This window comes from Vicia villosa, linkage group LG1, assembly GCF_029867415.1.
Source record: "Vicia villosa cultivar HV-30 ecotype Madison, WI linkage group LG1, Vvil1.0, whole genome shotgun sequence".
NCBI lineage: Eukaryota > Viridiplantae > Streptophyta > Magnoliopsida > Fabales > Fabaceae > Vicia > Vicia villosa.
This window is the reverse complement of record NC_081180.1, coordinates 167,783,732-167,927,910: the sequence shown is the minus strand read 5'-3', so window position 1 is coordinate 167,927,910 and position 144,179 is coordinate 167,783,732. Positions and strand designations below refer to the sequence as shown.

Genomic DNA, 144,179 nt, shown 5'->3' with positions numbered 1-144,179 from the left:
AATATTATGAGATAATATGTTATTGGGCCTAAGTGGTAGAATTATAACATTAGAAAATTGATAATTTCTTTATCCACTCCCATGGAGTGAAAATTCCTGTTTGAAACCCCAAAATACCCTTCGGAGATGCATTTCCGAAATAATTGAGATTGATTAGTTCAGAGATGCATCTCCGAAAACACCCAAAAAATTTGAGATTTTGGTTAATTCGGATATGTATATTCGAAAAAACCCCCAAAAAACCGTCATTTTGCAGAACTAAACTTCCCCGTTTACAACCCTTCACTTAATCCATACCCAATTACCCTTCTACCTAGATCCTCTCTAGATATGGAATATCTCCATCCCACTTCCAAACACCTCAATGATGTTGCACAGGTTTTTAATCCCATGAACTGTAACAACAACCTTATCACCAACATTCTGATCACACAAACAAGCAGTCTGGAAGACACACTTCCATGACAAAACCTAGCCAAGACTCTTGACTACGAACAATAACTTGGAGTTACTTCAAAGCTTCCTCCAAGAACAATACATACTCCTCTTGCCTATAGGCTTCGAGGATTACAATGACCTTCCCACAACCCATGAGGTTCACTTAACCTAGCTCTAATGATTACATCTTGATATACATCGGCTGACTTGTTTTCTAGGTTACAAACCCTTCTATTTATAACTTATACCCAACTGGATTTGGGTCTTCAATCACAACTAATTTGCTGTTACAGTATCGCAGTAACTTCTGCTACAAACAAGGTCTTCAATCTTTAGTTTCCGAAAATATCTCCATATTTAGAAACTATATCATCTTCAAATATTCTGATTGATTCTTCAGACCTTTTAAACATATAACGCCTTATATGATTTGCATAATATTCTGAGAATATTCTGCATCTGTTAAATTGAAACTGAATCTTATTAATCCAGCTCAACAGTTACAGGCGTGATGTCAATAGCTGTTCCATAAGACATGTTATTCCAGAACATGTTTTAACATCTCATAGGACTTGTTCATGTTGTACCTGTTGTGTTTTATACCTGTTTTCTATTTACAAGTTTGACATCCTATGATATATATTGTTGCCATTATTTGTTTTACAAAAATTAAGTCAATCCTAAAAACAAAGGACTTACAATTGTGGTTTTGGTCTCCATAAATTTATTGTGTGGAAAGAACCTATCAAGACATTTTTCCTTTAGCACATTCTAATTTGTCATAGTTTGAGTTTGTTGATCAAGGTACCATTCTTTTGCTTTCCTGATTAATTAATGAGGAAACAGTCTCATGTACACCTGCTCTTCTTCTGCTTCAAGAGATCCAAGTGTACCAGCAATCTCATAGAACTTTGCAAGGTGAGTATATGGATATTCATGGTCAAGTCTAGTAAAAGAATTTGCATACAAGATTTGAAGCAGTCTGGTCTTCATCTCTGGGTTTCTTGCATTTTGTGCAGGTTTGACAATATGAACATTTCTTCTTAGGCTGTTTAGACAAGGCCCTCTAACAACCACTGGTTCACCCATGACTTCTTTGATAATAGAAGTTGTTTAAGAAGTAGAATTATAAGTTCCTTCCTGTTGGTTCCTTTATTTGGCTAGCTGCTTTTACTTTCTAGTTTTGTTGTTGTTTCTATGAGTTGTTCTTTCTATTTCTGGATCAAAAAGAAGTTGATCTTTTGGTGTACTTCCTCGCATAAAGAGAGTTCTGAAATATTAACCACACAAGTGGACAAACATGACTGGTAACAAATATAAAAATATACAATTTATAAAAGTGTGAAATTACTTAAAATAATAGAAATGGTTGATATGCTTGTAATATTTATACGTCAAACTCCGACAATGACGCCATTTTGATGAAAACACTTTCTAAGGGTAAGTATTGTATCGTCTCCACAGGGATTAGTGTGATATCACTATCGTTCAACAATTAATATGATTTTAAGGAACGGATAACAAGAGTTTTGATTTTGTAAAGTAACGAGATGTAACAACAGTAAATGCTTAAGAAATTAACAAGTAGATAAACATAAAAGTTAACATGAAAACCAAGATAACGTCAATATTGATTCATAACTATTTCACATAACAATGATCAGAATAAATACATATGAGTACGGTTAATTACATCCAATCTTGACATAAGAGATTTAGCTACACATCATCATGGTAACTTGCTTCACAAGAAAAGAAAAGAGATGGATAAGCATCAAAGTTGATTAGTCGACTATTGTTGCGTATTTAGCTCTGATTTCCTTGATTTTGAGTTTTTGTTGGTGTATTTCTCTCTCAAAAATAGTGTGTAACCCAACAAATATGAAGTGGGAAAGTATTTATATAATACTGAAAAAGCAACTCACGCTCCATGCTATCAGGCTGCACTCAGCGCTATCAGGATGCGCTCAACGCAACTACCAAAAAAAGAGCCAAACCGCCCTAAATGGCGTTTAACGCCCTCACACTTCCAAGGCGCGCTCAACGTGGACGTTACTGGATTTTTTCTTCCGGGTGGCGTTTCAACCACGCTTAGCCCCATCTTGCAAGTGTGTTTTGTTCCAAAAATGCATGTTTAAGCCATTTCTTTGTCTCTTAATAACCAAAATTCCTCCAATACAAATATACCTACAAAATGACTTGGAAATGATCAAACTACACAATATTTACATGATAATCCACTAAAGATAATATATACAAGAAAGTTGAGGTTTTGACTTGTGAATTCAATGAATCAAGTTAATAAGTTCCACTAATTTATACAAATATTCAACACAATTTGGCCCTTATAACCATGAAGTATGAATATTTCATGGCCATTTTCAAGGGAATGCAATGAAAATGGCAGTGATGATAGAATGTGTGACTCATGTTAGTTATAACAGGGCTTTACGGTAGGAGTCACTGTACTTGTCAAAAAGTACATAAAGCATGGCACCCCTATGCTGGTAGGGGTGGTCAAAGGTGTAGCAACCTGCCTAAAAATTATACTTAGAGAGTCGCCACCTATTCTACCAAGGCGAATAGGAAACCTTTAATGGTTAAGAGATTAAGGGTAAGATACTATATTCGGGTTAAGGGAAGGTGTTAGGCACCCAAAACCCTTTCCTAAAGGTTAACATGCAAAGATAAGGGTTATGGCAGAAAAGGGTAACAGACAATTATTAGGGTTAAAAGTTTAATTATTGAAAATGATTAAGATTTGGAGGAGGGGGACTCGCCTTGTTGCCAAGTGCCTACGTACCTCCTTAGGGAGGATCAGAGTCTACGTAGTTCGGGGAAGGGTTATACGCCCTTAGAGTTAGAGTTTGATTTGATATGGTTTTTAGAGGCTTTTGCATAGCCTATCGTAGTTATGATAATCCGTGGTTTGATATTTGTGGTTTTGAAAAGTATTTTAGGAGTGTTTTAAGAGTGGGCGTACAACCCTGATTTAATTTGTACTATTAACCACAATAATTGATTGATTCAATTACCATAGTTAAAAGATTAATAATTTGCACCATTACCAATTTTAATCGATTGATTTGATTATCACTAATAATGAATTAAGGTATATTTTAATAATTTTATAGAATTTTTATGTGCATTGTTACCCCTCGTAATCGATTGATTCGATTAAAAAGAATAACAAATTAAATCGAAGGGAAGACGGTTAATCATCACAACTAATAAAATAGTTGCAACCATTTAACCAAATAATAGAAACCAATTTTTTATTTAATTAAATAACATTTCAATTAAAAATATTGTTAACCACAGCGATTAATCAATTTAATCGGCACGAATAACAAATTATAATTTAACATATATCATATATTAATTTATTTATAAAATAATTGTTGCAATATTAATAAATATATATATTAAACTATTCTAATTAAAACAAACAAATTAATTCAAATTTAATTAATTTATTAGGGTTTTGATTCAGTAGGGTTGTTATGAGGGCTCATGGTATGGACATCAAACTAAGGGCGTCAGATCTGGTTGGGGTGAGAATCAAGGGTCAGATTTGAGGGATGCATGGTGTTCTATACGCAGGCACATGTACTGGATCAAGAAGTAATATTTTCAGAAAAAATAATGAAGGAGGGGAGGCTCGAACCCATGACCTCCCACTCCCCAAAGCTCCACACAACCACCACACCACACACACACGCGCGTTAAGCAAACGCAGTGAATAAAACAAAAAAAACCATGGTATGCAAGTAACAAAACGCGCGCCAGTTTTCAAACGGGCGAATCATACGTTGACACGCCAGCGTCTTCCTCCCCAGACCTGCAAAAAACTGTGAATTTCGCTACGATTTCGCTACGAAATTGTTCGTAGCAAACCCCCCTACGAAAATAACGAATAGCCCCTCCCCCCATATAAATGTTGCGCACCTGTTCCAAAAGTTTCGTCCAGACGATACGAATTCAAACATGCATCCAATTCAGCCTAATTTTAATTCTAGCAAAAAGCCCTAAATGAAAACCTAAAAGCTTGCATCGGTCAACAATGGCAACACACAAACGAAACATGCAAACTTCAAAACAATCATCCAGAAACGTTCATAAACACCATATGAGTTATAATATACAGCCAATGATCAATGAGAATGCATATATTGGTCAGATCGAAGAGGTTTTCGAAACGGCTTACCTTGGCAAATATGAGGCAATTCTGGGGGTGTTGAAGCAGAGCAATGATCCAGCCACGTTCAGAATCCCTCGATGAATCTTTTGCAACCTTTAATCCTTGCTGAAACCTCCTAAATCTCCAAAACCGAGTTCACACTTTTGGAGAATTTTTGAGTTCTTGCAAGGTTCCCTTCTGCAGAATTTTCGTCCCCTATTCTGTTGCTTGATGTTGTGTACTTATAGGAGAATAGAATTAGGTTAAAACTTTGTCCAAAACTTCACTTGAATCCAATCTTGCTACTTTGAGAAATTGATTTTATTTTTCATTCAAAACCTTCTATTTTGGCCAAAATTTTGTATCAATCTTTTCCATTTGATTGAGCACGAAAATTATAACATATTTTGCCATAAATGTTGATTGGAAATCACCAAAATATATTTTCTATCAAAATATTTGATTTCTCACTTATTTAAATCATTAAAAATCAATTTTAAATGAAATAAAATTGTGTAAAAATCCAATAAAGTAATAAAATTCGTGGCATATGTTTTAGATAACTTATGGGCCAAGTTCAAGTCATAGAAGTATGGGCCTATTTGCAAGAAATCCAATTTGAACCTCCTTTTTTCACATTTGGTCCTCCAAAATCACCCAACTTTGATCAAGCATATCTCATTCAATTTTTAAGCTATGAGGGAGTTCTAATACTTTTTGGAAACCTCAAAGTGTCCTCTACAAGCCACTTTGGAACATATTTTTCATTTGGAGCTTTTATCTTGATCATATCTTCTTTAACAAAAACTGCTTTTGAAGGATGCCTGAAAATGACCTGTAATCTTTTGTACTGTACCTCTCAAATGAAGCATTTCTAGCCCTAGCTTGTGAGAGACAAAGTTGTAGAGAATCCAATTTCCTTCAAAATAGGCTTTGAGTGGGGAATTTTTGATGTTCCAGGTGAAAGTTATGCCCAGTCAAAGTTGGGTTGACTTTCTCCTAAAGAAACCCTAATTTGAACCTTTTTGTATTTGTTCATCTCTGAGTTTCTATTAATGGAATCATGATCAAGCTTTGATCAAATGATGGATATGCATCCCCATACTTGTTGTGTGACCAATGGTTAGAAGTTTGGATCATGCCTTGACTTTGGATTTGAATCAGTTGATTGTAGATCTTGGGACTGTTTGAGCAGGTAACCTTTGGAGTTGTGCCTTGACTTTTTCCATGGAGTTGCATTAGATCACTATAAATCATATACCTTTGATTGAGAGCCCTATCTTATTGATTCTCCTAAGAGAATCTCAAACCCTAGCTTTAGAGACCTTTGCTTAAGAGAATGACTTGATGAATCTCCTGAGCTTTTTGAATAATTATGGCTGAACTATGTAAGGCAAATTTTGGGGTATGACAGCTGCCCCTATTTAATTACCTTTGATTGAATGGCGTGAGAGTACGCAGTTCTCACGTCCTTTGATCGAAGAGTTATTAAATAATGGAAGACCCCTTGAATTTGCCTTGTACCCGGTAGTTGAAGAGAATGCCTTGCTAAAGTAGTTACCTTGCTATGGTGCTAGCAAGGGTTTGCAGTTTGTGGGTAACTCACTTACTATAGTCATAGTAAGTCGTCGCGGTTGGTGTACCCACTCCCTATTGTAGTTTGAGTAAGCATGTCGTAGATGGCATGACCCACTTACTATCGTAAGTCGTCGTGGTCGGTCATGCTTCCCATTATTGTAGTTGGAACAAGTTTATGGTGTGGCTTACTTACTATAGCCCTAGTAAGTCATCGCAGTTAGCCACATCTTCTTGTTATCGCAGTTTGGAGTGAGTTTGTCGTAGATGGTATGACCCACTTACTATCGTAAGTCGTCGCGGTCGGTCATACTTCTCACTATCGTAGTTGGAGTAAGCTTATCATAGATGGTGTGGCCCACTTACCATTGTAAGTCGTCGCGGTTGGCCATACCTGCTTACTATCGCAGTTTGAGTGAGTTTATCGTAGATGGTATGGTCCACTTACTATTTAGTAAGTCGTCGCAGTTGACCGTACCTACTCACTATCGTAGTTGGAGTAAGCTTATCGTAGATGGTGTGGCCCACTTACCATTGTAAGTCGTCGCGGTTGTCCATACCTGCTTACTATCGCAGTTTGAGTGAGTTTATCGTAGATGGTATGGTCCACTTACTATTTAGTAAGTCGTCGCAGTTGACCGTACCTACTCACTATCGTAGTTGGAGTAAGTTTATCGCAGATGGTGTGGCCCACTTACCATTGTAAGTCGTCGCGGTTGGCCCTACCTGCTTACTATCGCAGTTTTGATCGTAGATGGTATGACCCACTTACCATTGTAAGTCATCGCAGTTAGCCATACCTACTCACTATCGTAGTTGGAGTGAGTTTATCGTAGATGGTATGACCCACTTACCATTGTAAGTCGTCGCAGTTAGCCATACCTACTCACTATCGTAGTTGGGTTAACCCCAAAAGGATTACTTGTCTTGATGCGGGCGGGTTACCTGTATAAAAGGTTACCTTGCAAATGCGTATGCTCATGACTTTGTTGTTTGTATAATGAATGTTTGTATGTGAATGTTGTACATGTGAATGTTTTGTGTGTAAATGCGGTGTGTATGAATGTTTATGCAAGTGAATATGTAAGTATGATGACTTTGAGTCACTATCTTTTGTCACCCATTGGAATTTGTTTAAAATCTTCCGAGCAACTTTGCGGGTCTTGACTTAGATCGCCTGAGGCTAGTATATTGAAACATGGCAGCGTATTCATGGTTATCATATCCCCAGGCGTATATTGGTTGCCGGAGATGTCGTGGTTTCGTCCCTTTTTATTTCAGTCTAATGATTTGTAAGTTTCTTATTTTATTTTCGAAGTTTAAAGTTTATGAGAAATACATTATTCTTTGCACTTGGTATTGAAATGATGAGAGACGCAGTGTGAAAGGGAAAGCTTTATTGATAATTGCCTTGAATCGGCGAATGTACAAAAGGTATGAAAGAAAGAAAAATGACAAATAGGAATGACATTAATACTGCTGTTGCTCTTTTGCTATCGAGGGCCCCGGTAATCCTTCGACTTTGGAAGTTGATGATTGCACGACTTCTTATCCTTTACGCATTGTCTTGGATTCATGGCCCGGGGTCTGCCTTTGCTAGGCGTAGTACTTCTTGACTGCATCTGAGTTGATTGGATGCGGTAGCTCGTCCCCATCCATGGTAGCGAGGACGAGTGCTCCTCCTGAGAACACTGTTTTTATGACATATGGACCTTCGTAGTTGGGTGTCCATTTTCCTCGGGCGTCAAGTCGGGGTAGTAAGATCTTCTTGAGAACGAGATCCCCTTCTTTATAAGTTCGAGGGCGGACCTTTTTGTCGAATGCCTTTTTCATTCTCTTTTGATAGAGTTGCCCATGGCACAAAGCCGTCAGTCGCTTTTCTTCAATGAGATTAAGCTGATCAAAACGGGTTTTTACCCATTCCGATTCTTCTAACTTTGTGTCGGCTAGGACTCTTAATGATGGAATCTCTACTTCGATGGGGAGGACTGCTTCCATACCGTAGACCAGAGAGAAAGGGGTTGCCCCTGTGGAGGTGCGTACCGAAGTTCTGTAACCGTGCAAGGCGAAGGGAAGCATTTCATGCCAGTCCTTGTATGTCTTCACCATCTTCTGTATTATTTTCTTGATATTTTTGTTCGCAGCTTCAACAGCACCATTCATCTTAGGCCTGTATGGTGAAGAATTATGGTGTTCAATTTTGAATTCTTCGCATAATTCTTTCATCATATTATTGTTCAGGTTCGACCCATTGTCAGTAATGATTCGGTTTGGAATCCCATATCGGCAAATGAGGTTATGTTTGATGAACCGGGTAACCACTTGTCTTGTTACATTAGTATAGGAAGCAGCTTCGACCCACTTGGTGAAATAGTCGATAGCAACCAATATGAATCGGTGTCCGTTAGAGGCTTTGGGTTCGATCATTCCTATCATATCAATTCCCCACATTGCGAATGGCCATGGAGAACTTAGCACATTCAGCGGATTTGGTGGCACGTGTACCTTGTCCGCATATATTTGGCATTTATGAAATGTTCTTGCATGTTGGAAGTAATCAGCTTCCATGGTTAACCAGTAGTAGCTTGCTCTTAATATTTTTCTCGCCATTGAATGTCCATTTGCATGAGTCCCAAAGGTTCCTTCATGGACTTCCTTGATGATCTCTTTGGACTCATTCTTATCCACACACCTTAGTAACACCGAATCGTAGTTTCGCTTGTATAGGACATTACCGTTTAGGAAGAACTTAGATGCCAACCTTCTTAGCGTCTTTTTGTCAATTGTGGAGGCATTTTATGGGTATTCTTGTTTCTCCAGGTATTCCCTAATATCATGGTACCAGGGTTTGTCATCAGCTTGTTTCTCGATCGTAAGGCAATAGGCTGGTTCGTCAAAGTGTCTAACCGTTATCCGAGGTTCGTGATTTGGCCATGTTACTTTAAACATAGAGGAGAGTGTTGCCAGTGCGTCAGCCATTTGATTTTCCTCCCTCGGGATATGATTAAAAGTGATAGTCTCAAACTCAGCCATTAGTTCCAGTATGAGGTCTCGGTATGGGATTAGCTTCGCATCCCGCGTATCCCATTCTTTATTGACTTGGTGGATTACCAACGCTGAATCCCCATATACCTCAAGTAATTTAATCCTTAGATCGATCGCAGCTTCTAGACCCAATATGCACGCTTCGTATTCTGCGATATTGTTGGTACAGTCGAAACATAATCTTGCAGTGAAGGGTATGTGACGATTGTCAGGAGATGTCAAGACCGCCCCTATGCCATGTCCTAACGCGTTTGAGGCTCCATCGAACATAAGGGTCCACACCAATCCTGGTTCGGGTCCTTCATCGGGCCCAGGTATTTCATAGTCCCTTACCAGCATAATGTCCTCATCGGGGAAGTCGAATTTCATAGACTGATACTCTTCGATGGGTTGATGAGCTAGATGTTCTGCCAGTACACTCCCTTTAATTGCCTTTTGAGTGACGTACTGAATGTCATATTCTGACAGTAGCATTTGCCATCTTGCAATTCTACCCGTGAGGGCCTGCTTTTCGAACACGTACTTCAAAGGATCCATTCTCGATATCAGCCATGTGGAATGGTTCAGCATATATTGCCTTAGACGTTTGGAGGCCCATGCTAGGGCACAACATGTCTTTTCCAATGGTGAATATCGAGATTCGCAATCCGTGAATTTCTTGCTGAGGTAGTAGATAGCGTGTTCTTTCCTGCCTGTTTCATCCTGTTGCCCCAGTACACACCCCATAGATCTCTCGAGAACTGTGAGGTACATGATCAGTGGTCTCCCTGGTACAGGAGGTAAGAGTATCGGTGGCTCTTGCAAGTAGTTCTTTATAGTTTCGAAAGCTACCTGACAATCTTCATTCCATTTGATAGGTTGGTCTTTCCTGAGCAGCTTGAATATAGGCTCACATGTAGCCGTTAGATGTGAAATAAACCTTGAGATGTAATTCAATCGACCCAAGAATCCACGAACCTCTTTTTCTGTCTTTGGAACATGCATTGCTTGTATAGCCTTTACCTTGTCAGGATCAACCTCTATGCCTCGTTGGCTCACAATGAACCCCAATAGTTTTCCTGACCTTACGCCGAATGTACACTTGTTCGGGTTTAACCTCAGCTTGAACTTCTTTAAACGCTCGAACAACTTATGTAGGTGTGTGATATGTTCTTCTTCTGTGCAAGACTTGTCAATCATATCGTCTACATATACTTCGACCTCCTTGTGAATCATATCATGGAATAATGTGACCATGGCTCTTTGATATGTTGCCCCTGCGTTTCGCAACCCAAAAGGCATTACTTTGTAGCAGAAAGTGCCCCAAGATGTCATGAAGGTTGTCTTCTCCATATCCTTGGGAGCCATCTTGATCTGGTTATACCCTGAGAACCCATCCATGAAGGAAAACACCGAAGCTTGCGCTGTATTATCCACCAAGATATCTATGTGCGGTAGTGGGAAGTCGTCCTTTGGACTTGCTTTGTTTAGATCCCTGTAATCCACACACATGCGTACCTTCCCGTCTTTCTTAGGAATTGGCACTATGTTGGCGATCCATGGTGGGTAGTCGACCACAGCAAGAAACCCGGCGTCGAACTGTTTGAGCACTTCTTCCCTGATTTTACTATCCATATCCGGTCGAACTCTCTTGCGCTTCTGCCTGACAGGTGCACATCCCTCTTTGAGAGGTAACCTGTGTACCACGATATCCGTATCCAACCCCGGCATGTCACGGTATGACCAAGCAAATATCTCCGCATACTCGTGGAGGAGCCTGATTAGCGTTGCTTTCACGTCCTCGTTCAGTGTTGCCCCAATATTAATGTTCTTAGGTTCTTCATCTGTACCCAAATTTATGGTTTCGATGGCCTCTTGTGGAGGGAGCATACTTTTGGATTCCTTGTCCATTAACCTTGACAACTCTTCCGGGAGTTCATCGTCTTCCTCATCCTCTTCTTCGGACTGATTAGTGAGTGCCTCGAGTTTATACAGAGTTTCAACAGTATTATTATCGGTAGTGTTAGAAGGTGATCTGCACATGTTTTATGTTTTATTTTTAGTATGCAAATATGATTGTGCTTTCGTGCGCAGAATTTATTTGTCATTTTCGCAAAGAAAGAAATAAATGCGAGAGGGAACGATATTTTCAACACCAATGCAAAAGACAAATTTTATTAAATAAGCTTTAAACTTTGAAAGTAAATGGGGCCCTTACAAACAAACTCTATGCTTCGGGCGAGGCATGAGCGTTACTGTTTTTTTTAATACGAAGGGAAATGAAAAACAAAAGCAAATTACTTTGAAATAAAAACTATCTCCGGTATCTCCAGACTTGTCCAATTTTGAAGTTGTTCTCCTGGCCTGATCTCTCGGATGAAGTTAGATGTTCCTTCCCGAGAATCTTTGTTGATAACCATAGCCACATGTTCATACCCGCTTGCCAAAAAAGTCTGCTTGATTGGGGGAAATCGTTGTCCTCCTTTCTCAGTGCTTGTGACCCTTGGTGGTAAGTACCCCAACCCTAAGCGATCTTTCTTCTCTACGACTTCCGGTAGCTTGCCCCTGCCTTCCATGTCCATGTCTTGCAGATCTCTCCAAGACGTGACCGCCCTCCGTACCTTCTCTACTGGTAATGTAACACCAATTGCGATTTCCAGTGCCTGAAATGCAGTACCCAGCGCTCCTTCTCCCGCCTCGATATATCTGTACGAATCCAGATTGCTGACAAATATATCTTCCTCTCCACTAATAGTCACTACATAGTTTCCATCCACAAACTTTAGTTTTTGATGGAGGGTGGAGGTGACTGCCCCAGCTGCGTGGATCCAAGGGCGTCCAAGTAAGCAGGTGTATGCTGGTTCAATCTCCATTACTTGGAAATTAATACAAAAGGTGTGAGGACCAATTATGACGGGGAGATCCACTTCTCCAAATACCGGACTCTGTGATCCGTCAAATGCTTTGACCACCAGACGACTTGGCCTAACCACAAGTCCTTCCAAAGCTATTTTGTCGAGTGTAGCTTTCGGCATCACGTTCAGTGACGAACCTGTGTCTATTAGGACCCTAGACAGATGAGATTTCCCACATTATATGGAGATATGCAGGGCTTTGTTATGCTCTCTCCCTTGTGAGGGTAGCTCATGTTCGCTAAAACTTAAACATGCCCCAGCAGTAAGATTAGCCACCATTCCATCAAATTGATTTACAGTGATGTCCTTAGCTACGTGGGCAGCGCTCAAGATCTTCATCAAGGTGTCTCGATGTTTTTCTGAATGTATTAACAGCGAGAGGAGTGAGATCCTGGACGGAGTTTGGTGCAACTGGTCCACTACTTTATAATCACTTCTCTTGATTAACGCCAAAAACTCCTCAGCATTTTTGTTAGTGGTCTCTTTGTCCTTGGCTGCGCCTTTTTCAGTCGGGACCATAGTAGCTTGATCACTTGCTTGTGCTAGGTTCCCATTTGGTTTTGCAGTATTAAATATGCGACCTCTACGAGTCATGCCCCCAGGCCCAACGATGTTTGTCACATCGGTATTAGTATTAGACTCATATTCCCAAGGGACCGCTTTCATTTTGTCTACAGGATATGGATCTCTGACTGGGATGATCCTGGTGTGTACCTGCGTAGGTATCAGCAATGGTGCCTTGGCGCAGGGAATGATTAATGTCTTTCTTGCCCCTTGCCTAGGTATTATCAATGGTTCATTCCTCTCCAGCATGGCCACATATTCCTCTTCGGGGTGTTCTTTCAACTGAATTATCCCTTGGTCCACGAGTCTCTGCAGGGTGTCCTTAAAAGCCTCTTTATGTTCTAGGATGAACCCCTTTGCAAGTAGATACCTCTTAAGGGCATCTATGGGGGAGCTCCGTTGTTGAACAAACTCTTGCTCAGTGACTACCTCTATCGCATTGACTGTGCCATCATGGCGAGGCATGGGGTTTGTCTTTACGTTAGGTTTGTCAAAAGCAATTGCCCCTGACTCTATTAGGTCTTGAACCTTGTGTCTGAAAGCCCAGCATTTTTCTAATGTGTGTCCGGGAGAATTGGCGTGAAATTCACACCTTTCATTAGGGTTGAACCTGGGTGGAACCTTTCCTGGAGGCAGAGGTGGCATAGGCCTGAGTTCTACCAATGATTCGCTCAGCAGGTATTTTAGTATTTCACTTCTAGAAGTGGGCAAAGGGTCGAATTTCCTCGGAGGGCCTTGGAATCTGCTTTGTTGAGGTGGGTATGTCGTAGGAGGTCTAAACTCTTGGTGCACTACCGCATTGGTCTCCCCTTCCTTCTTTTTAGTGAAGGTTGAGGTGGGCCTCTTTGAGTGATAAGAGTTAGGTGCTGTTCCTTGTATTTTCCCATTCTTAATTCCGTTCTCGATCCTTTCACCGATGACCACCAAGTCTGAGAATCCTGAAGATACACTTCCGACCATTTTATCGTAGTATGGCCCTTGCAATGTAGCCATAAACATGTCTACAAGTTCCTTTTCCAATAGGGGAGGTTGGACTCGGGAAGCTATTTCCCTCCACCTCTGGGCATACTCCTTGAATGATTCCTCCTTTTTCTGGGACAAGTTCTGCAGTTGCATCCGATTGGGTGCCATGTCCAGATTGTACTTGTACTGCTTTAGGAATGTATTAGCAAGGTCGTTTCAGCTTCGGATATGTGTCTTTTCCAACTGCATGTACCATTCAACAGATGCCCCACTCAGGCTGTCTTGGAAGAAATGCATCATTAGCTTTTGATCACTGGCGTAAGCAGCCATCTTCCTGACATACATGCGCAAATGACTTCTAGGACATGTAAGTCCCTTGTATTTCTCAAAGTTGGGTATCTTGAACTTATGAGGAATAGTCAAATCCGGCACCAAGCTCATTTCGTAGGTATCCACATCAAAGACATCGTATCCTTCTACTGCCTTCAGCCTTTCTTCCAGCGCCTTGATTTGTCCGCTATTTCTAGCGCTCTCTTCAGAATCAGCTTGGGTTTGCTTATGTTGGGACTCCTGATTCGGCTCGTCTACCTCACCATATTGTAAGTCCACATAATCCTCATCCTTAGGTGGATTGTTAGCAGGGATGCAAACAGTGCGAAGCGCCCCCTCTTTCTGAGTGGCGGGAATGAATCCTTCATGGGAGGCTTCTCCCTCTTCATGGGTTTTGGTAACTCTCTTTGATGAGTGGGTGTTTGACTTATGAGGGTCAAAGCCTCTAACATATCCTAACAGTGGATTGCCATCGTTTGGCATCTCCTCTTACCGATTCCGAGCTTCCCTAGCTCTTTCCTGTTCATCCTTAATGTCCTTCATGAAGCTCAACATTTGAGCCATTCCTCCCTTAATCTCATCCACAATTCCTTTCAGCTGGGTTACTTCTTCGCGAAGGGCGGCTTGGTTCTGCTCTAGTTGTTCCATCGCTTTCTTCTTCTGAGCTCGGGTTTGGTACACAGGAATGGTTGCTTGATTGTCTTCTCCAATGGTGTGAATGGAGATAAAGATAGTTTTTTTTTTAATTCTTTGTAATTAAATATGACATGCATGATATGAATGTTATGCTTATGCTATGTTCGTGTCTTATCCACATTATTATAGTAAATATACATTCTCTTTTTTTTTTTTTTTTCTTCTTTTTTCTCTTTTTTTTTTTTGCATATATTTATTTGGTGAATATTATAGGAACAATAAGTAAATGCGAAAATAAACACACTTTATTAATTGAAAAGAAATACCACTTCATTGTTGGTTTACAAAAAAGGAAGGGAAACTGAAATTAAAAATACTCAAAATGAATTAAATTAAAAGTACTTGAAATAAAAGCAACAAGGAAATAACATAAAGCTAAGAACGCCTTTGGATGTCTTCTTGGAACTTGTCCACCATATCTCTACAAAGCTCCTTGAACTCTTTGACTACTTCGGGAAGGATGATAGGAGATGATTCTGCTTTTGCCAAACTCTTTGGAATATCTTGAATTAAATCATTACACAAGAAGACTAGCTTATCATAGTCATCGCGACATTTCTCATAGTCTTCAAGCATCTTAGGAACCATGCTCACATGCTCACTTGCCGTAGAAACAATTGTGTAGAGTCTTTTCCAATAGTCTCTTTCGTTCAGGGCTGCCTCATGCACTTCTTTCTCTCTTGCGAACACTTCCCTAAGTGATACCATGGCTTGGTATGCTCTATTATACTCCTCGGTGCGCTGTAAAAATGCTTCTTCCATGGTTAATCTTCTTGCCCGCTCTTGTTGTCCAGCATTGCGAGCTTCTTGAAGATCATATTTGAGGTTTCTTATTTCCTCTTTTTGATCCTTAGTCCTATCAGTTAATTCAAAGACCACAGCTTCTAGATTTTTCTCGGATTCCGCTTTGTCATGGGAAGCCTTTTCATAACGCCTTCTCCACCTTGCAATTTCCGCATCAGCTTGCTCCAACCTCTCATCATGAGCCTCTAAATTAAAATTAGCACTTAAATACCCTTTGGTTGCACGCTTCCTTTTACTCCTTTGTCTATCATTCTCTTCCTTCATTGCTTGAAGTTCTTGGTTCTTATCCTTAAGGTCAAAGCGTAGTTGGCTCCTTTCGTTGGTAAGTTGATGCAAATCAAGTTCTAATTTCTCTTTTTCTTTTCGGGACGCCTCTAGGGCAGCCTTGATCCCTTCTATCTCTTCGATGGATAGAGGAACAAGATCAGGAGAACCAGGCTTGTATGCGGGATCCACAACAAAAGGAAGCAAAATCTTCCCAACTCTTTCTTGAACCCATGCGGTGTAAGGTGCTTTTGCAATTGCATTCTTTGGCCCAAAATATTTTCTTTGAACCTGACTCCAAGCTTGAATTACTTTTTTCAATGTTCTTGGTTCACCTTTCCCACTATCATGCAAGATCAATTCTTCTATTTGTTGTTCGGAAGGTTCACTATCCATAGAATGTCCTAATTGACGCAATGCTAAAACGGGGTTATAATTAATACAACCAAGAGTCCCTATTAATGGCACATTGTCGAAATCTCCGCATTTGTAAATAATCTTATCAGAATTTAATTTCTTTGCATACCATAGGATAGAATCTGCTTTAAGAGCCCTTAGCTTTTGAGCCCAATCATTTCTAGTCAATTCTTTGATAAGACCACTAGCTTTATAGAGATGAGAAGTCAACCAAGAATATAGCAAGTGGACACAACAAAATAGCATTCCCCTCTTCTTTTCATATTTTGTATGGATAGCATAATAAATATTAGCGAGGATGGTCGGAGTAGGATCTTTTCCATGAACCTTAAAGGAAGTGAAAGCATGAATGGCAGCGGGATCTACATAATCAACATTTTTTGGCAATAAGACAACCCCAAAAATCAGAAGAGCTAATAAATGTCCACAAATGTCCCATTGTTTTTTTTGAGCATACATTAAAGCTTGATTTTCTAAATAGGATCTCTTGATCCCATGCACATCTCCGTTAGTTTTATAATTAGACTTCAATTCCGCATCGGATATTCCCAAAGCCTTTGCCAAATCTGAAAAATCAACTTCTTTACCTACACCAGTATAGAATTCCTTTTTAATTTTTGAGAAACCCAACACAGCATCCATCTCTTCCAAGGTCGGGGCCAATTGAAAATCCTGAAAAGTAAAACATCTAAGCGGCGGATCATAGAATTGAACCAATGCGGTAATAGCTTCCTCTTGTACTTTCACCCTTAGCAAGTCCAAAATATTCCCATAGCGGATTACAAACCTATCCAAAGCACTTGATGGTAATTTTTCCTTGATTATTTTCAGCTTCTTGATATCCGGAGTGGAAACGGTAAAGTGAACAATGGTCTTCTTGGTACTCATCCTTCCTACACATTCACCAAATAGAATATATTTTTACATTTATATTATATTTTTTATTTACTATTTTTTTGTGGATAAAACATGATGAAGATGCAAATGAGAGATGATGCATGCAAACACACCAAAAAAAAATCATAGCAACAAAAAAAAAATATATAAAACAACCAAACATATAAGACAAAAAACAAATATAACATAATATTTCAAGAAACCCAGGTTCATAGGTTCGACGTAGGGGGCTCTAGGGAGCCAACCTTTTTATGGGGGGTTCTAGAAGGTCTCATGGGGTCGTTCGTAGCCTCCGAGACTTTTTGTCTCTTCGGATTTTGGAACGACTCATTTTATCCATGAGGTTCGAATTTTTGGGGTAGGTTCTCGGAGAGATCAGCCAAGTATCCAGTCCAGCCCTCAACAAAGTCAAGCCTCGTTTTGGACATTTCCGAATACTCAACCCACTCCGAGTGGAGTTATCAATGAGACTCGTAGGCGATTCATACTCCCCTATTGGTCTCAAAGTTAACTCCCACACTTAGGGTTTAACACAATATAGAAAATACCAGCAATGCATATAATATATAATCAAACATTTTAAGGCAGATAAATAAACATTTAATCAAAAAATAAAAAAACAAAAACAAATACATAAATAATTTAAAATTTATTAAAAAAAAGATGAACCTCCCCCAAACCCTAAAAATGGCAAGTTTGCCAACCCTAAAATGCGCCCAAACCTAAACCCTGCCAAAACCTATAGGAGCATAGTATTCATCATTTAAGTGTTCCCCAGCAGAGTCGCCAGCTGTAGCAACCTGCCTAAAAATTATACTTAGAGAGTCGCCACCTATTCTACCAAGGCGAATAGGAAACCTTTAATGGTTAAGAGATTAAGGGTAAGATACTATATTCGGGTTAAGGGAAGGTGTTAGGCACCCAAAACCCTTTCCTAAAGGTTAACATGCAAAGATAAGGGTTATGGCAGAAAAGGGTAACAGACAATTATTAGGGTTAAAAGTTTAATTATTGAAAATGATTAAGATTTGGAGGAGGGGGACTCTCCTTGTTGCCAAGTGCCTACGTACCTCCTTAGGGAGGATCAGAGTCTACGTAGTTCGGGGAAGGGTTGTACGCCCTTAGAGTTAGAGTTTGATTTGATATGGTTTTTAGAGGCTTTTGCATAGCCTATCGTAGTTGTGATAATCCGTGGTTTGATATTTGTGGTTTTGAAAAGTATTTTAGGAGTGTTTTAAGAGTGGGCGTACAACCCTGATTTAATTTGTACTATTAACCGCAATAATTGATTGATTCAATTACCATAGTTAAAAGATTAATAATTTGCACCATTACCAATTTTAATCGATTGATTTGATTATCACTAATAATGAATTAAGGTATATTTTAATAATTTTATAGAATTTTTATGTGCATTGTTACCCCTCGTAATCGATTGATTCGATTAAAAAGAATAACAAATTAAATCGAAGGGAAGACGGTTAATCATCACAACTAATAAAATAGTTGCAACCATTTAACCAAATAATAGAAACCAATTTTTTATTTAATTAAATAACATTTCAATTAAAAATATTGTTAACCACAGCGATTAATCAATTTAATCGGCACGAATAACAAATTATAATTTAACATATATCATATATTAATTTATTTATAAAATAATTGTTGCAATATTAATAAATATATATATTAAACTATTCTAATTAAAACAAACAAATTAATTCAAATTTAATTAATTTATTAGGGTTTTGATTCAGTAGGGTTGTTATGAGGGCTCATGGTATGGACATCAAACTAAGGGCGTCAGATCTGGTTGGGGTGAGAATCAAGGGTCAGATTTGAGGGATGCATGGTGTTCTATACGCAGGCACATGTACTGGATCAAGAAGTAATATTTTCAGAAAAAATAATGAAGGAGGGGAGGCTCGAACCCATGACCTCCCACTCCCCAAAGCTCCACACAACCACCACACCACACACACACGCGCGTTAAGCAAACGCAGTGAATAAAACAAAAAAAACCATGGTATGCAAGTAACAAAACGCGCGCCAGTTTTCAAACGGGCGAATCATACGTTGACACGCCAGCGTCTTCCTCCCCAGACCTGCAAAAAACTGTGAATTTCGCTACGATTTCGCTACGAAATTGTTCGTAGCAAACCCCCCTACGAAAATAACGAATAGCCCCTCCCCCCATATAAATGTTGCGCACCTGTTCCAAAAGTTTCGTCCAGACGATACGAATTCAAACACGCATCCAATTCAGCCTAATTTTAATTCTAGCAAAAAGCCCTAAATGAAAACCTAAAAGCTTGCATCGGTCAACAATGGCAACACACAAACGAAACATGCAAACTCCAAAACAATCATCCAGAAACGTTCATAAACACCATATGAGTTATAATATACAGCCAATGATCAATGAGAATGCATATATTGGTCAGATCGAAGAGGTTTTCGAAACGGCTTACCTTGGCAAATATGAGGCAATTCTGGGGGTGTTGAAGCAGAGCAATGATCCAGCCACGTTCAGAATCCCTCGATGAATCTTTTGCAACCTTTAATCCTTGCTGAAACCTCCTAAATCTCCAAAACCGAGTTCACACTTTTGGAGAATTTTTGAGTTCTTGCAAGGTTCCCTTCTGCAGAATTTTCGTCCCCTATTCTGTTGCTTGATGTTGTGTACTTATAGGAGAATAGAATTAGGTTAAAACTTTGTCCAAAACTTCACTTGAATCCAATCTTGCTACTTTGAGAAATTGATTTTATTTTTCATTCAAAACCTTCTATTTTGGCCAAAATTTTGTATCAATCTTTTCCATTTGATTGAGCACGAAAATTATAACATATTTTGCCATAAATGTTGATTGGAAATCACCAAAATATATTTTCTATCAAAATATTTGATTTCTCACTTATTTAAATCATTAAAAATCAATTTTAAATGAAATAAAATTGTGTAAAAATCCAATAAAGTAATGAAATTCGTGGCATATGTTTTAGATAACTTATGGGCCAAGTTCAAGTCATAGAAGTATGGGCCTATTTGCAAGAAATCCAATTTGAACCTCCTTTTTTCACATTTGGTCCTCCAAAATCACCCAACTTTGATCAAGCATATCTCATTCAATTTTTAAGCTATGAGGGAGTTCTAATACTTTTTGGAAACCTCAAAGTGTCCTCTACAAGCCACTTTGGAACATATTTTTCATTTGGAGCTTTTATCTTGATCATATCTTCTTTAACAAAAACTGCTTTTGAAGGATGCCTGAAAATGACCTGTAATCTTTTGTATTGTACCTCTCAAATGAAGCATTTCTAGCCCTAGCTTGTGAGAGACAAAGTTGTAGAGAATCCAATTTCCTTCAAAATAGGCTTTGAGTGGGGAATTTTTGATGTTCCAGGTGAAAGTTATGCCCAGTCAAAGTTGGGTTGACTTTCTCCTAAAGAAACCCTAATTTGAACCTTTTTGTATTTGTTCATCTCTGAGTTTCTATTAATGGAATCATGATCAAGCTTTGATCAAATGATGGATATGCATCCCCATACTTGTTGTGTGACCAATGGTTAGAAGTTTGGATCATACCTTGACTTTGGATTTGAATCAGTTGATTGTAGATCTTGGGACTGTTTGAGTAGGTAACCTTTGGAGTTGTGCCTTGACTTTTTCCATGGAGTTGCATTAGATCACTATAAATCATATACCTTTGATTGAGAGCCCTATCTTATTGATTCTCCTAAGAGAATCTCAAACCCTAGCTTTAGGGACCTTTGCTCAAGAGAATGACTTGATGAATCTCCTGAGCTTTTTGAATAATTATGGCTGAACTATGTAAGGCAAATTTTGGGGTATGACAGCTGCCCCTATTTAATTACCTTTGATTGAATGGCGTGAGAGTACGCAGTTCTCACGTCCTTTGATCGAAGAGTTATTAAATAATGGAAGACCCCTTGAATTTGCCTTGTACCCGGTAGTTGAAGAGAATGCCTTGCTAAAGTAGTTACCTTGCTATGGTGCTAGCAAGGGTTTGCAGTTTGTGGGTAACTCACTTACTATAGTCATAGTAAGTCGTCGCGGTTGGTGTACCCACTCCCTATTGTAGTTTGAGTAAGCGTGTCGTAGATGGCATAACCCACTTACTATCGTAAGTCGTCGTGGTCGGTCATGCTTCCCATTATTGTAGTTGGAACAAGTTTATGGTGTGGCTTACTTACTATAGCCCTAGTAAGTCATCGCAGTTAGCCACATCTTCTTGTTATCGCAGTTTGGAGTGAGTTTGTCGTAGATGGTATGACCCACTTACTATCGTAAGTCGTCGCGGTCGGTCATACTTCTCACTATCGTAGTTGGAGTAAGCTTATCGTAGATGGTGTGGCCCACTTACCATTGTAAGTCGTCGCGGTTGGCCATACCTGCTTATTATCGCAGTTTGAGTGAGTTTATCGTAGATGGTATGGTCCACTTACTATTTAGTAAGTCGTCGCAGTTGACCGTACCTACTCACTATCGTAGTTGGAGTAAGCTTATCGTAGATGGTGTGGCCCACTTACCATTGTAAGTCGTCGCGGTTGGCCATACCTGCTTACTATCGCAGTTTGAGTGAGTTTATCGTAGATGGTATGGTCCACTTACTATTTAGTAAGTCGTCGCAGTTGACCGTACCTACTCACTATCGTAGTTGGAGTAAGCTTATCGCAGATGGTGTGGCCCACTTACCATTGTAAGTCGTCGCGGTTGGCCCTACCTGCTTACTATCGCAGTTTTGATCGTAGATGGTATGACCCACTTACCATTGTAAGTCGTCGCAGTTAGCCATACCTACTCACTATCGTAGTTGGAGTGAGTTTATCGTAGATGGTATGACCCACTTACCATTGTAAGTCGTCGCAGTTAGCCATACCTACTCACTATCGTAGTTGGGTTAACCCCAAAAGGATTACTTGTCTTGATGCGGGCGGGTTACCTGTATAAAAGGTTACCTTGCAAATGCGTATGCTCATGACTTTGTTGTTTGTATAATGAATGTTTGTATGTGAATGTTGTACATGTGAATGTTTTGTGTGTAAATGCGGTGTGTATGAATGTTTATGCAAGTGAATATGTAAGTATGATGACTTTGAGTCACTATCTTTTGTCACCCATTGGAATTTGTTTAAAATCTTCCGAGCAACTTTGCGGGTCTTGACTTAGATCGCCCGAGGCTAGTATATTGAAACATGGCAGCGTATTCATGGTTATCATATCCCCAGGCGTATATTGGTTGCCGGAGATGTCGTGGTTTCGTCCCTTTTTATTTCAGTCTAATGATTTGTAAGTTTCTTATTTTATTTTCGAAGTTTAAAGTTTATGAGAAATACATTATTCTTTGCACTTGGTATTGAAATGATGAGAGACGCAGTGTGAAAGGGAAAGCTTTATTGATAGTTGCCTTGAATCGGCGAATGTACAAAAGGTATGAAAGAAAGAAAAATGACAAATAGAAATGACATTAATACTGCTGTTGCTCTTTTGCTATCGAGGGCCCCGATAATCCTTCGACTTTGGAAGTTGATGATTGCACGACTTCTTATCCTTTACGCATTGTCTTGGATTCATGGCCCGGGGTCTGCCTTTGCTAGGCGTAGTACTTCTTGACTGCATCTGAGTTGATTGGATGCGGTAGCTCGTTCCCATCCATGGTAGCGAGGACGAGTGCTCCTCCTGAGAACACTGTTTTTATGACATATGGACCTTCGTAGTTGGGTGTTCATTTTCCTCGGGCGTCAAGTCGGGGTAGTAAGATCTTCTTGAGAACGAGATCCCCTTCTTTATAAGTTCGAGGGCGGACCTTTTTGTCTAATGCCTTTTTCATTCTCTTTTGATAGAGTTGCCCATGGCACAAAGCCGTCAGTCGCTTTTCTTCAATGAGATTAAGCTGATCAAAACGGGTTTTTACCCATTCCGATTCTTCTAACTTTGTGTCGGCTAGGACTCTTAATGATGGAATCTCTACTTCGATGGGGAGGACTGCTTCCATACCGTAGACCAGAGAGAAAGGGGTTGCCCCTGTGGAGGTGCGTACCGAAGTTCTGTAACCGTGCAAGGCGAAGGGAAGCATTTCATGCCAGTCCTTGTATATCTTCACCATCTTCTGTATTATTTTCTTGATATTTTTGTTCGCAGCTTCAACAGCACCATTCATCTTAGGCCTGTATGGTGAAGAATTATGGTGTTCAATTTTGAATTCTTTGCACAATTCTTTCATCATATTATTGTTCAGGTTCGACCCATTGTCAGTAATGATTCGGTTTGGAATCCCATATCGGCAAATGAGGTTATGTTTGATGAACCGGGTAACCACTTGTCTTGTTACATTAGTATAGGAAGCAGCTTCGACCCACTTGGTGAAATAGTCGATAGCAACCAATATGAATCGGTGTCCGTTAGAGGCTTTGGGTTCGATCATTCCTATCATATCAATTCCCCACATTGCGAATGGCCATGGCGAACTTAGCACATTCAGCGGATTTGGTGGCACGTGTACCTTGTCCGCATATATTTGGCATTTATGACATGTTCTTGCATGTTGGAAGCAATCAGCTTCCATGGTTAACCAGTAGTAGCCTGCTCTTAATATTTTTCTCGCCATTGAATGTCCATTTGCATGAGTCCCAAAGGTTCCTTCATGGACTTCCTTGATGATCTCTTTGGCCTCATTCTTATCCACACACCTTAGTAACACCGAATCATAGTTTCGCTTGTATAGGACATTACCGTTTAGGAAGAACTTAGATGCCAACCTTCTTAGCATCTTTTTGTCAATTGTGGAGGCATTTTCTGGGTATTCTTGTTTCTCCAGGTATTCCCTAATATCATGGTACCAGGGTTTATCATCAGCTTGTTTCTCGATCGTAAGGCAATAGGCTGGTTCGTCAAAGTGTCTAACCGTTATCCGAGGTTCGTGATTTGGCCATGTTACTTTAAACATAGAGGAGAGTGTTTCCAGTGCGTCAGCCATTTGATTTTCCTCCCTCGGGATATGATTAAAAGTGATAGTCTCAAACTCAGCCATTAGTTCCAGTATGAGGTCTCGGTATGGGATTAGCTTCGCATCCCGCGTATCCCATTCTTTATTGACTTGGTGGATTACCAACGCTGAATCCCCATATACCTCAAGTAATTTAATCCTTAGATCGATCGCAGCTTCTAGACCCAATATGCACGCTTCGTATTCTGCGATATTGTTGGTACAGTCGAAACATAATCTTGCAGTGAAGGGTATGTGACGATTGTCAGGAGATGTCAAGACCGCCCCTATGCCATGTCCTAACGCGTTTGAGGCTCCATCGAACATAAGGGTCCACACCAATCCTGGTTCGGGTCCTTCATCGGGCCCAGGTATTTCATAGTCCCTTACCAGCATAATGTCCTCATCGGGGAAGTCGAATTTCATAGACTGATACTCTTCGATGGGTTGATGAGCTAGATGTTCTGCCAGTACACTCCCTTTAATTGCCTTTTGAGTGACGTACTGAATGTCATATTCTGACAGTAGCATTTGCCATCTTGCAATTCTACCCATGAGGGCCTGCTTTTCGAACACGTACTTCAAAGGATCCATTCTCGATATCAGCCATGTGGAATGGTTCAGCATATATTGCCTTAGACGTTTGGAGGCCCATGCTAGGGCACAACATGTCTTTTCCAATGGTGAATATCGAGATTCGCAATCCGTGAATTTCTTGCTGAGGTAGTAGATAGCGTGTTCTTTCCTGCCTGTTTCATCCTGTTGCCCCAGTACACACCCCATAGATCTCTCGAGAACTGTGAGGTACATGATCAGTGGTCTCCCTGGTACAGGAGGTAAGAGTATCGGTGGCTCTTGCAAGTAGTTCTTTATAGTTTTGAAAGCTACCTGACAATCTTCATTCCATTTGATAGGTTGGTCTTTCCTGAGCAGCTTGAATATAGGCTCACATGTAGCCGTTAGATGTGAAATAAACCTTGAGATGTAATTCAATCGACCCAAGAATCCACGAACCTCTTTTTCTGTCTTTGGAACAGGCATTGCTTGTATAGCCTTTACCTTGTCAGGATCAACTTATGTAGGTGTGTGATATGTTCTTCTTCTGTGCAAGACTTGTCAATCATATCGTCTACATATACTTCGACCTCCTTGTGAATCATATCATGGAATAATGTGACCATGGCTCTTTGATATGTTGCCCCTGCGTTTCGCAACCCAAAAGGCATTACTTTGTAGCAGAAAGTGCCCCAGGATGTCATGAAGGTTGTCTTCTCCATATCCTCGGGAGCCATCTTGATCTGGTTATACCCTGAGAACCCATCCATGAAGGAAAACACCGAAGCTTGCGCTGTATTATCCACCAAGATATCTATGTGCGGTAGTGGGAAGTCGTCCTTTGGACTTGCTTTGTTTAGATCCCTGTAATCCACACACATGCGTACCTTCCCGTCTTTTTTAGGAACTGGCACTATGTTGGCGATCCATGGTGGGTAGTCGACCACAGCAAGAAACCCGGCGTCGAACTGTTTGAGCACTTCTTCCCTGATTTTACTATCCATATCCGGTCGAACTCTCTTGCGCTTCTGCCTGACAGGTGCACATCCCTCTTTGAGAGGTAACCTGTGTACCACGATATCCGTATCCAACCCCGGCATGTCACGGTATGACCAAGCAAATATCTCTGCATACTCGTGGAGGAGCTTGATTAGCGTTGCTTTCACGTCCTCGTTCAGTGTTGCCCCAATCTTAATGTTCTTAGGTTCTTCATCTGTACCCAAATTTATGGTTTCGATGGCCTCTTGTGGAGGGAGCATACTTTTGGATTCCTTGTCCATTAACCTTGACAACTCTTCCGGGAGTTCATCGTCTTCCTCATCCTCTTCTTCGGACTGATTAGTGAGTGCCTCGAGTTTATACAGAGTTTCAGCAGTATTATTATCGGTAGTGTTAGAAGGTGATCTGCACATGTTTTATGTTTTATTTTTAGTATGCAAATATGATTGTGCTTTCGTGCGCAGAATTTATTTGTCATTTTCGCAAAGAAAGAAATAAATGCGAGAGGGAACGATATTTTCAACACCAATGCAAAAGACAAATTTTATTAAATAAGCTTTAAACTTTGAAAGTAAATGGGGCCCTTACAAACAAACTCTATGCTTCGGGCGAGGCATGAGCGTTACTGTTTTTTTTTAATACGAAGGGAAATGAAAAACAAAAGCAAATTACTTTGAAATAAAAACTATCTCCGGTATCTCCAGACTTGTCCAATTCTGAAGTTGTTCTCCTGGCCTGATCTCTCGGATGAAGTTAGATGTTCCTTCCCGAGAATCTTTGTTGATAACCATAGCCACATGTTCATACCCGCTTGCCAAAAAAGTCTGCTTGATTGGGGGAAATCGTTGTCCTCCTTTCTCAGTGCTTGTGACCCTTGGTGGTAAGTACCCCAACCCTAAGCAATCTTTCTTCTCCACGACTTCCGGTAGCTTGCCCCAGCCTTCCATGTCCATGTCTTGCAAATCTCTCCAAGACGTTAGGAAACCCTACGCAGATATGAGATTCAGGGTAAGTTATTATAATCAGGTTGAGGGAAGGTGTTAGGCACCCTCAACCCTTTCCTAAAGGCTAACATTGTAAAGATAAGGTTTATGGCAACAGTTATGAGGTTTATAGCTAATGAATTGAAAAGGGTAAAAATTAAGATTTGAAAGTGAATTGAGATTTTTAGGGGGGAGACTCGCCTTGTTACCAAGTGCCTACGTACCTCCTTATGGAGGATCAGAGTCAACGTAGTTCGGGAACAGGGTTGTACGCCTTAGAATTTAAGTTGTAGTTTGAAATTGTTTAAAGGCTTTTTGAATGGCCTACCGTAGTTTTTGAAATTGATTAGAATGTGAAAAAATGTTTTGAGGTTTGGCATACAACCCTGATTTGATTTGGCACCGTTAGATGCGGTGACCAATGGATTTGGTCAGTATAGCTAACGGATTAAGGGCATTGCTGATTGCTCAGATCGATAGATTGATCATCGCGGGCAGCAAATTGAAGGTGTTTTAGTTGGTGTATTTCTATCTCTCGTCTAAAGCGACTGATAGCTTCAGTCGGGTCGAGGAGAGAATTGATAAGAGTAATTAAATCATAAATTAATCAGAACAATTTATTTCTCGTCTAATACGACTAATGGATTTAGTCGGTTCGAGGAGAAATTAAGTTATTAATAAAATCAATTAAGCAAATTTCAGAAATTTAGTTAATTAGTTTATCAACAAAACAATTAACATATTTTAGAATTTTAATAAAAAAACAATTAAATATTTTTTAAGAATTTAATTAATTAATTTTATTTGTTTCATAGGGGGTGCATATTATTCTTGGACAGTAGTTTTGAGGGGTGTTAAAAGTAACAGGTTTGGCCCATATACTCATGGAGTCCGTTTGATTGAATACAGCGCAAAGGGTGGCTACGGTATACCCTCGGACACAATGGATGAACATGATTTGATCAGGTTGGAATCTACGGTCTTCATGTAGAGTTGTGTGAAGGTGTACGGAACACGAGCACACTGGATCATTGTCCAGTATTGCTGACAAGTGGCCATGGGAGGCCACATGTCTTTCAGCCATTGAATCATGAGGAGGGTTATCCTCCGTCTATCCCCATTCCTCCCCTCATTCTCTCTGTTTCTTCTCTCTCTAACCTCTCTCTCTCTCGTTCTCCCACCCAGAACAACCCATGCTCCGCCGTCTTCCACCCCAACCCCCTCGTGAAACCCAAAGCCCAGATGAAGATTCTGATGAATCTTCATCTCCTCCGCCCCATATATTCAACAACAACCCAAAACCAAACACACAAACAACCTGTATCCCAACCCTAACCTCATTAACCTATGAACCCTAACCTAAATCTATTGAACCCTAATCCCAAAATAAACCCAGATTCATACTATAAACCCCCAAATTAAACATGCAATCGACTCAACCGAAACAAAAACAACACACAAGCATGCAAATCTCAAGGAATCTAAGCTAAGTGATAGATCCGGTTACCTTGTGTTCTTGATTTCTGGAACGTGTAAGCTCCCTCCTCTAATCTCCTTCTCTCCGTGTGTGATTTGCAGGTGCAAAGTTGAAGAACAAGCGGCGGCTTCAAAGGTTCTCTCCGGCGATCGATCTTTTAAACCCTCTCAATTTTTTCTTCTGCTTCTTTTATAACATTAGGGTTAGAATTGTTTAGGCAAGATTAGATTCACTTAGGTTAGATTTGATTCGTTGTAAAATTGTTTGTAATATTATTCTGAATCAATAAAATTATTATGTTTAATTTTGATTCAGTTTTGATTCGGTTTTGATTAAGATTTGTTTTATGTTATTGTTTGAATTCGTTTTCTGAGATTTGATTGAGTTTGGAGATTTGATTCAATGATTGGCGTTTTAGAAAGATTTGATGTGTTTTTCTCTTGCTGTGTATTCTGATTTTCTGTTATGATTAAGAATTGATTGTTTGATTCATGGGCCTGGGCGAAAAAATTTGGATTAGGGTTTGTTGGGAGGTTGACGGCGGCTAGGGTTCTTGGTGGTGGTGGCTGCGCAGAATGTTGGGGTTAGGGAAGGTGAACAGGACCTGGGTCGGGTTGACCCGATCCACCCTTAGTCCATACGTGACCCAGCATACTTGGGCCCATTGGATGTTTTTTTTCTCTGTTATTGCTTTGTGGCCCAAAACAAAATGACAACAACAAAAAACCCAATTAACTCAATTAATTTGTTTAATTTAATTAATCAATTAATCAGTAAACTAATTAACTAATATAACCCAATAAAATGCTTTAATTAATGAATAATATTTTGATAACCAAATATATTAATACTAATAATAAAACTTTATTAATCTTTAGTAACCCAATATTAATTTTAAAACAAATATTTTAGGGATTAACAAATATTAATAAGCTATGACTAATAGTAATGTAAATGGTTGAATGGTGATAAGCAAATGGGCCTATTGGGCCCCAAAATGTCCTAAAACACACCCCTCTATTTTCTTTTTCCTAAGAAGCAAAAAGAAAAGACCAAGTGCCAATTGGATTTAGAGAGATTTTTGCTATTTACACCCTTTTTATTTTAAACCAATCTATACAGGAGTTTTATAGGAGAGCGAGTTTGATAATAGATGTATCAGACCCTATGGCTCCTAATTTTTAACATCCTTAATAAATTGTAACGGGAATCACATCGGGTAAATTTTGGGGTATGACAGGTGTATATGGAGATTTCACTTGACTTACATCTAACGAATGGAACCAATAACATGTGTCAATTGAAGAATGCTTATATGGACTAAAGTAACCACCTTAAATATGGTTTGGAATATTTTCAAAGGTCTTGGTGTGTTTGGGTTATAATCAAATTCTAGGAGACCATACTTTCTTCTTCAAACATCCAGAAGGAGGAAAACTAATTATACATCTTATTTATGTTGATGATATTATTGTTACAGGTGTTGATTTGATTGAGAAACAATTCCTCAAAGAAAATTTATCAATGTAATTTGAGATGAAAGGACTTTGACAACTCAAGTATATCTTTAGAATTGAAGTATGAAAACTTGGACACAAACCAGCCAATGCCCCATTAAGCAAAATAATAAGATAGACTTTAAGGAGGAAATGTCAAAGTGTGAATATTAAGGATTAATGAGAAAGTTTATTTATTTGGAAGATACTAGGCTAAATCTGACATATGTAGTTAGCGTGGCCATCAATTTATGTATGATTCAAGAGAGAGGTACTTGCAAGCTGTAAAATATGTTCTTCGATATTTCAAAGCCTATCTAGGGGGAGGGCTCATGTTTAAAAAATATTGAAGTGTAATCATTAAACATGCTTATTATGCAGGCTCAGTAAGTGAAAGAAAATCTACTTCACGCTATTGCACCTTCTTGTGTGGGAACCTAGTTGTGTGGAGAAATAAGAAACAAAATCCAGTTCCTTGATCAAGCATCGAAGAAGAATTTAGAGTTATGACACAAGAGATTTGTGATTATTATCTATGAAACAAGTGTTAGAAGATTTGAAGACAGGGTTGTTAGAATCAAATTTTTACCTTGATTTATTTTACCTACGTAAAATCGTAGAGTTTATTTCATATTAAAATAATATTCAATATATATATATATATATATATATATATATATATATATATATATATATATATATATATATATATATATATATATCGTGTGTGTGTGTGTGTGTGTGTGTTAAATGCATCAATAATTTAAATTTCTTAACTTATTTATAACGCAAAATCTATTAAATTACCATATTAAAGTATAATAGTCATAAACTTGTATCAAACAACATAAATGACCATCAAATCATAAAAATTAATATTCAAAAGATAAAATAAAAAAGCGTAGGAGAAGTTTTCATAGACCAAAATATGAAACAAGTTTTTTAAAATTTGACAAAAAAACGATAAAATCGGGTCAAAGAGTAAAATCCATCAATTTTACGCGATTTCAGAGCGATTTAAATTGTTTAAAATTGTCTTACGATACAATTTTACATAAAAACGTTTTTATCTATGATTTAACTCAAGATAATAACCTAGAAACATAAAACCTATAGAGTTTAAGTTTGAAATCGAAATTTTAACAACCTTGCTTGAAGATAAATTGTGAAGGATCCATGAAGTTATTTTACAATAATAAATCAATCATTCGTATTGCGCATAATCGTGTTCAACATGGCAAGACAAAACACATTGAAATTGATCAACGTTTCATCAAAGAATAACTAAATAATTAATTGAAAATTACAACCTACATAAACTGAGTATCAACTGACAAATTTGTAAACAAAAAATTTAACAATAAAATGATTCAACTAAGTTATTTGCAAGAATGAAATGATTGATATCATTTTCACTAACTTGAAAGAAAGTGTTGTAAATTGTAATATTAGTCTATCCCCATTAAACAAAATCTACTAAATTAATTTTCTTGATTTAAATATGATTATTTCAGCCTTGAATTACAAATACCCATTACTAAATGATAACAAAAGAGAATTTCTCAAACCACCCCTTGAATCACTTAGTCACTTGACGAAATTTCAATTATGCCTCCTGCACCCGTAAATGTACATCCGGAAGTACTGTTTTTAAAAAAATTTGCTTTTCCACGTAGGTGCATCCATGGAAGCATTTTAAACTAGTGTTTTTTGACAAAAACTACAAATAAATTCAGTTCAGAGATTGTTCCGTAGGTACATCTACGGAATGGCTTAGCGCCAGAATATTCCGTAGATGTACCTACGGAAGCATCTGATATAGTTTGAACTAGCATGATCACTCCCCCATTGTCACATTTCCTCTTCAACACTCACTCTCACAACCCTAAAAAACCTACTTCATCAATATTTTTTTCCACTCCAAAGCTCTAATTTTTTGGTTCAACAAATCAAAGGGAGTAAGAGAAGACTCAATTTCAGATAAATAGTCATCTTTATCCATTGCATTGTCCACATAATGCTTGAATTTTCTGCAAAAAAAATCTATGTTGCTTCTGTAGGTACATCTACGAAACGTGTTGAAGATGAACACGTTCCGGAGGTGCATCTATGGAAGGTGTATGTGTTGTTTTTTTACAGCAGTCTTGTAATTTTCTGCTATTTCTGTTATTGGTTACGAATAGATACGATGTACCCCGATATTATCTCAGTAGAATTAAATCATTCAGTCGAAGTTTCTCCGAATGTTGAAGGGGTAGTCGTAAAGGCGGTAGATGTTGACGGTGACTTTAATAACAAGCAAGAGTTTGATGATCGGGAAAGCATGCTCACATGGATTTGTAGGAATGCAAATGACCTTGGTTTTAGTGCGGTAATAGGAAGATTTGATAATGGTACAACAAGAATAAACGCTTTCCTAACAATGTTGTGTGAAAGAAGTGGGAAATACCATCCTCCTCTAAGGAAGTTTAAAAGAGACGACACGGGTACTAGAAACTGCGAGTGTTCATTTAAAATCCGAGGTTACATGGTGGCTAGCAAGAAGTGGAGATTTAATGTTATTTGTGGTTTGCATAACCATGACATGTGAGGTAAATTACAGGGAATTCCTAGTGTATGTTGGCTCAAACTGGAAGAGAAGACATGTATTAGTGACATGTCCTTGAATCTTGTCCCACCGAAAAGTATACTTGCCACGTTAAAACGAAAAGAACCCGACAACATATAAAATATAAGGCAAGTGTATAACATTTGGTACCATAATATTATGGCAATTAGGGGATATAGAAGTGAGATGCAACAACTGTTGAAGATGTTGGATGATAAAAAATATGTGTCGCGGTACAAAAGTCGCGACGATGGGGTTACAGTCCGAGATATTTTTTGGACTCATCCGGATTCGATAAAGTTGTTCAACACTCTCCAGAAAGTGCTCCTTCTTGATTCTATCTACAAGACCAACAAGTATCGACTTCCATTATTTAAGATGGTAGGTGTTACATCCATTGATAAGACATACGTTGTTGGTTTTACTTTTTTGGAGTGTGAAAAAAAGGATAATTTTAGGTGGGCATTAGAGGTGTGTCGGTCACTTTTGAAGGAACAAGTCGAGATGCCCAAGGCGATTGTTACGGACCACGATACCGCTTTGATGAATGCGGTGGCAAAGATATTTCCTCTTCTAACGCATTACTTTGTCGATATCACATAACATGTAATGTGAGAAGTAAGGTTAAACCCGCGGTCAAGACGAAACAAGTAGAGACCAATGGTGGAAAATCAGTGAAGCCCGGTGTGATTGTTGAACAAATAATGGATGCATGGACTCGTATCGTAAATTCTTCAACAAAAGAATTATACGTCGATTCTGTCTTTCAATTTTGGAAAGTGTGTGAAAAGTATCTGGATTTATTGAAATATGTTGAAAGCACCATTCTTGGTAAGGTGAATGAGAAGTTTGTGTGTGCGTGGACCAATAATCCACCAATAAAGTTGAATCAACACATGCTAGTTTGAAAAATTAGTTGGCTAATAGCAAGGACTTGTGTTGAAATTGGGACACCGTAAATCTCATGATCAAAAACCAACATAATGAGATACAAACCACTATTGTTCAGAGCATTACGGTGTTGGAACATCGATTTCGAGATAACATTCTTTATTCTCAATTGATCGACAATGTGTCTCGGGCCTGGTTAAACTATATTTTTCACAAGGCCAAACGAGGTAAAACTGTCGATTCCAATAGTGGTATTAGTTTATGTGTTTATGTGTTTTCCTTCTACTGTTACTGCTGTATTATTCTGTTTTGTTAAAAAAATAGTAGGGAAACTTCTGTAGATGTATCTACGGAAGACTCTAATTTTAAAAATTATGGGTTTTTTCTGTAGGTACACATACGGAAGCAAAATATCTAACATACTTCTGTGGATATACCTACGAAACTTTCTGTGACAGAAAATGTGTGGTCCATATGCACCAAACTTTTCTATAGAGTTAGGGTTTATAGTGTTGTATTACACACAAACACAAAAATTTCTCAAGAGAATTAATCCATGGCATCTCCTAGGCCATCATCATGGCAGGGGTCATCATCCAAGCGACCCGCTCCTGAACAAATTATTTTCAAAAAGGGACTGACATGTTGTTTTTTCTCCTCTCAAACCCCCGATCCAGATGAAATTTTGGCACATCCATTCCTTGGACCAACTAAAAAGGACTCTGATGTCTTGGTTATGTGAAGACAAGCTTCTTCAAGAGTTTTTGATGAAGACAAAACAACACCATAGCTTTTGGCAAAGGACTTGGATCAAGACTTCTCTCAATATACAAGTTTAATCTTCAATATATCTTGATCAATTGTAAGGTAAATAAGTTAAAGAAAAACTCACTTAGATATAAATGTGTAATCAGTGGAAATATCACATATAACATGCATTGCATTTAAAAGGCTTTTGGTAAAACTCTTTTCAACATAAAAAGCTTTTTTCAAAGTGTTTTTTGGTTTTGTAGTTGAAGTAATCGGTTACTGGAGCTATGGTAACCGGTTACTGAAGTTCTCAAATGATCTCTCTCTGGTTTTTGTATGGGTAATCGATTACCCTGGTTTTAGTAATCGGTTACCCTGTTAAAAATTTGAAAAATATGAACGTTGCAATTGGGTAACCGGTTACTCTACTTCTGGTAACCGATTACCACTGAAACATCACATCTTTTCATGTTTTCTTCAGCCATACGAAATTTTTTTTAAGCAATGTGTTTGCACCTTTTTGAAAATGTTTTTGCAGCCTTTTGGAAGGGTGTTTAATCATATATAAAGGCTTCTTTATTCCTTTTGAAAAACACACATACTATCAATTTTTCATAATCATTTTGTTGTGCTCTTGCTCTCAAATTTCCATTGTGTTCAAACTTCTTTAAAGAAAATTTTCAGCATACACTTTCATATACTTAGAAAATTTTCTTCATCATTTCCATTGAGTACATAATAACCTATTGTGAGAAAACTTTACTTATTACCAAATATATTCAATCACTTGTAATTCTTTATGTTTGTATTGATTACATCTTATTGTTCCAAGTGTGGATATAAGATTGTAAGGTTGTAACCTTGTTGTCCATAGTTTTGGAAACAAGAGGTATCCTTAGGGAGGGTGTTCTCTTAAGGACTTATTGAAATCCAAGAAGGGTGTTCTTGGTGGTTGTCTCTTTAGAAGGACTAGGAAGAGTCTTGTAAGAGTCATAACATTATAGTAAAATCTCTTGCTTGTTGGCAAGGGGACTAGAGTACTCTCGACCTGTGAGGGGAACCAGTATACATCGTGTGTTCATTTACTTTCCGCTTTTATTGCTTTTACCACACACAACAAGATCATAAAAGAATAAAAGGACAAAAATCTACCATCACCTAATTCACCCCCCCTCTTAGGCGCTCATATTAACTTACAATTGGCATCAGAGCAAGTTATAGGTAACTTGTTCCTAAAGATCCAGAATGGCTTCCGCAAATCAAAATCCAATTTTCAAAGATGGTGGTTCTAACAACAAGCCTCCATTGTTTTGTGGTGAATATTTTGACTTTTGGAAAATCCGAATGAAGGCTCATCTAGAAGCACAAGGAGAAGAAGTTTGGGAGGCTGTCCTACAAGGTCCTCATGTCCCTATAACGGTCATTAATGGTGTTGGATCGGAGAAACCTAAAGCGTCATGGGATAATAATGATAGAAAAAGGGTTCTTGCTGACAAAAAGGCGGTCAATCTTCTTCAAGGTGCTCTTAGTATGGATGAATTTTTCCGAGTATCGGCATGTACAACATCAAAGGAAATATGGGATACTCTTGTAGAAACTCATGAAGGTACCACTGAAGTTAAAAGATCAAGATTGAATACTTTAAGCCAAGAGTACGAACTGTTTAGAATGAAGCCCGGAGAAACTATTCTCGATTTGCAAAAACGATTCGTACATTTGACAAATCACTTGAAGGCACTTGGTAAGACTCTTACTACCGAAGAACTTAATCTTAAAGTGCTCAGATCTTTGACAAGGGAGTGGCAACCAAAAGTGACGGCGATATCCGAAAAGAAAAATTTATCAAAATTTACTTCCGCAACACTATTCGGAAAACTTCAAGAGTATGAGACGGAACTTGGAAGATTGGAAAAGCATGAGAACTTAGAGAAGAAATCCAAAGGCATTGCATTAAAAGTAGATTCAAAAGAAAGCAAAATGAAAGATGCATCGGATGAAGATGAAAACTTCTTGCTTCTTGTAAAAAGGTTAGGCAAATTTTTTGGTAATAAAAATAATATTGATAATGCTAACTATGTCAAAAGAAAGAAATTCTCAAAGCACAAGGATAAAGAAGCATCCACTTCATCACAAGAAGTTACATGCTATGAATGTGGGAAACAAGGACACATAAAGCCGGAATGTCCAAAGCTTTCGAAGAAGAATGGATTCAAAGGCAAAAAGGAGTTCAAAAATAAAAAGGCCTACATAGCATGGGAAGATAATGAAGTAAGTTCCTCATCAGACTCCGATAGTGACGAAAGCGCAAACCTAGCACTAATGGCATCACACCACTCCGACGATGAAGAAGGCGAGGTTAGTTATGATGATTCTCTTTTTGATAATGGTGCACAAGGTGCAATAGATGAATTATTAAAAGAATGCAAAATTCTCTATAAAACTATATCATCTCAAAAGAAAATAATATCATCTTTAGAAGAGAAGGTTAAGATAATTGAAGTAGAACATAAAGATGACAAAGAAAAGATGATTAATGTTAAAGAAGATAATGTTGCATGCAAGAATTGTGAATCACTTTCTTCCAAATTGTCCAATTAAAACGTGTTTTAGAAAGATATGAAAAAGGGCAAATTGGATTGGAAAATGTTCTTAGCACACAAAGATACTCCAATGATAAGAGCGGACTTGGTTTCTCTAAATTTGATAAACCAAGATCCAACAAGACTATCTTTGTCAAGGCTAGTAACCAACCAATTCAAGAGAAAGTGATCAGGCCTAAAGTAATGCAACATTATCCTAAAAAAGAAGAATGATGTTAAGAAGAAATCTCATCCTTCTAGATATAGAAGTAACTTTGAACCTACTTATTTTTATTATGGAATTATTGGTCACACACCCAATGCTTGTTATGTAAGAAACTTTAGTGTTCCTAGTGGACATTATGTATGGGTGAAGAAAGGAACTAACTATGATGGACCCAAAGCCATTTGGGTACCTAACAAAACTTAATTTGTTTTGTAGACATGCTTGAAGACCACTTCAAACCTATGGTATCTAGATAGTGGTTGTTCAAAGCATATGACGGGAGACCTAAACCAATTTTCAGATCTAAGGTTAAAGGCCAAGGGTTTTGTCACTTATGGAGACAACAATAAGGGAAGAATTCTTGGCAAAGGCAAAGTTGGTGCACCACCTTTCACATCCATTGAAGATGTTCTTTATGTTGAAGGACTAAAGCATAATCTTCTAAGCATTAGCCAACTTTGTGACAAAGGCTTCAAGATCAAATTCACTAAGGAGGAATGCTTGATCATCGATGAAGTCACCAATGAGGTAAAACTCAAAGGTACAAGAATTAATAACATTTTTATGATTTCTTTAAATGATTTATCTTTGAAAGTAAAATGTCTTTTGGTAAACAATAATAATGATTCATGGCTATGGCATAAAAGAGCAGCCCATATTCATATGGATCATTTAAATAAGTTAACCAAACATGATCTTGTTATTGGCTTACCTAAGATAAAGTTTGTCAAAGATAAATTATGTGATGCATGTCAAAAGGGAAAGCAAACCAAATCATCTTTCAAACACTACAGAAAAAAAGGTCTCCTGCCACGCCTAGAAAACCGAGGCTATATGCAAAATAACCGTAGTGTAACGCTGAGGCCACGGTTTGGCCACGGAAATTCAACTGTGTAGTATGCGGCCGTGGCCTAAAGTAAAGTCCACGGTTTTTTGGTATAGACCACGCCTTTTTTACAACCGTGGCTTTTTTAGGCCACGGTTTAGGTAGCTTGATGAAGGCCGCGGTTTGTATTTGCCATGACTGCAAAACTGTGGCTATATGGTAAAGCCACGGTTTCATTTTAACGTTTACGACACAGTATTAGTTCAAGATATAGCCACGGTTTGGTTATGACCACCTATTTAAAACCGTTGTTATATGTTATGCTTTCTAAACCATTTATCTTGCCACGGTTTATTTCTGTATCATTACATAAATATGTCATATATATATATATATATATATATATATATATATATATATATATATATATATATATATATATATATATATATATATATATATAATTAACAATAAAGTATAGGTGTGACCTAAGAAAATCAATGAACCAATAAGTATAACAATTTTAAAAGAACATTACTCATTAAAGTATAACACGAGGTGTGCTAATTTTTTTTCTTCACCGTTTATTTCATAGTATGACTCAATCTCATTTTTGCTTTAATGATGTTCTTTGATTCCTCCTCCATCAACATTCTATGGATTCAAACTTTCGTGTTCAAACCTTTGGTAACTTATTCCCAAATTTTAATTCATGAAACAAAAATCTAAATTAATCCTAAACCTATGTAATAATAGAATTGCTCCTACTGTTTGGTTCGGCTATTGCTGCTTCAGTGACCAAGTCATGATCTAATGTCTTGGACATAACAACAACCTCAGTTGACCTTTCAAATTCTTGAGCAATGAAGTTAGTTTCTTTGCTCTTAGCCCATAACACCATGTACAAGCCACCCACAATTAGCACACCTCCAATTACACTAACATGTTTCACAAAACCAAGAGTTAGTACAAATCATAATCATAGAGAGTTTCACAGTATTTTTATATGCATACCTTCCAACATAGAGAGTCTCATCTAACAACAAGGAAGCAGCAATAGCCACAATCAAAAGGTTAAGAGGGCTGAATGCAGATGCATACACTGGACCTTTCTTCCTTACACACCATGCTGTCACAACACTAATCCAGATGTCAAAATTCCCTGCAGTTAATAACATTCTCGTGAATGCGCGCATGAGTGCGTGATTCTAGTAAGAAATCTGAGTTCGTAAGTGTAGGTTTAAGTACCGAATAAATTGCGGTTAGAAGTCTGAAACTCCAACCCAATTTCCATTGACTAAAATCTTTCTCAACACAAAGGGCAAAGAAAATCAATGAACCAATAAGTATAACAATTTTAAAATATTACTCATTAAAGTATAAGTGCTGCCCTAAGTGAGCCTAAATGCACTGGAAGAAAGGAATCATTTTGATAAAAAAGAAAGTAAGACACAAGAAAGAAGAAAGGAATTATTTTTATACCTTCCGCTTCATTGTTGGAGCCCAGCCAAGTTTCTCTTTGATAAGTGTATTGTCTGAGTTACGACCACGAACGCCCTCTGGGCCAGGAATGTGATGTATAGGAGTTTTCTTGTCGTCAAAACCAAGAACGATCTCAGCCATCTCATTCATGCTGACCATTTCATCACTTCCAATATTTACCGGCTCACGGAAGTCGAATTTAGTCAGTCTAAACACAACAATAGATCAAAATGTCAAGTCCTCTATCATAGAATATGAATTAACTTGAAACAGTTTAGTTACTTGATTAACACCAAATCAACCAGTTTAATAGTCATGTTTACATCAATCATAAATATCATAAGCTCAAAATTCTAAATCAAACAGAGAAACTCAACACAATTATCACAAACCCTAAATTAAAAGGCTTAGATTACATAAAGGCTTAGATTCTAGTTAGATAGTAAATCAATGAACCAATAAGTATAACAATTTTAAAAATTGTCCCTGTTAACAGAATTATAACCTTATTTCATTTTCATTAGAATCTAACCTTAAATTCAAAAAGCACTTACATAAAGTAACTAGTTTAGAACACAACCGAAACCCTTGGCCAACTCTGAAGCTCCATCATTCACTTACTTAATATCAGCCATGCAGCTTTGACACAAGGAAGAAAATACAAGTCAGCAGCAAGAATATTCGACCCTGGGTAAGCCAATTCATGACTCAAGTTGTACTATCGTGTCAACTTGCCTTTCCTGCTTTGCAAAGAGTAGCACACTGAGCCTCTGCTAGAGCTTATAAACAAAAAACTACAAACTGGTACCTATTTAATTTGCATGTTTTATACTTAAGAACAAGATCACGAGGAGATGAGATATTCAAATGCCAAAATTGTCTGGACAAATAAAATAATAACAATGAGATGTAAAAATGAGACTGCTAGAGCTTAAGATGGTTCATTAAAACCAGTCATGTGAGGAAGATAATGGTTTGAAACAATTTTGGCAGTCTCATCAATTAAATAGGAAGCATCTTGATAATGAACAAGTACTTATTCAAACCATTATCATCCTTTTACCAATTAGCAAATTAGCTTGCAAACTGATGGGAATCTGAGAGGAAGATGTAAAAAAATGAAACATCTATCCAAATTCCATTTCATAATTCAGTGTCCACAAAAGAGGTCTAAACAAGCTTTGAATAAGTCATTATTAAGCAACTTAATTAATTAAGGATATTTAATCTTAAACTAAAACTCTAAACTCACCTTGTGAATAAGACCATTTTGAATAATTGAGTTGCTTAACTTCAAATAGAGTTCATACAATGCATCTACTTCACTCACAGTAACTACAGAACAAAACTTGATTCAATCAACATATTATAGTGATTAATTGAATTAATTAATCGACTAATATATCATTTGAAACAGAACTACTACCGGTTAATGATGATGGATACTCACAAGGTGTCTCGGAAGCAAGATTCACACTCAAATTTGATGTTAAATGGTGCATTCTTTAGGGCATCAGGAGCAGGTTCATCATCAAGCTATGCAAGAGCATCAAGTTCAGCAGCAAAACCATCATCTGTAGTTGCTTCCATCACTGCAGCAGCTGGAACATTAAACTGCAAAAAGGGTTCACGTTGCTGAATTTAAAAAGCCTATTACTTTAGAAATAAAGGCAAGAAATGATCATGAATATGATTATGAATATGCCAATTTGTTGTAAATTGAAGTTTATAGACATTTTGCTTTGTAACTACAACCTTAGCTTGTGTCTGAAATAATCCACTTAGGTTGATAGACACATGTGATAGAGTTGATATAATTATATGTTTAATGAAAAAACCAGAAATGTTGATTTTTCTGTTGCTAATGTCTCTTTTCATGATTCTTTCTTTATGAATGAAAAGTGTTTGATTTGATCATGTGGAGCATAGATACACATCACATGAAGTGGAAGTGAGATTCAATTATCTTCATTGGTAACAGTAACCATGAAGATCATAGATATATGACATTTAAATTTAACTTGTCAAGAAAAATACATTAAGTGAAAATGAGAGTGTAGATTGGCAACCAAAAATAATAGATTAAATTTGTCACCCTACCATATGCAAATTTATCCCAAAGAAATTGAACAAGTAATATTAGTTATCTTTGATGGTAAAGAAATCGAACAAGTATATATGAGAACGGGACTGACGGCCAAAACTTAGAAATAAATTGGCCACCCTACCATAGATAACTATGAAAAACACTAAATTCAAAGAGAAAATGTATCACATCACATCCAAGTTTAACTGAAATCAACTGTTAAACATAACATCAACTCCCTAAACAATAAATATGTCAACATTGAAAGTTTGTTAGCAGATCAAGATAGGAAAGCTGAGAGTACTTGTACATTTGTTCTGCACCTTAACTAAAACTCCTTTAGCAGTGGAAATAGGTGAATGAGAGCCAATTATGGCATGTCAGCCTGCAAAAACATAGGACAGATAAACTAAAGAAATTAGTAAGACAGGAAAGCGCACCAAAACTCTTCACCTCTCCTCAACTGGGGCATAATCACGCAAGCAGCTAGAGTGTTGAAGAAGACATAAAATAAATGAAGAAAGGAACCAACTGACAAGATTATCCGAACAAAAGATAGCAACTCAGCCCTCAGACAATGTTAGATTTGTACTTTTTCAACATCCATAAAGCCTCTCAACATCCATCAATGGAGTCCATTATAGATCCAATCCAATTAAAGGACCTCGCAATAGTAAACTCCAATCTATTTCAGCACCCTCACCTGTCAATGATCACAAGTTCGTGAGATAAGCTAAGAAATATAAACACCGACACTGACACGGATACATACACAAAGGGAAAAGAGAAGAAATAGAAGAGGTTACCTTGCGGGGTGTCTTGGGTTCTTTCCTAGGAGGTTTAGGAGGAGTATCAGACTCATTAGAGAAACCGGAATGATGTCCAAAAATCGAAGGCGAATTCGACGAAAAAGGCGAAGAAGGGTTAGATTTGTACGCAGAGAAAAGAGAAAGGTGAAGGTTGGGAAGAAGAATCGTACACGGAGATGGCGCGCTACCCAATCCCTTAGTTCTCTCTACAGTGCGACTTTCTTCTTCTCGAACCCTATTCTGCTTCGTTTTTTCACAACTAGGGTTTCGTTTTCCCTTTTAGAATTTGTGTTAATCTCTGTAAAAATCAAACAAATTAGGTTAATAAAACATGATGTTGAACAAAAACTAACATGAATCGAAAAAATCGGAGACGGAAAGGAGATATCGCTGGAGATGGAGGTCGCGCTGCCATTTGTGATGAAAAGAGAAGAAGGCAATGTTAGTTGTTGTTGTCGATCGGAGGAGAGGAATCGGCCGCACCACCATCACCCGTTCACGGTCTTCTCTTGAAGGAGGGAGAGAGTTTTGGATTTTACTATCTCTAACCCTATTTTCATTTGTGAACGAAAACTAAAATTGTATTTACATTTTTAACTTTTTTTTTAATCTAAAAAAAATTAAGGAGAGGGAAACTTAAAAAAAAGAGGGAAATTCTGGCGGGCTATATTTTTTTGGGTTTGGACCATATTTTGAAGTGAAAATTATAATGCCGCGGTTTTACTATTGCGGCTTAAACTATCCGCAGTTTGTTAACCGTGGAAAATGATGAAAAGGCCACAGTTTCACACTCCGGATTCAATATTTCTAAACATATGTCTACGATTTGAAAACTCTGGCCAAAGCTTGTATGTGGCCAGAGTTTTTGAATTGTGGAAAAATTTAGCGTGGCCGTAGACTTTTTTTCTTGTAGTGAAACCAAAGAATGTGGTGACTACAACAAGACCACTTCAGTTATTGCATATGGATTTATTTGGTCCATCAAGGACAAGAAGCTTCGGAGGTAATGTATACACGTTAGTTATTGTTGATGATTATTCTAGATATTCTTGGACTTAGTGATGCTTTTAAAGCCTTTAAGAAGTATGCAAAACAAATCCAAAATGAGAAGTCATTAAAGATTGTATCCATAAGAAGTGATCATGGTGGAGAATTTCAAAATGCATCATTTGAAGAATTTTGTGAAGAACATGGTATCTCTCATAATTTTTCAGCACCAAGAACTCCACAACAAAATGGAGTAGTTGAAAGGAAAAATAGGTTTCTAGTGGAACTTGCAAGAACAATGCTTAGTGATGCAAATCTTCCTAAATACTTTTGGGCGGATGCGGTTAGTACGGCATGTTATGTTGGAAATCGAGTGATCATTAGACCTATCTTAAAGAAGACTCCATATGAACTCTTCAAGGGAAGAAAGCCAAACATTGCTCACTTTCACATTTTTGGATGCAAGTGCTTTGTTCTCAACAATGACAAAGACAATCTTGGTAAGTTTGATGAGAAATCCGACGAAGGTATATTTCTTGGTTACTCTCTCTCTAGTAAAGCATATAGAATCTATAATAAAAGAACTTTGACTATTGAAGAATCTATGCATGTATCTTTGATGAGACTAACACCTCCAAAGAGGAAATAGTTGTTTGTGATGATGATGATCCCTTAGATTTACCCCCGAAAGAACTTTCAAATGATACAATTGTGAAGGCACCGGAAGTTCAACAAGAAAGTGTTCAACAAGAAAGTGTTCAACAAGAAAGTGTATAACAAGAATCAAACACCAATGATCTACCAAGAGAATGGAGAACTCATAGAGATCATCCTATTGATAAGGTTATTGGTGATATTAGCCAAGGAGTTGCAACAAGATTAAATCTCAAAGATGCTTGCTTACACATGGCTTTTGTTTCACAAATAGAACCTTCCAAGGTATCTCAAGCACTAGAAGATGATCAATGGATTCTTGCCATGCAAGAAGAGCTGAATCAATTCGAGCGAAACGATGTTTGGGAACTTGTTCCTAATCCAGGAAACAAACGTATCATTGGAACCAAATGGGTATTCAAGAATAAGATGGACGAAAATGGTATAATTACTCGAAACAAGGCAAGATTAGTGGCACAAGGGTAAAATCAAGAAGAAGGTATTGACTTTGAAGAAACCTTTGCTCCGGTAGCTAGGTTGGAGGCGATAAGATTACTTCTTGCGTATGCATGCTCATTAGACTTTGAACTTTTCCAAATGGATGTAAAAAGTGCTTTTCTCAATGGTATCATCAATGAAGAAGTTTATGTAAAGCAACCCCCCGGGTTTGAAGACTACAAGCATCCTACTCATGTCTTCAAACTAAAGAAAGCATTATATGGGCTAAAACAAGCACCAAGGGCTTGGTATGATCGACTAAGTACCTTCCTAATCGAAAAAGGGTTTGTAAAGGGTAAAGTAGATACTACTCTTTTCATTAAAAAAATTCAATCGTCATACTTTACTTGTACAAATTTATGTAGATGATATTGTTCTTGGTTCGACTAACCATGAAATGTGCAAAGAGTTTTCTTCAATGATGCAAGGAGAATTTGAAATGTCCATGATGGGAAGATTAAATTTCTTCCTTGGTCTCCAAATAAAACAACTCAAGCATGGAATCTTCATCAATCAGTCAAAATATTGCAAAGAACTAATCAAGAAATTTGAGATGGAAAATAGTAAAGATAGTGCAACACCAATGGGATCTGGCACCTACCTTGATCCAGATGAACCAGGCAATCCTGTCAACATCACAGAATATCGTGGAATGATCGGCTCACTTTTATACTTAACGGCAAGTCGACCAGATATAATGTTTAACGTCTGCTTATGTGCCAGATATCAAGCCAACCCTAAAGAATCTCACCTTGCAGCAGTCAAACGAATCATTAAATATCTAAAAGGAACAACCAATGTCGGCTTATGGTATCCTAAAGGTAGTATGAATACTTTAGTTGGTCATTCTGATGCTGACTATGCAGGCTGTAAAACTTATCGCAAAAGCACCAGTGGAACGTGTCACATTTTGGGAAATGCTCTAGTGTCATGGTCATGCAAGAAACAAGCAAGCGTGGCTCTTAGTACTGCTGAGGCTGAATATATTGCAGCCGGAAGTGGATGCGCTCAAATCTTATGGCTCAAACAGCAACTGCTTGACTATGGTTTAAACCTTGGTTGTATTCCTCTAAGATGTGATAACACAAGCGCGATCAACATAACAAAAAATTCAGTGATGCACTCCCGCACAAAACACATAGATATCAGACATCATTTCATACGGGATCACGTGTTCAAAGGTGATGTCGAGATAACATTTGTAGATACGCAAAATTAACTTGCGGATATCTTCACAAAGCCGCTTCTGAAAGATGCGTTCTATAAAATTCGTCGGGAACTTGGCATTTTGGATGAAAGTGATCTAGCCTAAATCTTCACAAAACTATTAAGGTGCTTTCTTTCTATGCTTATCATGTTTTTCCTATGTTTCTTTTATGTTTTTTTTCCATTTTTTGCATCAGTAATCGGTTACCCATATGGGAGTAATCGGTTACCCTGGGCGTTTTGCGCAAAAAATTGTGTTTTACTTTGAGTAATCGGTTACCCAGATAGGAGTAATCGGTTACCCTGGGCATTTTGCACAAAAATTATTTTTTCACTTTGAGTAACCGGTTACCTAAACCCCTGTAACCGATTACCCTGCGTTCCAGAATTATTTATTTACGTTTTTAAGCTTTTCAAAGGTTTTTTTTTTTTTATTTTTATCTTGTCTTGCATATGTGGCATACATGCATGCATCATATTTTTAATTTTATTTCCTCTCTCCTCAAATCTTCTTTTTATCTCTTCCACCTACCTCTCTTAAATCTCATTCAACTCATTCAAACCTCTCATAACTACACATTCAATCCATTCAACCCTCACATTCACTACTCTTAAAAAACTCTCAAATTCCCATAAACTCTCTACCTTTTATATTACCTCAAACCTTCATCTCTCCATCCATAACCTAACATCTCTATCATCTTCTCCAAACCCTAACTTTCATCATGAGATCTTCAAGAAGCAGCAAGCATGTGGATGGAAGTTCTTCAAGGCATCCGGCGGAACCATCCTTGAAAGCTCGTCGACTCACCTTCAATGTCCGCAAGAGACCTCTAATGGCAACAAAGTATGGTATGTTGCATAAATTCCCTAACACTAGTTTCCAATTTCCGGAATTGCTTAGATATCAAAAAGTGGATAGATTTGTTAGTGACCATGGAGAAGTATATGCGGATTTAGTGAAAGATTTCTATTGTTCTTTTGAAATTGGGAATGATTTATCTTTGTCTAGTGAGGTTCAAGGGAAACAAATTTCCATGACCTTAGAAGAATTTAGGGAGTTTTCAACTATTCCTACTACCGGCTTGGTTATCCTTCACGGCATGACACCTCCATGGGAGAACTATTCTAGGTATGGCTACTTTTATGACATTTCAAGAGAATCGGTTAGGGAGAGCTTCGCGGCCAAGGCTAACACGGCGGAACGTTTGGTATTACCGGCAAAAAATTTAACTGTGAGTGATCGAGTGCTTCACTTTTTCATTAGCTATATTTTGATTCCAAAACATTCCAACCACTCTCAAGTGAGTGATACCGAGTTGATGATTATGTTTGCGGTCAAAAAACGCATTAAACTCGATTGGGCAACTTGATCCTAAGGAATATGGAGCATCAACTTAAATTAACGGGTGGCCTACCTTATGCTAGAATGATTTCACGCCTTTTGCCTCAATTTGATATTGGTCTAAGAAGGGAACCTAAAATCATGATGACTAATGATAATGAGATTGACACTTCAACCATCACCAAAAATACCGGCATTTTTCAAAACCGTGAAGGTCGGTTTGTTTATCAAGATGTTGAACCACAACAACCAAATGTTCCCTACCAACCTCCCGCTATGCCCGAAGGAGGATACACAAATGAAGCTATCTACAACCTTCAAATGTTAACCTATAACAAGGTGTGTGCTATGGACACCTATATGATCAACCGGTTTAACAACATTCAACTCCAAATAGATATGCTTCACAACCAAGATGAAGAGGAAGAATAGGAGGAAGAGGAAGAGAACATGGATGAGCAAGAATAGTCATTTCATTTCATATTATCATTTAGCTTATGTTTTATCATCTTTGTTTGTTCTAGTTTTATGTTATTTTCATCAAAGTTGTGTGTTTAAATTTCATGTTCTAAAAACAATGTTTGCATTATGTTAGTATGTTTTGAATTATTAAATTTGAGTTATGTTTGGATTAAATATATCTTCTATATTCTTTGTAACATTTATACACTCTAACTTTTATTAGTCTTTCATTCCTTTTTGTTAATGACAAAGGGGGAGAAAGATCTCAAAATTATATGATTGCTTTTACTAACCATATGTAAAATTATATGATTGCTTTTACTAACCATATGTAGCTCAAGAATACTTAACTTTCAAAATCAAGAAATACTCTTACATAAAGGGGGAGTATTGGTGATAGGGGGAGCAAAAGTCAATCATAAGGCAAAAGCAATATTATTCATATTTTCATCTAAGATTGGTTTGTCATCATCAAAAAGGGGGAGAATGTGAAGACAAGCTTCTTCAAGAGTTTTTGATGAAGACAAAACAACACCATAGCTTTTGGCAAAGGACTTGGATCAAGACTTCTCTCAATATACAAGTTTAATCTTCAATATATCTTGATCAATTGTAAGGTAAATAAGTTAAAGAAAAACTCACTTAGATATAAATGTGTAATCAATGGAAATATCACATATAACATGCATTGCATTTAAAAGGCTTTTGGTAAAACTCTTTTCAACATAAAAAGCTTTTTTTCAAAGTGTTTTTTGGTTTTGTAGTTGAAGTAATCGGTTACTGGAGCTATGGTAACCGGTTACTGAAGTTCTCAAATGATCTCTCTCGGGTTTTTGTATGGGTAATCGATTACCCTGGTTTCAGTACTCGGTTACCCTGTTAAAAATTTGAAAAATATGAACGTTGCAATTGGGTAACCGGTTACTCTACTTCTGGTAACCGATTACCACTGAAACATCACATCTTTTCATGTTTTCTTCAGCCATACGAAATTTGTTTTAAGCAATGTGTTTGCACCTTTTTGAAAATGTTTTTGCAGCCTTTTGGAAGGGTGTTTAATCATATATAAAGGCTTCTTTATTCCTTTTGAAAAACACACATACTATCAATTTTTCATAATCATTTTGTTGTGCTCTTGCTCTCAAATTTCCATTGTGTTCAAACTTCTTTAAAGAAAATTTTCAGCATACACTTTCATATACTTAGAAAATTTTCTTCATCATTTCCATTGAGTACATAATAACCTATTGTGAGAAAACTTTGCTTATTACCAAATATATTCAATCACTTGTAATTCTTTATGTTTGTATTGATTACATCTTATTTTTCCAAGTGTGGATATAAGATTGTAAGGTTGTAACCTTGTTGTCCATAGTTTTGGAAACAAGAGGTATCCTTAGGGAGGGTGTTCTCTTAAGGACTTATTGAAATCCAAGAAGGGTGTTCTTGGTGGTTGTCTCTTTAGAAGGACTAGGAAGAGTCTTGTAAGAGTCATAACATTATAGTAAAATCTCTTGCTTGTTGGCAAGGGGACTGGAGTACTCTCGACCTGTGAGGGGAACCAGTATACATCGTGTGTTCATTTACTTTCCGCTTTTATTGCTTTTACCACACACAACAAGATCATAAAAGAATAAAAGGACAAAAATCTACCATCACCTAATTCACCCCCCCTCTTAGGCGCTCATATTAACTTACAGGTTAGAGGGGGGTACAAACCTGGCGAAGTCATCAGAAGGATTCAGGGGCTTAGAACAAAGACCTCAGTTGAGACCGAAGAAACAGAACGTTGGTGGGATGAAGTGGAAAACGACATTGATGTCATTCAAATGATGCATGGATATGATGAAATTATTTTGACTGTTGTAATTTCTTAGATGTAGTATTAATTTTCTGTTTGAAATTTCAATGTAATGCCAATTTTAATCAATGAATGTTTCTTTTATCATTGTTTTTTTGTTTTCCAGATTATGGATTTGTTCTACATGTGTACTTACGAAGTGTTTCGTGTGTGCATCTACGAAATATTTTCACATAAATGTAAAAAAAGTGCTTTCCAAAGTATATCTACGGAGGCAGAAAGACAATTTTGTCAATTCAATATTATGTGAGAGATCTAAGAGATAAGGTGGGAAATTCTCTAACAAAAATACATTTGATAATTTATAAATTTTAATGGAAATTTCTTTACCCACCTCCTTACTTTCTTGGTCGCCCCTGGTGAAATCTCCAAAATACCCCCTGTTTCGGAAATGAATTTTCGAAAACGTGTTTTTTTTGAAAAAAAAATGTTGTTTCGGAAATGTATTTCCGAATACGTGTTTTTTTTTATGAAAAAAACTGATTTCGGAAATGTACATCCAAAATAATGTTTTTTTTCCACAAAATAAGTGAATTCGGAAGTGCATCTCTGAATTCACCCCCCTTGTAAGAATTCGGAAATGTACTTCCGAAATGAGGTCTGGACAAAAGAAAAATAACAAACAACAACGATTCGATTTATTTAACGGATGAAGATTACATCGATCACATTACATAAGATTAAAGTTACATATTGTTAAACATGGGTAGGTGAGGATGAGTTAACATTTTGATAACGTCGGCCCCCGATCTTTGAAGTTTTGCATCCAACTCGATTAAACATCTGTTGTCGTTAAGCGATGGCGAGCGGTACTCAAGCTTGACAACCTTCTGATTTTCCAGATATTGCAATAGCGTGTTGAGCAACGTTATAAAGTCCGCAAACGGCGTGTCGCGCAAGAAGCGAAATTGGAACGACATCGGGTAGCCACTGGTGAAGTAGACGAATGCTAGGTAGGGGTAGGTTTGTGTCATTTGTGTTTTGTGGTGTGAAGAGGATGAAGAAGAGTGTGTTGTATTTATAGACTTATTGGAGTAATAATGGCCCAACAAACCTTATCCTGCATTCAGGGAAAGTTTCGAAAATAAACTTCCGAAATTGGTCTGAAAACAAGTATAATTCAGAATTTCATTTCCGAATTATGCAGAAACAGAGCTGAATTTTGCATTTTGTGCATTACATTCTGTTTTGGGTTAACAATACCAAAAGCATACAAAATAGGCATAAAATATGCAATGACAACATAAAACATACTTATGTTATATATGTATTGAATCAGTCCGATTTTACATGGTAAACGATAATACATACTAAAATTCGCCGAACCAATCGGTGGCGCCTAAATCTAAAATCGGTATGTTCTTCGACCGCTCTCTATTTTGCTCACGCTCTTGGCTCATCATTTCTTCAAACTCTGCCATTCTTGAAACGAAAGGATCCGGCCAAGTCTCTGCCTCATTTGAATGATGTGCCGTCCATTGACAAGAAGTAGCCGGTATAGGACACCCCGGTTTCAAAAAAACTTGCACGAAGTGGCGCGATCTTAGATACCCGATACATATGATGCGGCTCGACGCGTCCAATGGCGGTCGACTATGAAGTGGAAAGAATGTCTCACATAGTCCAAATCTCGTCAAATCGACACACACCCTATCGTATGCACTTGCTATTCGATGGCCCATATCGGGGAATGACATCCACTTCGAAACCGGGGCGATACCGCTAAGTGATGGAACAAGTGAATCATGAAGTTTCTCAAAGTTTTCTTGATTTTCATAGTGTCGGTCGTAGATGTCCCGATGCGAAGTCAACTCCGAAAGAAGTTCCCGTCGAATTAAAGTGTGATTTTCTTCCCCTTTTCCAAGCAAACCCGCAACGGCCCGATATCCACAATTGTCGTCGCCTCAAACATCAACTATGTTATCGATATATTTGTGCATAAAAAGTGGCATCTCATCAATATAGACCATGGGTGATTTTTTGATCGGTGGTGTGCGAGGCGGCTTCGAAATACGGGCTCCTTTGTTACCACTACACTTGGACTTTGGTGTCGGTGAATCCGGGAACAATGCATCAACATGTTCAAAGTAGGAAGGAGATCGTTTTGTTGATGTGTCTTGTGTATTTTTTGGCTTTTTCGGAGCACCTTTCGTTTTAACCGGTTGAGATGGAGGTTTCAAATCGGTGGTCTCCGGAAATGCAATTTTTCGTAATTGTTCTTTTATGTGCATTTTCATTGTGTCATCCGCTTTAGCAAACTTATCCATTATCACTTCCAACTCGTTAGAGATGGTGATTTTGGAATCATTTTCTTTCGGCGGCTCGAAATCATCAAAACGGAGCTTCTTCCAATGGTCGATTACCTTATTCATGCGCATCGGTGAATTCAAATTCATTTTTTTAGAAAGTATACATGCACATGGAAGGCCGTATGTCTTTCTAATGGTGCACCCACATTTAGAACTATCTGGACCCGTTGTCTCCGCCCGCTTTGCTTCATGAAACATAAAATTCAAACCCGAACGAGATATGTTGTAAATCAATTGCGAGAATAGATTTTTGCCCTTAAACCGGTGTTCCATAATCGTCTTGCTCCGACCGAACGATGTTTGAATTTCATTGTGTTGATTTTGGAGCATTTGGTTCACGGTGTTCCATCCCCGACATAAATCTCCCTTGCTATCACCTAACCATCTCTTCAACACCGCATGTGCGGATTCAACTCGGTTAGTCGTGGTGCAACCAAGATGTCTTACTCGATCCGTCCAAGCACAAACAACTTTTTCCTTTACTTTGTCAAGGATAGTGGATTCGACATAATGACAAAAAGTCTTAATGGAAACGCACAAAGACCTAAAGTATACCAATTTCTCGGTATACAACTATTCGGTGTGTGCATCTAAAATCTCCCTCCATGCGGCCATAATCCTATCCACCACAACACCGGCTTTGATGATTTTACCGTTTTCATCCGACCTATCTTTCGTGGCAACCGCGGGTTTGAGCTTACTTCTCATGTTGCGCGTTATGTGATACCGGCAAAGTAATGCGGTCGATGTCGGGAAGACGGTATCGACCGCATTCATCAAAGCATTGTCTTGGTCGGTAACAATGACACTTGGCATAACCTTTTGATCAACCAACAAAGACTTGCATACTCCCAAAGCCCATGTAAAGTTATCTTCCTCTTCACATTCCAAAAAAGCAAATCCGACCGAATATGTCTTGTCCGTCGAGGTCACACCGACAATCTCTAGAAAAGGAAGCCTATACTTGTTGGTCTTGTACGTTGAATCCATCACAAGAACGGTTGGAAATGTGTTGAACAATTTGATACTTTCGGGATGAGTCCAAAAAATGTCACGCACCGTAACTTTGTCCTCGGACGTTCGGAAGCTTGACACGTATTGGTTATCGCCTAATAGTTTCAAAAGTTGTTGCATTTCCGACCGAGGGCCCATTTTCAAGACTTTAAGATTGTGTCGTTCATTGTAAACTTGCTTGATATTTGAAACACTATCCGGTTTTTTCCGCTTCAAATCGGCAAGTATGTTGCGAGGCGCCACTTTAACTATCGATAAATCCGAAATAACATTCTTCTCTTCGCGGGACAAACGACACGCCATTGGATGCCCGTGTAACTTGGCATCCAAGGCATGATTATGAATTCCACAAATGACGCTTAAACGCCACAAATCATCAACCCTCCGAGTCACGCGCAACTTAAACAGACACCCACACCTTCTCGATCATGTGTCTTCGTCTTTTAACACCCGGTTTGTTGGTACATAACTCCCACCCCTCTCGCAATTCAAAACGACAAAAGATTTTCGTCTACTATTTCCATTGTCGGACCTTAAAATAACAATGCTAAATTCAAGTTTACTAGCTTCACTACGAACCCAATCAAGCAATTGTTCACGACTAGCGAAGCTCCGATCATTTGTAAATTGTTGTCGTACATCTACCGCATCGATCATAGATTTAACGTCGATAACCAGATCGTTATTAACGTTGACAACTTCCGGAACTACTACGTCATCGTCGACAGTGTTGTCCGGATGCACCATACCTAACATATGCAAAAATTAGCAAAATTGGCCAAAACTGTGTTTTTTACTGCCAGGGCTTATTTCGGAAGTACATTTCCGAAATTTGTTAGGTAACTTATTTCGGAAATGTACTTCCGAACCATCGCAGTTTTTAGCACAAATTTCTCCAATCAATGTAGTGAAATAGGGGATGAAATGAGAGATGTTTACCTCAAATTGTAGCTTTCTATGCTCCCTTTAACGTGATCAACGGTTTGGAACTTGATTTTGAGACGAAATATGGATTGAGATTGATTGAGTTTTGGAGAGGGTTTGGAGGAGTTTTGGAGAAAAATGATGAAATAGTGAATGAGGGAAAATGATATATGAACACTTTTTTTCGGAAATGAACTTCCGAAATATTACCAGACTGTAAAAAACAACGTATTTTAATTAATTTTCATGCATTTCAGAAATGCATCTCCGAAAACACTAATTTTTTGGTGTTTTCGGAAATATATTTCCAAAGTCTAAAAAAATCTTTAAAAAAAATTACTTCGGAGATACATCTCCGAAGCAGGGTTAAGTTAGGAATTTCGCTGGGGTGACACCCATAGGGAGGTGGATACAGAAATTTTCATATTAATTATCAATATTTTTGTCTTAATATGAAATTACAAGTACTTCTATTTTCCTCTAGTAAGAATCTCCTTCAGTCAAAAACCAATCTCCAAGTCTTCACACATTACTTTTTGTCGGGTAGAGAACCACATTCCTTTCTTTCTCTCTCTCCATGTCTCAGAAATTTCCCTGTCTGTCTTCTCAGTTATCACCATCTATCACTTTCTGATTTCACCTTTCTCCATCATCACACACCTTACACAAGAAGTAACCAAACTCAACATTAACTTACACTCCCAAACAGTGTCTCATTCACACTATTATTCACTGTTCAATTCACCAACACCACCACCTTCTATTCCAGCATCACAAACATGAGCTCAATAAAAGCCATATAGTGATGTGAAACTGTGAATCTCAAGCAAAGTATTTTGCAATGTCACAAGGTTCTGAGCAATGGAAATGGTCTGAAATGCAAGGCATTGAGATGCTTTCATCTTCTGATACAACAGCTTCAATATCAACATTGGAGTTAGATAGACGAGAATCCAAGGAACATATGGAAGGGGAGAGTTCTTTACCCAACAATGAAAGCTGTGATTTTTCTAATGGAAATGAGAAGATTAAGGATGTTCCATCTGTTGGGTTTGGTGAGCTTTTCAGATTTGCTGATGGGTTGGATTATATTCTCATGACAGTTGGAACTCTTGGAGCTATTGTACATGGTTGTTCATTGCCACTTTTTCTTCGGTTCTTTGCTGATCTTGTCAACTCTTTTGGTTCTAATGCTAATGATTTGGACAAGATGACCCAAGAAGTTGTTAAGGTAAGAAGTTCTTGGTAGAGTCCAAAGTTTGTTGCTTTTTTTGTGGCTTCTGTAATGAATGTTGAAATTTTGATTGTTTTTCATTTGCAGTATGCATTTTACTTTCTGGTTGTTGGTGCTGCTATTTGGGCATCTTCATGGGCAGGTGAAAAAACTTGTGTTTTTATGATTTTGTTCTTGTGGTTTTTTTGAGGTTGTGAATGTTAAGAGAGGTTTGGTTTGTTGCAGAGATTTCTTGTTGGATGTGGACTGGTGAGAGACAATCAACAAGGATGAGAATTAAGTATCTTGAAGCTGCTTTGGATCAAGATATTCAGTTCTTTGACACTGAAGTTCGAACTTCCGATGTTGTTTTTGCCATCAACACTGATGCTGTTATGGTACAAGATGCTATAAGTGAGAAGGTGAACCAGAAAAACATACACAAACCCTTTATTGTTTTTTTTAAGATTACTTGTTTTATGTTATGTGATGAGATTAAGATGGTGTTTTGGATATGGTTTTTATGTATGCAGTTAGGTAATTTTGTTCACTACATGGCTACATTTGTTTCTGGATTTGCGGTTGGTTTTAGTGCTGTTTGGCAATTAGCATTGGTTACACTTGCTGTTGTCCCTATGATAGCTGTAATAGGAGGCATTCATACTACCACTTTGGCTAAGTTATCTGGTAAAAGCCAAGAAGCTCTTTCTCAAGCTGGCAACATTGTGGAACAGGTAAGAGGGTTGGGCTTGTTTATCAAAACAACTTAATTAAGCACTTAAGGTATAAGCACCTATCATATAAGTGCATGTGTATGAAATATTTCTGCAATAGAAGATAAGATTAGAGAGTGTTGGAGTAAGACTAAACATGATAAGATTATAAATGACAATATTAGAGAGTGTTGGAGTAGCACCTATAGTAGAAAAGATGGCGGAGAATAGACTTAGGTAATTTGGACATATAGAGAGAATGTCTGTAGATTATGTGGTAGGGAGAGTAAATCAGATGAAGAGGAGTCTAACAACTAGAGGTAGAGGAAGACCTGGAAAAACTATAAGAGAAGTTATTAAGAAAGATCTTGCGATTAACATTTTGGATAAAAGCATGGTCTTGGATAGAACATTATGGCCGAAGTTGATCCATATAGCCAACCCACTTAGTGGGATAAGATGTGATTGTTTCCATACAAGCCATAAACTATTAAGTTAAATTGAAGAGCTTATGTAAATAAGCTGAAAATAGTGTATGCACATGTTATAAAATGTTTTCATAAGCTATCTCAAACAGTCTCACAATCACAAGTGTTTATGCTAGAAGATAAGTTCAGATAAGTCAATCATAACATGCTCTGTGTGTATGCGTCTCGGTGGTGTTAACTTTGAGCCAAATTTGCAGACTGTTGTTCAAATTAGAGTGGTGTTAGCATATGTTGGAGAGACAAAAGCACTACAAGGCTATTCATCTACTCTAAGCGTTGCTCAAAAGATCGGATACCGGACTGGACTTGCAAAGGGAATTGGATTAGGTGCTACTTACTTTGTTGTTTTCTGCTGCTATGCACTTTTGTTATGGTATGGAGGCTATTTGGTTAGGCATCACTACACTAATGGAGGACTTGCAATTGCTACCATGTTTGCTGTCATGATCGGTGGATTGTAAGCACTTTATCTTCTTCATTTTTCATGCTTAAGCAAGCTTCAGCAGTTATTCTTTCCACTCCTTTTTAATCGTCGTTTTAAGGGTATTATTGACAGTTATCATAATTCCTCACAGGGCTTTAGGCCAGTCTGCACCAAGCATGGCTGCATTTACGAAGGCCAGAGTTGCTGCTGCGAAAATTTTCCGTGTGATTGATCACAAGCCTTGTATAGACAAAAATAGCGAATCAGGTTTGGAGTTAGAGACTGTGACAGGACTAGTGGAGCTTAAAAATGTCGACTTTTTATATCCATCAAGACCTGAAGTTCAAATCCTTCACAATTTCTCCTTGAATGTTCCTTCTGGCAAGACCATAGCATTGGTTGGAAGTAGCGGCTCTGGAAAAAGCACGGTTGTGTCCCTCATTGAGAGATTCTATGACCCTTCTTCTGGTATGCGATACATGAACTCGTTCTAAAATTTGTAGCAAACGGATAAAAACTCTAAAGGTTGATTATTTTAATTTAAAAACTGTATCAAATGGCCCCTTAACTTTGTGATCATATGAAATTACAGGAGAAGTTCTGATAGATGGACATGATGTTAAGACATTGAAGCTTAAATGGTTGAGACAACAGATAGGACTTGTGAGCCAAGAACCGGCTTTATTCGCCACCACGATTAAAGAAAATATACTGTTGGGTAGACCTGATGCTGATCAGGTTGAGATCGAAGAAGCTGCTAGAGTAGCTAATGCTCATTCATTCATCTTCAAACTTCCTCAAGGTTATGAAACTCAGGTAGGGGAGAGAGGGTTGCAACTATCAGGGGGACAAAAGCAGAGAATAGCGATTGCAAGGGCAATGCTTAAAAACCCAGCAATTCTTCTCCTAGATGAGGCAACGAGTGCATTGGACTCCGAGTCAGAAAAGCTGGTTCAAGAAGCTCTTGATAGGTTCATGATTGGTAGAACAACTCTTGTAATTGCGCATCGACTATCTACTATTCGCAAAGCTGACCTTGTCGCTGTACTTCAGCAAGGAAGTGTTTCTGAAATCGGGACTCATGACGAGCTCTTTGCTAAAGGGGAAAATGGAGTTTATGCCAAGCTTATCAGAATGCAGGAGACGGCAAATGAAAGTTCAACGAGCAATGCCAGAAAAAGTAGTGCAAGGTAGGTATCACCAACGTTTAAGAAAAGTAGTTGATCTTATTTAACTTTCAATATCTTAAGCTGAGGATACATCATTCTATTATTTTTTTTTGAAAATATGCAGGCCTTCTAGTGCTAGGAATTCTGTAAGCTCACCGATAATTACTCGGAATTCTTCTTATGGTGGCCGATCACCATACTCGAGGAGGTTTTCTGATTTCTCCACATCTGATTTTAATCTCTCCCATGATGCATCGTATCCAAATTACAAGCTTGAGAAGCTTGCGTTCAAAGAGCAAGCGAGTTCCTTCTGGCGGCTTGCAAAAATGAACTCTCCCGAATGGTTATATGCATTGATTGGTTCTATAGGCTCTATTGTTTGTGGATCCCTTAGTGCATTCTTTGCTTATGTTCTCAGTGCTGTCCTCAGTGTTTATTACAATCCAAACCATAAGCACATGATTAGAGAAATCGAGAAATACTGTTACTTGCTGATTGGACTTTCGTCGGCAGCACTTTTATTCAATACATTGCAGCACTTCTTCTGGGATGTTGTCGGTGAAAATCTTACTAAACGAGTGAGGGAGAAAATGTTGAGTGCGGTGCTTAAAAATGAAATGGCATGGTTTGATCGAGAGGAAAATGAGAGTGCTAGGATTGCAGTAAGATTAGCTCTTGATGCCAACAATGTTAGATCTGCTATTGGAGATCGGATTTCGGTAATTGTGCAGAACACTGCACTTATGCTTGTTGCTTGTACAGCAGGGTTCGTATTGCAGTGGCGACTTGCCCTTGTTCTCGTTGCCGTCTTCCCGGTTGTTGTCGCAGCCACTGTCTTACAGGTTTTCTTTTAAACATTTTTTCAGTTTCATGCTTCATTGTGTTATTTATTTATTAATTCTTTGCTTTAAATTTTTGAATAGAAAATGTTCATGTCGGGTTTCTCTGGCGACTTGGAAGCTTCACATGCCAAGGCCACACAACTAGCTGGGGAGGCTATAGCCAATGTAAGGACCGTTGCTGCGTTTAATTCGGAAAAGAAAATTGTTGGCCTTTTCGCTTCAAACCTTGAAACTCCACTACGGCGTTGCTTTTGGAAGGGACAGATTTCTGGAATTGGTTATGGGATAGCTCAGTTTGCACTCTATGCTTCCTATGCTCTTGGTCTTTGGTATGCTTCTTGGCTAGTGAAGCACGGTATCTCCGATTTCTCTAAAACAATCAGAGTATTTATGGTCCTCATGGTCTCTGCTAATGGTGCTGCCGAAACATTAACTCTGGCTCCTGACTTCATCAAGGGAGGCCGAGCTATGAGGTCGGTTTTCGATCTCCTTGACCGTAGAACTGAAATTGAGCCAGATGATCCAGATGCTGTCCATGTCCCCGACTCTCTTCGCGGTGAAGTGGAACTCAAGCATGTTGACTTCTCTTATCCCAGCCGACCAGATATGCCGGTTTTCCGCGACCTTAGTCTTCGTGCAAAGGCAGGCAAAACTCTTGCCCTTGTAGGCCCTAGTGGATGTGGTAAGAGCTCGGTTATTGCACTTATACAAAGATTCTACGATCCAATGTCCGGCCGAGTCACGATTGATGGAAAGGACATACGAAAATACAATCTCAAGTCCCTTAGAAAACACATCGCAGTGGTACCCCAAGAGCCATGCTTATTTGCTACTACTATCTACGAAAACATTGCTTATGGACACGACTCAGCTTCGGAAGCCGAGATTATCGAAGCCGCGACTCTCGCCAATGCTCACAAGTTCATATCTTCTCTCCCCGACGGATACAAAACATTTGTCGGCGAACGAGGAGTTCAACTATCCGGCGGACAGAAGCAAAGAATAGCAATTGCTCGAGCTTTTATACGGAAAGCAGAACTCATGCTTCTCGATGAAGCAACAAGTGCACTTGACGCTGAATCCGAACGGTCTGTTCAAGAGGCCCTCGACCGCGCCTGCTCAGGAAAAACTACTATCATTGTCGCACACAGGCTATCAACTATTAGGAATGCCAATCTCATTGCAGTGATTGATGATGGGAAAGTCGAGGAACAAGGCTCACATTCTCATTTGTTGAAAAATCACCCGGATGGGATCTACGCACGCATGATTCAACTGCAAAGGTTGACGAATAACCAAGTCGTTGGAACCGTGTCGAGTTCAGGTTCTTCAGCAAGAACAAAACATGATGAAGCTGAATGCTAGATATTTCTATAGAATATATGATATATACCAACTATAATTGTTGGCATTTTTGTTAGTATAGTTTATCACTCATCTCTTCCTAGTAAAGTAAAGAATGTAGCTTTTTTTGTCTTTATGAATCTTACCTTGGAAGAATATCGGAATGAGAATGAAATAGATTATAGATATATCCATGTTTAATAGTAGTAGTTTTTAAGCTTTAAAGTTTAAACCAAGCTCTCTCATTGATCCTCACAAAAAGCTACTTATGTGTCAACTTTGTTAGACCCTCCAAATAAACATCAATATTTGAAATTGAATTTGATTATTTTAGATTATGTGACACTCAACGTATGCCATCTTAGTTCATTTGTGTCGCATCATTTATTTTCTTGAGGTGTCATGACTAAAATTTCAACTCTTTTGATTGCATATAACGCTGAGTGTAGTGCTGAAATTACACACAATAAAGAGTTTTATCGGTTACACAATAATCGATTAAAACTCTTAAAAATTCTCTACATTATTCGCCCTCTATTTTTATCTTTGATTATTTCTTTAATTCTCACTTTTTTTTCATTCCAAATGTTTCATTATCTTCTTATGATTTTAACCTTTCTATCTTCTCATATTTTTTTGCACTGAAACATCGTGTATGAGATAAAAATCATTCATCTCTCTAAAGACTCGCTAGTGATATTGTTCATATTTTACTACACTATTTTCCATATTCATATGTGCTTCAAAATAATAATAACTTAAAAAATTTTCTCCACGTAAATATGGAACCGAATTCTCGTTCACACATAAACGTTAGAGTGACCTCATTTCATTATATGTTGGTATGTGGAAAATTTATTTTAACAAGTAAAATTAAACAAAATTGCTAAACAAGAAACAAAAATTCTTCTAAGTTCTATTTCTTAAGAGCTTAATTATGGCTTCTTCTTCTCGTATTCTTCTAGTTTTAGTGTTTGATCTTCATCGTCACCACCAACATTGCCATTGAGCACCGTCATCTCCCATTAATCGTTGTCATTGCTACTCACCTTCATCACCAATGCCACTACACTCATTGTTGTTCACCGTTATCGTCAACACCACCACATTCACTTTTTATCATCATTGTTATCATCAATCGTTATCATTGTTCCTTATCATTATCGCCTCCACACTCATTATTGATACTTGTCTCCGTCAGTCAATCGTTGACATTGCCACACTTTATTTTCTCATATTATTATTAAGATTATTCTCTACTTTGTGTTGATAAATAGCTATCTTTACTAATCTATTTTGTAATATTCTTTATTTTCTGTTTAAGGAACTCATGAAATATTTTGTGATATTCTCTATTTTTCAAGGAACTCAGAAAAATTGTTTTTCTTGTGATTATACTATGTTTTCTAAAATTAGAAATAAAGAAATATATTTTGTTTTATATGTGATATTAAATAATATCGTTAAAAATATAACTATTTAATATATTAGTAAATTAATTTATTCACATGTTTTATTTCTTTATTTAGGAGTATGATAAGAAAATTTAAATATTGATTGTATAATGTGTCGTCTATATCAACTCCGGCCGACTACTCTAATGCACTAGTACTACTTCTAAAATCTTCTTAGCATTAACATTTTCCTTATGACATTAACAAATATCTTAGCTGCAAGTACATCCAACGATTCTTTGAAATCCGCTCATAATAAATAGCGAGTTCATTACTATTATATATATATATATATATATATATATATATATATATATATATATATATATATATATATATATATATATATAAAGACGTCAAAGTGAAGTAACAAGTTTCAAACATAATTTTAATTGAGTTTAATTATTATGCACTGTCAGTGTAAAACTTTTTACACTATCAATGCATCATAACCACTCAATTATATTACTTTTAAAAAAATTATACTAAAAGTCAAACAATTCTAACAAATTAACGATTGTGATTTATAGACAGTGTAAAACTTCTTTACACTGTCAGTGTATTCCAATTAAATTCATTTTAATTTATTTTTCTCCCACATTTAATGATCACTACATTTCTGGTTCTAGAACAGGGCATTGGCGTTGTCTTTGAGAATCGTCTTCTGATTTTTACAATTTTCACGATCTCATCGTAGCTCTCTGATTCGTCTGTTTGTAACCTCCTTAAGTCACCAAATCAAGACATTCAGAATCTAACGTGAAGTTCCTTCACGTTTGATCCAATCAAGCACATTTCAACTTTGGTTCTTTGAACTTCCAGATCTCCAATTCTCACGATTCATAGTGATGGTTGGATATAAAGCTACTTGATCTGCCGCACCACGTGAAGCTGCTACTGCTAGTGCTCTAGCGACAATCAATCAATTGCCTCTACCTTCTCCGTAAGGCATCGCAAAATTTGGAGCAGCGATTTCACTACATCCAGATTTGATCCGGGCTCTTTATATAGTTGGATTTATTCGAGCACCTTAGGTCGAACCTCATGTTTCACTGTTAGTCTTGCAATTGGAATCATTGTTTGGCCTTCAACTTTTACAATTACACCTCAGTTTTCAAGGTGCAAACTAACAATTAAACAATATATAAAACCCCGTTCGATAGCAAAATTCACAAGCATTCAAAGAAAGACTCCAACGCCTCGAAGAAAGCCTCCATAACGCTCCTCCTCGCGAAAACACTTTCCAAGAGGTTGTGCAAGAAAGACTCATATTGTCGTCCCATAGCCGACCAAGAAGAAGAAAGACGAACCTCCTAGGTTGATAGATCAACATAAAATCCGGAAGTAACATACTCATTCCTAAATCCCCAAGGGAGACTGAGGAAGCTATGCTCCTTCCCCGACTTAAGCAGATAATCGATCAGGAAAGGTGTAGCCAAAACATCCATTGTCTGTCCGGATTTTGAAAAGCAAGGTATTAAAATCCATGGAAAAGTCACCTAAGTTGGGCGAATATGACCGAAAGAGAGATCCCAGCGAGAACATCCAACTCATCAATGAACGATTGGACTACTTCAATGTTGATGAAGCGTCAAAATGTAAGTTGTTTGCTCTGACCCTGATCGAACTGACTGAGCTATGATTCAACGGTCTACTTGACGAGAGAGTTAAGTCATGAACCAATTTCTACAAATGGTTCTCCACAAACTTTATTTTTCTAAAGCGACGACCAGTGAGTAAAGCCACTTTGAGTGAAATCATCCAAGTGCAGTCTTACATCGACCAGTTCACGCAAGCAATTATTGAGGTCGAAGGGGCCGGAGAAGGCCTTTAATGTTGGATCTTTTATAATGGCCTTCTGAGGGACCATCTGTTTTGGTCGAAGATAGGGAGGAATAAAGTGAATACCATCCAAGAAATGTTGACAATGGTTGAGTCTTACATGGATAAGCTGAATACACGATTCGATAAGAAGATTTTTCACTGGTTATCTTCTGGGACCCGCAAAGAGAGCTTTTCCTTTAGTGATTCAACTCACAAACCAAATAGATATTTAATACTAAATCCTCATAAAAGAGCTTTCAATGGGTTCAACTCCAAACCCAAACAAACACTTCCTAAGGAATAACTATTCACTCAAGAGAAAAAAAACTCTTAGTGAATTTACAATATTACTCTTTCTAGAACAATTTCCTCACTTAAATACATAAACCTTTATCAAAGTACTTTAGCCAAATTTCTGTGAGAGAAAGAGGTGAGAAATTCCATGTTTGTGGATGTGAGAAAGTGAAGGGAAAACGTCTATATATAGGCTAAAGGATAGTTCAAAAAATAAATGATTCATGGACAAAGTTAATTGTCCAGTCGTTTGGGTCTTTATTCTAATTGATTAGATGACCTAAATAATAAATTATTTGTTCTCACTTTGGAAGGATTTGACATAGAGTCGTTAATATTCATTCAAACACTGTTACAATCGATTATGAACTCAATTGTCCCTTATCTAATCGATTAGGTATATGATATAATCAATTAGACAATTCAAATATAGGTTATAATCATTATGACAATTTCCAAACCATCTGGATAAGGCTCCAAAACAATTTTAGGTGATTTTATTTGAGAGATAAAGGCTTTAAAAATAATTTTAGTAAGTGTCTGACTTAGCCATATTACTTTACGAAAATGCCTTTGTGTTTTTACAAAACACTGATCACTTATACATGATTAGGCGAATTTTCACACTTCCACTCTCTGAAGCTTCATGTCTTTTGCCGAATACACCGTTCACATAAGCATTTCACCTGAATCTTCTTGAAGATGAGGCTTGAGATATATTAACGTCGTACGCCATTATTGGAGGATATCACAATGATCATTAAACCCTAGCTCTTCAGTTTTATTCAGAGGAAGAAGTTGATCAAACTATCTTTTACATCTTTGACTTCTTGAAACAATTTTAGCACTTGCTTGTCTTTATGATTTGTTACCCTCAAGGTCAGGTTGCATCTTTATGAGTTGTCATCAAAGTCATGTTGCATCTTTATGAGTTTTCCTTAAAACCATGATGGGTCTAGGCATGTCTTGTTTAGCTTTGATCACTTCTTTTTAAACCTACAAGCATATAGTTCCACAGATTCTTTAAAAGCTCTCGAGTTTATTGGATACTCTCAAGAAAAATTATTAGGGACAAAAGTAGGTCATCTTAGGCCAAACTAGTATAACTCTCAGGTGTTCTTTCTTCTCCATTATTTCTTTTACTTTACAGTAATTTTCCTTCCTTTGGTTTTCTGCTGCCTATTTATTCATTTATTTTACAAAATATTTTCAAACTCTAATTTTACAGATGATTTTGTTTAAAACTAAAGTTTTTTAAACCTCCACAATTAACTGTCCTCTTGTATATGAAGTCACATGTCCAACATATAACAATGATGTGCTCATATGGATCGCTTTTTCATCAAAGGTGACCAACAGCAAGAGCTTGAAGTTCTTTGGTACGTGCGTGTCCCATATTTTGTTGGAGATTGGCTAAGGGTCTAAGCTCTCCACGCCCTCTAGTGGGTCGTCCTTATGTCTTTTTTGTTGGAGATGCAAAATACTAGTTTATAGAGTTTTGTTGTGGCAATGTAATTCTTTTATATATGCATACATCTCATTTATGGATCCTTGATCACAGGTAGCGAGCTTCTGAGCGAGAGACTTATTAAAATACCCGTGTTTCAGACCATTTTGGAAAGCATCCCCAAATATTTATTGGTTGGGACTAACCATCTTGATGGTCTCCTTGTTGAACCTAGAAAGGTACTCTCTCTCAAAGAATCAGAGTATTCGTGGAAGACATTGAACAACCTGATTATTGAATTAGCTTTTTCGTGAGGTCTTGGTAGCTGGTTATTAGAACCTAATGTATCACCTTAATGTCGCCTCATTGAATGTTGCAAACAGAAGCGCACCCTTCTGGGAGTGGGTGATGCCTATTATCGCCACACGAGGGTTGATAGCAGTGATGTACTCTTATGGGCTGCTTTTTTCATCAAAGGGGACCAACAACAGTAACTTGAAATTCTCTAGTATAAGTGCATACCATATTCCATTAGAAAAGAGGCTATGGGTATAAGATTTCTACCCCTTTTGGGTGTTGCGCTCGTCTCGTTATTGAAGAAGATGCTGTTAGACGATAGGAATGGTCTAGAGGGGGGTGAATAGACCACCTTTTTCCAACTTAAGAAAATTTTAGCTTTTGAAACGTGACTTTCCTGAATCACTTAATCGTCTAAGAGCGATTATGTTATCGGGGACCGGATATGTGCACTAAACCGAACGGATGAAGATGTCAAGTTATGAATTATGTTTTTAACGAATATATCGCTTGTATCAATTGCACACTATATGGTATATTACTCACAATGAACGTTTTCACTAAAATTTGAACAAAAATTTGATTGAGTAATTTTATCGAACACTTGGTGATCGATATTTTACCTAACCTTAGTTTTTGTTCAACAATGGTAATAAACGAAAACAAATGAAAATATGATAAAGTAAAAGCGATAAGGAACACGATATTTGTTTAGGCAGTTCCTCTAACGTCCTCGCAGGAGTACGTCTGCCCCTAATTTCAAATGAAATTAGGAAAGTTTTATTAGATTGCAAAATGTTTAACAAGGATAGAAAGTACCAATCACCAACTACACACATGCAGTAAAATTGAATACAATTCGATCCTCCCCTTGATTCAAGTTGAATCAAGTCAATGTCTAAGATCTTCACGATCAAGACCCCGATCGTTCCTTTCTCAATCCTCCAGTTGTAGCAATTTTGTTGAGCGGATCTTCAATCCCTCAATCCCTTATGCACGGCTGAATTGATTACCAAAGAAAATCGATCGTCAAAAACCTTCGAACAAAATCTTTGATGAAGAAGGAAAAACCCTAAGGTTTTATACAAGAAACACCCTCAACACTCTTCACTCGAACAAGATGAATCTCTACCGTCGAATCTCGAACAAGACAAATATCTACCGTCGAACCTTATCAGCACACGTTCCTTACTTCGATCGAGAAAGATGATTATGTGTGATTCTCGATCAATAAGCGAAAGGTTGAAGATGAGAAGAAGCTGAGTCTATCTTTCACGTTTCTTGTTCAATTTGTTTAGAATGATCACTTGAGTATTTATAACAACTACAATGTATAAGCCAACTTGAAAACAGCAGAAAACTGGATTTATTAGCGACAGGTCGACCTGCTCTCTGCATAGGTCGACCTATTGAGTGTATAGCACCTGAAAAAGAGCAATGTGTGACACTTGCGTCGACTTGAAGGGTCGGTGTGCGCATTCCCGTGGGTTCCCCAAAATGATATGCGTCGACCTAGTCACTCAATGCGTCGACGCATTTTGCTTTTTCATTTGAATTTCAAAGAATGAACGCGTCGACCTGAAGAGTCAGCGTGCGCATACCCGAGATAACACAAAGTTCCATGCGTCGACCTATTCATGTGATGCGTCGACGCATTCAGCCCTTACACAGAAATTTTTAGAAACATCTTGCAGTAGGTTGACCTGTTGTGTCTCTGAGTCGACCTATTAGTGTCTTGTAGCCAAAAATACTTGTCTTGGTTGCATTTGCTCGGTTTCTAAGTTTCCACTTAAGTTGTGGTTGATTCACAATATTTTGAATACATGAAAACAACACCTTGCCCTCACATACTCCCCCTTTTTGATGATGGCAAAATTTGTGAATCTTTGTCGAGGTGTTGCTTGTCCGACATGCATGCTCCCCCTTTCTGTATGCTCCCCCTTACTTGGTGCGTTTGTTTTCCATTGCTTGTAGATTCACTCAGTTTTCTCCCCCTTTGACAACATCAAAAAGAGATAGGCAATATTATACATATATGGCGGAATAACATAACTCAATCGTGATCAGTACTAAGCCCTTTTGCAATCATAATCATAAAGCAATCATTCACATAAAACAATGCTTAATGATAAAATAAACGGCAACATAACATAAATAGCTAAACGCATAATGAGCACATAGCTCAGTTCAAATCCTTACACAAACACAAAGTACGGTAGAATTTTGTCCAGCATAAAATAAAATGAAGTCACAAAATACAATAAAAATATTCATGACAATATGTAAATAATGAATGCAAAAAAAATCAAAAGAGAACACTAGGCATTGGTATCATCATCTCCTTCTTGAGCCGGTGGTGGTGGTTGAGCCGAATGAATTGGAGGAAAAGGGTAGTGTTGCATGAAGGCACTAGTGAAGGATGAGATTTGGTTGCTCTGGGCATCCAACATGCCATAGAGCGTGTTGTACCTTTGCTCTTCAAGTGTTGAGTAGGCGGTAAACTGAGCACCTTGCTCAGTGACACGAGTGGTTAGAGTAGTTAGGCGCTCATTCATCAAATTTTGATTTTCAATTTGTTGAAGACGCATAGCCTCCATCAATTGTGTAATATTCGAGCCGCCAGTTTCAGCACCCACATCTTCATCTTCATCTTCATCTTCACCTGCAATATCTTCCTCTTCATCAATGTTCATTTCGTCCTCATCTTCTCTATTGAGGTCCGAATTGTTTCCTCGTAGAACAACTCCATAGGCACCCGTGGCGCGATTGTAGAAGAATCCCATCATATTCAGTGTCTTCTTTGTGAATTCTTGGTTAATTGAGATGGTCTTCTTGGGAAGCCGCTGAGAGGGAATATTGACTCTATTAAGCACCCATTGGATGAGAGATGCATATCCAATAGCGGTGCCTCTACCTGACTCCTTTAATTCAAACATGCGCTTCACAATAAAATGGGGCCAATTTACCAGAATTCTGCTCTTGATCAACCAAACCAAGTACACTTCTTGTTGGTCAACACGAGAATATCCACCTTGTTTAGGTCGGATGATTCGTGACACAATCCATTATAGAATTCTATCAACAATGTTTAAGACACCTGTAGTAGCGGACCGAGGGAACAGGTTGCTTTGAACTACATGGTCAGCATGAGGACGCCTCAACATGTTGTTCAGACCAACATTATAGTCAAATTGGGTCAAAACATTTGTATCAGTTACCGTGACGGCATTCTCACGGAGTGGAAATAGACCTAATTGCCTCCAAGTGTTGTCAGTGATGGCGTATGTGGTTGTACCCATCTGAAAGTTGAAGGAACTGCCTTGGAAGTGTCCTTGCATACCATTGTAGAAGACCCTTACCAAATCCTCATTGTACTCATGGCTTAGTTCAAGAAAAGTACCCAGATTTTGAAATTCAATTAGTTCCATTACCTGTTGAAGATGAAGTCTTCGTAGAGTTCCTGTGAACAGCATGAATTGTTTGATGACTTTTCGGTTTCTGAAATGGGAAGAGTAGGATTCCACAAGAGCATCAAGGATAAGAGACAAAGCATCCTCTATTTCAGGTTGTTGTTGAGAGGAAGAGTCTTCTCTGCTTGCTCTCTTTCTTAGTGATTTGTGGGAAGCCATGGATGAGTGAGAGGGAGGAGATGAGTGGTGCTTAGGGTTTGTGTGAGGGGGTCGGCGCAATGAGGAGAAAGAAGAAGTGAATTTGCTTTGTGTTCCCTTTTTAAATGTAACCTAATTTTGAAATTCTGCGAACGATGCGTCGACCTATGCAGTGAATGCGTCGACGCATTAGCCTTAAATTTTTAAAAATTATTTTTGAATAGGTCGACTCACATAAAGAGTAGGTCGACCTAAGGCTTGCAAATTTCAAAATTTGGCTGTATGCGATGAATATATGCATGTTATGACCAAATCTTGCAAAGAATAATCATATTGATGAACAAATATCAGCTTTACCATAGTGATATATTAGCATGAAATGAATATAAGGTTGAAACGATATTACCTTTACACAGGAGAGAGGAGAACCAAGCCCTCACAAGTCTTTCAATGAACACTTAAAAATTAGTGAGAGCATAGATAATAATAATAAATAAAGCATATGCAACTACTCATAGTTGCAACCTATCTGATATATCAAGGACGCCAAGTTCCCTACGGATGTGAAAGAAGGGCTCGGTAGCTAGTGGTTTTGTAAAGATGTCGGCAAGTTGATTTTTGCTATCAACATGCTCAAAGACTACATCACCCTTCTCAACATGATCCCTAAGGAAATGATATCGAATTTCTATGTGTTTAGTGCGAGAGTGCAAGACCGGATTTTTGGTTAGATTAATAGCACTTGTGTTATCACAAAAGATAGGAATATGATCAAGCTTGACATTAAAGTCAAGTAATTGTTGCTTGAGCCAAAGAATTTGAGCACAACAATTACTAGCCGCCACATATTCCGCCTCGGCGGTTGACAAAGCAACGGACACTTGTTTCTTGCTATGCCAACTAACCAAGGAATTTGAAAAGAAGTGACATGTTCCACTAGTGCTTTTCCTATCCAATTTGCACCCGACAAAGTCGGAATCGGAATATCCAACCAAAGAGCAATCACTACCTTTGGAGAACCATAAGCCATGCTTCGTAGTACCTATAAGATACCTAAGTATGCGCTTAACGGCTTTTAAGTGAGACTCCTTGGGACATGATTGATATCTTGCACACATGCACACACTAAACATAATATCGGGACGGGAAGCGGTAAGTTAGAGTAGGGAACCAATCATACCTCTATACCTTTTTACATCAACCGGCTTACCATGTTCATCCCGATCAAGATTTACCGCGGTAGGCATAGGAGTGTCAATGGCCTTGGACTTTGCCATATCAAACCGTTTGATGAGTTCTTGATAATACTTGGTTTGACTCACAAACGTTCCTTCTTTTAGTTGCTTTATTTGAAGTCCAAGGAAGTAGTTTAGTTCACCCATCATGCTCATTTCAAATTCTCCCCGCATAAGCTTAGAAAACTCTTTTACAAGAGTCATGTTAGTAGAACCAAAGATAATATCATCCACATACACTTGAACTAATATTAAATGCTTTTTATGTCTCTTAATGAATAGGGTGGTATCAACTTTCCCTCTTGAGAAACCTTGATTAATTAGAAAATTGCTAAGCCGCTCGTACCAAGCTCTAGGAGCTTGTTTTAAGCCGTACAAGGCACGCTTAAGTTTGTAAACATAATCAGGATAATCAATGTTTTCAAATCTAGGAGGTTGAGATACATAAACCTCTTCATTAATAAACCCATTTAGAAATGCACTCTTAACATCCATTTGATAAAGCTTAAAGTTTTGTGAACATGCAAATGCAATTAACAAGCGTATTGCCTCAAGTCGGGCGACCGGAGCATAGGTCTCCTCATAGTCGATCCCTTCCTCTTGGCTATACCCTTGAGCAACAAGACGGGCCTTGTTGCGAGTGATGATACCGTTTTCGTCTAGTTTGTTCCTAAACACCCATTTAGTGCCAATTACTCGATGGTCTCGCGGAGGAGGGACAAGGTCCCAAACCTCATTTCTCTTAAATTGGTTTAGCTCTTCTTGCATAGCTAAATACCAATGCTCATCGACTAATGCATCTTTTGAGTTTTTAGGCTCAATTTGAGAGACGAAAGAATAATAAAAACAAAAGTTACTTATCCTTGACCGTGTTGTCACCCCTTTTGATATGTCTCCTAGAATGTTCTCCATAGGATGGTCCTTAGAAGATTTCCATGCAAGAGGAAGATCACTCTTCTTGCTTGGTTGATCTTCTACTTTTTCTTTAGGTGTTTGAACCACTTCCTCTTCATTATTCTCGGGTAAGAGGGATTCTTTATCTTTCTCAAGCTTGGCATCCGGATCATTAAGTAAACTCTCAGTTGAGACACCTGCACCATTAAGAACACTACCTTTTCCGACAACTTTCGGACAAGACTCATCAAAAGAGACATGTACGGACTCTTCAACAATATGTAACCTTTTGTTGTATACTCTATAAGCTTTACTAGATTGAGCGTATCCTAGAAAGATACCCTCATCCGCTTTTGCATCAAACTTGCCAAGATTTTCCTTTCCATTGTTTAGAACAAAGCACTTACATCCAAATACATGAAGGTGAGAAATGTTCGGTTTTCTCCCTTTCAAGAGTTCATACGGTGTTTTGTTTAGAATAGGACGTATCAGGATCCTATTCAGAACATAACAAGCCGTATTAATGGCATCCGCCCAAAAATATTTTGGAAGCCCATGTTCATTAATCATAGTTCTCCCAAGTTCTTCCAACACTCGATTTTTACGTTCCACAACTCCATTTTGTTGGGGAGTTCGTGGTGCGGAGAAATTATGATTAATGCCATGATTGCCACAAAACTCTTCAAAGAGATGGTTTTCAAACTCACCTCCATGATCACTTCGGATGGATACTATGTTAGTGTTTAATTTATTTTGAATCAACTTGGCAAATTTCTCAAATGCGGAGAAGGTGTCACTTTTATTTGCTAAGAAAATCGTCCAACAATATCTAGAAAAGTCATCAACTATGACATATCCATAATAGTTTCCACCTAGACTTTTTATTCTAGATGGTCCAAAGAGGTCCATATGGAGAAGTTCAAGAGGTCTTGTAGTTGAAACAATGTTTTTAGATTTAAAAGAGATCCTCATTTGCTTCCCCATTTGGCACGCATCACATAAGTGATCTTTGGAAAACTTTATTTTAGGTAGGCCGAACACTAAGTCTTTTGAGACGATTTTATTAAGCAAATCAAAGTTTACGTGAGCTAAACGTCTGTGCCAAAGCCATGAGTCTTCACTCATAGTTGCTAGACATTTTGCATCAATTAAGGATACATCATTTAGATCAAGCATGTATACATTATTTACCCTCAGGCCTTTGAACACATCATCTTTCTTGTCATCATTTCGAATTATGCAACTTTCTTTAGAAAATGATACTGAGTATCCTTTGTCGCATAATTGACTGATGCTAATAAGATTGTGTTTAAGGCCCTCAACCAGAAGGACGTCAGAGATAGTAGTAGAAGAGAGATTACCTACACTACCTTTACCGAGTATTGCTCCCTTGTTGTTATCACCATAGGTCACAAATACTTTCTTCTTAGCCACAAATTCATAGAATAACGATAAGTTACCCGTCATATGTCTTGAGCATCCGCTATCTAGAAACCATCTTCTCTCGGATGGCTCAAGACATTCCACCTACAAATTTAAACAAGGGAAATAGGTACCCAATTTTCATTGGGTCCTTGTGTGTTAGTGAAACAAAGGTTGCTTCTAGGAGTCCATTTGAAAATGCCTTTGGGAACCAAGAATCTCCTAAAGCGACATTTTTTAATGGTATGCCCCCTTTTGCAATAGTATAGACATCTTGAGTTTGAGTAGTCATCACATTTACTAGATTGATCCTTTATCACATAAGTGTATCGTTGATACGGATTTATCATACTATTTTTGAAATGTGATCTATCAATAGCATATGTGATTTTTGGTTGTGAGGCCTTGTCTAATTTGGCTTTGATATTTTTAACTTCTTTTTGCCAAATGTGATAAGTTTCATATCCTCCCACTTAAACCAAGGACTCTTGTCAACAACGCTTGTGTCTTTGATACTTTTGATCATAGATTCCTTGAGAGTTTCTAATTCCTTTTCAGAATCGGAAACTTTCTTCTCAAGGTATTTGAAAATCCTTTTATTTGAAGCTAAGCGTTGAAATGCTTCTTTAGCTTCATGATGCAAGGTATCAAAGGCATGCTTTAATTCAAAATAAGACATAGCATCAACATTATTATATTTATCATGACTTACAATCTTTTTCTTCTTTTGATGTGCCATGAGACATAGGTTGACGGTTTCCTCTTCATCGCTTGAGCTTTCTTTGCTAGATGAGTCACTATCACTTTCCCAAGCGATGTAAGCTCTTCTTCCTTTTGGTTGCTTCTTTTGAGGTTTACTCTTTGTCTTATCTTTCTTTAGTGAAGGGCAATCCGGTTTATAGTGACCGGGTTTTCCACAGTTGTAACAAGATCCTCTAGGTTTAGTCTTCTTGTACTCATCTTGCTTGTTAGGCTTTGATTGACGTCTATAATCAACTAGATTTTTGTCCGAATGCTTAATTTCATTCTTTCGAAGATATTTGTTGTATCTTCTTACGAATAATCCCATATCTTCATCCGGACTATCATCTTCATTACTAGACTCACTATCACATGTATCTTTAGTGGATGACTTAGAACTTGAAGCCTTTAGAGCGATAGACTTCTTTTCCGTGTCCTTTGACTTTTCTTTCTTTTCTTTCTTTTCGTGCTTGTTTAGGTTCATGAGGTCTTGCTCATGTTCTTCAAGCTTTCTGAATAGAGCTGTGAGATCCAATGTAGTGAGATCATTGGCTTCTTTGATTGCCGTGACCTTCGGTTGCCATTCCCTACTAAGACATCTCAAAACTTTGTTAGTAGCTACGACATTGGGAGTAATATGTCCCAAAGTGTGTAATTGATTGATAATGTGAGCAAATCTCTTTTGCATATCCGCAATGGTTTCACCTTGCTTCATATGAAAGAGATCAAACTCTTGCGTTAAGGTATTGATTCTAGCTAGCTTAACATCATTAGTTCCTTCATGGGCGACTTGTAATGCATCCCACATTGCCTTAGCTGACTGGAAATGCGACACACGAAAGTACTCATCGACCCCTAAGGAAGCTATAATCATGTTTCTAGCTTTCCAATCATACCCGTAATTCTTTTCATTTTTTTCATCCCATTGTGCTTGAGGTTTAGGTCTTGTGATGCCAGCATCGTTGGTTATGGTGATAGCCATAGGACCATTGACGATGACATCCCATATTTTTCTATCAACGAAGTTGATATGAATGCACATACAATCTTTCCAATAACTATAGTTTTCTCCAGTGAAAACATGTTATACGCCCCTTTTTGACCGTTCTCCATTTTCTAAAAAGTTATATCAAGCACTAGAATGAACTGGAGCTCGTGATACCACTTGTTAGACGATAGGAATGGTCTAGAGGGGGGTGAATAGACTACCTTTTTCCAACTTAAGAAAATTTTAGCTTTTGAAACGTGACTTTCCTGAATCACTTAATCGTCTAAGAGCGATTATGTTATCGGAGACCGGATATGTGCACTAAACCGAACGAATGAAGATGTCAAGTTATGAATTACGTTTTTAACGAATATATCAATTGTATCAATTGCACACTATATGGTATATTACTCACAATGAACGTTTTCACTAAAATTTGAACAAAAATTTGATTGAGTAATTTTATCGAACACTTGGTGATCGATATTTTACCTAACCTTAGTTTTTGTTCAACAATGGTAATAAACGAAAACAAATGAAAATATGATAAAGTAAAAGCGATAAGGAACACGATATTTGTTTAGGCAGTTCCTCTATCGTCCTCGCAGGAGTACGTCTACCCCTAATTTCAAATGAAATTAGGAAAGTTTTATTAGATTGCAAAATGTTTAACAAGGATAGAAAGTACCAATCACCAACTACACACATGCAGTAAAATTGAATACAATTCGATCCTCCCCTTGATTCAAGTTGAATCAAGTCAATGTCTAAGATCTTCACAATCAAGACCCCGATCGTTCCTTTCTCAATCCTCCGGTTGTAGCAATTTTGTTGAGCGGATCTTCAATCCCTCAATCCCTTATGCACGGCTGAATTGATTACCAAAGCAAATTGATCGTCAAAAACCTTCGAACAAAATCTTTGATGAAGAAGGAAAAACCCTAAGGTTTTATACAAGAAACACCCTCAACACTCTTCACTCGAACAAGATGAATGTCTACCGTCGAATCTCGAACAAGACAAATATCTACCGTCGAACCTTATCAACACACGTTCCTTACTTCGATCGAGAAAGATGATTATGTGTGATTCTCGATCAATAAGCGAAAGGTTGAAGATGAGAAGAAGCTGAGTCTATCTTTCACGTTTCTTGTTCAATTTGTTTAGAATTATCACTTGAATATTAATAACACCTACAATGTATAAGCCAACTTGAAAACAGCAGAAAACTGGATTTATTAGCGACAGGTCGACCTGCTCTCTGCATAGGTCGACCTATTGAGTGTATAGCACCTGAAAAAGAGCAATGTGTGACACTTGCGTCGACCTGAAGGGTCGGCGTGCACATTCCCGTGGGTTCCCCAAAATGATATGCGTCGACCTAGTCACTCAATGCGTCGACGCATTTTGCTTTTTCATTTGAATTTTAAAGAATGGATGCGTCGACCTGAAGAGTCAGCGTGCGCATACCCGAGATAACACAAAGTTCCACGCGTCGACTTATTCATGTGATGCGTCGACGCATTCAGCCCTTACACAGAAATTTTTAGAAACATCTTGCAGTAGGTCAACCTGTTGTGTCTCTGAGTCGACCTATTAGTGTCTTGTAGCCAAAAATACTTGTCTTGGTTGCATTTGCTTGGTTTCTAAGTTTCCACTTAAGTTGTGGTTGATTCACAATATTTTGACAACATGAAAACAACACCTTGCCCTCACAGATGCAATATGCTGGGTTGTGGGGTTTCGTTGTGGCGGTGTAATTCTTCTAAAATAGTTTACATCTTTGCCACAACTCCTTGATCAACATTACTACTGCTAGTTGTGCCAGCTCTCATCATCGTGGAATGGTTAAAGAAAAATGTTTATGATAAAACAGCAGTTTGAATTATGAAAAAATGTTTACCATAAGGAGTTATTTTGCTTGTAGTGAGATGCACAAGAGGGATTTTTAATCTAATTTGTACAAATGAGTGAATGAATTGCCCATATGTCTCTAGCTATGGTATTTATAGGCTCAATTACTTGATCTATGGATTGTTGAGAAAACCGACTCTAGTGCCTACGAATCCAACCATGTGCCTCATGACTTTGACATGTTATTCGGGTGAATCGAGTGAGTCATCCTCATAATTGGGAGTGCAGTCAATCTACGTGACTCTAGATTACTTTAGTTACTTTTCTAATACATAACTGAATATATTTTTACTATGATCCATGACTAAGGAGCGTTGGACCCTGCAAAATCACATGCTCACCACCTGACCCCACCATTTCATGCCCAAATCCTTTTCATGTTACTTACGAGCTACATAATTAGTGGACCTCATTGCGGCTCAACAGAGTTATTTCATTCCAGAGTGCTTCAAGCACGAAGTATGAAGTAACAATGTCATTAAAGTAAGACTTTTATGTTCCCATTCGCTCAAACACGAGACTTAAAAGAGCAATTGATTAAGTCTAGACCTCCCCGTTCATATATCTTAATAAAATTAAATCATTCATATTTATTATAAGGATTCATTAGATGTTAATCATTATACTTGTATTAACTACTTAAATTAAGAATATAAGTGAACATAAGAATATAAGTGAACATAGATTAAGAAATATTTATTCATTCATGTTACTATTATTAAGAAAAGAAACATTTATTTCAACGTTAATCTTATTTTGCTTTGGGCGCCAAGTCCCTACTCTTAAGCCCTGAACCTATTGCATTTAGGGTTTTGGTTCCGATCGAAGAAAGCTCCGACGACAAGAATGGGAACTCACTGGACATTGACCGGGAAGGAAGTCCCCATAATCGGAAGTGACGCCGTTCGTTGGACTGACCTCTCCGTTCCTTCTTCCTTCAGCACCACCGTCGACGGCGGTGCCGCCATCACCGACGACTGCGCTTCCTGCTCTGTCATCGGAGATCCTCCTACATATCTCATCTGGTTCAATCCCTCTCCTCCTTAATTTCTACCCTAATTTTTTCGAAAATTTTACCGTTTCACTAACCTCACTCATTGTTTGAGCAGGAGAATTCACAAGGCGCATCCTCAAACTCTGGAGCTACTCGAGCTCACTGCTTCGAAAGAATTTCCTCGTGTAGGACTCAGATTCACTTTTCCCAACGCGTTATACCCCTTTGCATTTATCTGCAAAAACGAGGTTACTTTTGCTTATTCCTAGCCACTAGTTATGTCTAATTGTGCATTGTTTAGTATTGTTTGTTTGTTCGTGTGTGTTAGTGAAACTGTGTTCATTGTTGATGCAGATTACTGGAAGTTCTAGATTCCCTTACTTGCTTTACGTGTTGACTGTATCTGGGGTGGCTTATCTTTTACGAATTCGAAATGTTTCTGCATATGCATCCTGTTCTATTTTGCCAGTGGATGAGCTTATAGAGCTTAATGTACGTGATTACGTTCCAAATAATGCTGCAATAACCGCTGTAACAGCAACTGCTCGGTGTCTTGTTATTGGCACTGCTGATGGTTCAGTTTTCTGTTTCCAACTTGGAGGACTTGATGCAAGTGCTCCTGGTATGTTAGCTCAGCTCTTTGTTCCTTAGTTAGTACTGTATGCACAACTGCAAATGTTACATGTTTACTACTGCCCTGTTTCACTTCTTTCACGCTAATCATGCATTTAATTCACTGAGTTGTATGTTACTTGGAACTTGAGATTGTAATGGGATTGCTCTCATAGGCTAGGCTAATATAGGCTGGTTTTATTTACTATTTTGGTGGTGAATTGGAAAAAAGAGTCTGGTTCAGCTGTATAGTAGCATAATCTCACCTTTTACTATGTGAAAATTTTATTCATGTTTGGAGTTTTGTCGATAGTTCTTTATCAGTTTTTACTGGTTTATAGTGAATTTGTTTTTCCATGAAGGCTTTGTGCATGAACTGAGAGATGAAGCTGGAATTGGCCGCTTGTGGGGTTTAATATCAAGGTATTCTCTTTCTTAATTCCAACACCTAATAATCAAAATAAATCATATTCAATTACTTTTCCAGTCTATTAATCTACTTTCTCTTTTACGGATTGAACCTTCCCGAATTATGAATTATAACATGTTCAATAATAATGTCTTCTAGGGGCAAAATGGTGGGTACTGTACAAGACTTGGTAATTTCCGAGTTGTATGAGAGAAAGTTTGTGTTTGCACTTCATTTGGACGGGACATTACGAATTTGGGATCTAGCATCTCTTAGCAGGGTCTTTAGTCACAACATGGGTGGAATGACAATGACAGGTATTGTTTATCTCATGGATTAGTTCTAACTATTATTTTATATTTATGTTATACTTGCTCTGTTATCATCTGGGCTTCCACATACTCAAGAGGACTTAGCATTGATTTCTGTAGTATTCATGTCTATATGAATGGGAGATATTGGGAAACTTGCAAGTGACTTATACATGGAGGGTTTTGGGATTCCATAATTTGGCCTGTTGGTTTATGAAATCTAGAGAAATGGTATGTTGTATATGGTATTAGGCTACTAGTTCTTTTGAGTTCCTGTAGATTTCTGAAGTGCACCGAGTAAGAATAGATTATAAAAAACACACACATAAGTTTAATAAACATTGTCTAGTTAATCTTGGTATTATTTGCTTATATATTTTTCTTTATTATTACGGGAGATCCATTCCTTAATTTTCTCTTCATCTTGATGAATTTATTCTTTTATGCATAAAATGAACAACTTGTGTTTTCCACGTCTCCTTTATAAAAATCATGATTTTTTTAAAGTTCCCCATAGGTTTCCTCCACCGGAGGCAATCCTATTCAAGACACTAGTCCCTTCTACTAGACCCAAACCTCGTTGGTCTTACATTCGTTATTTTTTCAACTGCCGAACATATTTTTTAAAATGATATTTTCAAAAAATAATTAGAAACATTACAAGCACCGTCCATTTAACAGCTGCTAATGCAAAACACAAATAACCATTGTTTAATATCGCGCCATGGCTCATTCTCGCTCGGCTATAGTGCCGCTATTCACAAGTCACAACATACCTATTTTAATATTTCGACTAGTGGGAGGTGATCAAATGTTGTCAAAAACAGGGGGGAGAACCTAGAAACAAAACCAGGAAATGGTAGTGAAGCTGAACGTGACGGTTGGTGCTACAAACAGTCACTGTGCTGGAAAATGCCTCTGCTGTCACCTGAAACAGAGAGTTGTCGTGCTATTTCTGTTCCATGTAGTCGTAGAAACACCAAAAAACAGAGTGTCTCTTGTGTTTGTTTTTTTTCCGTGAATGAATAGGATGAGAGGCAGTTGTTGTTAAATATCGGTTATATCGCCGATATACCGGTTTTTCATATCGAAATTTGCCTATCCAATACGAAATCCGATATCCCGTTTCAATTTCGCGATGATCCGCATATCGGCCGTTTTTTATATACCGGTATACCGGTTTTGAATTTCATATCAGAATTTATATTTTTCTGATCAATTTTTTAATAAGTTATATTAAACAATAATTGATTGTGAAGAGGTGGAAGGAAAAAGTAGGCTACGAAGAGGTGAAGAGGTGGACAGTAATAGGTGGGCAGTAATAATTAGTAAGTAGGTGTGAAGAGGTAAGAGGAGCACAGTAATCAAGTGCAAATGTGAAGAAATCAAGTGAAAATGTGAAGAGGTGAAGTAATAATAAAGTGGAGAGCTGTATGGATATTAACATAATCTTAGTAGTCTCGAAAATAGAAGTGAATGTGAAGAGGTAATATTAGTTGGTGTGAGTTAGTAGCTTTTATACGTTTTTCATGTTTCATTTTATATATAATTATTTATTTTAACTGCCTTTGTGTTTTCCGCTATTTGCCCGTTACGATATCCGATATTTCTCATATCGGGTTTTATGGCGATCCGATATTTTCCGCGATCCGTTATTAACAATACTATGAGAGGTAGGGCAATGTAAACTTAAACTGGCAAATGATAAAACAATCCTTAAAAAGTTAGAATTAGATATATCTTATGACATTACTGTTGATATTTGTATATATTTAGAATAGAATATTCCATAACATATTCTTTAAATATACCGTAGTTTATTTATTTAATTAATACAATTAATTGTGTAATTCCCTTTTTAATAGAACTTCCGTAGTGCTATTCGGTCACACGGTTTACCCAAATGTCTCTTTCTCTCTCGTATTTCAACAGTTTCAAACACCAACCATTTAACAACTGCTAATGTAAAACACGGATAACCACTGTTTAACATTGTGCCATGGCCCATTCTTGCTCTGCTTTAGTGCCGCTAGTCACAAGTCACAACATAGCTATATTTGTATTTCAACTAGGCAGGAAGTGATCAAATGTTGAGCATTATTTTTAAGGGGTATATGTTAAATGGAAGCATCACAGGGCACTGTATAAAGTATAAACTTCCTTTCTTGTAATAATGCAATAAACTAGGAATGGATTATAGGAAGCAAAAGCTAGACATTTTTTTATTTCTCTTATTTTTTGGGGTTGGGAATGTTGAACACTGTCTCTTTTTGAAAGTTAGTTGCATGTGATCTCTCTTTGTTTAGTCATATATTACACTCTCCTTGCTGATCTGTATTCACAAACGCATGCATGCTCTAAAACTTCAATGTTTGCTTTTCAGGTGCTAACTTTTTAAGGTTGTGGGTGGGTCAATCTGACCCCAATTCAAACATAGTTCCTTTTGCAATCTTGTACAGACATACATCGGTATAAAATTTAAGGCATTGTTATTTCATACTCATTTTTTAAATACAGATGCGCATCTACAATGTTGGCCGTGTTTACCATATCTTATAATGCTCTTAGAAAATAACCCTGCAGTTGTATCCTATCATTACTGTTTTGCATATTTAGAAAATAACTGCAGTCTTATCCTAGAATTACTGTTTGTTTGTGATCTATACTTTGGGTTTAAACGAGCAAAATAAGAAAAATCAGGACCATGGCTTAAAATAAGTTGCAATTTGAGACATAGGTCCAGTAAGAATACCTTCACTTTGATAATTATTGTTTGGTTTTGAGTTTCAAAGAACTGTATTTTGTCTAATACAAATTAAAATGTTATGTTTTTGCCTTTGATTGTTGAAAATGAAATAAACTTTGGTGATATAGACTAGAATAATTATGAAGTAATAAATTAGCCAAAATTTTACTCTTATTTCTGCTTAAAATTTTGATATGTGACAGAATCTCTTTCTTAATATTATTAAATTCCCATATTCATTATCATGCGCCTCTATCCTTGCATAAATCTATGTTAATCACACTAGCTAATGAGTTAGATCGGTGATGTCTCAATCTGAGTCATTTAACCGATGTCTAGAGCTTGTGGCACATTGTTTGTTTTAGTTCACAAGCTTTTTTTCATCAATCAAACACATCGACCAAACTTTAGAAAGTCATTTCGCTCCTATCTTTAACTTGATGCTTCATATTTTCATTTCATCACTTGTTTTCTGTCACTATGTGGTTCTTCTTCAGTTCTTCCGTTTTTCCTTCTCCTGCAATTATGTTGAATATGATTTCTCTTATTATTTATTTTGGTTTAATTGGAAGAGTTGTTATGTTTTGCATACAGTTTTAGTGTACCCGCTTTAAAATGGAGAGACATCTCAAGGATTTGTTTAATTCTGAAAAGTATTTTGCCTTTACCAGTAATAGAAAACAAGAAATGGAGAAGCATCAGTTGTTTAACTGTTCTAGGAATCAATATTACATGTTGATTTGTTTTGTTTCTATTGCTCTAGGATGAAAACTTGGAGACTATCTCTTTACATAGCATCCTATATAATTTTAAGGACAGAATTGTTTTTTCTTTGGAGCCTTCAGTACAAAATATTCCTTTGGAGGAGGTAATCTGCTGGCTTTTTCAATAAGCTTGAATTGGATGTGATTTTTTTTTTTTAAATTTTTGCTTCATTTGTTACTTATGAGCCCACTTTCATTTTATTCAGGGACGATGCCTTGACGTTAAACTAGTGTCAGATAAGATATGGATACTGAAGGATAATGAATTAGTATCACACTTGTTGACTACAAATATTGATGAGTATGTAAAATTTTCTTATCTTTTAAATTATGCTGCTCTTTTGATTTTGAGCATATTTTCATAGTAGGTTAGTACTAAAAAGAGCAACCTGTGCCATGCAAGTTACAAAAGAATAGTCAGGCTTAGTATGGGCCTGTTATAGGGACAGCCTTACTCTGCTTTTCAAGAGGGTGATCTCCTCACTTGCAAGAGGCTGGGAGGCTGGTACATAGTAGTGGTTGTAGTATAAACCAGGAATAAATATCTCCATTGGTCTATCAATTTACTAGTCAATTTGAAAAAGGCTAAACTTTTGTCAATTGATAGTGGTTAATTTATCTTTATCCATAGGCAAGATCTGGTTCTCGCTAACACTCTATGAAGCACTGACTCAAACACTGACACATTGACACCGATAATTTGAAAAAAATGAATAAGTTAAACGTAATCACATGTGTCGGTGTTGGACATTGGCACGTGTTGGGCACCACAAACGCCTTTGTTCAGAGGTGTCGGTGTTAGAGTGCTAACGCGGCATGATTTGTCTAGGAGACATTTTTCATGAATCCAATTAATTTATAAGTTGTCACCATATTATTAATTTAAATTAAATTTCTGAAATGAAAAGATTGTCATGTGCATTGTGTTACATTCAATGCAGTTTAAATTGATTTTAGGATGACACATTCACATTTAAAATCGTGATAGGCAACTTCAGATTTAGGAAAAAAATAATCCTGTAAAGAAGTTAATTAGTGGTTAAGATTAATATAGTTTTATTCCTGTGTCACATGTTCAAGACTCTAAATCCCGACTGTATCTTTTAATGTGGGTAAAGTCATTGTTCTTGCTAAATTGTTAATCTGTTTTGTCAGGGTAGAAGCATTCTCTTATGCTTTACAGGAAGAATTTGTTGCTGATCAGTTATTTCAAAATTCAGAACATCTTGCAGACGAAATTTTGCGGATAACCCATTCAATATTTACATCCTCAAAGGTATTGCACCATTTATTATTTTAATCTAAAAAGTTTTTGTGGCAGTCTAGGCCTTTGTTATTAGTGGGAGACTTATGTTTCCCAGTTCACTGAATGCGTCTATATGCCTTGGTTGCACTTTGTTCATGTGTACCGTGCTTTTCTATTGTCAATTATGATTTTACATATAGATGGTTACTCCACAAAGAACAAACTGATAGTTTTCATTCAAACACTCTAGGTGCTTGTAAATAATGTATATTGAAAGAAATTGGAATTTCTATCCTAAACTTTCATGATAGGAAATCTGTATGTATCAATTCAAGTGGTTAGTTCTATTGGATGTGCAACATTTACTCGGGAAAGTGTGTGTCCATGTGTACTAGTGGTTGTAGAAGCAACTTGTCTTTTATCGCTTCTGAAATTTAATTTATAAAAAATGTTGAAAATGAACTCTATTGATTGATGCTTTGAGGTAGCGGCGGTAAACTAAAAAAACTTTTTGTATCAATACTGTTATCATGCTGGGAGTTCTTATATTCTTAAAGATATTTTGTAAATAAAAGGGGGAGTTATTATTACAAGTGTATGACTGTTAGTTACTTCTTTTCTGCAGGATGATATTTTGCCTTTTGTATCTTCTATTTTTTTGAGAAGGCTGCTGCTTCCAGGGGTTCATCATAATGCTGCTTTGCTTGCAACTCTGGCTGAGTATAACAGGCATTTGAGTGAATCCGAGTTACAAACATTAACTGTAGATGGACTAAAAAAGGAGATACTTTCACTTATTGAACATGAGGTTTTTGTCCATATTTATTAAATCTCTCTCATCTCCCTCTTTGCATTTCCCTACCCTTTAATTTTGGAGAAGTTGTATATTGACAGGATTTTTATGTGATAGGTTGGATCTGAAAAAGTGTCTATAGTGCATTGCTGGAAATGTTTTTTTGCCCGATATTTCCATAATTGGGGCAAGAACAATGCATCATATGGCTTGCTTGTTGATTTCTCTACCGTTGCTGTTGGTTTAATAAGAAAAAAATCAGTTTCACTTTTTCGGTCTCTGGAAGATATTGAGCGGATTGTAGAAGGTAATTAATAATTATGAATATTTCACTTTCTCGTCTCCTTTTTTATGAATTTTACATTATAACAATGTACCTGGCTTTTTCTTCGATATTTTCAATTAACTTGCTCCTTATACTCAGACTTTATTTTCATTTGCTTTCCTTAAAATGAATTTTGTTTAAATTCTGTAGGCTCTTCGGAGGAAGTTAGTGAGCTCACAGGCATTGTGGATTTATTTGATGATGATATTGAGTGTGAAATTCTGATCGAATTGCTTAAATGTGTCACGAGTTTCAGCCAACAGTTGGGCAAAACTGCTTCTTCTATATTTTATGAGTCACTTTTAACTGCACCGGTGATCTCTTCTGAAGATATTGTCCACTGTATAGTGAAGGTTCTTGAAACTGGTTATTGTATATCAGGTGCAGTGCCCCGAAGATCTACATCTGGGGATCATACAATATTCCTGCAAAAGGAACTAACAGATCATAGAAGTTTGAGAAAACTCTCTGTTGATATGTTTTTGTCTCTTCAAGGCCTGTACAAAAAAACTTCTTCATGGGGCAAGATTTTAAATGTAATTGAGGGTTTACTAAAATTTCTGGTTCCGCAGAAAGAAATGCTTAAGTTTGATACTGAAATGTCATCAAACATAAATTCCTCGATCATGGTACATTCTTCATATCAAATTGCAAAAGTGATGTTTGAATCTGCCTGGGACTTTCTCCTGTTTTTAAGCTATTTGGTGGACGTCAGTGGTCAGGTAAGTTTATAGACATTTCCTGTATTCCTTTTGTGCAATTGCCTTTATTTTTTTTTAATTTTTTTATTTATTATTGTGAGCATCCGTTAGTTGAAAATATTGTCTAATTTAACATGATACAACAACAAAACCGTATCCCACTCAGCAGGGTCGGTTACATGAATCAAACGATGCTATAATGCTCTATCATATGTTATATTTCTATCCAACTTGTTAATCTCTAAATCTTTTTAATAGTTTCTCTTGTAGTGTTTCTAGATCTTCGTTTGTATATAGTGATTTCACTACCCTCCATCTAATCTACTCTCCTTACTATAGAATCTACAAGTCTTTTCTCTACGTGCCTAAACCATCTAAACCGAGTTTCCACGGTCTTTCTACATAGAAGCTATCCTAACTCTCTCTAATGCTATTATTTCTAATCCTATCCCGTCTAGTCTTACCACACATCCAACTCAACTTCCTCATCTCTGCTACCCTTAATTTATGTTGAGAATCAAGTGTGAGGAAGAAGTCCCACATTGGTTAGAAAAGGGAAGAATGGACACTTTATAAGTGAGAGAACCCACACACCTATCACCTTAAGGTTTTAGGTGGACAAGTGAAATTTATTTCTTTGTTATTCCTTGCTGCCTAACACTCTGTCCTATACAACTTCCCTGATCTTACAGCTGTCTGATAAAATTCTGTCAGCTTAAGCAGTACTTTTTCTTGAATTTAATAGTTTAGATTTCCTTCTATTTCTATGTTGTTTTGTACTATAGCCCCAAGATATTTAAACCTTGTAACTTGTGGTAATGTGGTATGATATGATCTCCAACTTTCACCTCTAAGTTAGAAATGCTACGTCTTTTGCGGAAATTGCATTCCATATGCTTCTAAGGCTCCTTCTCTTACCTCCCATTAAATTCGCTCTCCGACTCTCTCGACTCTCTCGACTCTCTCTGACTCTTTAAGTAGGACTATATTATTTGCAAAAAGCGTGCATCTTGGTACTAGCTTTTGCGTTCAAAACTAAAGTAAAAAGATAAGAGCTTAAGGTAAACCTTGGTGCAATATTATTGTTATGAGAAAATCATTTGTAGCTCCACTCCGTGTCCTCGTACATACTAGTCGATATCCCCTCATACATATCCTTGATAACTCGAATTTAGGCAACCCTACCCCTTTCTACTTGGGACTTTTTCACAAAACCTCTAGACACTATCACATGCCTTCTTCAAATCAATGAAAACTAAGTACAGTCTTTTTTATCCATTCGATATCGCTCTATCACATGTCATAGTAAGTAAATCACTTCCATGATTGATCCCCCATTTGTAAAACCAAATTGATTATCAATGACATCTCTTAACAAACACCTAAAAAACTTAATAACTTACTAACTAACTTTTAACTACCTAGTTATCCAATCTTCTATGTCCTACCAGCGTATATCTCGTGCAATTGTTTCTAATACAAACATTACTTAATTAAAATTATTTTCAAATTAAATAAAATTATTTGAAATTCTCACCAGAATTTCTATATTTTTTCCTTCATTTAATATTAATTTTGAAAGTTTTGCGCTTGATGTACTTGATCTGAGTCTGATGTTTGTCATTTCTTGAGCTGTTGGCAAACTGACTCACTAGATCAACTGAATACATTGGGGTCACTTGATCCATGTAGCCGACCCCACTTATTGGGCTTATGGCTTGGTTGGTTGGTTGTTGTTACGGGCTCAATGCCCCAATGACCTAATTTTTTGTTTCAGTATGGATATGTTAAAAACGCGGAAATAAATTTTTTTATCCGGTTAATAGTCCCACATTAGATGTTATGCATTTGAAAATGAGTTTATAAGTGGAATGATATTTAGTCCCACCTTACAGGTCAGTTTTGTAAACAAAACCCAAAATTTAAGATGATATCTTAGTCTATCCAAGATACGTTCACGCCAAGATATCTTGTCCTGGGCATAAAAGTCTGTTAAGAGTCTAATAAGTGATATGACCTGAAAATGAAATGATAAGTGGGAAGCATCCCTCACCTTATAAGTTGTTTTGTAGGGTTAAGTTAGACTGAATCCAAATTCTAAAGGACTTGACTCCTCTAGAGTTTACAATTCACTTTAGAGGGTATACCGAGTATTATGTACCATTTATTAATCAAGAAATCAGAAGTGAATATTTTAAGTATACCTTACCAAATCATCAGTTTGAAGAAATAACAACCCTTGATTTGCTCACTTTACTAATTTTAGATAAGCGGAATTCAATGTTAGAACTGGTTCGAAAACATAGTAAATTAGTAATGTGGGGCAATTTTCCGATAACTATATGTAATACTACTCAAGATATAATCCTCAACAGAGTGTAAGTTAAATAATTATAATTGATAATACAAATGACGCACTAACAGATAGTACAACAGCATACTTGGTTTTCCTAGAGATTCGAAAGCCTTGGATTACTCCCCATCCAAAGAACAACTCAATTATTCTATAATGACCAAATACATCTCGTCTTTTCCTATTTATTTCTAGTTACAACCAAAATACAAAATAAAGCATAAACTGCTATAATTAAATCATTTTTGCTAGATAGTTGCAGTCTCAATGTAGATATTAATGTTGTACATCTCATATTGATATTTTTAGATAAATTGTTTCTCGCAGGTCCACTTGTCACCTGATGATTTAACCAAAATACAGCTTGAGTTAGTTCCGATGCTTCAAGAAATTATTTTTGAGTGGTTGGTCATCATCTTTTTTGCCATCACACCTGCCGCACCAGCTGTTACAGAGGACTTCCATTCAAAACTTTCATCATTGCAAATAGGTAGGTTTTATGATTTATTTACATTGTATTTTGTAATATTGGGCCAAAATTAACCCTACCAAACTGACTTGTAATTCTAAGGTAAGTTGCTTATACTTTAAAAGTTCTATTTTGGACTAATCTCTAATCAATTTGGGCTGGTGAGCATTTTCCCAGCCACCTCAAATGCCCAACACTATTGGGGTTGGTCCATGAATAATGTTCTGCCCCATAATAAGATCTAAGATAGACGCCAATACTTAGGTTTTGGGGCTAACTAAATCTCATAACCGTCTTATAAGGCGAGACTTTAGTTTTTCTCTATAGTGTTATCACTTTTGCCAATTTCCCATGGTTGTCCCATAATTATCATAATAAAGGTGCAAATGCTCACATGATCACTCCTCAATCCTTACACAAAATTCAAAGGAAAAAGATAAATCAGATTCTTAATATAGTTTCCCAAAAATTGCTTTCATCATGAAACATAAATGAAATTTTGCACGGTTGTCTTTGAATTATGAAAATGAACTACATTGCCAAAGACTTTTCTAAAATATGGAAATAATATTCAAATAGTAGGCAATCAGGAAAGAGCCCACTGTGTAGTAGAGAAAATAGAAACATTATCAACGAAAGGTGGACATGCCTTTTTTTCCATTTATTTATTGAACAAAACAGTATTTTTAATTATCGGACTGTGTGTATGGGCTTGTTTGCAACCAAAGAGTACTTGCATGTATCCAGTTTGCATGCTCGTATAATTTGTTTGTATGGTGCAAACCAACGAGTATCCAATGTATAGTGGGTACTGGGCACAGTCATCTTTAAATTTGTAGTACCCATGCTTCATAGGTTAAACAAATTGTATATAGGTTATCATATCCTATCTCTTATTCTGGCTATCAAACCACAACTGTTTTATGGTCTTCTTTGTCTTGCATAATTTTATTTATGATTCCCTATTTCACATTGGCAGAAATAACAATCTGTCTTTTATAGAAATCCACTCAATCTTTTTCCTTGACATCCGCTCATTTTCAGTTACATTCCTTCATTTATCACATCCTTCTAAACTTAAAAGGGAGTAGTTGTAAAAGTGAGTGGGATTTGGTAGAACTGGGTAAATAGAGCCGTGTATTAACATTTACCTTTGTGGTTTACTAAATTGATCGCATAAGCCTTGCCACCAATATTATGCTAACTTTTTTTGCTCATAAATACAGATAACAACATGGGGAAACAAATATGGAATGAGAAGTTTGCCAGATGTGACTTAACACTGGCTTTTATTTTCTTGCTGAATGTTGGAGGTTCATCTATAGACCATAGCCACTTTTCTTCAGAATGCATTTCAAGTATGCCAAGCTCTATGAATAGGATGAGGGACTTCATCAGTTGGATCATTTGGGGCCAAGATGGTGGATCTTCTACGTTCTTGAGTCGTTCTATTGATCTTGCATTTATCCTTTTCAAGCATGACCAGTATTGTGCTGCTGAGGTTATTTACTTGCCTTCACTTTTCTTATCCCATAATGGGATTTGATTGCTTCGCATGGTTTCTTTACTCTAGTTAGTTATCTATACTGAAACTATCTAATATTTCAACTTGCTAATGTTTCAAAAGCAATTGCTTATGATGGCGGAAACACATTTGCTAAAGGAGAAAACATCCCAAAGTATTCAAGATGATGATGGTGGATGGTGCATACGTCATCATCTTCTGGGATGCTGCCTACTTGCACAGGTGCAGTATGAATTGCATGCAGCACAGAAGGATAAAAAAATTTCGGATGCCATTCGATGTTTCTTTAGGTACAGTTATTATCCTCTGATTTGCTTGCATTGTGTAGACTTACATTTTCAGCCTACGAGTTGATCACTTGGTCAAGTAGTTACATGATATTGGTTAATTTTAGTCTAGATTTGAGCTTTAATTTAGTTTTGATAAGGAGAAGATCTAAACAAAAGCCATCTTACTCAAGGTAGTCAAAATTGGAGATTCTAATGTTAGTTTTGAATATAGTGGGAGTGTCAAATTTATACAATTCTCAGTACACAAGCTCACTCAATTTAAGACATTTTTTTACTATTTCTGAATGTCTATACTAACCACTAGCATAAACAGACTGTTCCCCATCTCTGCACACCATTTTAAGCCACACACTGCCAAATGCCATCCACTCCTCAAAGTGAAAACCACTTCTTCATGAGCCATCAATTATTATTCCATTTTTTAAGGTGCTATATTTCCCTTTTATCGTCTCTCGCATGTATTTAAAACAAAATAATATACCTCTCGTCTACTATATCTTTTCTTCAAAGCATTTTAGATTCCTCTGCTAATGTTTTCAACCAGTACCTTGGTATTTCCTTTGGAACCAACCATCTTCTACCTCGATATAATGAAAGTTGCAGCGATTTACGTCCAGCCAGTGCACAACTCCGAGTCATTGAGATCCACTGGGTAACCGTTTTTTATGGAAAATCGGCGGAGTTCCACGAGTTACTCCGTGGTTTGTATGCTTGTTTGAAACACTGGAACTAAGAAACAGAGTAGTTTACATTGAACCCACATGAATCAGAAAATCAAATCAGGAAGGAAAATGTAGCCAATTTGAAATCAAATCCGGCTTTCTTTCTTTTTTTTCATATAAAATAAAAGGGTACCTCAATCAGAGTGGTGGAATTATCCATTCAAGTGATCTATTCCCAAACACATTGTCCGCCACAATACCAGATCACATTTTTGGATTTGGCTTGATCTCCAGAATTATATGATCACATTCACAGTTGAAGCCACTTGATCTTATATTATGTGTTAATAGCTATAAAAATAATTACGGTGTATTAGATCTCAAGTGTAACGAAAATTTCTGAGTTAGATTTACTGTAAACAAAAATATATGACCTATAGCAAAAATAGCACATATGCAAATTAATAGAGTACATCAAAATAGATGAAAAGGAGAATCAGATGAACAAGGGCAAGAAGACTTGGAATAAAAAATTGAGGAACCATATTAGTGTATTCAGTTAGTAGTTTGATGATTGTTTTGTTTTATTTTGACGACAGTAATTTGATTAATTGTCAAATATGAAATCTTATGCACCACAGCCTTCATGTGTGCATGTTATTTTAAGAGAGTAAAAGGAGCAAATTGAGACAATGAGATCATTCTTAAGTTGTGAAGATTAACATATAAAATCTTATGATATTTTTAAATATTAGTAATATGACCTTTAAGTAACTTTTAATCTTTCCATCAATGAATTGTTGTATGGTAAAAATTTGCTGCCTCACACAAAAAAAAAACAGAAGAAAAAGAAGCTTATAGTTTGGGGTCCTGCCTTGGATGGGAGAATTTGGGCTTACTTGCTGTATTTTTCTCTCTCTTACCAATATCAATAATATAATTTGGTTTTCATTGCAGTTGCGTTAATTCTGTGAACAATAACTATTTATTGGTTTTAATTGCAGGTCTGCATCTGGAAATGGTGCATCTGGGGCTCTTCAGAGTTTATCGGTCGACGTAGGAATTCCGCATCTTGGTTTTAGTGGGTATCCCTGTAGCACAAGTCCAATGATCTTAAGCAATCTGAATCTTAAGTTTTAGTTACTTATCAATATGTGGTTTTAATACAGGTGGTTGTACATCGATTGCGGCGTGGAAGCTTCAATACTATCAATGGGCAATGCAGTTATTTGAACGTTATAACATTAGTGAAGGTGCTTACCAGTTTGCTCTTGCTGCACTTGAGCAAGTTGACGAGGCTCTGCATATGAAAGATGAAAAGTGCATGGACAACTCTGCTAACGAATCAGTGACAACCATCAAGGGACGGTTATGGGCTAATGTTTTCATATTTGCATTAGATCTTGGACGGTATTATGATGCATACTGTGCAATAATTTCAAATCCAGATGAGGAGAGCAAATACATCTGTCTGAGGCGTTTTATAATTGTTCTTTATGAACAAGGTGCAATAAAGGTCAGAGAATCTTTGATGAGGTCTTCCGACTGTCCTTTAACTGAGCTCTAACTAATGTTTTTATTAGTTTAATATCATCCCTTTTGGAAAATGTTGATGGCTCTGTCCTCAATGGTTGACTAATGTAATATTTATTTATCATGACTAAGTTGAAGTTAGATAATCCTAAGTGGTATTTTAATGGAAGCACACAAGTTTATGACATAGTAATAATACTCCACTAGTGCCTTTTACATTATTTACAGCATTGTAATTTGTAAATACGTGTAAGTCTGTGCATGAGTTTCCTGTTGTGCAAATGATTTTTTGGTATATTTCCCTATTTTTCTAATACTAGAATGCTGTTATTCCTCGCTTAAAATGTTGAAAGTTATATGTTACTATCTGCTGTGTGTGGGAGTGTATTAAAAGGATAGTGCATGTTAGTAATTTTCTAACAGAAATTTATACTTTTTCATTCATATTCTAAATTGTATTTTCCCCTAATCTTCATTGGTTTTTTCCCCACAGATTCTTTGCAGCAACAAACTTCCCCTTATTGGTTTAGTGGAAAAAGTAGAACAAGAGCTGGCATGGAAGGTATGGTCTGACTGAACACTTTGACTGATGTTAATTTTTCTGTTTTCTTGAATGTGGTTTCATTTTCACTATGGAATATGCAGGCTGAACGATCAGACATTTCTGCAAAGCCAAACTTGTATAAGTTGCTCTATGCATTTCAACTACATCAGCATAATTGGCGACGGGCAGCAAACTACATGTACATGTATTCTGCTCGTTTGAAAACTGAAGCAGCTTTAAAAGATAACCAAGGAAGCTCCATGATGTTGCAAGAGAGGCTGAATGCACTCTCTGCTGCAGTCAATGCATTACATCTTGTTCATCCTGCATATGCATGGATTGATTCGTTGACTGACCACAATTCTCTTACTAGTGAATGTTATCCAAGTAAGAAAGTTAAAAGAACACCGGATGAATATTGTAAGTAATTCAACAAAAAAGTCATACTGCTTGTTATGCACTTATCATTTCATTATGAATTATGATGTTATATGAACATTTTCCCTCTCCAAATTTTTTAACAAAATGAAATTTAGGGAAGAATGGATTCTTATATGCTAAATCTATATACTGGATAGCATGTACTTCACATCTATGCTAATATTAGGTTGTTTAGGTAACCTTGATGGATATGTTGAGGGATTGGGTAACTATGTTTCATTGGTGTTACCGTTATTTTTTTTTTCTCTTGTTCTCTTTCCTTATAATATTATCTCTTTGTAATCATCTCGTCTGCCTTAAATAATTTCTTCTTTCATCATTAAAACAATTGCACTAATGTTATTTTCTTTTTTTCTAGTTCTCTTTCCTTATAATATTATCTCTTTGTAATCATCTCTTCTGCCTTAATTAATTTCTTCTTTCATCATGATAACAACTGCACTAATGTTTATTGAAGAAGTCATGATATCATTTTCATTAATTTGCTGCAACAGCTGATAATGATGCTGAGACTCAAAAGGGGCAATCTGCTATTGATATTGAAAAACTTGAGAACGAGTTTGTGCTAACTTCTGCAGAGTATATGCTGTCACTAGTAAATGTCAAGTGGACATTTTCTGGTAAGTCTCTGTGCATGTGTGTTTTTGTTGTTGAATTGTCTCTGTGGCCTAGGACTGCTTCCAGGGTGATTGATGATATTGAAGTTATTATATAATAATGTGCTTTCATTTAATAGAATTTTGAACTGTATTACCTTTTTTTCATTTTCAAGGAAAACCCGGTGCCCTATCAGATTTGGCTGATCTTCTTGTCCAAAACAATTTATATGATATGGCTTTTACAATCCTTCTCAGATTTTTCAAGGGTTCCGGACTGAAGAGGTTTACACCGTGCACAATTTGTGCGTTTTTCTTTGCTTATAGATATGTATTGACATGCTTATATCTGTGACTTTGTCCTTCTATTTAGGGAATTGGAAAGAGTTTTATCTGAAATGGCTATAAAATGCTGTCTTGATAAAGTAGAGTCCACTTGGATTGAGTAAGTTTACCTATCATTACCTTTCAGGCAGTTTTTTTTTGTGTATTCTTGAAATAAGATACCCGGCTTATTGTTGCTTATCAGTTATTCTTGTGGTTTACCTTTTGTTATTATTTTACTTATCTAATATTTTGTTACTTGTTTTCAAATTTTCACTTAACTGTTCGTGTTGATGGTTATTGTGCATTGTATTATTGATAAATGTTTATGATGATTTTCAGGGAACATGGTCATTTGTTGACATCATCAAAGCTTGAGATGGTTGTCCATGGTTCACCTGTTACAGTTCCTACAGCTCCACAACTTGACAGAAATAGTCGTTGGGCAACTCTCAAGCTTTACCTTGTTCGTATCTTTATCTCTTTCTATGTTGGCCTTTAGTTGATTTTACTGTATCATCAGTCAGTATCTTTATCTCTTTCTATGTTGGCCTTTAGTTGATTTTACTGTATCATCCAGTCTAGAAATGTTGGTTGGGGAGGGGTTGTGATTGGAGAAATTTTTATAGAAAATGTTTCTGACCTTATTTTTGCCTTAACCCACTTCTGTATTTTTCTCAAGTTTTGTCATCTCTGGTAGTTGTGTTGATACAAAGTATGCTTGGTGTTTTTTTTATGCCGGAAATTGGTATGGGCTGAATCAAACTCATGGGAAAAAGGTGTGGGATGAGGTGTCTGAGACTACATGTGAATAAATATAGATTAGTTGCTTAGACAAAATTGGATATAAAATTGGATATAAGCAAGTCTTATGATTCTAGTATTTTCCCCTTACATTTAAAGGGCGCGGAGAGGATTTTTTGTTGACAAGACCAGGGAAGAACTTTAACCTCTAAAAATTTATCGCATTGGAGACAGTATACCTTGCTCTGTGGCAGTAAAACAATGTTCATTTGAACATCATTCAGCTGCATAGATGTTTTTTTTAATCGGTGTTTCCCGTGTAATATTATATTTCTCTAGTCTCTGGATACTTAGTTTCTCTTTAGTGGGATGGCTCTGATTGTTCTTTTATTTTTTTTTTAATAAAAAAAATCACATTGTTCTGTGTCCTTGGTTCATTTTTTTCTTTGAAACTGCATGAAAATTGCAGGAGAAGTATAAGGACTTTCATGGAAGGTTGCCGGTTATTGTTGCTGGAACTCTTCTTCGAGCAGATCCTAAGATTGAATTGCCTCTTTGGCTTGTTCAATTGTTCAAGGTAATTTTCTAGGATGAGACACTGATTGGTGTTTATTGATTCAAAAGGATACCTATCACCTGCTTTTTTTAAAAAATAAATAAATTAATAACCGGTTTTGGTAATGTTTCTCTAAGACGTGTTATGTGATTCCTGTTCTTGGAACTATACCTAAAATCAATCACATAAATATATTTGTTTTTAAAGTTGATATAAGAATGTAGGCAAAGTAGTAGAAAAAAAAATATGAATACCAATTATATTTGATAGAATACAAGGCACCAATAACTATTCATACCGAGAATTAGGGCATGTACGTGTAGAACTTTTATGACACTCTGTAACACCTTTCACCTTCAAGTCAGCATCACATAATATACTTGGTTGTGGTGTTTTTCTATTCTTTTATTCTTCCCATGCCGTATTGAAATAATATCTGTGCAAAGTGTTTTCACCTTTGCTGCTATCTCATGCCTTGTTCAGATCCTACTTGTAACTTTATGTTTTCACCTTAGTGTTTTTTTCTTTCTGTTTTAGTTTTATGTTTGTCAAAAACGGATGTCATTCAAATTTTGAGTTCGCTTGTAACTTTATCTTAAGTTCTGAGATTGTGACTGAGTTTGCTGTTACAACAACCAGCTAATGCATTTTCAATCCAAGTTCAGTTAAATCTTTCTTGATTTATTAGATAGGATTGTAAGATGTACATGTTTTCACTATTGGCCAATCTTAAGATTAGATTTCAATTTTGACAATCCTAGACACTAGTATTAAGAGTGTAGTATTGCAACAACCAGATAATGCATTTTCAATCCAAGTTCAGTTAAATCTTTCTTGATTTATTAGATAGGATTGTAAGATGTACATGTTTTCACTATTGGCCAATCTTAAGATTAGATTTCAATTTTGACAATCCTAGACACTAGTATTAAGAGTGTAGTGTTGCAACAACCAGCTAATGCATTTTCAATCCAAGTTCAGTTAAATATTTCTTGATTTATTAGATAGGATTGTAAGATGTACATGTTTGCACTATTGGCCAATCTTAAGATTATATTTCAATTTTGACAATCCTAGACACTAGTATTAAGAGTGTAGTCTGACACTAGTATTAAGAGTGTAGTCTGTACCCTGTGGAAGTACCAGCTTTGGCGTGTTAGTATTCTCTGAATGACAATGGGTATGTTTCACCCTATTCAAATCGTGACGAATTAAACATGCTCATTTACTATTATGTCCTATTATCTTTTGACACATTTTAAACAAGTCAAGAGTTCTTATTAAAAATGTTACATTTGCCAATTTGATCATTAGCATAAAATCTAGTTTCACTTGCATAACAGTGTTATATATGTCAAATATAAGTGCTTTCACTTTAAAAGTTTGTCCTTTTTCAGAATGTTCATATATAAAATGTGGTAAATGTTGATATTCAATCTTATATTTATAAAAAAATTAATGTGCTAACATCCAGGCCTCCTTATATCCTTTTGCCCGTCTCTTGATCACAAGCTTGGACTGAAATTAATTTAGACTGAACTAAACAATCTTGATTAACACATCCTGTATCTGTTCCACACAGTATGAGGGATACAGTTTTTTCCTTCACCGTGCAACCTTGGCTGCTATAATATGGGATTTTGTATGATATTATTTACATGGCTTGATAGAATTAGGTAAAGAGAGAGAATGAAAAGAAACTCTCATTGTATTATATGATGAACAGTAATACAAGAGGCTACTATATATAGCCATGTGATACAAAACAGAAAAGGTGTGAGGCGCATAACAAGCTAACAGCACACCACTAACAAACCTGACAGCTCAGCATAACAGAATAGAAAGATAAAATGAAGGGCATATCAGTAAACTACTCTATTATGGCTAATGTCTTGTCACTTTTAACAGGAGGGTCAAAAGGAAAGGATGTGGGGGATGACTGGCCGAGAATCGAATCCTGCATCTTTGTTTCAGCTTTATGTCAACTATGGTCGATATGCAGAAGCTACTTATCTTTTACTCGAGTACATAGAATCATTTGCTTCAATGGTAAACTATTTTTACTATTATGGATTGGATTTATTATTGTCATCATCAGAATTAGATAGAATCATTTGCTCAGCCTGTATGATATTCACATTCAATCACTTTTATCATTAGAGTTCCCAATGTTTGTATAACTGAACGGACAGTTCAACCAGATGTGCTGTGAACCGGCACTGTCTATGCTTGGAACCCTGTTCCGTTCCGGTTTAAGCAGTTTAAAGCAATTTGAACCATGACTCAGTTTTCACCAGTTCGATATCTGGTTCGGTTTTTAAAACATTGGATAAAAGAACATAAATGTGCATGATTTATTCAGTGTGGTTGCTTCGAGCAAAATTTATGCAGCACGTGATCCATCATCTATGTTCATGATGCAGATACAATATACAATGATCATACTTGTTTGTTGTGCATTCACTTATGTTGCTTATGTCCACATTCTACAGAGACCGGCAGATATAGTTAAAAGGAAGAGACCTTTTGCTCTTTGGTTCCCGTACACAACTATTGAGCAGCTACTATACCAACTTGAAGAATCAATCAGAATGGGTCACATGGTAGATCACTGTGACAAGCTCAAAAAGATGTTACATGGTTCCTTGCTGAATCATTTGAAGATAGTAAGCTCAATGTCTTTTTCTTAGAAATAATAATCTTGCTTGCACTCTTGTTCTTATCAGTCTGTTTGTCACGGCTTTTCAGTTGAAGGTTGACTCAGATGATACAATATCTGCAACTTCTTGAACTCTACTTGAGATAGTAAAGATACGAGTGTATTCACAGTGCTCTTCATTACTTGATGTATTTAACAGGTTTGTCTTTTGTTTATTCCTCAGTTGTTTCCTATACTTTTTGTTACTCTTGTTATGGTTCATTGATTGGTTTATAATGTTGATTTCTCTGTTGCAGTATAATTTCCGTTGAACGGCACAAATTATTGGATGGAAAATACAAGGCAGTGGAGGATTTTTAATTTTGAAAAATGTTTGTAAATTAGTGGGTTATGTTAGGAATTGAGCCCTGACCTGGTTTGAACTTCTTCAGCCTCTCCAGCCGATCTGTCTGCTTATGACACAATTGAGGATATTATAATTAATCCTTCTCTTACCCTAAGAGCACAATCAATGATGGCTTCCACACCGTCTTGTCAGGAACCAAAAAAAAAAAAAACACTAAGTGTAATATACGTGAATAATGGTGTAAAATTTGTATATGCTTATAGAAATGAATAATTGTTTTATAAAAATGTTGTATTGTTCTGTATGGGTGCTAGGGTTTGAGTGCAAAAGTTTCCAGGAAATTCAGTATAGAATAGAAATGTTTTTCCCTGAAGTGACGGAAAGTATGATGCCATAGATTCAAGTGAATGACATGAATTTTCTTTTGTGATCAGTTGGAAAATAACTGATTAGCATCTAATCAGGTATTATATATCACAGCCAATTTTATCACTTTTCTCAAATCAACCACTATTGAATGAGATTCATAAATTATATACAAATGAGTTATAATGTAAGTATTACAACAATTGATTTAATTTGTATCTACTTTTTTTTTTTTTACTCTTTGAATAATAAATATTTTGGGGTGCACGATGCAAAGTAAAAGGTGGAAATTAATTGAAGACATCTACAACTAAACTGGGCATGTTTGTTTCAGTTAAAAAAAAAAGGATTTTTTCTTTGTATTTTTTAAAATAGATTTTCAAAAACCGTTTTTCAAAATATTACAAGTTTTTTTATATTCGTTTTTTCTAAAATGAAACACTAATTTTGACATTCTATAACATAAGCACACATTATTGAAGACCAAAATTTAGTCAAAATCGCAATTTTTTAAAAAAGTTGTATGTTAAAAATAATTTTTTGAAATTTTGATATCCAAATTTTTTCCATAAATAGATGAAATACCTAAAATCACATTTTAAGAATAATTATTCAAACAAAATTTTCATTTGAAGTTTTTATAAAAAAATTTCTTTGTAAAATTTTTTTCCACAAAATTATGTAACACTATAAAAATTATTTTAAAAAAAAGCCAAAACAAACGGGACTATAGGAAGACTGGTTGCCGGTATTGAAGAGGAAATTGTGCAGGTTTGGTGTCCAATATTAAAATGAGGGAATTGTCTCACAAGTCCAACTCATTATTTTTAGACATGAATACAATATTTTACTCATTCCGTCTCATATTATTTGTCACAATTGATCATTTTACATCGATTAATAAACAAAGAGAGAGAATAGTAACTTTACTAAATTATCTTGATTAACTATTGGTGTATTTAAATTAACATTAATGTTAAGTGAGAAAAGATTAAATTAAGAGTACTTATTAGATGGTACAATTAGAAGATTAAATATAAAATTGCATTGGTGATCTAAAGTGACAAATTTTTTTCTAAAATGTGACACTTATTTTGGAACGGAGGGAGTAATATTTTCTATAATTTTCTACTTTATTTATGTTTTGAATTAAAAGCTCAAAATAATTTTTTTTTAGTGTTTTATTTCTGTTTTGGATTAAAAATTCCTTAGAGTTTCTTTTTATGTATTTAAACACCTTGGGGTGTGAATGTCAAGGCTATCTTTGATTATAATAAAACTCAACTATTTGTTATTTTGGTGGATTCCAAAAATTTATCAGAAAGATTTGTCGCTTGCAAACTTGTGTTTTCGTTCTAGGCTTAACGCATCCTACTCCTTCGTGATTTCGACTGTGCCAGGTTGCATCAGAGCATGTTTTCTCATGTTTCCTTTCGTAGCTTGATTAACCATCGATTAGAGCAAACCTCGAGAAAATTACCGTAGCTTTTACCACTGCCTTAACTGCTTTGAATGAATAGATGGTGACTTTAACAACTCAGGTGAACAACGCCAACAATAACGGGAACCTGCGAAGAGACGGGAAAAGGGAACCAATTAGAGTTCCGCGGGGTGGAAACAATCATAATGTTTTTGTTAAAAATTCAAGTTTTGAAGAAGAACCAGACGAGGAAGAGATAGTTGATCATGGGAATTGATATAACGATGATTATCGAGTGAAGAATGATATTTTATTATTCTACGGAATGATGGGAGTGGAGGAGTTTCTAGATTGGCAGCAGATTCTTCGACGTCATGGGTGTCCCTGAGAACAAGCAAGTTAAGATGGGAGCGATCAAGCTGAAGAGTACTGCTGCTGTTTGGCGGGATAAGCTTGTTGTTTAGAGGAAAATGCAAAGAAAATGGGCAGTCAGATCTTGGCGAAGAATTAAACAATTGATACGGGAGCAGTTTTTACTAGAGGATTTTGAGCAAATTCTTTATAAGATGTACATTGAGTGTGTTTAGGGAAAGAGAACTGTAACATAATACACAATTGAGTTCATGTGTTTCACTGAGCGTAAATAACTGGGAGAATCAGAGAGACAGAAGGTAGTTCAATACATTAGTGGCTTAAATGGATCTTTGTAAAAGAAGATGAGTTTGTAGACCGTATGGATTGTGGCTGAGGCAAGTCTAGCTTTGAAGCAGAATTGATGGAGAAATCCCCTCGAAAGTTCTTATCAATTAGGTATTGCCCCCCATAATAACTTTGAATCAGTAGGCAGTAGAATAATCCATATGCTAAACCTACTAAAGACACGTGTTATCATTGTAATAGAATAGATAACAAATCAAACATGTGTCCAACAAGGAGAATCACTACTGTTGCGGAAGAAATGGAATAGGAAGAAGAAAAAGAAGGACATGCAGTTGAGAACAATGAATATGCAGGGGTAGAGTTTGCAGAGGAAGATTCTGATGAGGGTAAATTTTGTGTTGCAAAGAATTTTACTAGCATCCAAAGATGAAAGACAACACAAGAATTTGTTTAAAACATATTATTATATTAAGAACAAGGTATGTAATCTAATTGTGGATAGTGGCAACATGGAGAATCCGGTGTCATAGAAATTGATAGATTATTTGAAGTTGTCAACAAAATTCCATGAGAAGACATACACCCTTGGTGGGCTAATCAAAGGCTTCCCAGTTTTAGAAACACTCATCCCTAGGGATACATCAAGATGGTGATATCAGTTGGCGACATATATGATGTTCGAGTAGTTAACTCACAATTTCTAGTAATCCCTTGCAGAAGAGTCTACAATCGAATCCTAGTAAAGACCCTTTGTCACTATATTGGATGTTGTGGCGTCGTCGGTTCACCTGAAAATCAAGTATCACAACCTCCAGGGGGATTCGATCACCATTAACATCTACTTTGAGGGAGAAAAATTAATATATCAAGCACTCCAAAAAGACCAATGGGAAGGTGTGGCCATGGAGATCCTTACCAATCAACTCAACATTGTTGGACTTCAGACTTCACTCATAAAAGGGGGGGGGGGGGTATTGGATGGTTCAGAAAAAGTGATTTTGAAAAACTTTGCGGAGTAAAATAAGAGTTTAAAAATATTTTAAATAATTAGCTGCGGAAAAATAAGAAATAGTGGAAAAGTAAAAAAGTTAAGAAAAAGAGAAGACACCGAGAGTTATAGAGGTTCATTGACAAATAAATAGACCTACTCCTTTCCCCAAGAACTGATCTTGAGAGTTTCCTATAAACTTGAGAGCTTTTAATAGGTTGTATTCACAAACCTCCTTATACAAGGAAATATGGTTGGCCTCCAACCAAATAAGATTTCAGAATATGGCTATTTGAGTCTTCTCTTCCGAACGCTAGATTGAAGCGGTTAGTCTTCTTTCCACAAACAAGAATCTTGGAGCGGTTAGTCTTCTTTCCACTACTAATAGAAGGGTCCTTAGCACTTCAAGATTTTTCCAAATGCTTTCTCTTTTGTATACACTTGCGTGAGTATCTTTAGATGGGGCTTTAATTACATTCCATTTGATTTCCATCATCAGATAGTCAAGTCCATCAAATCCTAATAATTAAGTTTGCATCTTTCTCCGCTTGATCGTTTATGCTTGAATTGTCAGAAGATATTAGTTGTCATCATAAAAAGTTGATATCCTTGTTCAAAGTATATCACTTGCAAAACAAGGTTCCACAAACATGATGGGCACTTGTCCCCCAAAAATTTGAATGGCCTAACAACAGGAAAACATGGAAATAAGCATTGACTAGCCCGCCTGATAATGTTTCCTTTTCCCTTTACACTAAATGGGGTATAGAAACTTTTTTTTTTTGTCGATAACCTCAGACCAATCAATCGAATCTTTTTTGTCGATAACCTCAGACCAATCAATCGAATATGCATTCATATGTAATCGATCGAACACTACTTGAAAACGGCTATTCTGCTCAGAAATGAAATGGTCCAAATGTTCCTTGAAATTCTTGCTCCCCTTGGACCATTTGTATTTATATGCATTTGGATCCTTCTTCACGAATCTCTCGATTTGATAAATATCGGGTCGATAAATAAAAACAAGAAGATCAAAGTATTTCTTCTTTGAAAATTCTGGTAAGACAGACTCAGAATGTCATACACAATGTCACGACACCTTTTCTGTCATCAGCTTAGCTGAGGCAGTACATACAGATCCCCCAAATTTTAATTACTTCTAACATGCAGAAGTCCATGAGTGCCGGGATCATATTAGTTCAGTTAACATAAATAAACCTGCTTTGCAGAGGTTCTGTGACAATACAGTAATTAAACCAAACACCGATGTCATACACGACGTTATGACATCCAAACTGAACAAACAAATAAACAATACAGAAACATAAACAACACACAAAATTGTTCACCCAGTTCGGTTCTAACTAACCTACTCTGGGGGCAACCAAGCCAGGAAGGAAATCCACTATCAGTAGTCTTAATTTGAAGCTAAACTCCACCGTTTACAACTTCGCACTTAAACCCTACCCAATGCAATCTCTACCTAGGTTCTCCCTAGATATGGAATATCTCCATTCCACTCCCAATCATAGCAATGATGTCTAGCAGTCAACAAGTCAGCCACTGCATCGACAGCCTAATTCCCAACACTACAAACACAAACACAACGTTAAATTGAAGTAGCTTACAAGCTTCCTCCAAGAACAAAAATATCACTCATTGCTTCACAGCTTCTGAGTGATTACACTAAACCTCTCACCTACAGGCTTTGAGGCACAAATCAGTGACCATCCCACACACCGGGTGGTTCACCTACACGGCTAACCCTAGAGACTACATTTTCCTAGCTCTAGTTATTAGCTCTCTAAATTAGGTTACAAGGGTTTCTATTTATAACTGATCCCAGTTGGACTTGGGCTTACAAATCGCAACACTCTTGCTGTTACAAATATGCAGAAAATATTCTGCTACAAATAAGGTCTTTTAATCATAAGTTTCCTAATTTATCTCCTAAATTAGAAACCGTTGAATCTTCAATCTTCATATTTGATTCTTCAATATTCCGACTTGATTCTTTGACCTTTAAATATGCGCCACATTGGATTACATAATATTCACATAGAATATTCTGCACCTGTTTAAAACCAAACTGAATCTTTCTTCCTCAGTTCTGCAGGCGCGATGTCATGGTTGAAGTCATGACATTCCATATAACATCTTGCTTTAGTACCTTGTTTTGTTCTTTTCATATTTGTAAGACTTATACAATATTACATTCAGCTGCTATTAGGTTTCAGGCAAGCATGGATGCCAATAAGACAATTCTACATAACAAAACATCAACACTTCTTATTACAGGGGCAACATGCAATTATAAATGAAATACAAATTTTTCTAAACATTAATTTCTCTGTGATTATGCATAGTAACAACGAGTCTGGGGTACGTTCGACGAGATCGAGGCCTATTACAAAGAAAGTTAAGGGTGTTGTCGGAGATGCTTTGCACGTCCGACTACAATAATCAATCTCCCAAAACATAAATCACGCACAAATAAAGTGAGGGGGTATTGTTGGAGACACTTTGCACGTCCGACTAGAACATTCATTTTTCCATCTAAAGTCAAGGGTGTTGTCAGAGACGCTTTACATGTCCGACTACAATAATCACTTCCCCACCTAAAGTCAGAGGTTGTGTCGAAGATGCTGTACACGTCCAACTACATCAATCACTTCCCCACCTAAAGTCAGGGGTGTTGTCAGAGATGCTTTGCACAACCAACTACAACAATCATTTCCCCACCTAAAGTCAAGGGGGCTATCAAAGGCGCTTTCCACGTCCGACTACAACAATCAATTCCCCAAAGGAAATAATGGTTCACCATTCTCTGGAAGCTAGCCACTCTAGAGATTGCGATGGGTTAGCTACAAATCTACCTCGAACCGGGTTTTCTTCTAGTGAAGGGAAGGGGAACCGACTCTTCATACAATAAACTTCAAGGGAAGGCCTCATAAGTTCGCACAGATATCTGGAGGTACGCACTCAGGATTCTACAAATACACCTTAAACGAGTAAAAAAGCTTATCGTGAATTACATTCAATCCAAGGTTGTATTTCTTGAATCACAATCAAGCGAAGGTCGTATTTCCTCAAATCGTTTGCAAATGACGAAACAACCTGCACTATGGAAGATCATGAAGAAGTAAGCTTTTGTGTTAGTTATGTTTTTGCGTAATATGGTCCTCTACGTGAACTATGTTATTGTATACTTAGTTTTCCTCAGTTGTGATCTTATTTGTATTTATGTACATTGTGGTCCTATATCGTATTTTGTTGTATGATGTAGTTCCTAATGAATATGTTATGATCCCCATTGTTTATGTTGTTTAATATGCATGAAGTGGTCCATATTATTAAACCATATTATTTTAAATTTTTGTCCAAGATAACTCAAAGTCAAAGGATTAATTGAGAATACACCATAAAGGCGAACTAGTTCATACACCTGTTAAATGATATATTTATGGGGAGATCTAAAAATTAAATTGATTTGAGATGTTGATATACCATATATACATTTGTAGAGTTTTATAATTAAAAATTAAGGTTATTAGAATATTAAGTGTATGTGGTACTGGAACCCAGTGTTTAGTTTTTCACTTGGTCTGGGACCTCTAAATAATGATATCATGTTCTTTAATTTGATGAATATATGAATGGGTATGGTAGATGTATATATGGAACAAAGTACTAACAATTTTGAGGTAGTAGATGAAAGCGAGTTAGGATATGGTTATCATGAAGAAGTACAATGTACTAGTGATAGATGACTTAATGTTGACGATGGTGATGTACAATGTGTTGGAGGTAGGAATGGTGCAGAAGATAACTTAGGTTCTAAAGTTGACGATGATGATGTCCAAGTAGGAAATGATACGTGAGATGAACTATGTAATAATGTTGATGATGATGTCCAAGTAGGAAATGATACAGGAGATGGCTTAGGTCATAATGTGTAGATTGTGTTGGTGACAATGTTGGTGCAGATTGTGTTGCAAGTTATGGTGAGGCAAACTAATGTAGTGAAGAAACTTAGTGAAGAAACAGAGGACATGAATTTGACTAGGTTACTAAAAGCAATGCAAATGTTGATAAACGATAATGAGGTCATCGACAATAAACCAATAACTCTAGTTGGTGTTGATCATGAACCTCATGATGATTTAGATGACTTGCATACCTAACTGAGAAAGATGATGAACAAGATAATAAGAAGTTTCCAAATATAAAAATGGTGAGGGAATAGAGTTTCAACTAGGTATGGATTTTAATAACAAAAATGTGATTAAGGGGTACATTAAAGGATTATGTAATGGAAAATAAGAAAAATATTTTCATATAAAAAGTATGCAAATAGGATGATTATTAATTGTATGGATGATTCTAAGTTTTACATGGAATTAGTAAAAAGGTTGGAAATCGTTTTTGGCAAGTTGTGAGTTACAATGACTATACATATCATTTGAAAGCACATAATATGCAAACCAAATAAAATGGCTTGCGAATAAGCTTGCACTTATACTTAGATATACTCCAAGTATGAAATTAATCAGGCTCATAAACTATTGAATGGTAGGGAGTCAAATTATCACAAAGAAGGACAATTGACTGGATTAAAGGTGTCAGATGGACCAATTATCTCATTTGAAGATTTATGCAAAATATTGCTCAAATCAAATCTTAATAGTCATATTGTAGTACAATGCTTTGATTGCAATGTGGTTCATGTGTTTGAGAGGATTTACATTTGTTTAGTGGCATGAAAGGTTGTATTTTCATATATGTAGGCCCCTCATATGTTTAGATAAATGTCTTTTGAAATGAGATTATGGTGATAAATTTATGGCATTTGTGGGAAGGGGTGGGAATAATTAGATATTTTATATTGATTATGTTGTTGTAGAGGTTGAGACAAAGATTTCTATGAATAACTCATATACTTACATCTTAATTATTTACCAGATATAAATTAGAGATCTTATACATTCATTTCAGACCAACAAAATATATAATTTTGTATTACTCTTAATTCATTTTACTCATCTAATTCAACTAAATTGAAGCAACTAATGCAAACAACATAATCAATGTCATGATCCAAATAAACTTCATGTGCATGTAGAGATTGGGAAAAAATATTCCTAGGAATGGTTCATATGCTTATATATTGATGATTTACCAGAAGAAAATAAGAGAGCTTATGCATTCATTTTAGACAAAAAAAATGTATAATTTTGCATTACTCTTAATTCACTTTACTCATTTGATTTAACTACATTGAAGCAACTAATGCAAACAACATAATGAATGTCATGAATCAACTAAACTTCATCTGCATCTTCAAAAACATCATTTTTATCATCATTTTATCATCTTTTTTTTGGAGCAAAGAAAATAATTTTTATTCCAAAAAACTGTGAAATACAAAGCCGAACTAACGATCCAGGCTATCCAACCGACTACAAGTCAAGGCCAAGAAAAACTACCTAAAGACTATTACAATAAGAATTCAATTTCATATCCTTTTCAGTTCTCAATTTTATAAGTTCTATAATGTCCTTACTGCATAAACTACAAACTTTCCCCCCTTGAAAAATGATTATGTTTCTCTGCTGCCATATAGCATACACAGTTTCTGTCACAGCTATCTTCAACAGGCGAGACCGGTTGCTTTTGCCATGAATTTAAGTGCAGACCCAAGGCAACTCAGCATGCCATTCCTCAGGTCCATGTATAATCTCCATCCAAGCCAAAACCTGCAGCCACACAATTCTAGTCTCTGCACAATCAAAATACCGGTGATTGCAATTTTCAATGAAGCCACAATACACACACTTACCATCTGTTACTATACCAATCTTACTAAGTCTCTCCTTAGTTGGTAGCCGATCCTGACAAACCATCCACATAGTAAAGATAGCTCTAGGCCTAGCCCTGTTAGCAAACATCAGGTTCCTCCAGTACACATTAGGTTTATCCCCCTTGAACCATTTATAAAGCTTACCTGTATCAAACTTACCCGTAGCCTTGAAGCCATGCCACACATTGGAGCTCATAGCACTATCCCTGTGCTTGAAAATTGCTTTCAGGATCCATGAGCTATTGGCTTTGGGTATAAATGTATTCACATCAGCATCTTTGATATAATAAAGGTGTATCCATCAAATCCAAAGTATGTCCTTCTTGGCACAAACATTCCACAACATTTTACACATAATGGCTCTATTCCAGATTGTTAGATCAATCAGATTCATACCTCCTGCAGAAATGGGGTCACAACTGTGCTCCCAAGAAATAGGGGCTTTCCTGGATATAACATCTTTTCCAGTCCATAAAAAACTCCTGCAGAGGCCATCAATATGGTGTATGATTTTCTTGGGGAGAGGGAAGATTTTGGCAATGGAAAACATAACACTCCTTATCAACTGGAGTCTCCCTGCATAAGAGAGGAGTCTAGTACTTCAGTGATTCAATCTACCCACCATTTTATCTATAAGAGGCTGACACATATTAATTGTAAGCTATTTACTTGCTAATGGCACACCGTAATACTTAAAAGGCATGGATCCAACCACAAAGCCAGTTTCTTCCTGGATTAAACTCTACTCCTCAACATTGCCACCTCCAAAATATAATTTACTCTTGGAGGGACTAGCATACAATCCTGTTGCTGCAGAGAACTCCCTAAACTTAGTCATCATAAGTTGCACAGAGGTCGAATCACCTCTCACAAACATCAACAGGTCATCAGCAAAGCAGGGTTTTTTATTCTTAACTTTTCACACTTAGGGTGAAAGTTGAAATCAAGATTGAGAGTCAGCTTTTACAACACCCTGTGCAGATACTCCATCACCAATACAAAAATCAGAGGAGAGATAGGGTCCCTTTGTCTCAACCCCCTCCTTGCTTGCAGGATTTTTGAGGGAATTCCATTGATAGAAAATTTGTATGACATTGTATTGACACAAGCCATAACCCAGTTGACAAACAGATGAGGGAACCCAAGTTCAAGCATAATGTGTTAGGGAGCATCCCAATCGAAAGTATCATAAGCCTTTTGGATATCCATCTGAATCATGCACCTAGGAGATAAGTTCTTTCTATTATAACCTCTGACTAGTTCTTGGGCCAGCATAATATTGTCATGTATTACCTTACCAGGGACAAAAGCTGGGTGACTATCATCTATGACTGTACCTATAATCTCTCCCAATCTGGAGGATTTTTGAGATCACTTTTTATATGGTAGTACAACATGAGATAGGTCTCATATCTTTCACAGTTCTTGCCTCAGATGATTTAGGGATTAAAGTATTAGAGAACAATTGACAACCTCATGCATCTTGCTAGTTCTAAAGAATTCATGAACAACCTCTATAACCTCTTTTCTAATTATCTCCCAGGTCTGTTTAAAGAAAAAACTATTAAAGCCATCAATACCTAGAGCCTTGTTGTTCCCTATACTCTGCATAACACTCCATATCTCCTTCTCAGTAATAGAGTTTATAAGGTATTGAGCCTCATCTCTAGGCAGCAGCTTGCCCCTCCTAACTGCAGTGATATCTATCCCTCTGAGCTCAGTAACCTTGTTTCCAACTAGGGTACTGTAGAAGTCAAGGATTTTTGTTTCTATTTGTTCTTATGTGGACAGTCTTCTCCCATCCAAAGCAGTAAGAGAGTAGATGCCCTTTTGTCTATTCTTCTCTTTCACCGAGGCATGAAAGTAAGCATTAGTACTATCTCCCAATTGCAACCAAGTGATCTTGGATTTTTGCATAAGCATAGTCTCCTCCTTCTGATTCAATTAAATGACCTTACCATGGCAGATCTTGGCCTGTTCCCTAGCCTGCACATAGGGGTGGGAATAGGCCAGGCCGACTAACAGGGGCCTACGGCCCAACCTACATAGGCCTAGGTCAGGCCAGGCTTTTTAGATAAATAGAAAAGGTCTAGGCTTTTTTATAAGCCTATTTAGCTAAAAAGGCTAGGCCACAGGCCAAATAAAAAGCCTTTTAAGCCTAAGAGGCCAGCCTATTTAAATACATATGAATAATTTTATTATTATTATTATATTATATTTTTTACTTTGAATTAAAAATATAAAAATAAATTTTAGTTATCTAGAAGAAATTATGAAAATAAGATGAAAAGAATCTTATGAACAATGTCATAAGTTGTTTCGATAAGTTCTCTCAAACAAATAATATCACAAAATTTATGCTACTAGGTAAACTCAAATAAACTAACGCAAACAAACATTTAATCTCATTGATCTTTTAATTTGTTAGTCTATATAAAGACGAGTTGAATGACTTATTTACAAATGTTCAAATGAAATAGGCTTTTAAGTAGGCTAATAGGCCAATCAGGCCTTCAAAAAGGCCAGGCCCAGGCAAAAAAAGAAGCCTATGATAGGCTACAGGCCAAGCTTAGGCTTTGAATATTATAGCAGGCCAGACTCAGGCTTGGAAAAGCCTAGCTCGGCCCAGCCTATTCCCACCCCTACCTGCACATCAAATCAGTCATTAGTAAGATGTTCTTGAGCATGCATCAATTCTTGCCTAGCTTGTTGAATCTAGATATGTATATCAGTGCATTTCTTAATGAGGGGTTTGAGGGCTGGCTAGAGTCTCCTCAATTTACTCCACAATATATGCATAGCAGTCCCATGAATTCTATTATTCCAACTCTCCTGGACAACCTGAGTGTAAGAGGGATCCTGAGTGATGCAATTCAGGAATTTGAACATGTACTTCCTTTGATTTGAGCTTCATTAACCCTTTTTCTTTTCATCATTTAATTTTTGAAGTAACAAAGGTATTATTTTTACCCTAAGTTTCATTTCTTTATCAAATAAAACAAAGTGATTACAGTTCTTGTGGCCCTGCAAATGAATAAATAAAAGAAGATGAAATATGCTTATGACTGAATATGGATTCTCATTATTTTAAACTATGAAAAAACAATAACACATTAAAAGTATCTTGTATATCACACACTCATAAAAACAACGACTTGAGTTAGAATTCATCCATGTTATCATCTATGGAGAATCAAGATCTCATTTACATTCATACTTAAGAGGACGAGACATGATTAGCCCACAGAGTAGTGAAACAAGAAATTGAGATTAAGATGAAGTATGGTGAACGAAGGTTATGGTGAGAGACGAATGACACTGACAATTGATCGTTGATCCTAGCACAATATGCTTAGGGTTCAAGTATGACAAGGTAGAAGATGATGTTAAACACGAGTGTAACACCCCAAATTCTAAACTAATTATTTTAGCGTGATGCTTAGCTGTATTGATGAATTTTGGTGTATTTTAGAATAATTAGAATAATGAGTGGAATTATTTTAATTAGTAAAATAAAACAATATCAGTGTTAGAGAGATTAAGGGCAAGAGTGGTCAATTGTGAAGAGTAATTGAGGGCAATATGGGAAGACCATATTAGGGGTCTTAGGGGTAAAAAGAGAAAAGAGAAAAGAGGGAATCATTCTGCACGATCGAAGTTTTGAGAAGAGGCAGAAGGAGAGAGCTAGGGCACGAAGAACATGGAGGGATACGTATAGAGAACGCGAAGAGAAATAGAATCCAACCGTGAATCGAGGTAAGGGGGGACTCTTCCGGTTAATTTCTATTATGTGATTATGGGTAATAGGATGGATTAACGTATGATTCGATTCGATTGGGTATATTGGGATTTGATATTGTTAGGTATGTTATGATTTGGGATAATTGATGAATTTGTATAGATTGTTGGTTATTGATGTTTGTTTTGATGTATAATGATGTGTGATGAGAAATTCGATGTTTGTATGTCCGTATATGATGTCTGGAATTGTTTTTGGGTGAAAAGGGTGTGAAATCGCAGGTCTGTCGCAGACCTGAGAATTGATGAAATCGCAGGTCTGCTGAGCGGAGGGGGTCCGCTGAGCGGAGGTCCCAACGTAGTTTGCTTCTGTTGGGCGTCGCTAGAGGTCCGCTGAGCGGAGGTCTGAAGGGTTCGTTTCTGTCGGGCTTCGCTGAGCGAACTTTGCTGTGTTGAATTTTTCTAAATCTTTAAAATAACGTATCTTTTGATCCGTGTATCCTTTCTTAGTGCCGTTTGGGGCGTTGTGAAGCAAATTAAATATTTTATATGATGAATTGGTGAGATGGGTGGTGACCCGAATTATTTTTAAAAGATTATTTAATTGCTTCGGTGATATACATTGTTGGTATGTGGAATTGTGTAAACATGACAATGTTTTAGTGTGATGGTGAATGAACCGTTATTATTATTAATGTGATGATTATATGTTATATGTGGACATGTATGATTGAATGTAACATTGTGTGCATATATTTTTGAATGTGACAATGTGTTGATGCGGTGATAGATTTGTTGTGACTATTATCATGATTTTTGTGATAATATGACGGTGATGATTGAATGATATATTTGATGTAAATATATGTGAATAATTGAATGATTGTGCAGCGTGTACATACTTATTCGGTGATGAAAATGGTGAGTTATGATGAGACGATGTGGTGCATCGGATCGGTGATGTTTTTAAGTATGGTATATGTGTACATTCATTCATATGCATTTGATGATGGATCCCGGTGATGTTTTGGATCGTTGGTGGACATATTTCCCATTGTGTGGAAATTGTGTCGGTGGGCCGTATCTCGATGAGGCGTAGATCGGTTAGGTGGATTGATTCCACGGTTTATTGGTACCACATGCATAGTGTCAGTTGTGTCATATGCATTTTGTCATAACATGATTGTATGGATTTATGTGTTCTGTGTTATAATCTATTATTGTGTGAATTGATGAATAATAGATGCGAATCTGAATATATGACAAATTGGGTGAATGATATATTATGATGTTTTGTTGCTTATGAATGCATAACATTGATTAATTGAGAATGAGACTCACCCTTACTTGTTGACATTTTTCAGATTTGAGAAGTAGCGGCATTAGTGCTCGGTGAGGATGACTCATAGAGTTTATCCGTTTATGTTGGGTCGTGTCGGTCATGCTCTGATCTGTAACACTGGGGAACGATAGTTATAGAGTTTTATGAAATTAATCTACTTTATTGGTGTTGGATTATGATTCCATTGGATGTATTTGATAATGTTTCTTATTCCGCTGTGATAAACATAATTACGGTTTGGTGAATCGTTTCCTAATGAAGCATGACTTGACCATAATTAGTTTATTTGTTTTTAAATAATTGTGGCACCCTTGTAATTATATTTTTACTCTGATTATTTATTAAAATTTCCGCGGGGTTTATAAGGGTGTTACAATAGTGGTATCAGAGCAGGTCGGTCCGTCCGGACAATTGTCGAGTCAGTTGAGTTGCACGATAGTTGAATACTGTCGGTATTTTATCCCTTGGTACACGACATGTGAGTGAATCACTGTCGGTACTTGTTTGTTTTGTTGCGGGAGTTGGTTTGAAACAAGTGGGGGAGAAGCTTCGCTTCTCGGTTATGTTTCAGTTGTAAGATGATTGATTCAGTAGGCTGTTGTTGGCAACGGTGCAAGCGTTGTTGGAGTTGTTGTTTTTTTGAATCGAAGGTGAGTTGAAATTAGGAAGTTACAATGTATTAGCGCTGCTGGTGTGCTGGGAAGTTGTCAGTTGAGTAGCCTTATGTCTCGGAAGAGGTTCAGCTACAAGTTTGCAAAGAGGATTGATGTCGTAATGTTTCAGAAATCGCACTTCGGCGATGGAATGTGTTGCTCAAGTTATAAGAATTTTTGGAAGTGAAGAGATATGATAAGGGGCTGTTTGGAATGTGATCGAGTTGAAGAGAATGAGTTTTGGAGTGAGATTTTCGTAAGCAAAACGCAGGAAAATTGTTGAATAGCTGCAGAGTTTCGAAAATTCATAACTGGAGTTCTGGACATCCGATTTGAGTTCCGTTTGAAGCGTCGGAAAGCTAATGAGATGAACTTTGTTATAAAAATGGTTGCAACAGCTGTAACATATTTAATTGTGACAGGATATTGTTGGAAAGAGGTGAAGTTGTGGTTACACTTGTTCTTAGAACTAGACTTGTTTGTTGGTACTGCACGGGATGTTAGTGTCAGAGTTGAACGAATGGAAGAAATAATCGAAAGGTTTGTCTCTTGGACATGTTGTTAGTATGTAGAAGTTGGTTCAAGGTGATCTTAATGGTAAGAGTGCAAACGTTATTGAAGCAATGTTGTTGCGAACCGGTGAGAGTATGGACCCATGAATTTGTATCAGTCGAGTTTGAGATGTACGTAGATTATGGACGGCGAATTGATTGAGAATGAGGAATTATTCCAATGTAAATGATAGTGGATGGATTAATTATGTAGATGGTATGTCTTAAGTATAGTTGGATTATAGTCGGGTGATTTTCGTAGTTGGATGAAAAGAAAGGATGTTGGTAGATCTTGGGAGCAAACGAGAGAGATGGAACTTATGTTCATCAATCTCAAATTCTGATTTTTGCAATTATTGATTCAGGTTGAAGCGATTCTGGACTTTTTGGAAAGCTTACAAAATTTCCCACAGTTTGCATATAAGATTGGTTATTAGGAAGTTTGTAAAGAGGGAGAAAAGTGCGTTTTAACATTTGGGTATGATGCTTACTTTTTCGAAAATTCTGCATATGAGAATTATGAACCAGTCCCATTGAAAGGATGATAACTTTTGCTCGTAACTCGTATTTGAGCAATTCTTGATGCTCTGGAATCTACACGAATTTCCCTTCATTTTGGGATATAATTTTGTACTTAGGAGGTCTATATTGGAAGAGAAAATTGTGTTTGAAGTTGGGTGATTCTTGCTGAAAATTGAAAAGGTGAAGAAGAATGTAAAATATTGATAAGTAATGAAAACATTGGTATTTGTAAGAATGCGACGGTATAGAGAAATGCATAGAGATGTAATTTATGTAGAATGAGAATGATTATAGTAGCAATGTTATGAGATGGTAATGTTGAGAGGAGAAGGAACTCAAGAGATGTCGCGATAATAATGTTGAGTTATGAATTGAATGAGGCCAAGTGTGAAACTAGGTGGATTATAAAGGTTCTGAGAATAAAAGAAAGACGATTGGTTGGTTAGCGTGGTTGAAATTCTTAACTTGGATGAAAGTTGCAATTGGAGCGAACCGAATCGGATGGTACTTGATGTGGTAATGATTCCCGATGTTAGAAGGATGTTTAATTGATAATTGTGTGGTGCTACGAGCGTGTATAAGAATGTGTATTGGATTTTGAATGTTTTTGTATCATTGGCGAGTTTGGAATTGAGGATACTAAGAAGACTTTGGTAGGCCTTAGAGAATTGGCAGAACATTATGCATATGGACTTTGGGCACAAGTTGAAGTACGCTATTGTCGTTGGGTAATGATTATTTATGCCACTGTTATGGTTATCGGCTGTCTATTGGCAAATTGAGGAACTGATCACCCTTAATCTATTGTTGATAGTAGACGGAATCATAATTGATGGATAGATGTGTCATGACAACTAGTATAGTATGTATGTTGAATTGGTTGAAGTCAAGCCGAGCGCTTGAGTATCATTTGATTTGTCAATGGTCGTTTTTAAAGAATTATGTGCGTTGTTATACGATGTGTTAGGGGGAGCCTTACGGAGTGAATCCTAGGTTGTGGAATCCATTGTGAATTGTGGCCTTTTGGCAAATGAATGCATTGTCTAAATTAAAGGTGAATGCATGTTAATTGTGAATGAGTTCGTTGCAGTTTGACGTAACTGGTGGGAATGTATGTGGATTATATGTGATAGTATGAGATGAATGCATGAATATATATTGTGAATATGTATGCATTTCAAGAGTGTATTGAGTTATTTTTGCACGTGAAGCATCATGATGTACATTCTTGTGTTGTGTGATTCTAATGAGAATCTGTTGTAACATCGTGTGCCCATGTGGGGTGTGAGCGATGATTACAATCGGATTGTGTGCCTATGTGAGGTGTGAGCAATCCATAAACATTGTGTGCCCATGTGGGGTGTGAGCAATGGGTGAACATCATATGCTCGACGGTGAGTTACATTAAGTAACAAACGACGATTCCAAGAAGTTCCTGAATGAACTTGAGATGATTGAGTCGGTATCGCATTGCATGTGCATAGAGTCGTGAGTCTGTCTCTATGATTTGCATTTATCATCTCTGTATTTGTGCATTGATGAATGAACACGAGTATGTATGTTTATGTCGAATGTTCCGAGGTGTTGTCTTACGGATCTAAGTTTGAAGTATTCGGTAACTTGAGAGCGTAGAATACCTGTTGGAACAGAACTTTCAAAGAGTTAAGTCAAAAATCTTTATTATGTCGGTTTTGGTGATTGAAGTTGGAGTAAACTTGGCGGAGTGGATACTTTACAAGTAATCAGAGTGCGCAGCGAATGCATGGTGTAGTGCAGTTGTTCATACGTGAGTAAAAGTGATGTTGGTAGGTTGGTTGCGTGATGTCGTGTTTAAGTTGTGTGTTCTTATGTTGTTGTGTTCTATATCTTAAACCGGAGAATTCCTAAGTTGGTTACTCTTTGTGTTGTGATGTTAAGTTATGAAATGTGTTACTTGAGTGACAAGTGTGTTGTTTTCGCCATTGATGTTATGAATTGTTGTATCATACATGGGTTGCCTTTCGGAGATGATAGTTGATTAGTCGGATGGGATAAGTAGTTGGAGTAGTTGAATCGGATAAATTTTCGAGGACGAAAATATTCTATGTGGGGGAGAGTTGTAACACCCCAAATTCTAAACTAATTATTTTAGCGTGATGCTTAGCTGTATTGATGAATTTTGGTGTATTTTAGAATAATTAGAATAATGAGTGGAATTATTTTAATTAGTAAAATAAAACAATATCAGTGTTAGTGTTAGAGAGATTAAGGGCAAGAGTGGTCAATTGTGAAGAGTAATTGAGGGCAATATGGGAAGACCATATTAGGGGTCTTAGGGGTAAAAAGAGAAAAGAGAAAAGAGGGAATCATTCTGCACGATCGAAGTTTTGAGAAGAGGCAGAAGGAGAGAGCTAGGGCACGAAGAACATGGAGGGATACATATAGAGAACGCGAAGAGAAATAGAATCCAACCGTGAATCGAGGTAAGGGGGGACTCTTCCGGTTAATTTCTATTATGTGATTATGGGTAATAGGATGGATTAACGTATGATTCGATTCGATTGGGTATATTGGGATTTGATATTGTTAGGTATGTTATGATTTGGGATAATTGATGAATTTGTATAGATTGTTGGTTATTGATGTTTGTTTTGATGTATAATGATGTGTGATGAGAAATTCAATGTTTGTATGTCCGTATATGATGTATGGAATTGTTTTTGGGTGAAAAGGGTGTGAAATCGCAGGTCTGTCGCAGACCTGAAAATTGATGAAATCGCAGGTCCGCTGAGCGGAGGGGGTCCGCTGAGCGGAGGTCCCAACGTAGTTTGCTTCTGTTGGGCGTCGCTAGAGGTCCGCTGAGCGGAGGTCTGAAGGGTTCGTTTCTGTCGGGCTTCGCTGAGCGAACTTTGCTGTGTTGAATTTTTCTAAATCTTTAAAATAACGTATCTTTTGATCCGTGTATCCTTTCTTAGTGCCGTTTGGGGCGTTGTGAAGCAAATTAAATATTTTATATGATGAATTGGTGAGATGGGTGGTGACCCGAATTATTTTTAAAAGATTATTTAATTGCTTCGGTGATATACATTGTTGGTATGTGGAATTGTATAAACATGACAATGTTTTAGTGTGATGGTGAATGAACCGTTATTATTATTAATGTGATGATTATATGTTATATGTGGACATGTATGATTGAATGTAACATTGTGTGCATATATTTTTGAATGTGACAATGTGTTGATGCGGTGATAGATTTGTTGTGACTATTATCATGATTTTTGTGATAATATGACGGTGATGATTGAATGATATATTTGATGTAAATATATATGAATAATTGAATGATTGTGCAGCGTGTACATACTTATTCGGTGATGAAAATGGTGAGTTATGATGAGACGATGTGGTGCATCGGATCGGTGATGTTTTTAAGTATGGTATATGTGTACATTCATTCATATGCATTTGATGATGGATCCCGGTGATGTTTTGGATCGTTGGTGGACATATTTCCCATTGTGTGGAAATTGTGTCGGTGGGCCGTATCTCGATGAGGCGTAGATCGGTTAGGTGGATTGATTCCACGGTTTATTGGTACCACATGCATAGTGTCAGTTGTGTCATATGCATTTTGTCATAACATGATTGTATGGATTTATGTGTTCTGTGTTATAATCTATTATTGTGTGAATTGATGAATAATAGATGCGAATCTGAATATATGACAAATTGGGTGAATGATATATTATGATGTTTTGTTGCTTATGAATGCATAACATTGATTAATTGAGAATGAGACTCACCCTTACTTGTTGACATTTTTCAGATTTGAGAAGTAGCGGCATTAGTGCTCGGTGAGGATTACTCATAGAGTTTATCCGTTTATGTTGGGTCGTGTCGGTCATGCTCTGATCTGTAACACTGGGGAACGATAGTTATAGAGTTTTGTGAAATTAATCTACTTTATTGGTGTTGGATTATGATTCCATTGGATGTATTTGATAATGTTTCTTATTCCGCTGTGATAAACATAATTACGGTTTGGTGAATCGTTTCCTAATGAAGCATGACTTGACCATAATTAGTTTATTTGTTTTTAAATAATTGTGGCACCCTTGTAATTATATTTTTACTCTGATTATTTATTAAAATTTCCGCGGGGTTTAGAAGGGTGTTACAACGAGTGTTCAGATGAAGTTATATTTTAATTGTTTTATACAACAATGTTATTGCCATGTATTAAATGATCTTGTCACCTATGCGGAATGCGGAATATGATGGGGGGAAATCTTTGTCACCTATGCGGAATGCGGAATATGATGGGGGAAATCTTTGAAAATTATTCAATAGGCAATCAAAAGATTGAGTTTTAAAATGAGACTAAAACTTTAAATAAACAAAAATATGAAGATCATAAATGTATTTAAGTCTTTAATTAATACCTCTTAATAAGTAAAGATTTTTTAGTGTCCAGTTAAACCAATTGATAAATATGCAAAAACATTAGATTCTGAGGAGTTGAGATCCACTCCATTATGTTATTCTCCTTTTTCTCCTGTTTGTTGTATAGATGAATGACATGTGTTAAAAATAAATTCAACGATTCAGATTAAAAGGTATAAATAAGAATTTAATTAGTAATAAAAAAGAATAACATGCAGTAATTACAATGTTTTGTCTTCTGCAGTACAAGTCTCTTTCTCTTCCTCAACAATAACTTTCGTATTCTTTTCATTCCCGCTTCCGTCCATCTGCCGCTGCTCTCCGCCGTTCATCACCGCTTCCGTCCATCTGCCATTGCTCTCCGCCGTTCATCACCGGTCACCGTTGTTATCATCACTTTCCGTCCGTTTCAGTGTTGTTCGCCTTCACGTCTCTTTCCGCCATTACAACCCCACTCTATTTTGCAACAATTGATTTTGTCAAGGTATTATAAAAATTCAAACTTTATTGTTTATTATAAAAACATAAGCTACTGTTTCTGCCATTTTCACGTTTATAAAAATTCAAACTTTAGTTTATTTGTTTGTTGTTCTCATACGTTGAGATGGTATAATTTGTTTTTGATACACTGACTGGTATAACTTGCTATAATAAAGTGATTAGAAACATACATTTTATTCTATAAGTTTTTCAACATATAACTCTGTATAACTTGTTTTTCTATACTATTATATTAGTTTTATTCTATAATTTTTTCAATGAAAACTTTGTTTACAATACTAATATATTATATTATATTATTATTATTATTATTATTATTAAAAACAAGTTTTTTTATTTTGTGATTGGATACTTTTTTTCAGAGAAGATGAGTTCATCATCGATTTCGATAGTCGACTGTGTAGAAAAATTGGTGAATAATATCCATGAGCAACATGTTCAACATGGTCAAGATATTATTGCCGATAGCGAACCATACTTGGGAATGAAGTTTGAATCAGAGGCGGCGGCTTATGAATTTTATAATCAGTACAGCAAAAGAAATGGATTTGGTATTCGTCGAGAATATGCAAATAAAAGCAAAAAAGATGGAGTTTTGACTTCAAGAAGATTCACATGCTTCAAAGAAGGTATACGAGGTGTTGACAAAAGATATCAGCCGACAGGGGAGCGCACTAGAGCAGAAACTAGTACGGGATGTCAAGCGCGTATGGTTATTTCACTTGATCGAAAGATAGAGAAATATAAAGTTGTTGACTTTGTAGCACAACATAACCACCCCATTCAGCCGCTAGAGTATGTTCATATGATTCGCTCTCATCGGCGAATATCTGAGGCACAAGCATCACAAATTATATTAGGAGATGAATCTGGATTAAGACCAAAAGATTTGCATGAATATATATATCTAAGCAAGCAGGTGGGATAGAGACGGTTGGTTTTACAAGACGAGACCTTAAGAATTATCTTCGAACCAAAAGAATGTAGTCTCTGAAGTATGGTGGAGAGGGTGCATTAATGAGTTATTTCAAACAAGAAAGTGAAAATCCATCATTCTTCTATGAATTTCAAATGGATGTTGAAGAGCAAATAACAAATATATTTTGGGCGGACGCACAAATGATAAATGATTATGGGTACTTTGGTGACGTAATCACTTTCGACACCACATACAAGACTAACAAGGATTATCGACCGTTGGGAGTTTTTGTTGGACTTAATAATCATAGGCAAACTGTCATTTTTGGGGCAGCTTTATTATATGATGAAACAATTCATTCTTTTCAGTGGTTATTTGAAACTTTTCTTAAGGCAATGGATGGAAAAAAGCCTGAAACAATTTTAACAGATCAGGATGCTGCAATGGCTAAGGCCATTTCTTTAGTTATGCCGGAAATATTTCATGGGTTTTGCACTTGGCATATAAGACAAAATGCTCTAAAGCATGTGAACCATCTATATCAAAAATGTCCACAATTTTCTTTGGATTTTGAAGCATGCATAGACTTACACGAAGAAGAAGGAGAATTTTTAAAAGCATGGAATTCTTTACTTGTTGAACATAAGGTTTCAGAGGGATCGTGGTTGCATATGATTTTTCAATTGAAGGAAAAATGGGCATGGACTTATGTTCGAAAAACATTCACTGCAGGTATGAGATCTACTCAACTAAGTGAGAGCTTTAATGCTGACTTGAAAAATCATTTGAAGTCGGATTTAAATTTGGTACAATTTTTTACTCACTTTAAAAGGGCTGTCAATGCTAAACGGAACAATGAGTCAGAAGCGGAATATGAATCAAGACATAAGCTACCTAGGTTGAAAATGAAGAAGGCTCGTATGCTTGTGCAAGCGGGAAATGTTTACCCTCCAAAACTTTTTGAGGAATTCCAAGAGGAATATCAAGACACTTGCATAAAGGAGTTGAAAGAAGGTATGTATGTTGTTACGAATTATGACAATGTGAAAGAGAGGATAGTAATGGGAAATCTTATGGAAGAAAAAGTTTTTTACGATTGTCGTAAATTTGAGACACATGGTATCTTATGTAGTCATGCTTTGAAAGTTTTGGATGTCATGAATATTAAGTTAATTCCCGAACACTATATACTAAAGCGATGGACAAGAGATGCAAAGTTGGGAAGTAATCAAGAAGGGAAAGGAAGACATGTTGAATTAGACATGAAAGCCACTTTCATGAAGCGATACAATGAGTTATGTCCTCGGATGATTAAATTGACCAATAGAGCTTCTGAGTCTCATGAAACTTACACATTTTTGTCCAAAGTTTGTGAAGAGTCTAACAAAATAGTTGATGACATCTTGGCCAAAAAGTATGTTGATTTAGAATCAAGGGGAATGGTTCATGTATCTATTTCAATTGGAAATGAAGAAATTGACAACAAGGCGGACAACGATGGTGGGGCAAAAGGCATAAAGAAGCGAGATTGTTCACGTAACAATAAAAAACGAGATAAATCTTGGGTTGAGAAATTAAATAGAAAGACAAAGTGATACTCACAAAAAAAGAAAAAATCACAGGAAAATGTAGTGCAATCGTCACACGTAAGTTTATCATACATTTTTTAAATTTAATTTCATCATATTACTTATTTATTTATTTATTTATTTACTATTTTGCAGCAACCAAGCCAAGTTAACACAATGGAACTTCAGACTGTATTGACACTTCCAAGTCAAGTTGGCACAATGGAACCTCAACATCAAGTTTCAAGTCAAGTTGATACATTGGAGTTTCACGATTTCTTTTAGACATATCATTTGAGTTATTAAATTTGTTTTAACCAATAGTTAACTTTATATATTACCTCTGTTCTGTTTCTGTTAGTTGACATATGAGGACATATCTTTTCTGCATCTGTGATGTTACTTTGACATATGAGGATATATCTTTTCTGCATCTGTTATGTTACTTTGGTAACCTTTATATAACTTTGTTTTTGATAACTGTTACCCTTGTTTTAAATAGTTTCACATAAACCAGATTGATTCAAGCAAGTTGGAAGAAACTAAAACTTTAGTTTAGTTTTATAACATAAACATGTAACAATCCAAGCTTTAGTTTCAAACATAACCTACAATTAAACTATGAATTTGCAATAAAATTGAATCTGTTATATTTTACTAAAAGTTACAGTGAGATATAAAAGAACAATTCAAGAAAGTCACATCAGAACTAGTAAAGTTGCAAGAGAGAAAACAATATTTTGTATTTGCAACATTCCTACAAATGAATACTAAAATTACAGCTTAAAACTAATTACACTAAAAGCATCTATAAAGATTAATTCCAACAATTCTAAAATTGAATTCCACCAATCCTAAAATTGAAAACTAAAAATCTTCAATTCAGATTTTAACTGTTGCGTAAAACACGACAGTGTTGGCGGAGGCAAAAAAGATGATGGTGTCGGCGACTCAGGGAAGAAATGTACGGCATCTCAGGGACAGTCTCAGCGGCGGCGAAGAACATGACAGTGGCGGCAACAACGAAGCAAGACGAAGAGAGGAAATACGTTTGAAGAGAGAAGAAAGGATGGAGAAGACCGAGAAAAACTGAAGCGAATAAAATGAATCATGGGTTGAGAAAGGAAAAAATATATTGAAGTTTTTAATTTTATATTTTGTAAATCTCAACCATTAATTTTTTCAATTCCATGTGTCATGCATCGGTTATTCAAACTGGAGAACGGGAGGAATTAGGTACTGGAGGGGATCCGTACTCATTCTGAGGCGCCAACCATTTCCATTTTTTAAAAGTTGTCATTTAGCAGAGTTGAAATCCTCTCCATTTCTTAAAAGAAATGGAAGACTCCATTACTATAGTTTTGAGTATATAAAATTAAATAAAGTGAAATAAATGTCACATGTCATGAAAATACGTGTTATTTACATACAAAACTATAATAATGGAAAAAATGGAAAGAGAGAAAAATGGAGAGATCCTAGCCCCATTTAGCAGAAAAACAAAAGTCTATATCTTCCCCTTTCAATGGTAATGGAGATGTTACTCAACAATAAAAGGTCATGGTAAAAATTTTGATAACTGGAAATACTTGAATGCCTGTGTTGCATTTTTTAACACGTCTAGCAAGGATTCTTTATCGAAGTGTTATAACCAAGATGAAGATCTAAGAGGCTTATTAAGATAAAATTAAAAAGAAAAATTAGATTGAAATTGAAATGAGAGAATCAATAACAAAATTTCACTTATATCTTAATATTGTAGTATTGTACTAACAAGCATAATCTAACACCAGGTTCTACTATAATCTCCCAACCACCACAAAAGAAGAAAGTTACATAGACATTAACTTTGGTCCATTATCTGGCATTCCCATCCCTGCAGCTAACTCAGCATCAAGTTGAGTGTGTGGTGCATCACCCATCATTTGTTTCACACTGCACAAAGATAAAATAACAATATCAGAAGCAATAGAAAGTGATAAACCTGCTCATGTATGTAAATTGTAATCCATCTAAAGAAAGCTATAATATAAATATAGTAGATAAAATAGGAGCTTGATAACTATTCATTGACAATATAAACAGGTTTTAGGATTTTGCAGTCATGCGACTGTTTAATAATACTAATACATAAACATAGAGCTTGCAAATACGAGATTTAATATCCAAATTCACTAGTTAATCCAGTGTTTGCTAATAGGGGATCGCGGAAAATAGTGGACCAGTATGAGAAATCACAGATAGCGCAGTAGATAAAAAGAGGATACCACAACACAGTTGAAATAAAGCATGTTGCACACAAATAAAGCTACATAAGCATGAATTAGAAAGGTAACTAACATAAAACACAATCTCAATATTTCAAACTTATAAAGCATGATGTATAATTGCATACATTACGTGAACAAAGAGAAGAAGAAAGCCGTTACCTTTTTTTAGGCATATGAAACACACAACTCTGCTATTCATTACATACAGTATAACCGATATATCAAAAAATACTCTGATATATAGCAAATAATGGAGCTGGCATATCTTATCATCTACCCCAAATTCCGATACATAATAGCGGTAAACAGACTGTAATAATAAACATCGTGTTTGAAAAAATGAGATTTATTATCCAAATTCATACATATGATCAAAAGACATTAAACCAGCTAAGACTTCAAATCAAGACACAGTAATTGGCGCCACTTTAAAAACCTTGAAACCATGTATAAATCCAATTTGTTAACAACCTAAAACTAGTTATAACTTAAGGGATGTAAATGTTCCAAGTAATTCACAACATGCACGAAACTATGCTACTATCACACTCTTTGAAAATTTTATGCCAACATGGAACATATCTGAAAGCTAGGGGTGTTAACATTACTTTTCAATTGAATGTGCAGTTAAGTTTAGTTATTAATATTTAAACATTTCGTATAATATTAAATGATATTAGATAATACAAATTCATAACTTTTCTCACATTTAACTAGGATAAGCTCATTCAACAAAGGTGGTAAAAAAACTCAATTTAAAGGAACTTAGACAAGGTATAACTAGGACTGAAATAAGTGGACAATGAAGCCATTGAACTGATTTTTTGTTAGCCATGTAACACTTCATTAATAAACTAATTCAAATCCAAATTTATGCTAGGTCTTCCAGACTAGTCAAATGACTTACTTCACCATAAGGTAAAAAGAGCCTGGACTGAGTACAAAATTCAGCTTGATTAAAGATCAAGCTCAATGTATTTAAACAAGCTTAGGTTCATTAGTACTCAGTTCGACTCCACTAAATTACATCCCTATGGGAAAGAAATATTTGTTCGTTTCCAGCTGCTTTATGAGTTCATACAGAAGAAAACATTTCAAAACAGGAATAGCCACAAAACTCAAAAGCAAAACCATAAATATGACCAAATTTCACCGATATAAATATAGGAAGTATATTAGATTAGATAGAGGATAGAAACTGAATCAAAAGGAAAGAAACATACCGTCTCCTGTGTTTTTTGGTCTTAAAATGATCATCCCTCACAGATACATTGGCAAAGAATCGACTGCAAATACAAAAAAAAAAAAAAAACATACTGTTAAAAAACAACTTAGGAGAAACAAACAAAAAAGAGTTGGTGATCAAATTGAACTCTCCTACATCCACAAGTCTTAACAACACCAATAACAATGAAACAAAGTAAACAAAAATGGAAAACAAACAATTAACATCCACAAAGTCTTATAGCTAGGATTTCTAGCTCTTTGAGTCTAACTCGTCTCAAATATACTATTCAACCCACTTTTGAAAGAATTTCTCCAAATATAAAATCAGTTTACTTTCAACTCACTTTTAGTCATAATCAATTTTATATAATCAATTCACTCAGAATGACTTTTTCACCGCAGAACCAAACACACCTATATGATTATTTTGCCTAATGAATTGATTCTAAGAAGCTAGAACTCAGAGCTTTTACATCTAAAATTAAGTTTTAGCCTAGAATCTATTGTCCAAACCAATTTAACACTAACAAAACAAATCCAAACAAAAATCACTTTAATTCAACACACATTTAACCAAAAGCACTAAATTAGCAATAAATAAATAATAGAGCCGTACTCGCAGTGAAGACAATAGTGCTGGCCCATTCCAGGCAAATCTTCATCAACAGGCAAAGCTTTTCTCTCTCCCTCAGGCTTCTTCAATTCATCATAAACCATGTCATCACGTATTCAATTCTCAGTTAAGAATTCAAATTCAAAACACGTTACAAAAGAAATACAAACAAAAAAGAAGTAGATTTCATTGAAATTGAAATGATAATAATGAAAGATAAGAAAAAGGATATCTTTGATGAGGAATCTGGCACGGCGATCGGTTTTGTGAGATAATCTTCTCTTCTTCACCTTTCTGTGCGGACATTTGCCTCCCATTTTTTGAGTTTTTGCGTTTTTCTGAGGTCTGGTTTCTTCTACTTTTCTGCAGCCACTGATTAGGGTTTTTCTTTCTTTTAGATTTAGGGGTTTTTTCCTAAGAAGGATGGAACGACATCACCTCATGTGTTTTCGTAAACACAATAGTGGGCTTTACCCGCTAGTGGGTTTGGGCCAGAGCCCATTGTCTTTTTATTTTGAGACCGGCCTATGTTCCAATTAGAGATTTTGTCTTGCCACCACCCAAATTATTCCTGGTACTTTTAAAATGGTTGAAAAGACCAAAATATCCAACAAAAGTTATTTACCACATTTTTGAAATCTGCTTGGATAATTAGAAATTACAAATATTTGGGCGATACTGGAAATTTGAGCAGCGTAACGGAAATTTCGTGAAAACAAGTAAGTTTCCGGTATTTTTTTACAAAATTTCCGGTATTTTTTACCATAAATTGTGAAATTTCTCGTATTTTGTACCAGAATTCTGAAATACCTAAATTTCTCGTAAGTTTCCGATATCTTTATAAATTTTTTAAAATACTTAAATTTTGAAATTTCCGGTATTTTCTCCGATATCAGAAATTTTAAAATTTCCGGTATTTCTATTTATTTTAAAATGCTATATTTCTTATATTTTTAATTTTTTTAGTGAGAAATAGAGGCAAGGATGATACTGTTGCAGGTCAGGCCATCGATAGAGTCGATGCTCGTGCTCGGGCTGATGTTGATGAGGCTGTTACGTCAGTCTTACGTGCTGGATGCGTTTCTCCGACCGGTACTAACCAGAAACGGAGGACTGAGTAGGCGGGTAGGGGGTTCCGCGCACCTTGGCGCCGGGGTGGTAGAGCTTCCACTATTGTGAACGGGCAGGTGCATCAGGATGGGGTTGCAGAGGTTGTGTCAGAGGTTATTGTTTAGGAGTAGGTGGCTATTGCTGGTGTAATGAGGGGGTGCCTAGAGTTGAGGAGCAGGTACCTGTTGCTGATGAGGAGGTGGCTAGAGTTGAGGAGCGGGTGACTGTGGCTGATGAGGGGGTTGCTGAGGAGCGGGTGGTGCATGATAGAGACACCACCACAGCTGCATCTACAGAGCTATCAGTACACACTGATGAGGGTTTTCTAGGAGGACCTTCTGACAGGTCCGTTTTGACAAGATATGTTGACCATGTCGCTTTTAGGATATGGCAGGGCGAGGTATGTAACATTGCTTAATTTTTATTATGCAATTTAATTTATACTATTATTTTTTTTGTCACAGGAGCGTCCAGTGAGAATGATATTTTTTAAAATTTATATAATAATAATAATAGTTTCCATAATTAATTTACTATATAATAAAAATTTAACTTATAAGTGCTATCAAAATATTAGGTTGCAGAACTACGTGATTCTCCATAAATATTAATTTTTTCTTTCAAAATTATTACTATTCTTTTAAGAAATATGACTTGCTAGCTATAAACCTCTTATAATCAAAATATATTTTACCCATTTCTTTTGATCTAGAAAAACGTAAAAGAACTCTCAACCTTATACTTCTCAATCACCTTACACACAAATGATTGCATCCTAACAATCTAAGGCCATCGTGGTCCCTCTTTTTGCATCATTAGCTGAGTTGTAGGAAAGTTCATAACTAGTCACTATGGGAATACATAGATTCTCTTTTCATGTTTTACCCTTTTGCTCTTTAATCTCTATCACATGATACATCCATGAATAAACCTTTAATTTGAATAATCAACTTTTGCTTACAACGAACCTTCCTCCTCTGCATAAATCATACATGTGCGACAATGTGTATTGTCACATGGCACTATTTCTAACGTATTCTTAAACTGACTCCAAAGCCAAGTAAACATCATAAACATGTGCTGAGGACAAGAGCATCTTGCTTCCAAATTATACAATATTATTTAATTCCATTAGATTATTTAAAACAAAAACTTACAATTAATTAAAATTATGCACACTTTATGTATGCACTTGTTATATCTTAATGCTAAATTATGTGAATGTTGCCAAAATCTGTGAGTACACAGTGTGAGATGAGTTTGAAGTGTACCTAAAATGCCAAATAAATTTGACTCATATTTTTCATACTTTGGACACAATTACAAAATGAATATAGACCACACGGGTTCCTTCCGGGAAGTGATGATTTTGGTTAAGACTTGAGACAGACATCATTGTTGTTTTTCTAAAAAAAGTACTAATGTCTATGTTATTGGAATCTGATGTAGACAATTTTTATTGCTCCTCTATCTAATGCATGAACTAATGTCTATGTACTAAGGTTCAACTCATTGTGCCATTCCTAATTATAGAGGTTTCATAGATTGCTATCCTGAAAATATTTCAAGTTTCATCCTTAGTCCAAAGAAAGAGATGCATTTTTCATTCTTATTGAATTATTGTGCAAATACTTTTAATTTCTAATTTTCAATTATATGTATTACTAATAAGTTTTTCGAATATGTTTACATCATTATAGAAAGCTCATCTATAAAAAAATTTTGAAATTTGATTTAAAAATCTAGATTTTTCATTACTTTTATCTTAAATTTTTAGCATCTTAAAAACTCATTTAATTTATTCTATATTAAAAATTATAAAATATTGTGAATTTTTTTAAAAATATTAAAATTTATTTGCAAAAATTTGGTTAACTAATTTTAAAATTGAAAATTAATTAAACATGTTTTATTTTAGCAAGATTTAAAACTTCTTGCAATAACTAAAAAGTGCAATATTTTTCATGGGAGATAAAAAATATATTTAACAATTGTTAAATAATAATTTTAGAAGTAATTAATTCACATAATTATGCTATTTTTCTTTATTTCTGTACACACGGATTACACTAATTAATAACTTTACTTGCATGGAGCCATCATAGTCTATATATATATATATATATATATATATATATATATATATATATATATATATATATATATATATATATATATATATATATATAAAAGTTATTATAACTTACTCCAAATTTAGACCATTGATTCTTCTCAATTTAATGGTTAAAAATAATAAGTAATAGTTTTCTCTCTCCACATTTAATTACTTGTTATTTTTAACCACTAGATTGAAAAGAATCAGTGGTCTAGATTTGAAGTAAGTTATAATAACTTACTCCTGGAGTAAATATAATCCTCCCTATATATATATATATATATATATATATATATATATATATATATATATATATATATATATATATATATATATATATATATATATATATATAAGGAGGGTTATATTGACTCCAAGAGTAAGTGTTCAACACTTACTCCAAATCATAACCATTGATTATCATTAATCCAACAGTTTTAATTAAAGTTTTATATAAAAAAATATTTTCAAAAATAATTATATTAAATGATCATTTAAAACCGTTAGATTAATGAAAATCAATGGTTATGATTTGGAGTAAGTGTTGAACACTTACTCTTGGAGTCAATATAACCCTCCTATATATATATATAATGACTTACTTCACATCTTCACCATTAAATATTCTCAAACTAATGGTTAAAATAAATATGATAGTACGTTTCAATCTAACGGTTGATTTTAAAAAATATTTATTCGAAATGAAGTTACGAACAAGTGTAACTTGTGGTGTAACTCTTTGGGTGTAATTTGATCAATTCTGATATATATATATATATATATATATATATATATATATATATATATATATATATATATATATATATATATATATATATATATATATATATATATATATATATATATATATATATATATATATATATATATATATATATATATATATATATATATATATATATATATATATATATATATATATATAGAGAATGAATAAGAACCATTAGATTGAATATGGCATGAATATTTGATCTATAAATTATAGTTTAATATTGAAGCCACCTTAATCTTTATGGTCTGACTCCCCATTAAGGATATTGGTCTTGAGTAAGAAATGTTAGCTCTAGGCTGATCGACTTGGCCTGACCCATTAAGTTGAATTGATTCAGCCTTGCTTTTTGGATGACTTAAAATTGACGAGGACTCTATTGACTCCGAATTTGGATCCAATCCAACTTTGTCAAATTATACACAATTTCTAAAGCACAACGTATGTAAGAGTGAAATATTTTAAATAAATAATCGAATTGTATTGAATCTCTCAAATATGGGGTTTTTAAAAAGTGAAATGTTTTATGTGAGAAACTTTATTATATCATTTGTATAAGTAATAATAACATGACTATAAAATATATATTGTGTTTATATTATTGATATCATAAAAGTGCTAGTCTTGCTTATTTTATGTTACACTTAGCAAGCATAAACTTTTTTTAATAATATAAAATTTAAGATAATGTCATGTACAGCAAATGTTAAGAGCTAAATGTAAAAAAAAAAAAATTAAAAATTGTATAATATTTTTATTGAATATTTATAATTAATATTTTTATTGTTCAAATTTTTTATTAATATATTTCTTAACACGTATTCTAGGACACATGTTAGTATTATACTCTATAATATGTTAATAATTTAAAATTGTAGCATACATTATCTAATGCAATATTAACTTAGTAATAAAAGTGTAGAGATAAAATCTCTCCCGCAATATGTCAATACATGATGATATACATGGATCCGCTCATAATACACTTTTCCCACCTTAGTTGAAAAGGATGCATTATCATCTACTAAACTTGATGAACAAGAACACACGATTCCAATTATTAGCAAAAAAATATCAGAGCAAGACAAAATCTAAATTGATTGAAGTTGAGTGTTCCGTGCGAGTTCAAACTAAGAAAAAACGTATTCACAACACAAACTATATATAAAGACATTAATTGGAAGTGAAAAAAAAAAAAAACTCTCTCCATAACTTGATAGAGCATTAATATTCTTGTGGTTCATGTTCATGAATATTCAAGAGTATCACTTTGGCACGTAATTAACATGCCGTAATTGTTTATTTGTATTTTTCCATAAACGACAAGACCAAAAGATAGCTATTCACATTTTTCTATTGGAGATTTATTTCTCTTCCAAATTTTGGACATTGAGCCAAGTGGTCTTATGTTTATCTATCTACGTAGCTCATACTCTTTGATATTCTCTCCAAAATTTTCAACAATGACAAGTATAAAGAGTACAAACAAAATATAAGTTGATTGTAAGAGGTGTGGTGTTCAATATCATGCTGTTGGGACCAAGGTATTGAAATTTTGAAAATGTAGTCGATGGTTCATTATCAATGTGGCTATAGATATATTTTAGAGAGTGAAACATATAGGTGCAATCACATTCAATAGTCGAGTCTTTTGTAGAGATAAAACTCTAAATATCTTTTCTTAATGTTTACGGACTGGTTTAAGAATGTCCTAGACATATTTAAATTGACATATACATCTATCAAATAAATATTTAGTCGCAAAACTTTTTCATCGCAGATAACCCTAAGAAAAGGACAGAATCATCAAACTCCAAATACACTTTATGATAAGAGTATCGATTCTCTGACTGTATTTCAGAAGACTATCTAAATGAGAATGTTTGAACCTCCATCAGGTGGTCCGTGAGGAGCCATAACTGATAGGATTACAATCACACTTGTGACAAATAGATAAGAAATGCTTGTATATCTAACCCTGCATAATAAACACAAATTACATAAACGAAATATCTTTGATAAATAAGAACAAAATAAATAAAATATAATAAATATACATACATGAAATATAAACTCATATACCAGTGTTTACTGGTATTTTTAGTAAGCAAATCACAAATTTTCGTTCACGTAAAGGATTAAACTTGAAAAAATTCTAAAGACATTTTGTACAATAAGTTTGAGAAAATATGTTCAAGCTTGATTGTATAAAATATTCAAGGAATGGAATGTAGAATTGCTTGAAAGATAAAGTAAATGAAGCAAAATGATTAAAAAAAACAATCGAATAAAATGCTTAAGTTAAAAGTGGGACGCAAACTCATACATTTCTCACAAATTCAGCATCTTTGTAACTTGGATGTTTGAATTCTATAGAGAACAACAATGAAATATGCGAACCCTCGTCTCATAGACGAGGTTTGTTTATATACTATGTACATTTATAACCGTCAACAACAGTAAACTCTCTAACATTTGACACGTACACCATTACGTGGTCTTCTGTCCTCTGCTTTGCTTTCATGTGTCTTCAGTTCTTGAACTACTACAAAATATTGCCAATGTCGACAATTGTCTTTAAATCTCCTTACTAATTCTTTCGAAAAACATCTTCGTCTTCTAACTGCCCTTGTCGAGGATCAGTCTGTTTCTTGTCGATTACTTGTGATTTTGGCGTCGAAACATGATTTAGTTACCTGTGTTTTTACTCCATATCTCCACTTTTGTCAGATTTGCTTGATTCAAAAATCATAGGCTAACAGATGTCTCCAAAATTGTCACTTTAATCATGTTTTCAATATGAAAGAAAAGTGACGTTTTAAACAAATCTTGACACAGTTCAAGCCATCTAGCCTACGTCATCTTCACCATGACCTTTACCACATAAGCGTCACATCAGCTTACGTGCGTGTATCCACCATCATGGCTCCAAATTCTGAGGCCATCATGGGCCATAAGAACCAACCGCTTTAATGGAAAATCATTTAATTAATTTTAATCCAAAAATTAAAACGTTTGTGGGTTGTTAGAGGGAAACTGAAAATTTTTCTTCCATAACTAAATATACACTGTCACTTTCTTCCTTCTCCTTCTTTGCAAAATCACTCTTTCTTCTGAACCCTAAAAGCTTTTGTTTTTCTGCAACCTTCACCATTCTTTCCTCTTCTCCAGTTCTAAAAAACAATGACTTTTTTTTGGTATGCAGAAGCAACTCCCAATTACTTCTGCTAATGATCTTCAAGGACCCACCTCATCAACAACCTTATCTATGTTCTAGAACTTCTAATTGAGAAGGAGAAAAATGCGATTTGGGCTTCCTAGGTATTAATCCTTTTTTCCCTTACACATAATGTCTATACATTTTTGGGTCAAACCTAATTTTACCTTCAACCGTGCTAACTTTAGCAACTACTTCAAAGACCATCACGATAAAACTAAGGAAGGCTCTGACTATGAGCATATTGCTTTCCTCACTCTCTGGCTATCCCATTTCACTTTTTGTTCCAACTCCCTTCATGTATCCAAAAAACTTATACCTCTGGCAACCCATCTTCATGAGAAAAATAGTGTTTGTTTTAACAAACTGATCTTAGGTTGCCTTTATGAGTCTTAAGAATTGCTTCATGTGACCTCAAAGCACGAACAAGCCTTGAGGAGAATATTTTGGTCTCTGGAACTATCTAGCTTTTCAGTTTTGGCTTAACGTCACTTTTAAAACCTTTCTAAACATTGGTGTGTCATCTAATTTGGAAAGATGAGTCGAAGGTTTAAAGCTTGATTCGCTGACCCCAGATAACAGGAAATTTTCGACTAAGAAAGCTTTTGAAAAGTACTTCTCCCGGCTTTTGCAATGTACTACATTTTTTCTACAATGACACCATTTCCCAGTCGAAGTAATAGGCCAGAGTGGTCCAGAAGGACTTTTCTAGCTTCTTCCCATAGAAGCCAAATTGAAGCTCTCGACATTTGGATGGAGTTCTTCAAATCCAATGTCTTGTCGACCAGAATTTCAACTACAAAATCTAGCTTTGGGTTTGTCGTATACCAACCAAATTTGGTAGCCAGATAATTTTGCTTCAGTCAATTTTTCCAAAATTCTTATTCATCAAAGAGGCCAAAATCTCTCTGGCTACTACTACGTCAAATGAAGCATATTATAATGAGTGTTCAGACTTTGACGGTAAAAAAGTCATCAATTTGAGTTCTTTCGAATTCAAAACTTCTTTTCATTGTACTAAGGAATCTTAAGATTGGTGGTCTGCCTACTACAAACATGTTGTTGTGGATTTTTCGACTCTACTTTAACATCTAACAAATGCTTTTTCCAGTCTACAGAATAAAGGAAGACAAGTTGAGGTACGCACATTAAGGAAATTCAAGCTTTTCAAACTTCCTTCGAAACTGTGGATAATCCACATAATATTAATTGAACCATTTATGATGCATCTTATGTTTTGAAACAAAAATTGATTGATCAAATTTAGAAAATTAAATTTTCTCCTCACATAAAAGCGAATTGTGATTTAGATTTTTTTGAATTTCATTTTCCCGAATTTCCACCACTACCCACTAGTGAATTTGGCTTAGCTTTCTCGCATCCACCTCCAAAATAGCTCCTTTGTGGGTTTTGATGGCCTTAAAAAATGAATTTAAAAAGTCTTCTCAAAGAATAGTTTCGACTAAGTATTATACACATAATTATAGATGGCCTATCAATATTGATATTGAACATGTTAGAATCTTATCCACTAGTTCAGCAAGTGAGATACATGACTTTTAGAAACATATTAACTTTTCTTTATGTTTCAATTTATTTACTTGTGTCGAACTATTGTAGTTGTTCCTCTTACTCCAAAAGGGTTGAAGAAGAAGGAAGTCGAAGTCGTTAATGACGATAAAGAATTCGACCAACCAAAAGAAATAGAACAAGTACATTCTCTAAACCTTTGTTTTTTCTTTGTACAATAGGTCTTTCTTTATCCCTTGATTATTCTTGTTCTTTTGCCAGAGTAAAAAAAAGAGGAAGTGGCTCTACTACTGCCACATCTACTCAAAATAAGGCAAGGAAAGACAAAGTATATGTCGTTCTTGATAGCAAAGGAACACGTGTTTAGCCTACTCTTCAACTCTCGTCTATTTCTTTACCTTCACTCTTATTATACTAACGATTAAAAATTCTTTAGTTTCAACAAAGGAGTTCAAGAAGAAAAAAAAGAAATCAAAGTCATTGAAGAAAGTGATGAAAGTGAGGTTTCCACTCGACCCATACCTCCCCAATATAAGATTAATTGGCTAGAGAAATTGCAGCCTTAGACTTTTGAGATGCTAAAAAGAAACAAATTTTTGTTAAGGCTTAAGAATTTCGAGAAACCAAGAGGAAGAAGACAAAAAACCAAGCTCTTGGGGCTAGTTTACCAAAGAAATCAAAGAGGAAATTTGTTGCCAACATTGATGATGATGATGAAGAAGAAGAAGAAGAAGGAAGCCCATAGTTAACACACAAGAAATCTAATAGCCAAAGGCACCCCACTCCTGAAGAAAGTTTAGAGAGTTCATATTCTTCATCTAACACTTCTAACACTCCTCTCAGTCGAGAAAAATTAAAGGTTATAAAAGAGAGGAACCCTATAGAGGCTTTCAAGATGCTTATGAGCAGTCGAGGTATTTTAGTTGAAAAATCTCCAAGCTCTTCAACTGCTTTAGGCAATAAGCCTTCTGGTAATTCTTGTGATGCACTGATTAAACGAATGAATGCAAAAATTGTCAACGTGAATTTATTTTAGACAATTGAAGACAACCTTGTCGTTGTCTATTATATCAAGACCTTGTTGAAACAACTTAACAATCCAGATTCACCTGATTCTATTGTAGGTTTTATCCTTGAGTTTCAGCCATTTCTTGATTAAATTTTGAAATTCTGGTAGGTCAGACTTCAGATGACATGTCTAGACATCTGATCTAACATTTAACGCAGTAAGGTATAAACATAGCAGACTGAAAAACAATAATCAACACCAGAATTGTTAACCCAGTTCGGTGACAAACACACCTACTCTAGGGGGAATTCAAGCCATGAATGAAGTTCACTATCAGCAGTATCAATTTGAAGCTAAACAATCCCAGTTTACAACTTCTCACTTAATCTCTACCCAATGACCCTTATACCTAGATCCTCTCAAGATATGGAATATCCCCATCCCACTTCCTACCACCGCAGCGATGTTGTATAGTTCTCCAGTCTCAGGAGCTGTAGCAAAGGCTTAATCACTCTCTTAATATTGATTACATTCTTCAGCATACTAAACTTGAAGTTACTTCAAAGCTTCCTTCAAGAGCACTACACCTCTTACCTACAGGCTTCGAGGTTCATATGGTAACCTTCCCACAGCCCGGGAGGTTTACCTTGACAAATCCTAATGATTACATATTGGAATGCTTGGTTGTCTCCTTTTCTAGGTTACAAACACTTCTATTTATAACCTATGCCCAACTGGATTTGGGCCTTTAATCATAACATATTTGCTGTTACAATATAGCAGTAACTTCTGCTTAAAATTAGGTCTTCAATCAAATCTTTCTAAATTGTCTCCAATTATAGAAAAATTTTATTCTTCAATATTCTTCTTGATTCTTTTTTACCTTTTATTCTACGCCAATTAGGATTTGCATAATATTCTTCTTAATACTCTGCATCTATTTAAATCAAACTGAATCTTTTTGAATCCGACTCAGCAGGCGCAATATCGAATGCAACAAGTCTCGACATCTTCTAGGACATGTTATTCCAGGTGTTGAATACCTTCAACCCAACATGTTTTATCATCTTCTGTACATGTTCCTATACAGACATACTATATTCCATTCTTGTAGCTAGTATTTGTTTTACAAAAATTAATGCCAACTCCAAAAATACAGAACTTACAAATTTCTCATAACATCAGAATGAAGAAAGAGTCTACCAACAGACTCTAACAATAGACTGATGCCATGTCTCAACAATGTGCCTTAGTTACACAATCTCAAGGCTGAGTTAATGAGTTGGAGGCACATTCCAAAGAGCATAAGTATCGGGTAGCAATTTACACTACAAACATTTCAAACTAGACGAAACAGGTGGAAGAGCTACAACAAAATATTGAAGAAGAGAAACAAAAGAAAGATGAGATCGAAACCTCAAGATTGGCCCCTATTAGAGAAAAGTCGGTTCAAGAAGTCAACATTGGTATTCAATATGTTAATGTTGCTTATATGCTGGATGAATAAGTTCAAAGACTAAAGTTTGAATATTCCATGAACGACACCAAAATCAGACTTGCAAAGAAACATCTTGAAAAGATTAAGGCAAACAGACTTCTTTCTTTCTATTTTATATTTATATTAATGACAATTTTCCATTTTGGCATCCTTTAATTTTTATGCAATTTTAGAATTATACTCACCTATGTAATACTCCTCTACTATTTAAACTTCTTGCAACATAGACTTGTACTTTTTTAAGTACTTACCATTTACTCTCAAAATTCGACCTTCAGGGGTCAACTCTTCAATTTCATAGGCATTATTTGAAAATACCTGGCCAATTTGAAATGGGTCATCCTAGTTTTGTGAGAATTTACCTAAAGTCCTATATTTTCAATCCATAGGTAAAATAACCTTCTAACCGTAATCACGAAATGTAAAGACATTCAACATTACTTTCTTATTATAGGCCTTACTAATCGCTCTTTTTGTCTCATGGGAACATTCAGGGCAGATAAACTTTCTTCATATAAATCAACTAATTCATCCAACATCATATTCCAACAGTGGTTAGAAGGAATCTCAACTTGCCTTTAGATTATAGTTAATTGTTTCGACATGCAAGATTGCATCATGACCAAAGGTTAGTCAAAATGGAGTGGAATTAGTTGCCTCTTTAAAGGAATTTCGACAAGCCTGTTATACTTGGTCTAAAGTCTTATTCCAATTTATTGGTTTCTGACCCACATGTCTCTTAATTAGGCCTTTTATAATTTGTTGGTTGCTTTGAATTGGCCATTTACATGAGCATAATAGGGGGTAGATGTTAACAATTTGATTCTTGAGTCTAAAGCAAACTCAATCATCTTTCGATTAGTAAAACCTATACCTTGATCAGAGGTTAAAATTTCAAGAATACCAAACTTGTAAATGATTTGATTTTGAATGAAATTAATTAGTTCTCTCTGTTCAACATTGATCAAAGGAACAACCTCGACCCACTTGGTAAAATAACCTATACCAACTAAAATGTACATATTACACTTGGATGTTGCAGGTCGAATTTCACCAACTAAATCCATCGCCCGACCTTTAAATGGCCAAGGTTTGACAATCCAATGCAGCTCACTTGCATGAACATGTAGAATACCTGCATGTTTATGAAATTCTTGACAACCTTTGGCAAATTCAATACAAACTTTCAACATAGTTGGCCAATATAACCCCTGTCAAAATAGAAGCCATTTCATCTTATGACCTACTTGATGAGCGCTACAAGACCCCCTATGGGCATCAAAAATTGCCAAATAAGCTTCACTCTCGCTAAGGAATTTTAGTAAGATTCCTTCAGGAGTCTTTTAAATAGTTTTGTCCCAATAATCACATAACTTAATGCCTTGTATTTGATTTTTCAATCTGTCGTTCCTGTCGGATTCTCTAAAAGTTTAACAATTTATTTTCTCCAATCATTATTCGACATATTGTCAATGGCAAAAAATTTCAAAAATTTCTCCATAATTTTTATAATTCTTCTAATCCTTTTACCCCTAACCAGTTTTAGCTTTGACAAATCTAAAGGAAAAGGATTGGTAGAAGTTAACTTTTCCTTTACATCAATTAACTTTGCTAACTTTTCCTTGGAAATTTTGTATCCTAAAGCAATTTGTGCCAAATCATTGACTTCTTGGTTTTCGACTCAAGGTACATGTTTAATGTAGACTTAATCAAATATTCTCAACAACGAGTATGCCTTCACAAAGTACATCAATAAATTATCCTTGTTGCATTTGTATTCTTTATGAGTTTCTTCAAAACCAACTCTAAATCGCCTTTAATCCTTACTACTTTGGCACCCAAGTCTAAAAGAATCTTAAGACCTGTAATTAAAGCTTCATATCCAACCTCATTATTGGAACAACCTTTGATTTTGATTTGAAATTCGTTGGAATTTCTTTAGGAGATATGATCAAAATTCCAATTCCAGTTCCATTTTTATATCTTGAACCATCAAAATATAATTTCCAAGGTTTGAGGCTAACAAAACCTTTTGTTATTTCGACAACTGCATGATCCTCAATGAAGTCAGCAATAACTTGGCCTTTCATATTCCTTAAAGGTGTAAAATAGGTTTCAACAGCATGTCCTTAATAACATTAAAATGAGAATAAACAAAAACATATATAGGCTTTATATAACATTTTAATTTAGTACACAAGAAATACAAACAAAGACACAACTTTTCTATTAGGCGATACCTAGTTTTTGCATAATTTAAAACTCGACTAAGGTAATAAATGGCTCTTTCAACGCCATCCTCCTCCTCCTAGGATATCATACTTCTTATTGTTAACACATATGCAAAAATATATAACTTCATAGACTTATTCCTTATATGGGGTAAAAGAATCGGAGGATTCATCAAATAAATCTAAATTTCATCAAGGGCTTTTTGTTGTTCTTGATCACACTTGAATCCTTCTTCTCTCTTTAAACGCAACTGTGGCGAAAATACCTATGTTTTGCCACTTAGATTTGAAATGAACCTCCTCAAGAAATTTATTTCAAGAGGATGATGGCGGTTTCGTGTTAAGTATAGCTTATCTCTTATTTTGATTTATTTCTATGCCTTTTTTGTAAACCACAAAACCCAAAAAATCTCCTGCAAGGGCACCAAAAACACATATTAATGGATTCATTTTCAGTCCAATATATCCTCATCTTTTAAAAGGACTGTCGAAGGTGGTTCAAATGACCATTTTTCGACGAGTATTTGACAGTTATATTATTAATATAAACCTACACAAAGGTCTTAATGAAATCATGAAACATATAATTCATTATCCTTTGTTATGTTGCACCAGCATTCTTCAGGCCACAAGGCATCACTACCCATTCATAGGTTCCCAAGGCCTCAGGACTGTTATTATTATTATTATTATTATTATTATTATTATTATTATTATTATTATTATTATTATTATTATTATTTGTTTTAACCAAATAGTACGTGTGGCGGCATCTTCATCATCCCAATTCCCCATGTCCTCATGTTCCCACATGAATCTATGGGTGGGATTCAACTTCATTGAGTATATTACATCTTCTTTTAAGTTAATGTTCTACTAACCCATGTGAAATTTCTTATGGGACATCCTTTATAGTTGATTCCAATTGTATATGGAGTTTGGAGGAAGGGTAGTGAGCCATGTGAAAACGCTCTTAGTTAAGGAATTAGGGAAATATTTCATTTTTAAGTTTTCATTATTAGCCAAATAACCTAGCTCTGATTGATATCGAGCAATATGATTGACGGTAGATTCACTAGTATTGCCTGCAATACATACTTAGACAAGCTAGAAAAAAATTTGGCATATGAAGACCAACATGAAGACCATTTTGGGTTAGGATTTGTTCAATCATATTGGTTATGCTATTTTGTTCCCCAAAATTATTTTGTTAGACTCTCCTAACCACTTGATCTTCATCTTGGTTCCTATTTACCAATACTACCTCTAGGCCATTTTGACCTAAGTCTCCTTCAACTTCTCTAGGTATAGGTTGTTCGAATGGATATGGCATCGCTTGTTCTGGCACCTGTTTATTAGGAACTGGATGAATGGGCGCTTGAGGAGCACCAACGATATCAGCAACTTCAACTCATTTGGTGCGCCAATTGTTGGTTAGTATGGTTTGTATTTTGATTAGAGGATTAAACATAGTACCAATTTATTGTGTAAGCATATTAACCATATCATGGTTACTATCATCCATTTGTTGCCTCACAGCCAATAAGGAACTAGTAGTTAAGGACGACATAACCTGTGGGACATATTCTAATCCTCCTTGCGGTTAAGTCATTCGACTACGACTGCTTATAGAAGATCCTAATGATAAGTATTAATTAAGAGGAGATGTAATAGTCATCACGTTATTTGCATACATAGATGCATTAGATTGAAGGCCTGCCATCATTGCAGTTGGCATGCCATTTGGATATTCTCTACTACCAGGGGTAGAGTAAGCTTGGGAGGAACTAAGACCCATGGTCTCCTATAATTGTTTGTGTAACCCTATGAGTAGTTGGAAAACTCGTCGATTATGGTGGGGGAACCACCATTTCTGGTAATGTCGTCAAAACTGACATTTGACTTTAATAGGAGCGGTTACTCCAACGGACATTGAAGTGCCTACACCATCAACCGTCACTTTGATTGGCTGTTCTTCTATATTTGGAGCAACGTTATGGGAAAATAATGATTTTTTGGCGTGCCATTTTAAGAATTTTACCACTCCTCGTACGTATAAACACTCATACATTGAAAACACTTCATGTATGAAGAACAAAACAATCAATAAAAGTATAAACACTTTTCTGTAAAAGTTTAAATTTCTTACACAAAAGGATCCCGCCGGGTGTGCCAATTTATTTACTAGTATTTTAAGTAAGCAAATCACAAGTTTTCAATCACTTAAAGGATTAAACTTGAAAAAATCCTAAGGAAATTTTGTGCAACAAGTTTGAGAAAATGATCTCAGGCTTGACAATTTAGTGTTTGAATGTAAAACAATTGTATAAAAAATTCAAGGAATGGAATATAGAACTTCTTGAAAGATAAAGTAAATGAAGGGAAATGATAAAATCAATTGAATAAAATGCTTAAGTTAAAAGTGGAACACAAAATCATACATTTCTCACAAATTCAGTATATATGTAACTTGTAACGCCCCAGACTGCTTTCGGGATGATCGACTGATCCCACAAACCAACACGGGTCTTTTCAGCATGCTTTGACCTCACTCGCACGCTTTCCGGGAAACTTCCCAGAAGGTCACCCATCCCAATACTACTCCAAGTCAAGCACGCTTAACTATGGAGTTCTTATGGAACAGGCTACCGAAAAGAAGATGCATCTTGTTGGTATAGGTAGTACCCATCAATCCTTATAAGCTTTTCCTTCAACCATGTAGTCTCATACCTGCACGGCCTCAAGATCCCTCTCATTCCGATGTGGCGACCACCCTTGCCCCCTTCGGCCTCAGGTGTTACATGCGGTACAACCACCCCTCGCCTTCTTCAGTCTCGGGTGTTACATGCCCACCAGCTTCCGCATGGTTCATCCTCGAACCACATCGTACTGGGAGAGGTCTGACTCTGATACCATTTGTAACGCCCCAGACTGCTTTCGGGATGACCGACTGACCCCACAAACCAACACGGGTCTTTTCAGCATGCTTTGACCTCACTCGCACGCTTTCTGGGAAACTTCCCAGAAGGTCACCCATCCCAATACTACTCCAAGTCAAGCACGCTTAACTATGGAGTTCTTATGGAAGAGGCTACCGAAAAGAAGATGCATCTTGTTGGTATAGGTAATTCCCATCAATCCTTATAAGCTTTTCCTTCAACCATGCAGTCTCATACCTGCACGGCCTCAAGATCCCTCTCATTCCGATGTGGCGACCATCCTTGCCCCATTCGGCCTCAGGTGTTACATGCGGTGCAACCACCCCTCGCCTTCTTCAGTCTCGGGTGTTACATGCCCACCAGCTTCCGCATGGTTCGTCCTCGAACCACATCGTACTGGGAGAGGTTTGGCTCTGATACCATTTGTAACGCCCCAGACTGCTTTCGGGATGATCGACTGACCCCACAAACCAACACGGGTCTTTTTAGCATGCTTTGACCTCACTCGCACGCTTTCCGGGAAACTTCCCAGAAGGTCACCCATCCCAATACTACTCCAAGTCAAGCACGCTTAACTATGGAGTTCTTATGGAACAGGCTACCGAAAAGAAGATGCATCTTATTGGTATAGGTAGTACCCATCAATCCTTATAAGCTTTTCCTTCAACCATGCAGTCTCATACCTGCACGGCCTCAAGATCCCTCTCATTCCGATGTGGCGACCACCATTGCCCCCTTCGGCCTCAGGTGTTACATGCGGTGCAACCACCCCTCGCCTTCTTCAGTCTCGGGTGTTACATGCCCACCAGCTTCCGCATGGTTCGTCCTCGAACCACATCGTACTGGGAGAGGTCTGGCTCTGATACCATTTGTAACGCCCTAGACTGCTTTCGGGATGATCGACTGACCCCACAAACCAACACGGGTCTTTTCAGCATGCTTTGACCTCACTCGCACGCTTTCCGGGAAACTTCCCAGAAGGTCATCTATCCCAATACTACTCCAAGTCAAGCACGCTTAACTATGGAGTTCTTATGGAACAGGCTACCGAAAAGAAGATGCATCTTGTTGGTATAGGTAGTACCCATCAATCCTTATAAGCTTTTCCTTCTACCATGCAGTCTCATACCTGCACGGCCTCAAGATCCCTCTCATTCCGATGTGGCGACCACCCTTGCCCCCTTCGGCCTCAGGTGTTACATGCGGTGCAACCACCCCTCGCCTTCTTCAGTCTCGGGTGTTACATGTAGCTCAATTGGTAGTGGGAATGGAATGAACATGTACTTGAACCCCAGGGTACAGGGTTCGATTCCCACGAAAGGCAAAAACTCTACTAGTGAGGGGGGTAGAGAAGATCGTGAGGTGACAGTGTCGGGAACGCCGAAGGCTCGGGCTGTTACATAACTTGGATGTTTGAATTCTATAGAGTGCAACAATGAAAAATGTGAACCCTCGTCTCGTAGAAGAGGTTTTTTTATATATACTATGTATATCTATAAGCGTCGACAACGGTAATTCAACACATACATTATTACACTGCCTTTTGTCCTCTGCTTTGCTTCCACGTGTCTTTAATTCTTGAACTGCTAAAAACTGCTACCAATGTCAACAAGTGTCTTTAAATCTCCTGACCACTTATGTCAAAAAAACATCTTCAAGTCTTTCAACTGCCCTTATCGAGAATCTGTAAGTTTTCTGTCGACTACTTGTGATTTTGGCGTCGAAACATGATTTAGCTACTTATGTTTTAGCCTATATTTTTACTTCACATATCCACTCCTGTCGAATTTGTTTGAATCAAAAAGCACAGGCTAACAAATCGACAAGTTATCCCATCTTTAAGGCAGTCACCTATCCAAGGGAAATATTTAATATTGTCAATGCAACACACCCTCATGCCCAGTCGAGATGCTCAAAGTCAACAACTAGGGATATGTACCTGTAATACGGTGGGAGAACTGACTTTTAAAATACGCAGATAGCAAGAGTCACCACCGACTTTTATTTTATCCAATTAAGAAAAGATCAAAGAACAGGAAAGACCTTTTTTGAAAGAGAATGAGTTAAGGAGTAGGTTATACAAAGGAAAGTTACTAGCACCCTTTGTATCCACGGGCTCTTAATTTCTTAGCTCACTTGTTTGTTTTGAAATGTTTGAAAGAGTGTAGTGTGTGTATAGAAAAACATTTTGTAAAAGAACTTTAACTTTGTAATGATTCTCGTATGAATGTATACAAAGTGTATTCTTGGAAAATTATTTTGAAAAGAGGAGGTGTAAAAAGCATCTTGAATTGTTTTTGAGTTGAGCAAGCAATCAGGAGCTACCTACCCTAAGTTTGTAAGGTCTATCTTGTTCTTTTCCTTTCGTTAAGGGAAATAGACTATCCGCACCATTAGTTAGTGAGAATTCCTTTCATTGGATGTAAAGGGTCGTTGAAAAACCATCGAATAGTCATAGGGGCTATCCATACCATAAAGAGGGTAGGAAGTCCTATGCATTGGATGTGAATAGTCATAAAAGGCAACAAGTAAGGATACCTTAGCATTCGAAGGGACTATCATCATTTAATCGAGGGACGAGATCATTTATATCGTAGGCAACATCAAAGGGACCATGATCTTTAAATTGGAGGGACTATGATGATTTAAATCGGAGGCAACATTTGCTAAGGTATCCCTACGCTCGAGGGACTTGAGTGTTATTTGTCGAAAGGCAACATAAGAGAGGATTACCCTAAAGGAGTGTGTGTGAACA

At 36.4% G+C, this 144,179-nt stretch overlaps 4 protein-coding genes, 1 long non-coding RNA gene and 1 pseudogene across 9 annotated transcripts; 3 read left to right on the top strand and 3 right to left on the bottom strand.

Annotated features, from left to right (window-relative positions):
- Nucleotides 1-37,977: 37,977 nt before the first annotated feature.
- Nucleotides 37,978-38,822, bottom strand: LOC131620087 (WAT1-related protein At1g68170-like). Of its 2 annotated transcripts, none has more exons than XM_058891116.1 (3): nucleotides 38,716-38,776; nucleotides 38,482-38,596; nucleotides 37,978-38,405 (listed from the first exon to the last, which is right to left on the bottom strand). In XM_058891116.1, the coding sequence occupies exons 1-3, from the start codon at nucleotides 38,759-38,761 to the stop codon at nucleotides 38,210-38,212; spliced, it is 357 nt and encodes a 118-aa protein (XP_058747099.1). In that variant the 5' UTR covers nucleotides 38,762-38,776; the 3' UTR covers nucleotides 37,978-38,209. The 2 variants fall into 2 exon arrangements, with proteins under 2 accessions (XP_058747099.1, XP_058747092.1); XM_058891109.1 differs by having other exon boundaries at nucleotides 37,985-38,405; nucleotides 38,482-38,629; nucleotides 38,716-38,822.
- Nucleotides 38,823-40,112: 1,290 nt separating this feature from the next.
- On the bottom strand, nucleotides 40,113-42,383 carry LOC131620077 (uncharacterized). Of its 4 annotated transcripts, none has more exons than XR_009288989.1 (6): nucleotides 42,015-42,383; nucleotides 41,842-41,866; nucleotides 41,572-41,738; nucleotides 41,359-41,420; nucleotides 40,400-40,563; nucleotides 40,113-40,284 (listed from the first exon to the last, which is right to left on the bottom strand). It is a non-coding gene; the product is annotated as an uncharacterized LOC131620077 (long non-coding RNA). The 4 variants fall into 4 exon arrangements; XR_009288988.1 differs by having other exon boundaries at nucleotides 41,842-42,142; nucleotides 42,220-42,383; XR_009288987.1 differs by having other exon boundaries at nucleotides 40,376-40,563; nucleotides 41,842-42,383.
- Nucleotides 42,384-53,617: 11,234 nt separating this feature from the next.
- Nucleotides 53,618-59,573, top strand: LOC131644624 (ABC transporter B family member 1-like). The gene is made up of 9 exons (XM_058915177.1): nucleotides 53,618-54,335; nucleotides 54,426-54,480; nucleotides 54,564-54,739; nucleotides 54,851-55,051; nucleotides 55,716-55,975; nucleotides 56,094-56,410; nucleotides 56,535-57,132; nucleotides 57,236-57,953; nucleotides 58,035-59,573. The coding sequence occupies exons 1-9, from the start codon at nucleotides 53,946-53,948 to the stop codon at nucleotides 59,316-59,318; spliced, it is 3,999 nt and encodes a 1,332-aa protein (XP_058771160.1). The 5' UTR covers nucleotides 53,618-53,945; the 3' UTR covers nucleotides 59,319-59,573.
- Nucleotides 59,574-76,136: 16,563 nt separating this feature from the next.
- LOC131644623 (nuclear pore complex protein NUP160-like) lies at nucleotides 76,137-97,918 on the top strand. Its single transcript, XM_058915176.1, has 28 exons — nucleotides 76,137-76,440; nucleotides 76,525-76,657; nucleotides 76,764-77,031; nucleotides 77,384-77,444; nucleotides 77,590-77,747; nucleotides 80,125-80,210; nucleotides 81,251-81,355; nucleotides 81,458-81,552; nucleotides 82,407-82,527; nucleotides 83,123-83,305; nucleotides 83,408-83,597; nucleotides 83,766-84,337; nucleotides 86,997-87,159; nucleotides 88,365-88,639; nucleotides 88,766-88,953; nucleotides 90,620-90,696; nucleotides 90,785-91,131; nucleotides 91,642-91,710; nucleotides 91,794-92,112; nucleotides 92,628-92,753; nucleotides 92,906-93,014; nucleotides 93,103-93,174; nucleotides 93,396-93,519; nucleotides 94,267-94,374; nucleotides 96,262-96,402; nucleotides 96,846-97,019; nucleotides 97,102-97,211; nucleotides 97,309-97,918. The coding sequence occupies exons 1-27, from the start codon at nucleotides 76,262-76,264 to the stop codon at nucleotides 97,141-97,143; spliced, it is 4,485 nt and encodes a 1,494-aa protein (XP_058771159.1). The 5' UTR covers nucleotides 76,137-76,261; the 3' UTR covers nucleotides 97,144-97,211; nucleotides 97,309-97,918.
- Nucleotides 97,919-118,754: 20,836 nt separating this feature from the next.
- LOC131659090 (protein FAR1-RELATED SEQUENCE 5-like) lies at nucleotides 118,755-121,159 on the top strand (annotated as a pseudogene).
- A 1,402-nt stretch (nucleotides 121,160-122,561) lies between these two features.
- LOC131620074 (uncharacterized) lies at nucleotides 122,562-125,404 on the bottom strand. The gene is made up of 4 exons (XM_058891097.1): nucleotides 125,217-125,404; nucleotides 124,988-125,096; nucleotides 124,368-124,430; nucleotides 122,562-122,809 (listed from the first exon to the last, which is right to left on the bottom strand). The coding sequence occupies exons 1-4, from the start codon at nucleotides 125,299-125,301 to the stop codon at nucleotides 122,707-122,709; spliced, it is 360 nt and encodes a 119-aa protein (XP_058747080.1). The 5' UTR covers nucleotides 125,302-125,404; the 3' UTR covers nucleotides 122,562-122,706.
- Nucleotides 125,405-144,179: the final 18,775 nt, after the last annotated feature.

What these genes read in the sequence shown, in the direction of transcription:
- LOC131620087 (XM_058891109.1), bottom strand. Translation starts at nt 38,761, where the DNA reads ATGGAAATTGGGTTGGAGTTTCAGACTTCTAACCGCAATTTATTCG. An exon ending in TTCTAACCGCAATTTATTCG is followed by an intron (nt 38,630 to 38,715) that starts GTACTTAAACCT and finishes TATTAACTGCAG; the next exon opens with GGAATTTTGACATCTGGATT. An exon ending in GAGACTCTCTATGTTGGAAG is followed by an intron (nt 38,406 to 38,481) that starts GTATGCATATAA and finishes GAAACATGTTAG; the next exon opens with TGTAATTGGAGGTGTGCTAA.
- LOC131644624 (XM_058915177.1), top strand. Translation starts at nt 53,946, where the DNA reads ATGTCACAAGGTTCTGAGCAATGGAAATGGTCTGAAATGCAAGGCATT. An exon ending in GCTGTCATGATCGGTGGATT is followed by an intron (nt 55,976 to 56,093) that starts GTAAGCACTTTA and finishes AATTCCTCACAG; the next exon opens with GGCTTTAGGCCAGTCTGCAC. An exon ending in TCGCAGCCACTGTCTTACAG is followed by an intron (nt 57,954 to 58,034) that starts GTTTTCTTTTAA and finishes ATTTTTGAATAG; the next exon opens with AAAATGTTCATGTCGGGTTT.
- LOC131644623 (XM_058915176.1), top strand. Translation starts at nt 76,262, where the DNA reads ATGGGAACTCACTGGACATTGACCGGGAAGGAAGTCCCCATAATCGGA. An exon ending in CCTCCTACATATCTCATCTG is followed by an intron (nt 76,441 to 76,524) that starts GTTCAATCCCTC and finishes TTGTTTGAGCAG; the next exon opens with GAGAATTCACAAGGCGCATC. An exon ending in TTGACTACAAATATTGATGA is followed by an intron (nt 81,553 to 82,406) that starts GTATGTAAAATT and finishes CTGTTTTGTCAG; the next exon opens with GGTAGAAGCATTCTCTTATG.
- LOC131620074 (XM_058891097.1), bottom strand. Translation starts at nt 125,301, where the DNA reads ATGGGAGGCAAATGTCCGCACAGAAAGGTGAAGAAGAGAAGATTATCT. An exon ending in TGCCAGATTCCTCATCAAAG is followed by an intron (nt 125,097 to 125,216) that starts ATATCCTTTTTC and finishes AGAATTGAATAC; the next exon opens with GTGATGACATGGTTTATGAT. An exon ending in ACCAAAAAACACAGGAGACG is followed by an intron (nt 122,810 to 124,367) that starts GTATGTTTCTTT and finishes ATCTTTGTGCAG; the next exon opens with TGTGAAACAAATGATGGGTG.